This window comes from Scatophagus argus, chromosome 18, assembly GCF_020382885.2.
Source record: "Scatophagus argus isolate fScaArg1 chromosome 18, fScaArg1.pri, whole genome shotgun sequence".
Taxonomy (NCBI): Eukaryota; Metazoa; Chordata; class Actinopteri; family Scatophagidae; genus Scatophagus; species Scatophagus argus.
The window spans coordinates 2,410,393-2,526,980 of NC_058510.1; the positions used below are offsets into that span (position 1 = coordinate 2,410,393).

At 42.7% G+C, this 116,588-nt stretch overlaps 1 protein-coding gene across 2 annotated transcripts; it reads right to left on the reverse strand.

Moving 5' to 3' along the window:
• Window positions 1-20,643: 20,643 nt before the first annotated feature.
• ofcc1 (orofacial cleft 1 candidate 1) lies at window positions 20,644-94,419 on the reverse strand. Of its 2 annotated transcripts, XM_046371487.1 has the most exons (24): window positions 94,372-94,419; window positions 91,826-91,902; window positions 87,321-87,387; window positions 86,786-86,959; window positions 83,470-83,574; window positions 82,744-82,824; window positions 80,549-80,776; window positions 80,138-80,235; window positions 78,694-78,780; window positions 77,646-77,719; window positions 76,314-76,437; window positions 71,895-72,137; window positions 68,600-68,748; window positions 68,364-68,478; window positions 67,299-67,596; window positions 61,364-61,455; window positions 59,413-59,558; window positions 47,746-47,997; window positions 45,221-45,473; window positions 44,550-44,713; window positions 41,320-41,479; window positions 26,422-26,619; window positions 21,146-21,284; window positions 20,644-20,970 (listed from the first exon to the last, which is right to left on the reverse strand). In XM_046371487.1, the coding sequence occupies exons 2-24, from the start codon at window positions 91,841-91,843 to the stop codon at window positions 20,897-20,899; spliced, it is 3,339 nt and encodes a 1,112-aa protein (XP_046227443.1). In that variant the 5' UTR covers window positions 91,844-91,902; window positions 94,372-94,419; the 3' UTR covers window positions 20,644-20,896. The 2 variants fall into 2 exon arrangements, with proteins under 2 accessions (XP_046227443.1, XP_046227442.1); XM_046371486.1 differs by lacking the exon at window positions 94,372-94,419 and having other exon boundaries at window positions 91,826-92,004.
• Between the last annotated feature and the right edge of the window lie 22,169 nt (window positions 94,420-116,588).

Consider the following 116,588-nt stretch of genomic DNA (forward strand, 5'->3'; position numbering starts at 1 on the left):
CTTTTAACCTTTACAACTTTCATCTGTAAGTAAGCTAGTAACATTTAAGGTCCAGTTCTCTAGTAAAGGAACTACAGCCTCCTGATTGTCTCTCTATCGAAATGCCACGTTAAATAAAAGAAGTGTTACGGTGTCTGATGACTTTATGCTACCATCAGAAAGTTTAATCCAATAAAGTCCAATTTACAAACTCATTTATTACCAATAAAGGAGGGGAGAACCACCTGCTTCATGCCACCTTAACCTCATTTTGAGATGTGTTTTCTTTTCCCTCTCTCACTCTGTCTGTTACGTGCATGTGGCATGAATTTGGATGTCTGAGACAGAAGCCTCCTCTTCCTCTATCTCAACCACTGGTGGGAGAGAAGAAGGAGAGGAGTGTGTGTGTGTGTGTGTGTGTGTGTAATGGGGGGGATTGACCCAGGAATCTGGAGTTTTTGGAATGAGAGTTCAAAGGAACTCCCCGCAGCCTATATAAACCACCCTCAATTGGCACAAAGAGGAAACTCAATTTGCAGGGAGCTGCGCTGTATACTTTTTATAGAGGAACTTTTAGTCATTAGGCCATATACTCCATCTTGAGCCAGGCAACGCGGCAGGAGGCCTCAACGTGCTTCTTCTACAAAAAAGCACGACAGAAACCCCCCCACCCCTACCCCTCCACTCCACAGAAGAGAAAATTCTCTTAACGAGAGCCCAGTTAGTTCCTGTGTCTTCAGATGGTGTCCTGTTTGTTCAGCAAAGCAGGGGGATCTGTGTGTTAACCCTTCCACAATGAAATCTGCTTAGAAGGTGTAATCCTATCTAGTATGCATGTAGCAGTCTTCAGGCGGGGCTGTGCAGGAAAAACAGCCAAAGATGCTGTATCAAATTAAACATATGTGTAGAAAAAAAAACACACTCTTTTGGGCAACAATCAGTGTGCATTGAAAGAGAATGAATTTCTTCTGAAAATCTACTTTAAGGTTGTCATTTTCATTTTAGTCAAATGGGATTTGAGAACAAAACGCACTTTGAAAGTGACAAAAACAGACCCAATAGGTGAGCTGTTTAAATTATTCACTGTGCATGCTGTAGGACTTACTGTAGGTTTATTTTAAATATTATTTATCTTCATTTATGGCATGAAAAAGAAAGCAAAAAAGCATATATGCAGTCAGTTTTGAAATTAGCCATATTTGTATTGTTTGAAGGAATTTCATTATTTAAAATAGCTGAAAATAAACAGAAAAACATGTGACGAGGGTGAGAATATGACATTTATCACCTTATTGTACAGTTCGTCCAGGTTTTAATGCAGACCTGCCGCCTCCACCTCCAGCTCTGGACATTTCACTTTTTTCCCTTCCCATGGAAACAGCATAAAAGAGAGAGGCCATTTATTTGTTGACAGACTTTCATTTCTGTTTTTTTTTTTTAAACCACACATTTGCACATTTGCGACGTCTTGGGAATGTTGTCAAAAGGCAAAACAAATTCCATCCAAGCTGACTGTCATTCATTCATTGTTTGTCTTTATTTAGTCAGTCAGTACGTGTTTCTTTCTGTCAGAACCGTGTATGTTGGGTGTAAATAAGTCGCTTTGTGTTGTGGTGTCTAGTCTTTGTTGGTTGCGATAATTTTCAGACCATTTTAGGACTCCATCCAAATATCATTTTTCATAATCTCCACCTCGCCTTGTCCACCTGGGTTCTTGCTAACCTTTGTGAACTCTGACCTTACCACACAGCCCTTGCCAGCCATCATATTTGTCTCTTTGTGTCCTTTGTTGCCCTTCTCTCCCCCATTCTCCCCCCTTCACTATATATGGCAGATTAATGACAGCTAATAATATCTGATGTTCCTGGACATTGTGTCCGGTAATGAGATGCATTCCCAATGGGTAGGCAAGGTGTCACCACTAACAAATTCACCGTCGCTGTGTGCAATTAGCCTGTAAAAAGGGTGGAAAAATACACTAAATCAGTATCGGCCAAGATGGATGAAGCGTGCCGAAAGAAAAATACCCCTTTGTTACCAAACACCCAACACGGAGGAAGAGAGGGAGAGGGAGAGAAAAAATGTCTCCTTTCCTCCTCCACATCTTTCTCCTGGAGGAGATGTGGACAGGTTACCTTTATGGAAACATTATTCCTTGACTGCTCCCTGGCAGGAGTTCATTACAGCTCAGCCTAACGTTGAAATATTCTCTGCAAAATGTCAGCATATGTAAATGAGGACTCAGCCCTCATTCGCGTGTCATGTTTTGTTAAAAGTTGTTGCAACCTTTCTTTTCCTACTTATTTCTGGCTTTCCTTTGCCCCCTCCTCATCACCGGGGAGTCGGTTCGCTTCCAAAATGATCATATTCAAACAACTTATGAAATGAAAAGACACATAAGAACATAATGTTTGACATAAAGGAGAGCCTGTGTGATTTGATCATTTAATAGTGTAAATGAGTTAGGCATCACTCTTTTATTAAAGCCGCTGACACCTCAGTTTGAATGTGATTTTCAGTCTGTTTTAAAGAAGCTCAAACACCAAATAATCGATTTTCTGTGTTATGTGGCTGTATTTATATCTGTACTAGTGGGCCATATTAAATCATGTTCAACAGCATCGATCCCTCAGGGCAGTTTAAATATTAGTGAGCATTAAATCAATATCAATGCAGGCTGTTGTTACACTCTAAGGATGCTGGCATGATTCGACATTTATGCAAAACAACAGCTAAACTCTGGCATAATGTCTTGGCTGGTGCCGTCCTCACTGCACAGGCCCTGTGGCTACTCCAAATGATGAGAATGGATAGAGCCTCCATTCACAGCCACCCATGTGTGCCCAGTAGCTCTGAGCCCCGACTAGTCCACCAGTCGCGTGACAGCTAGCACAACTCAGACCGAGTGGCTAATGCTACGCTAATGCTGAAACACCACGAGTTAGAAGCTCGCGGTGTCTGTGCTGATGCTGTTTTTTCTTAACTTTGCAAATCTGAGGCAGACTGAGATGCAGAGCCAAATGGTAAATAATTTCCCACTTTGGGGGTGTCTGCTTAGCTTATGTTGCTTCCCGTTGTAGCATTGTCAAAAATTCATTTTACAGAGGGGTACAGAAGATGCCAACTAGTTCTCCTGGAGCCATGAGGAAAGGGGAATTGGGCGCATTGTGCTTCTGAAAAGAATGCTCCACTACTCCCATATTCAGCAGCCGGCTCACTGCTCTGCTTTGTGCCCCTACTGTACCCGCATGAACGGGCTGAATCTGTGGGGGCTCGATCAGCCTAATGAAAATTACATTCACACCCGCGCCACTGCTGCCTATACAGCCTACATTATGCAACAGATGAGCACTGGGGCCAGGGTGTCTAAGTTTGATAGCATTTCTTGAGCAGGATCAAACTGGAAGCGCGGGAGGAGTGTTGGCAGTGATGTGAATTTGATGAGTTCAACAGTAAAAATATTCACTTTTCACGTATAATGAGGATGAGAAACAGGTCGGCGCTGGGTGGATTTTGGGAGACTTTTTTGGGGAGGGGGAGGATTTTCTTTGCAATATCATTACGAGGGGTAAAATTGATATAAAAATGAACTTTTTGGAATAATTGACTCTGTGCTCATAACGAGAGGGGATCCCGTCATTTGTTATGAGCCAAATGTATGCTACAATATAGGAAATCCAGTTAGGAGAAAAGTGATGAGTTTCAGGAAGGCACTGAAATCTACATGCAAATGCATAATAATCACACATCTACAATATTGCGGTGTTAAGAAAAAAATACCTTGAATTCAATTATCATGTGGGCTGGAATAATCATAATGTTATTGGAAACTCAATTATGGAGGCAAGCCATGTCTGGAAATTAGCTGAACTTAGCTAAGGCAAGTCAGCCCCTTGAATTCATCAAGTATGGATTATCACAATATTACATGTTCACTTTGATTCTGCTGTCCAAAGACAAACATTCACAGTCACTGCTGCATACTCCCCACGTTTGTTTTATTCATGAACTGCGCTCTGATCTATTATACATACAAAACTGATTCTATGCTGATCGCCTCAGGCTAAGAGGCTCAGACATAGAATTAATTATATTATATACACATGCATGATAATTGTGTACGATGCGGTCAAACACAGAGGTATTTCTCTATGTGTGATTACCATTGTTGCTTCAGCGGCAATTATTTTCATTATTGTTGCTAATATTGTTAATGTTATTGTTTTCTCATTACAGCATTTCTCTGGGGCTTATTTTAAGATATTAGGATGTATGTGACCGCTACTCTGGAATAAATCATGCCATTGGCTGACGAGGCCCATGACATTAATACATAAACGGCACGCTCATATAGCAAGAAAATTACTTTGAAATTAAACACCAGGCTAGCACAGGTCGGGCACAGGAAATAGAGATAAGGGTGCTAATTCATTAAAAAATATTAATGAAATATCCCCCTCTACACAGTGTGCATGGAGACAACCATACTTTTGAATATTGCAACATTAAAAGTATTTCCTCTGGCTGATATGAAGGCTAGATCTTCCTTTATTATTGTTATTGGTTGATACTCTCTTCTCCATGCCTCAGCATGATTGAAAATATCATTTCCACTTGGTACCGGGAGAATCATGCATGGTTTGGTTATCGAATTCCAACACACACTGCAAAGCCCAATATGATTCCACCCCAAGATTGTCCAAAGACATTCGCAGTGAAAACAGTGGGTTTATGCAGAGTTTGGTTTGGACATTCAGAGGTCAATTGCATGCCTGGATGGCATTTCTAACAAATGTATTTAGGCGTGGACTGTGGGAAACGGTGTGAGGAACTCCACTGATATATGCACAGATCTATTGACAACGTGAGTGCATCTGTAGTAGGAGGAAGTTTGTGTATGTACACTGAAGACAAAGCATGTTGTGTTTGTACTGTGACTCAAAAATTCAAAATTTTACTCACCTTTCCAGTACTTTTAATTCAGATCACCTGGCATCAACTGAGAGCTGTTTTATTAGCTTGGAAGATAAGAGTAGAAAAAGAAAATGAAGTGTTGTAATTTCTTTTTTTTTTCCCCTGGAGTTCGGCATCAATGACTCTGGTATTTTATGTCTCCTCGTCTGTGTGTGCGTGTGTGTGTTTGTGTTTCTGTCAATTTGAACTTCCATAGTCCCTTTCAGTTCACTCTGTCGCCAGCCGTCGCCCTGTTCCTCCTGCACTGCTGCCTGCCACGGCTGAGCTGAGGAACATGCAGCCTCGCTCCAAGACGACTTCAATCCCCCTATTATCAGGAGAGCGCACATTGCCGCTCACAAGGGTTTAATTTATTTGTGCCTGTTTCAGCCCAAGATTAAAGTTTAATTGGCGCTGACTGGCAGCTCCCAAGTTTTGACTAATTCTCCTTATCGGGAATCCTTACCGAGTAGCTGTGGGCAATGTGAGGCCTGCCTGCCTGCCTGCCTGCCTGCCTGCCTGTGTGCGTGGCAGCAGTGCCCACACACACACACACTCACACACACACACACACACACAGAGGCACACATGCAGTCAACATAGTAATCCCTTATTTTAATTGGTCGATACATTGAGTACCTGTGACTACATGCTTATTTGAGTTGTGTGTTTTCTAGGTGTGTGGATGCAATTATGCATGTTTGGGTTTGTGTGTTTGTGTTTGTTTGAGTGGTAATACATGTGTTAGCTCCATTTCTCCTTGGCAAGGTCCCCAAAAGCTTGTGGATTGTTGGGTAATTAGACATGCATCATATTATTTACTCCAGACTTTATAATTGATTTGTAAAGGTGGAACCATCATGCGACAGTGCAGGCCGCTCTTGTTTTTCTGAAAACAAGAAGCCGAGGTTTTATGACTTCAGCTGTGTATATCAATGTACACATTTGCAAGTGAAATTCCTCAGTCAGTGTCGCAAACATGAGAGAAGAAAAATACTGGGTGAAAAAAAAAAAACAACAACAACACTGGATTGTGGGTAGATGCGGCTTGTCTGCCATGTTTTCCGTGAAACGTTCTAGCATAAATCATTATAAAGTGCATTACCGTAGAGGGATCGCATTTCCATAAGTGCGTGTTTATGCCAGAGTGATACACAAGCGTAAATAACACTGATAATCTGTGTTTGATCAGCCAAATCTGAGTCTGAGGGTGCAATCATTTGTGACCTGTAATATTAGTGGCAGCTATTAAAAGCTGTGGAGGATTTGCAAAGCTTCATTTAGTCCGTCGGGGAGATGTGCGTGAAATAGAGTTCCTTTGCTCGTAACTAATGTCTCTAATTCTAATGAGCGGAGCCTCTGTGTTGCAGCTCCATGCTCCTAAACTGGGAAGCACTGGATTAAGAGAGTTCTCACGAGGGCAAATGGACCCGAGTTCAAAGTCACTGGCTTTGATCGGGCATGCAGATGTGCACACTGGCACAAAAGCATGTAACAAATGATTCTACTGATGTACTTTTGGTTGAACACACTCTCAATTTCATCCCATTAAAATGATTATGATGAACTAGAAGAGTTTACAGAATTCGCCACAGCACATTTAGGCACGTTTGAATATATGACTTCAACACTTTTCTGACAAGAGTGACGTTCATAATGTGTCCGTGTTCACCAGAAAAGCTTTGGCAGTAAACACAACACAAGTTGCGAGTCCTCTACCGAATCCCAAGTGTTTGGGAGGATTCAAATAAATGAACTCAAAAGAAAACAACTGAGAAAGCCTGGGAAAGGAGTAAGATATGAAAGAAGGAAGTGAGGAGGGTGAACGGGAAGGAAAATGAGTATGTGCACCTACTGTGCATGCAGGAAGGGTGAAAAGGAAAGGAAGGTGACTGAGTCGTCCTGGCCAGTTGAAAGCAGTTTCTCGCCTGCCAACAGCAAATCTGGGGTAACGCCAAACTCACAGGTAGCATGAGCACAGTGTCCAGCTGGAGACTGCAGGCTCCCCTTTAATGCAAATCATGTGTTAGCGCACCCTCCATCAGCATATTAATAAGCTGTGCAGTGAAACACGCCATCGATTTGTGTTTCAGTGTCTTACAACAACAGACATTTTAGATGCTGAATTGCTTTCTGGCACATAAGGAAACATGGATACCACACTGCTTACATATGAAGCTACACCAGGAGGCAGTTAGCTTAGCTTAAGAGCGGAAGCTGGGGTTAAAACATCACCTGGCTCTGTTTAAACATAAATATGTAATAAATTAACAAGATATAACATGTTCATTAAGCTTCAGAAGTGTGAACCTTTGGACAAAGCCAGGCCAGCTGCTTCCCAAGTTTTTCTGTGTAAAGCTAAGCTAATGCCCCTTAAATAACGTGTCTTTCTTGCTACCTGTAATTTGAGTGCACTGTTGTGAAAATTTCACACATAAATCACCACTGACTGATTTCTGCTCCATCCATCGTTTTGTCGGACGAAACAGACAGCTTGTTGGATTGTAGAAGAAGGCACTTGTGAATGATGGTTTGCATGGTGTTTGCTAAAATGGCCCTGGAGCATCACACATCCATACAGGAAAAGAAAGAGAGAGCCAGGACACACACACACACACGCACGCACACACACACGCACAGGGATATTCACCCTTTTGGACTTGGTGAGATTCTTAGCTGGGAGTCATCATTTGGAGCTGTGGGATGAGACGGGAAAGGTGTGCGTCTGCTATGTGTGTGTTTGTTCGCGCATGTGTGTGTGTGTGTGTGTGTCAAGGCTGTAAGTGTGAAGGGCTGTCAGTGCGTTGAGATGGGAGAGGCTGTCCCTAATGAATCCCTCAGGTCTGAGGGTCCTTCATTGACGGCTGCTAATTTCACCTGACACTGCTTGAGCCGCCGCTGAGGACGGCCTGGCAACCAATCGGCATGCATCAGTCTCAATCAGGAGAAGATGCCCCATACACACACACACACACACACACGCACACACACACATGCAAAGACACGATTTAATACAGGGTCAAGACTTGTATCATTGTTTCCACAACTCTTAACCCCAAGGAGAGCACCTGATGCTGACTGGAGGATTTGCTGAGTCTAACGCCACCTAACCTCCAGGCGCTAAATACTGTTCTGTCACATGTGCCACACCTGAGGTCGAGAGCGATCAGCTCTGGAGAAACACACCGATACAACACTCAGGGCCTCTTCTCTGAAGCAGCTCTGGATGACATCATCTTGGCTCATTGCCACCTTCTGCATGCTTCATGACAACTCCTCTAAAAGATTGCGTTTGCCACCTGAGGAGTGGCAGAGTGGATTCCTCTCAAGCTGAAGTCAAGCAGCACCAAACAAACAGCACCCAGTAGACAGATGGCGTCACGCCGCTGAGCTGAAGCGCAGCCAAGTAACGTGGGTTGCCAGTTATGGTATAACACCTTCTATAAAAAGAAAGGTGAGTTCACGCATGTTGAGGCTTTTAATAGTTTTAACAGTCGCATGTTTGCATGTCCTTCAGTTTAAAGGCGGTTTCTGTAACTTGGCAGGAGAAAGTACACTCTTGTGTGCAGCAGAGACACATGTTGGCAGTCTCTGCCGGTCAGCTGTGCAGCAATAACTCAACGAGAGTCTCTTTAATTCATAAATGTGACAAATGCCCAACCATCTTCTGCCTTCATCTTCCTCCCACTGGTCCTTTTATTTAGCCTTTTTTCTTCCAAGGTCGTTACTCCGGGGCACAAAAAATATTTCCTTCTGCCATCCAGTGTCGAGTTATGATGAACAAATTGTGAGGCGAGAGTTGTTTACAGGAGGAAACAAAACAAGAAACTATGTTGAAAAATGGGCGCCGCAGTTAGTTTTCACTAAACAATTAATGTTGCTTGCGGTGGGCAAAAGCGCTCGCGGCCAAAACCCATCTCTCGTCCTTCTCAGCCCGCATGTGAAGCCGACGTCGCGGGTTTCTCACTGTGTCAAGAAAGAACATATTCAAATGTGTATGGCTATTAAATGTTAATTTGCACAACAGATGAATGTCAAGTGTGGTGCTTCATCAACAAAATGCCCCCCTGTTTTAGTATGCAAAGAGCGGGGCTTCACCACGCCGAATGAGCTCCGGCATTAACAAGCCCCACACAGATTTCTTTTTAAGCTTTTAAAAAGTTTGAGCTTGTACTTTGTCAACACTTCAACGCTTCTCATTCATACAGGAGCCACAGACAAACAGAAGGCAGCTCTGGTGTTTTGTTTTTTTTCGGGGCTTATATTTAACATTTGAACAGGGGCTATCAAAACATTCTGCTGTGCCACTTGTATGAGCTTAAGGCTTCTCTGTATCACTAATGTTTGGGACTTAATCTTGAGCAAACAGCTCGGATTGGCCGCAGACCAGCGGTGACTAATGTGGTCGCTCACCAGGTGTACCACACGGCACAAAGCTGAAGAGTGTTGAGTCGTTATTGACAAATGTGACTGAGCAAAATCAAGCAAAACATTTTAATGCAGCCAGCTCAGAGTGCTGATAGATGGAGATTATCACAGCACTCATGAACAGCTGAAGCTCTCAACACATGGTTGAGAATTTCAAATCCAAACTCAAACAAAGCGTGGGATTCACTGATGCCCTATGGAGGCCTTGAATACTTACTCTCCTACTGTCCTACTTTTAAATCATTCATATTATAATAGAGTTTTTACAAGCTCTGTGAAGCTTCTTAAAATGTTGAAATCATTGTGTAGATATAAATCCAGCTCTATTTCACAACATGCAGGTATTTGCCCAAACATATTTTCATATTTTTAGGCTCCTGCCTTTAAGCGTAACTCAGGCATGAAGCCTTGTCCAGTGGTGAGTCAGCCCTCCTCCTCTATCATACACGCACTAAAGTGCTCCTGTCACTGGCGCTCACATGGCTTCCAAAGCGTACGCACCTGACAGCTTCTCCCTACCACGTCTGCGACGGAGACGCGCTCGCACCCGAGATGCTGAAACGGAGGCCGAGGGAGGAAAACGGTCTCCTGCGCGCCACACCGGAGCTTGAGCTGATGTTGCCTGACACGGTCAAAACAAAGCTCGGTGTTCCTTCGCCCGCTCCGTTAAGCATCAAGGCTGGGGTGTCAGGCCTTACCTGCTTCCTGTTTGAAGGCTCCACGGAAAGCTGTTGTGACGACGCCACCTGGTCAGTGTCAGCAGAAGTCAGCATGCACAGGAGAAAGGGAGACCTGGAAGAAAGGCACACTGTATCCTCTTACACTCCTACTGTACTGTATTGCTTCAGGAAACTGCTGTTCATTTTCACAAATGTTGATTATTTGGTTCTGGAAGAGCAACGTGCTGTACTGCTGGCCTGCTAGACTGTCTCAAACACTGACCTCTGCACTTAATTCAGACAATGATGGTATTTAACTCTTGCATCCACTCTAAACCACTCTGGATAAGAGTATCAAATAAATGCTTACTTCTTTGGCACTATTTATTATTTATATGATAATGTGCACCTGGACTAAAGGGCCTTTGGTTTTGGGACACACATTAGAGGTAAAGCCCTGAAAAGATTCATTCATCCTCTGGCCCTGCAGCTTATGTTTTTTGGCTGCATTGTTGTCAAATGGTTGCACACTGAGGCTGCAGAGCCATGTAATGCCTTCAGGGGCTTTATTTTTTTATTTTTTTATTTATTTTTTCTTATTCATTGAGCTACTGGTGCATTTTAAGAAGTTACACACATAAAATGTATTCGTTGTGTCAGCCTACTATTTATTGATCACTAAAGTTGTGCCACATGCTAGCATTTTGTACAGAATAATAATAAGACTTCAGGCCTTGGATAGGAGCAGGCTTAATGTAAACCATGCAAACATGTGGACGATTCGAGGCACAGAAATGTAAAGTGTCAACCTGTGGTGTTTTTGAAGAAAGTGAAATATTATAAAACAAGTCTTTCATGTCTCCTGGCAGCGCTGCTGTTTCCTGTGCATCATTTTGCGACTGAAACAAGTCCGCGAAGCTGCTCGTTGAGCTGCAGCATCTGCAGTAAATCTGCATCCATTTCGAGGATATCAGAATCGTAACAATTGCAGCGTGATAAAAAAAAAATTACATAAATAGGGCAGTGCAACAGAAGTGCAACAGAGATGGAGGAGCAGAATGCTTGTGTGTGTGTTTTTCAGCCTTCCCCCAAATTGAGGCCACACTTTTAAGGTCAGCAGAGTGCGAGGAAGTGCAGCGGGTTGCAGAATGTTGCTGGCACTTAGCTTGGCGCACTTGTGAACCTCGTGGACGTCTGTGGCAAGGTCACCGCGGGAAGCATAAATGGGAGTTGATGGCTCCGTTGTTCCGTGTCATCCGCCGTGCTCTCCACCATACTATTCGGGGACGGCACAGCCGAGCGCAGCTGACATCACGCACATATATACACAAAGGAGGCAGGCGGTATTTAAAAAGCGTGGCAAAAATAGAGCTCAACCTGACATTATTAAGACACAAGCTTCAGTTAGCCCACACAATGTGATGAGGGGACATAATTGATGCATTTCCTGTCCGGGAGAGCTTTTCATGCTGGACCACACAAACACACGTCCTCATCTGACTGCATGTCAGTGGAAATTTGTTGTCAGTATTTGTTGGCTATTTTCCCCCATTTTTTTTTAATGGAAAGGGATAATGGAAATTCAAGATGAGAGGCCAGAGTGGTCCTGATGCTCTGCTCACCCTTTTTCCACTCAAGACTTTTTTTCTCCTCCTCTGCGAATGCATTGTTTTACTGCAAATTATAACCATAAAAAAGCCTCTGATCCCCCATTCTGTTAAATTAATAGAATTACGCAAAAAATGTAATGATAGCAATTAAGTCTTGAAAATGCAAATTTTATAGTCAAGGACGATTACCTCATTTATAGCATGTGCTGGAATGATGCCAGACGAAGGTAATTTAGATCCGGGTTGCTCACGGTTACATCATGATGAATATGAGACGAGCGGGGCCTCATCACGCACCTCCAGTCGCCCAACTCTCAATCAAATGGAGAGGTGGGGGCGGAGTTAAGGGGAATGAGCAACATGAGTGCTGTCAGGGACGGCTCTTCCCTCCGCAGCGAAGGAAGACATACATCAGGACTAAATGTGACTGAAGGAGTTGGGGGAACAAATCTGCAGGTGTTCTCCGAAAGCCGTGAGCGCTCGGACCCTTTAAAGGAGAGCAAAGGCCACTTCTGCGCTGGCCATAAGCTTCGAAGGGCCTGCTCTTGACTTGTGTGACTTCACAAATGTTATGCATTCCAACAACTTCTCGATGGAGCGAAAACGTAATGCGTTTTACGACGAACGATGACATTTTCGAGCGAAACACGGCTTTGATGGAAGCCTCTCAGGGCGACACTGTGTCGCCTCCTTCAGCGTGCCCCGTTAACCTCACAATGTTCATTGCCTGAGATTAAGAATTCACATGAAAACTCTACGCCCATGTGACATTTAAAAGCAAGGATTTTTAAAGCGTAACTGCGTTTGGCTGAGTAAAATACTCACGTTAGTTAATTATTCGAGAAAGGCTGCTGTAATGGCATGAATATTTTATGGGGGTCTGCCTGGTGCCATGATCTCTAATAGCTTAACATTTCACTTTAGCACTCCCTCCATGCTAATACACTCTTCTAATCAACAACTGTTTTACATGCTGGTGTATGTTGTCACAGGGTCTAAATGCAGGGCGCTTTTTGTTCCCCACCTCGCTGTCTGTATATCATCACAAAAAAATCACCAGGAAGTAGGACCATTTATTTATCTAAACCTTTCCAGTGAGCTGACATCCTGATGCGGATTGGACATTCCCCACCAATCAGTCATATAATGTTTTCAGATATTATCTGATTTAGCTTGATTTCACCTCCGGGAGGATTTAATAGTGGAAAAAGCGCTGAGATAAAATGAAAGGAAATAGCACAAGTATCCCTCTTGTTTCTTTTAAAACTGGAAGGCCATTTAACTAACATTTCGCTCAGGTCTGGCTATTACACAGTCTATTGACACACATTGCAGCCGAGCTTGGACTCTCTCTCAACCCCATCCATCGGTCACACAGATTGTCCCCTGGTAGGCAGAGGCCTGCAACATTAATGGAAATGGGGCGATGCTGGGAGCATAGAGCCTGGAGAAGCCTGGATGATCCCTCAGGCCATGGCTGCCACGGGATGAAATAGAGAGACTATTACAGCGGAGTTGTAAAGCCCCACACGCTCCACGCACTATCATAATAGAATATTGATTCTATCAGATGCCAGGCCCCGGCCTGTCCCCGCAATGAAGAAAAGAGCACTAAAGGTCATTGTGTAAAAGAACAGAGTGGGGGGAGAGGGAGACAGAAGAGCAGAGAGGCAGGGAGGAACAGAACAGTGGACAGGGAAGAAAGAGGGGGCTGTTGTGATGCTGTATTTCTGTAATAATGGAATGTATCACACTGTTAGGCCGTACAGCAAGACTACTGGAAGAAGTAAAAGGACAAGTAGAAACGATTTCAATACTGTATGAATAAAGTTGAACCAATCTTAACACATTACTGCGGTTCAATTAAACTATCTTTCTTTTTCTCCCTTTTGTTTCGTTCTTTCTTTTTTTGCATTGCCGCATCTGTCTCCACAGCCATAAGTAACAAGGAAGCAATTTCAACCATTAATTGTTGATCAAGGCGGTTGGGAAAAGCGCCAAAGGAAAAGGATGACAAATAAGCGCCCACCACGCGAACAGCAGTACAAATTACACCACAAGCAGGAGACGTTTATGCTTGATTGGAGCAATTTAATGTTTTCTTACAAAAAAAAGCTCGCAAATCCTGGGAGGACAGTTAAGGAAATGACTTTTTAATCATCCAAAGAGCCGCTGTGCCTTGTCTCTCCTGATGGCCCCATATTGAAGACTTAGAGCCATTAGGAGGAGGAGATCATTGGTGGAGGCCTTTCTTAGCAACAGTTGGACTGACGTTACTTAAACAGGCGACTTTTTAAGGTGCGTCTGGTCCAGAGAGAGGACAGCGAGGTAGAAATGGGGATGCAACCGTGAAAACATCTGATGCAGGCTTTTCAATGATGATCATTTTTAATTTCATTTAGATGAATAGATTAAATGAAACGTTCTGCTTATTGCATATACAAACATCAAGAAGAAATTGTGCAAAAAACAAACAAACAAAACAGAGGGAGCATACGTGTGTTATCATTAAAAGTTTTAATCGTGACTCTAAACGCTTTTAAAAGAGGCCCAAGTTATACTTTAGTGAAATAACAGTCTGTCTGCCTCCATCACACTCTGTCACCAAGTCAGGGGAGGCACATTGTTAACAATGCCAGAGTCACATGCACACTACATTAGGAAATTGACTAATCTTTGCTGTGACATTATGGCCTGTACAAACTTCATGATGAATTCTGTTTTTCCAGGCCTCATGGAAAATATATTCATGAAATTTCAATGTCCGATGAAACAAGTCATCTTTTAACCAGAGCTTGACTGTGACATACCATTCCTCATTTCTATTCCGAGCAAGGCTTTATTTTAGTCAAATAAATATTCATTTGTCTTGTTGCATTTCTTCTTCTTCTTCTTTTTTTCCCCCCACTTCACACACAGCCCTGGTAATTGAACAGTAGTTGTCGAGGGCCCCGGCAAATGAAACTGCCATTGTAGCATCAAAAATAATCAATTTGATGAGTCTTGTATATACTCCCATACTCAAAGTAATGTGATATTGATTTGGAGCTCTGATATAGTACTCCTCTTCTGCACCAGAATCATTATTGGCTTTTGACAAATTCCAGCACAATCTTTTATCCCCCGCCTCCCCTCGCGCTCTGCCCGGCCACCTCTTTTTTCTCTCCGAGCACCGAAAGCCCTCAGCAGCCTGACTATGTGTGTGTGTTTATAACACACTTGGACAATAAAAGGCTCTTTCCTTTATTGCTAAACAACAGCAGGAATACAATTTGCCCCGATCAGTCTGCATCAAACCATTTCACACGCAACTCAATTTGCATCTAAAAGACATGCAATTTCATATAGTATGCCTCTCTCCCTCTCTCTTCCTTTTACCTACACACACACACACACACGCATGCACACATGTGTACCTTTAAGTTATTATGTTTCATAGTGTTGTGAGGCATTGTGGATGGTAGCTCTGAAAATCTAATACATTATTTAAATCCAAATCACCCGCCCCTGTCCGGCCATGTTATAGATGACAATAATGCTGCCTCTCTCTCTCTCTCTTTTCCTGTGATGGATGCATGGACGGATGGACAGATGGATGAAATTCAGGTGCCGTGAGACAGATGAATAAAAAGAAGGGAAGAGTGGGATAGATGAATGATGGAAGGAGGTGGAGGGGAAGAGAAGGCGGCCACAGAGGAAAAAGATGGAAAGATGGCAGGCCTCAACAACAGGCCAGTCTGTATTGATTAGTGTGTGTAATAAAGAAAGTGAGACACTTGGCCCCAGAGAGGACATGGTTCACTTGGTGTCTGCTTTAACAAGGAGTGTGTGTGTATGTATGTGTGAGCTACTGTATGTGTGTGTGTGTTTGAGATCTAAAGCCACTAAATATGCCGATGCATGCATTTCACACACAGAACTGCCTATGGGTGCCTAAAGAAATGGATAAATGAGAAGGTACACGTGTGTGCAAGCCTGTGCACCTGCGTGTGTGTCTGTTTGTATGTGTCAGAACATGTTCAGTGCATGGAAGCGTGTGTGCATGCTGCAGGCTGCATGTGCCGTGCAAGAAAACACCTCACACATACAAAAGGGGCCTGCTCATGGAAAAATCAATAAGCTGGTGATAGAAATATGCTAGAATGTTCTGTAGGTGAGAGATTGATCTGAGCTCCACAGAGGGTCCGTTCAAAAACCAAATAATGGTTAGAGGCCGGCGACCTCCAGATCTCCACAGAAAACAATAATTATAACCACACTGCGTATGTCTGGGCTAAGCATAAAGGCCACGGTCAATGAAGGCTAAATGCTAACACTGCAAAGGTGGTGGCTCAGCATTCAGAAAAAGGGAAGCTTTCAACAATAATTAGAGCCACAATATAATTGTCAAGACTGATGTTTTAAAAATCAGATTTCCTCTACATCTTGAGGCACACGTCTCGCCATGCAGGTACTTTGGTTTGATAATGCAGTTCCATTTGTGTTGCACAAAACATCAGATGACAACATCAATGACAATTTTCATATATATTTCATATAAGCTGTTCTTTGGCTCTGCAGTAACTGAACATTCATTCAGATTAGCAGGTGTGCATGTTTTCTACCATCCATGTTAGCACCTTAGCTAACGTCAGACTGAAACCTGCAATATGTCAAATGCATAACGTACACCTCAGCCCACAGATCCATAGGCTGCCTTGGCATTATTGCTGGTGATGTCTGTGTCCAGCTCTGTCCTGGCAGGTGCATTAAGGCAATCTGTCTGTGTGGAAAACAACCAGGACTGACTGAGCAGAGACAGCCAAGCCGAGAGACAGCTAACTGTGTCCAGCCCTCATCATCCGGAATAGCCTAATGAAAATACAGTCTCTCAACTACATTTTGTCATTTTATTCAATTACGCTACAGGAGGAAAAGGTTTCCATGCTGGGCTGGTCTATTATAAGTGTTTGGTTAAAAATATGATATTAAAATGCCCAAGTCAAAAAATACTAGTAGTTCTTCATAATCCCAAGGGAAAATGTACTAACATGAAAATTGGTCTTTTTTTTTCCCAAAGGCTGGACGGGTTAACAGAACATCCTGATATTACTAAACCAGCCTATCATCTCAACACAGCCGCAGTTTGAGTGATGAGTCTCCTACAGGAACCAACAGCTGTATGTGCAAATCATGCATATAAATCAATTACCGGGGCCCTATGTACTTTAAACGCACCCATTAATTAAGCAATGTCAGACACAATGAACCGTGAAGTTCATTACATTTTTAGCATTCAAACCCAGGATTATTTGAAGAGTGCATGAGAGAGGGAGACGGGTTTACCTAATGATTAGCCCCATAGCTCAATGTCAGGCAGATGCCGGTGGAAATTTCAGGAAGGCTGTTGCAAGAGGAGACAGAACGGCAGCGAGCTGTCTCAGCAATCTACAAAACACAAAAAGGCTGATCAAAAAGGAAAGCAGGGAACAACAACAACAACTATGTGATCCGTGCTGGCTGTGCCTGCTTCTGAACTTTCAACTCAGACTCTCACACAACCAACCATACAAGTTCTACCCGGCGGACTGATGGGAGTCAAATTTTCTTAACAACCTCGCTTTGCGTTTTCTCAGTTCCTGAGTGCGCAGTGACGTCTTATGTGTGTCAGTTTCTCCTCAACAGCACACGCATCATTCAGCCACAAACGTAAGCATTCTGTGACTAGTGATGTGTGTGTGTGTGTGTGTGCACAATATATATAGATATATATATTTACATCAGCGCTAAGACAAACAGTGCATTTTTATTTCTCTGCCAAACGTGTCTGAAGAATTGTCCCAATTCTTAAAAGTGAGGTGAAGACACTGGAGGTACAAGATTCTCTATCAGAGAGAGGCGTGTGTGTGCGTGTGTGTGTGTGTGTGTGTGTGTGTGTGTGTGTGAGAGAGAGAGAGAGAGAGAGAGAGAGACCTCCGCCTTGCTTCATGCCAGGCTGCAGTTTGGTTCAAGTTGCTGTGAGATGACAGGAGAGGTTTGGGTGTGGGGGCGCAGAGAGAAGAAGCTGGGCCCAGCTGCCTGGCATTAAGCAATGACCTCTGCATAATGAAAGATGGCGACAACATTTCCCACTCATTACAAGGTTCCACACTGTGACAAGATTTGCATATTCATATATTTTTCCCTCCACCCCCACCCCGTTTTTTCACCACAAATTATTTTTTTTTCCTGTGAGCAGGACATCTGCCTCCCTGACACCGCTCTGGAAGAGGGAAAATAAATAAATATGTGTGCAGAGAGGCACATGATCCATCCAGATGCCACAGAAATATGGCACGATGTTGACATCTCCGCACACCCCAACCGTGTGTGTTTTCCACGGTTTAAGCACCAGGAAATCATGTTAGGGGTCAGTGGAGAAGAATGCAGCTTGGGCAGAACAACCTGACGGAGGTCTGGAATGTATGTCTGCTTTGCATATTATTTTCTACCACAGTGACATAAATGCCACCGTAACACTGGTGTCGCAGGTTATGCATATTTGGGGAGAACTAAAATTCATATCTTAGAGGAGAGGATCCGTCAGTGGGCTCCTGAGCTCTTTCACATAAAGCTGAAGAAAATAAGAAGATGTAATAATGGAGAGAACATTGAGACATATATTTATTTACAGTCCTAAAAATAGCACAAAATTTACCTCATTTTTCTTACATTTTAAAAAAGAATATCACAAAGACAGATGCTGTTTTAGTCTGGTGAACATATAAGGTACACACATTTAAGTAAGTGTACAGCCAGACTTGATGGATATTGTATTATTGGTTTTCTCTGATCAAAGGAGCATCAAAACACCTCCGCTCCGTTCAAGACGTAATTACATTTCAACATCAAACAAGAAGGCGCCATAAATGAACTTGGGTAAATAGCAAATACAGACGTGTTTGCAAAGACAGTAAATGTAAGTTTTTCATCAAAAGAAATGCTTTAAAAATGCCTTAAAAAACCATCTGAAAAAGGTTGAAAAGAAAACAACCACGCACACATACACACACACACACACACAAAGGAGCAAAAGGGGGAATTTTGAATCCCTTTTATTTAGTTGGGTAACTTTAATTCAATTGAATCAGGCTGAGCTGCACCCACCAACCGTGCCCGAAGAGTCGCCGATCTCAACGCGCAGCATAACGATCACCGCAGCACTTCTGAATACAAACTGTTTTATGTGAATACCTCAAGCTGAGGGCTACATAAATATAGAATTAGACAAAGTGTTATTTTTTTCTTTTTATGTTTTATTTTTCTCCTCTTTTCTCACTCTCCAGCAACGTCCCCAGGTTGGCTTGGCTCGAAGCAGATGCAGGCACTTACTTCAAAAAGTTGCAGCTCCCTTATGATAGCTCTGCAAAAAGGTTTTCTTTTAACTTAAATCAGCAAATGTGTGGAGCAGAGACCTAGCGGCGTGTTTCTCTCCCCCAGAAATAATTGCTCCCAGGGATCAATTTGAAATTTAAATTGTGGTGAAATGGTGTTTGTCATTAACAATCAAATATTTGAACCATTGAAATACCTTTGCCCCCCCCCTCTGTAGCTGCACCTTCTGCCCCCCACTTGGAAAATACTGCACAGGGCGTTGTTTTGACGGCGATGAACTGAAAAGCTGCCAATGCTCTCAGAAGACATTACACAAGAGAGAAACAAAAGCCAGTCATCAAGTATTATAGATTTATTTCAAAGTATTAACATATCCAGAGGACCAGGAGGAATGTTCCTGCTTTTTTAGCTGCGTTGATTTTTCTCCTCAGACCAGCATCAGCATCACGCTGCACATACAGAGGAACACAGAGAAAGTTGGGGAAAAGGAGAAGAGAAATACAGCGAGACACAGAGGTGGGAAGGTAGGACAAATGGCGAGAGACAGAAGAGCTTCCTGTCATCTCTGAGAGGCAGCATCTCTGCTTAATGTTCATTAGGGGGCTGATTGAATTGGGGGGTGTAGCGCTGTCACTGTTAATGGAGTGATCTCTAATTGGAGCACATTAGCTCCATAGGTTCTGGCTAGTGTCAAAGGCAGACAGAAGGAAAGGATGAGTCTGACACATCCTGCCAGCGCTGACTCTACTCCAAAATAAACAAAATGTCATTATCTGTCGCCAGTCGACGGCTTCCCCATAAACTTATGCAAAAAATGTTGTGCTTTCATCAGTTTATATCACGGATGGACTGATAAATGTGAAAATAACATCCATTTTTTAAAGTTTTTTCTTCCTTTTATGGGGATCGGAGCTCAGAGGATCAGAAACAGAGCTCCATGTGCACTGGGCCCCGGGGCCACGGCTGTGATGGTTTAAACATGGAGGTGAGGAGCAACTTCAAGGCCAAAGTAAGGTGTGTTCCTGATAATGACGAGCATGAATGGCCGCCATCACCATCCAACAAGAGCCAGAAACTTGATCCGTAATGGCCGCCCATAAAGGAGAATCATCATCAATGAAAATGACAGGTTATTAAGGGCTGATTTTAGGGGTGTGTGTGCGTGGCTCGAGTATGATAGGTTAGCTATCTATAAAACCTTTAAAGCCTGGCCCTGAACGACATCAGTCCCGATTCCCATCTCCACACGCCCTGTGCCAGAGACACATGCTAATAAGCTCACAACCTTTAATTAAGCAATATGTGTAAGTAGGCAGCCATTATGGCCTGATTTGTGAGCCACTTCATTACACTGAGCACTGGCTAGCAGACACATATTCAATACAAATCAAGCTGGCCTGAATATTATCCTGCTTAATGTGAGGCCAATATTGATATTTTATCACTCGCGTTCTGATTAGTGACTTTTAGAATCTTCATTTTTCACCGTGTTGAGGCAGTGCCGAACACCTAACGACCTGCATCCATTAGAAGTGTTGCTGAACATTGTTTATTGGGTTACAAATCAGCTCATCAGTTCACATGCACGACTGATGTTTACCTGCAGAGGGATGCAAGAACAACATCATCTACTGAATTCTTTATTCTGACGAGTCGACCGCATATGTTACCTTTTTTTTTTTACATTCTTTTCATGTAAAGGTGTGGTACCTGATGAAATACCACATGCATCTTTCACTACTGAAAACAGTCTGTTGAAAGTAGTAGTGAGAATAGAGAATCTGTTTTCTGTTCTGTTTTTTAATTATTCAGGAGAAGTACCAACTCCTGCAGAGACTTCAAGTCAAACAGACCGTTGATCAGATGACTTACTAATTAGTTTAGGGCCCAACTATCTCCTCTTGTGCTTTGCTATCATTGGTTGAGGTCTTGCAGTACAATACTGGAGCCACACCCGCTTCCTCCTACTGGCTCGACTCGGTGGGACCCTGAGGGAACCAAACATCAGATGAAACTGTGTAAATTCTGCTAAACAAACAGAAGGCGGGAAAGGTGTGGAGATAAGAGTGTCACATGTGTGCGATGTGAGATAAAGAGTGCTACCGAATGTGTACTTATGTAATGTGCTCTCAAATACAGCATTTATGAAAAAGCATCACTCACGCCCGAATAATTTCTTCCGTTTCCGTAGCTGCTGTGGAGCACTCACGCCTTCCTTGTCCTCTCTCTGATTGGCCGAGCCCTGACCCTGGCAGGCCACCGTCCTGGCTGCACCGTCCACGACTTCCACGTCACCGATCACCTTCATAAAAAAAACCCCAAAAGAAAAGACAAGAGTCAGCAAGGAAACTTAACAATAAATGAGCAGTACAACAACATTAAACCCGACTGTTTCAGGATGCCGAATGTATCAAGCATCTCAAAGTACAGGTTGAACTTGGATGACAGTGACTGAGATTGGCAGGAGAGCTGCTATTTTCCTCGAGGCCTGCGAGTAGAGTTGTCATGAGTAGTCTCTGCCTCTGTCCCGGTGCTTAGAGTCAACTTGGAGGAGAAGCAGAAATGGAGACTTTATATGACGCACTACCTCTGGTCCCAGAGGGGAAACGGCTCTCACAACTCTGAGTTGGCCTACTTATGTACACTGATATGAAATACAACTTAAATCTCACTGGTGTGAGCCATAATAAAATGATACATTGTCAATTTCTGGAAAAAAAGAGACATTTTTTTCCAAGGAAATTCAATGAAATTGTGAAACATAAATAATAAACGGAAATTTAAGTGATGACTTCAGTCAAAATTACCTCTGCATTCTTTCCGCACATCCATATTTCATCGCAGCAGCATGGCGCAGTCATGTCAAAAAGGTAGGCAGGCACTTTTCCGAAGTTGCAAATTACACAGATAGAGCAGCAATTGAGCAAACTTGAAAAATGTGCCACAGAGTGCTTCTTTATCTAAAACTAGTATAAACTTGCCAGATAATTACATGCGGCGTACTTTGGAGAAGTCCTCCTGCTAAGCAGATATGGCTGCCAGGGAGGCATTAATCTCCTCATGCAACATACAGTACGTAGCCAAGGACATTCCCCCCTCTCTCTGTGTGTGTCTCTCTCTGTCTCTGTGGCTCCACACACACAGAAAAGACAGCACACACGCAGCATACAGAGCACACTCACTTCCTGTATAAATCATATTCATATTTCTGAGGGCTGCCGATGACCTCACGGCAAATGAAGCGTGGGTCCTCAGCTCCGCAGCGGCAATCAAACGTGCGGCAGAGTAATTACAAAAGAGGGGTAGGAGGGAGAATTGATGCGGTTTGTCAATTAATGTTGCTGCAAGGTGTTTTTTTTCTAAAGGTTAACTTCTTCATATTCTCTGCATGCTAAATTAGGTCAATATTGGTCCGGCGAAGAGTCGCCATCACGCCCAGACGGCGGATGGCGGGCTGAGTCATGGAAAGACGAGACAAGACGGTTCTTGTTAATGATTTAATGGCATATCAAGATGATGAGGTGTCCCCCGTCAAAGTGCAATCCTCTGGGCTCTTTACAGCTTGGCATTGCTTCTCGATTCGTCATCATCATCATCATCTATTAACGCTCATCATACTCACCAAATTATACAAACCATGCATAACAACACAGTCACAAGATAATTAAATGCAGTACAGTTAAAACCTTAAAAAGTGAATAAAAAGCTTACCTTTCTTTCTACAATTGGTTAAGAACAGACCCCCACCCACCCAAAAAACAGAGAGGAAACAAAAAGCACCGCTGAAATTGCAAAGAAAAGTGTTTTTATTTATACCAGTTGCTGGAGATGCTCATCATCAGCGTTTTTTCCAAGCCATAAATAATTTGCGCAGAGAGGTAATATTCAAGCTGGCAGAGCCTTAGTTGTGCATCTTTAATGGAAGTTTTACAGAAGCAGAGCCAGTTCGTGCATATGCTGCTGCCTCCCATATGGAGGAGAGGAGACAAAAGGAGCACAGTTGGCTTGTCCTATCTTTTTATAAGTCCGTCGACACTTAAATGCTAGCCCCGGAGAAAAGAACGACACAGGGGGACATAAACCCACTGTGGTTTTAGGAGGGAAGATAATGACTTCGCCTGCATTAATTTCTTCATCAGCCATCTTGTTTCTTCAGACAGAGTGGTTATGAGGCCTTCTCTGAAGGTCCTAGGTTATAGAGATGCATTTCCCTGCATAATTTTGGCCCCAACAGTTGTTGTCAGCAGTGCGTTTTGTGAGTCGGCAGCTGGGGAACATCTGTTTATAGGTAATGAGTGTTTGAAAAGCAACACCTCACTTTACCTTTAATGTCTTTTATTGGAGCACACTGATGGGAAACGCAGCTTTAACTTTTTTTGTATTGTTGTGATTCAGCTGGAAGATTCCTTCAACATGGTCAATATTACAGACACCTGCCTTGGGCAACACGCGGAATGAGAGCATATGATGGATCATTAATATTAACTTTCTTTAAACAGAATTCAACATGCGAGTCAATAAAGGCTTCATTATCGTTATATTTTTTTACTACACACCCACGACTCAGAACTTACTCCTTCTACTTCGTTCCTACTTCTTGCCAATGATGCAACACAGACAGAAAAAAAACAGACACGCATCTTAGGTGGCTGAATACTGTGTGAATAAACAACAGAAATATTTAGTTTCTCATGACTCTCACTCTCCTGCAGATCAAACAGGACACACCTCGCTGTTCTCTTCCTTCCAAACAGTGTCTAACAGTGTCTATAGCTCAGGGCACTTCTCCCAAGACTTGCTTTTTAAGGTGTTCGTTTAGACAAATTTCGAGTGTAAATTTGAGGCTATTATGCAAAGCTGCTGGCCCCTGGAGCTGTGGTCATGTTAGTCTAAGGGAGGAGCAAGTCCTCCAGGGCATTGGTGTCCAGAACACTGCCTGCGAAAACAGAGCACTTTAAAGGAAATGAGCCATCCGTCAATATTTCCTCAGTAAATGGAAACAGACTTCTTAAGTAGCTGGATTAGTCTTTTAACTAACTGGGACAGAGGACACAGTCACGTCATTACACAGTCAAATACTGTTTTTTTGCAACTGTCGTCCTCCTCTTTGCTATTAACCTCATCTGCGCTCATCAAGATTTCAGACAACGAAACGATAACGACATGTTGATATGCCACAAGAAAGCCTCTGTGCCAAATATTCCTCAACGTATTTGGCCTAAAGTAAAACATATTAGTTTTTATTGCTCAAACAGGATGCATGCCACATAATACTTTGTCTAGTAACATAGGAGTGTAACCACATTACCATGAAACGCGTTATTATTCGGATAAGTGAATAAAGTAATAAGTCTGCATGGGAAAACCCGTAAAATTGCTTTAAAATGTCATAAATCTCAGAACAGAGGGGGACTCCTCTGCGTTACTGTGGTCACCTCAGCTCATAACACAGCCTTTATTTTTCTGTTTCATTCTATATATATATATTTTTTTTATCTATTTAATTTTTGAAGAAGTGCCTGCACGGCTGTTACTTCTCTCTGAGGAGCTGTCACCTCACATCTGAAGGCCAGTTTGTACACAGCACCGTGTCGCAGTGTGGATGTCGCTTCCAGAATTATATAAAGCACTAATAAAATCAGCTCAAGTGTTCTTCCGAGTGCTGGGGACGCCCTTTGGTGATTCCTGGATCTTGCTCTATACATAAAACCAGCCTATATATTCAGGGGAGGATTAGTTTTGAATATGTAAAGTGGGGGCTCATGCTGCGAGGCAAAGGCGAACGGCACAGGGCTCCTTTCGGTGTTATCGTGCCCAGCTACCGGCGGGTGAAAGAGGACGCCATCGGCATCTCTTGCTACTGGAGGTCCCTGCCTGTTAAGTTGCAAGGAACAGACAGCAACACCCAAGGGACACAGTGTGTGTGTGTGTGTGTGTGCGTGTGTGTGTGAGAAAAGAGAGCAACAGACAGATAATGTGTGTGAATGTGTTTCCCAAGGACAGTAACACCTATCTTTCACTTAAGGTGGCCTCTATGAAACTCCCTTCACAGTTTAAAGAATGGAGAGTTGGCACAGCAGAAATGATTTTGCACAGCGGACATGCCAGGAATTCATTACTCGCAGTGAGCTACGGGTTTTGTGAGTCGGGGTTATGAGTGTTGTAAATTTGCGTCTGTGTGTCTATGTAAAAGGTGAGTGCTGTAGATTTCTGTCTGTAACATAACATTTTTATTTTCACAGTAAGTGAAGGTCTGTTTGTCTGTGTCAGTGTGTATAAACCCCCCCCGCCCGCCCCAGATGTCTCATCTGCTATGCACAGGTCTAGAGGCTACACACACACACACACACACACACTCTCACAAACACACACACACACAGGGTGACACCAGTAATAAATATACCACGCTGTGTGTTTACTCACACAAGCTCGCCATCACTCAAATTATGACGGAGAACCATTAGAACGTAAAAAGAGCCTCAGAGCTAATTGTTAGCGTATATATACCCCCCCCAACACATTCAAACTTCAAAATATTAATTTTGTTGGGATGATCCAGGTTGCTCTTGGGCGACTGACAGAATGATTGAGGAAAGGAATGGCTTCTCGCTCGCTCGTGCAGCAGTTGTCACAAAGCACTACTTTTAATTAGGCAACAATCTGTGGACCAGTCTGTTTCTGGCCTGCCTGTCTTGCAGGGACCTGGAGGATGAGGAGCTAAATATAAGTTGTAATAATTAAAATGCACAGCAAAGTTAGGCAGCATTGTATGCTTCATTTTCCCTCTCCTGTTTCGAATTAAATTTCATCATAACAAGTCATAACACAGCATAAAACAGGATGGGGTGCAGGAGTTTTCATACAGATTGTAAATGGCTGTTACAGGCAGAGGAGGCCAAGAAAAAGGTGAGTTTTGTTACTGTCAGTAAGTAGCAGCTACATTCACACGATGAACTAAGTCCTGATTTGTTTCTCAGGGCAAATCCTGTCATTTCCTGTTTGAAAAGAAGGCATTTTTACCTGAGGAAAAAATAAAAATCTGTCACAGTTATTCCTTTCAGACCACAGAGCTGTACTGTTGTCTTTTGGTAAAGGAAGCAGGATAATGAAGCAGTTGGTGCTTAGTCTGTTTCTGTCCTCTCCCCTTCTTACTCTCTTCAGAGAGGGAGGAGAGAGCGAGGGAGTGTTTTCTCATCCTCCCGCCCATTTCTCCACCCTTTTCTTCTCCTTCCTTTTCTCCTCTTCACTTCATTTCTCTACCATGGCGGAGGTATGTGCTCCTTTAGATAATTAACTGCTGCTAATATCAGCCTGCATATTGTTAACATTTTCAGCAGTAAAGCAGTAAAAGTGACCTTGTATTTATTGCAAATTAAAGCAGACCTGTAGAATGAAGCAGCTCATGTGAAAACGCTGTACAGGATATGCTAATATCCCACCTCAATGATAGCCCCATCCGGCTGTCGGAGGAAGTGCCTGTATCTTTGCCTCAGCCCACTCAGGTATAGGGTGTAGATTGCCACGTGGGTGCTGGTCTCTCCCTCCGGTACGGGTGCATCCTCCCTCTGGGGCTCACTCGGGGCTGCAGAGCCCGCCAAGGGGTCCTCCACTGTCCAGATGTAGTCATAGACTGCCACCTAATCGAGAACAGGCATGAAAAGACATAATACTGTGCTTTGAGCAAAGAGTGTGTTCAAAAGCTTGTGAGACACTCTGATATTCAGTTATGCCGATGGAAAATTAAGCACGTCCACACATGAAAATAATAAGAATGATATGAAAATAAGGTACCATCCACTGTTATGTCAGCTTTTGCATGATAAATAATAAAATGAACATTTTTAAACACAACTGCTGGTGTTGGTGAAGGGACATTCGAGTTGACAGGTCTGTTGAGTGTGACAATATACTGTCACACACACCCCTCAAATGACACAAAAGTCAGTGCCAGTAACTTTCTGTACAACATGTCAACACATTATGATCAGTTCAACTGCTGAGATGTTCACCCTAATTACATACAACCACAGCCACCGGATGAGCCCCTCTGGAGTCCAGTGGGGCCTGATCTGTGGCAGGTCACGTTTGTGATCATGCATACATATGTGTAATCCTGGTGGCGGGCTTGTTTATGACTCTTTGTGTGTGTGTTTGGGGGTTACACACCTGTAATGCGCTGCCCTTCTGTGTTAGGGTGAGACACGTGGAGCAAGCGGAGCGTGTAACATGTTATATAGGTCATGTAACTCGCGGTCATCCATGTGTGAAGATCATGGAAGCTCACTGCCATTCTGATAGTGTCTGCTGGTGAGGACCTGAATGTCTGATGATCATGGGGATTACGGTACTTCATACTAAACACATCATATCAAATGTAAGACAGCCAGGAGGACTTTCTTTATGCTCATTTATTTAAAATTGTCTCACATCCTGGTTCTTCTTAATCAGCTTCTTAATCAGCCAGTCTTGTTGTTGTTGCCAAACTAGAAATGTTCAGTTAATCAATCACAAAAACCTAATCTAATCTTAATGCTTTTGGATTAAGTCATAATCAAACACTGAAAATATTGCACTTAACAGCCCAAAAAATGAACATGACCACAAACAAATTCCACAAATATTTTTTTTCTTTTATGAAAGTTTTTTGTTGTTGTTTTTTTTTTTTAAACCAAAGGCCTCATGGAGGACTTTGCTCTTTGAACACATGTGGAATCACCACAAAAACTCATATCCCATTTTCAGTGTAAATAAACAAAGGGATCAAAAACTGAATTATCATCGTTAAATGAATGAAAAAGTAGTAATGTTCATAATTTCAAATTGCAATAATGCAGACTTTCACACCACAGTGAGACCAGTGAAAACTCTCTCTCTCTCTCTCACACACACACACACACACACACATACACAAAGAGGAGGAAGTTTTTCAAGTAGTTTGTGAAACTCAAGGTGACCCCCTAATTGGCTGCGTAATTATGATTCGTCTAAAAATACAGAAAAAGGAAAAAAGGCAAACTCATTCAGCGGGCCAGGAGTGGCAGGGTCAAGCTGAAGGAGAGGTTTAATTTGATGGTGTATCGATGTCACCCCACACTTATAAACGGTTAGCCAAACACAACTCTAGGCACTTTGCTGAGAAAACAGTGGGAGCCATTACCCCTCTTGTAATGAGAGACACTGCATAAACTGCAAAGCAGACAGCCCCATGAGCAGAAAGGACCTCATTGTCAAAATGTCAAAGAGTCACAAGTGCAGAAAGAAAGAAGACTAGCTGAGAACATTTAAGGAAAGTGTGTGTTCGCGAGCGTAAGGGGCGGTTGGGACGCGGGGATGCATCTCTTCAGTGCTAATTAAGACGCTCATTAGTGAAATCGCCTCAGCTGCGCCTTGCCTCCAGCTTGGCCTCGGCCCACACTGGGGGAAACTGATTACCTGAATTCCTTAAGTAATCAGCACCTCTGCTAGGCAGCAATCAGTCTGTTTGGATAGTGTGTGTATGTTGATTTGCTGCTTTTTTTTCCTTTTTGAGGAAACACAAGTGGGATTCTGCAGAAAATCCCACATCTCTTTCTGTGTCTCGGCTTCCTCGTGATACAGTAAGAAATCACAAACATTTCAAGTCACGAACGCTGGGAAAAAACTGAGTAAGAAAACATCCTTTCCTGCTGGTCACAGGAAGTGTGCCTGTGACCCGGTTGAGGCCCCGGTCCAGGATTTTGTAAGCCAGGCTGTACAGTGGTGATAGAACGAGCCTCTGTACTCTAAGTCACTTTGGTTAAACACACCTGCTTAAATTTCCCTGTGTGCCGTGCATGTGTATGTATTTTGGCTTGCATGAAAATAGATTTTTTTGATGTTAGCCATGCCACCATCCTACGCTAATTAGCACGTGAAATCCACTTGACAAGACCAGACAAAAGCTTGAAAAGGTGTTTGTGTGTTCGGTTTGGGTGATGCCATTTCATGCAATGCACCATGGCTCTCAGGATGTATCACCGCTGAGACACAAAAAGGAACGAGCATTAGAGGGCCTGTCTGCTCTGCACTGCTCTGTTCTGCTCTGTTGTGATGCGTTACGGTGCTAGCCTGGCTCCTAGCCCTAGCTTGAGTGCTCTCTCCACTCCACCATTGTTCCATTTGATAGCACTAAGTGACTGATTTAGGTTCAATGCCTGCATGGAGCAGACAGGCCAGCTGTGGGTTAAGCAGATAGCATTCAAGTGAGCTAACCCAATTGAAACCCAATCAAGGCAGGATTTATTGTTGGGGTCTGTATTTAGAAATCTGATAGAGTCTGCATCAGTCCCTTGACTTGCATCAGGAGAGACGGGCCTTATTTCTGTTAGCAGGGGACTATAAACGGCAAACCATGTTTTCCAGCAGGGACATAAATTTCAGGATTTGTAGACATTACCGCAAATGCACACAGAGAATGGGAGGGAGGGACAGGGGCACAGGAAGTGGGGATGGCACAGCTGCAGACATGGCTCCATGGTTCACAAATATAGTCTGTCTGTCTTTCTGGGAGAAGATGCGATTTCACACCTACCGAATCACACCATAGCACGTATGAATGCAGAATAAAAGCAGTCAGTACTTAAATACAGGCGCCTGTGCAGAGCTTTTCTTTTTAAAAATCCACTGTGACTTGTAATAAAATTTGACTGACCTGTCAATCATTTTATTCAAGCGCGTGCAAATATAAAGTCTGTCAGGAGATGGATTTGGAATTCCTTTGGTGTTTTATTAGTTGAGTCCAAAAAAATAGACATCACTGCCTCAGAGATAAAAGGGTAAATGCACCACATTCTAAAAGGGATATTCTTTTGTGTTATATTTAAAAAGTGACCCACATTCACTCCTAAATTAGGATTTGAACCTTCAACTAAGTGCTATAAGGAGGGCAGTTTCTGGGAATTAAATAGTGATTTTCCACTGGGTGACAGACTGGTCTTGTAATAGCTGTGTGTGGGATAGGTGCAGTGTTTTTTATATATTTGTCTCACACGTCCTTGACTGTCACAAATATCAGTGTGTGACATTTTCCTCCATTTTGTGACATGCTGGATATAAACACAGTGTCTGCAGTTGAACCATTATTATAAAAAGGACATTTTCACTGTGACCCTGTCCAGCACGTCCCTGCTGACAGCCAAAACAGTTCCCAAACTGGACCCCACAACCTCAAAGAAAACACAGTGTCAAAATGGGACCCAATATCAGGCCCAGAGAGCACTTTAGAAGTCAGTGTGTGAACTAGTTTTCCATATGTATCAAACATGAAGCTTTCATAAGGAAAAGTTAACACAAAGTTAGTTAGTCTGTGATCCATGAGTACATTTGTGTGTGTGCTGAAGGGAGGAGAGCAGGAAACGTCTCAATGGGCAGGCAGACTGAGCTGGGCTGGCGACTGTCCAGGACAGGAGCCTAAGGCATGGGCACGAACAGGCCTGTCAGTCCCCCCGATCCCTTAATGATTGATCCAAACTAGATAGCCATCATTACCAGTCGTGCTCTCTCTCTTCCCCAGGTCTCCTTTCTTCTGTCTAATTTTACCTTCCATTTGCATGTTCCCATGGACTAATTAAATCCTTCCCGTCTCTCTCTCTCTCTCTCTCTGTCTTACCTTCTCTCTCTGTGTCCATTGGTATGAAAAATAATGCAGCACATTTTTGGCACATTATTATGTATGAAATGTGAGGGCATAATGTATTCCAGTTGGTTGAAGTTCTCTAGACCCTGCCTGTAATGAGTAGACTAGTGAATGCTATACCTCCATTTTCTCCCCTCTCAGCCTCCCGCTCTGTCTCCCCTCCTGAAGACAAAAGCTGCTGACCTTCCCTCTGTCTACCACCCACGCACCTTCTCCAGCCATTTCCCACCCTTCAAACATCGGAGGACTGGGGTTTTCTCCTGATCATTTTGGTATGTAGTTCTGTCCCACTTGGCTTTAATTTACAGTGGGAAAATAATTAGAATCTCACTTTTGTGAAGAGTGGAGTGAAAATGTAAACAATGCTTCCCTGCGGGCGGGTGCTTCATCACTTTGACAGGTGCATTTGAATTTGCCTGGGTGGCGGACAGGCTTGGTTATTTATGTGTCAGTCGCACATGGAAGCCCCGGCTGTGGCTGGGACTACGACTGGGTCTGAGACTAGGGGAGAGATTGGAGCTCTGAGGAGTGGGGGTATAGGAGGTTCCGATTTGGGAGAAGACTGAGGATGGTTGGACCTGGTGCTTGGCACGTGGGCTCTGGCTGGTTGTGGCTCTTAGGAAGGGCAACGTCCAGATTGGGAAAGGAACCGGGTATGGAGCTTGTGCTGGAGCTTATAGACAGAATTAGAGCTGTAGTGAGGAGAAGACTGAAGATGGGGAAGAGTAGTTTGTACTGCTAATACCCAGAGGAGGCCAGATTTAGAGAAAGGGGTTGAACTATGGCTGGGTCTGGGCATGGGACTGTGGATGTGGATGTGGATGCGGTTTGAGTAGGTTTGGAAATGAACCGAGGAAAAGTTATGTATGTACTTGGCTGCTTCCAGCATGTAAGACTGGATTTTAAGTATTTTCAGCATCCAGAGCCTGAAATGTTTTATAAGGTGCCAAGTCACCTGGTTATTAGCCAATTTTCTGGAATTAAATTTTGATGTTGCACCAAAAATGAACTAAATCTGAGTCACAGAAGTGCTGGCCTAGTCCACCGGGAAACATTTGAAACTATGTGCAGTATGAGAGCGTTCTGAGCAGTTCGATTTGTTGTTTATGGGGATTTCCTCTTTGGACCATGGCAGCAGATCTAGATAGGCCAGCTCGGTAACAAGTAGGGGTGCATGGGACAAAGACCTGTTTCTCTTCTGTACCACAGTGAAATGATATAAAATAAACGGTATGGCTTTGGTTTTATTTAGGTGACTGCAATGTTGTTAGCATTTGACACAGATTCTTCTGCACTACATCTCAAAACAAAAGGGAGCCATAACAGGAAAACACATTCAGTACACGAGCACAGATAGAGCAGAAAGGAAAGGAGCATCAGTGATTATTGCCAAGTGAGAGAAGAGGTAGACATGGTTGCTTCTTTTGTCCACACATCCTCTCTCTCTCACACACACACGCGCACACACACACAATATAACACTCATCTACATGGTAACACACACACATATATCCTTGTGCACAAACAGACAAAGCCTCACACAGTGAGGCAACGCATGCGTGCATCTCCAGGGCCTGCGGGCACTTGGGGCTGGGCAGCAGGGAGTGGGGGGAGGAAGGGCAGAGGAAGGGAGGGGAGGGTTGTGAGGAGAGGGGCAGGAGGAGGAGGGGGGAGAGTAGTGTGTACTGTGCAGAGGCTCTCTAAGCTATAAAGGGTCAATCCCTCCACTCCACCCCCCTCCCCCAGTCCGTCAGAGCTGGCTCGGGCTCAAGGCCTGTTTGCTGAGCGCTTCATACCACAGACGCAGACTGTATGTTGGCACACAAACACACGTGCCCACTCGGGCACACGGGCGCACACATCAACACACATGCACACTCACACGTCAATTTCAAATAATACATACATATACTGTACAGATGCACAGGCTTCATACGTCAGGGGTCAAGCTACACAGATGCACATGCTCATTCACAGAGATTCTGATGTGGGCACAGAAGCACACATTGGCTTCACACAGCACATACACATACAAGGCCCAGACAGGCTGCAGCACATTGCACATGGCTGGAAACAGACCAAACCATAAAGCAGAAAAGACCACCGACATACATGCATGGATAAGCCAAGCAATGTCAGCCATTAGGATGGAAATAGATATGCTATTATTGTAAATTTGGCCAATATGTGGACGGTCGACAGATATAATTGGAGCAGCTTGAAAATGGCATGGATGCACACTGTCTGCGTTGGGCCTGATTTGGCTGAAGCAAAGGTCTGCGTCTGGTTAAACGCACCGCTGGACAAGACAGGCTACCCATTCATATTTGCATGCAGGAACACACACATATGCACACACACGCACACACACACAGAGTGACAAAATGGCTAGTATGCCAGAGTAGCTTTCATCTACCCTCCTCTCATTACTGTGCCTATAAAGCAAAAATTGCTGTCTATAAATATTCCAACTTGAGTAATCATATTTAAAGTGCAATAACACACTCCTTCCAAAAGTGGCACAGACCAAATTGGACTTCGAGAAAAAAAGATAAACAACAATGACTATATTTACAGTCAGAATAAACTGAACAACTTTAAAAGAGATTATCCAGTGAGATAGGATCTCTGAGTGCCTGAGATAATCCAGAAAATAAGATATGCATAATTCACTGTTACTAATCTCCTTAGCAGAAAATAAAGCCTACTCCCAGCCTACAGTAAACAACTCAGATAGTAGCCCATCTCTTACTTTGTCACCCTGAGCCCTAAGGAGATCATTTTTCCAGGTTTGTTCTGGAGCACATTGGAGTTTACCTGCAACTTTATTTAAAATGTGTGCGCTCCATGTGTTAATGCCCTGGTGACAAATGACTGAGAGGTACACACACACTCGAGTTGCCAGCCACTCTATTGTTAACCATTGTTTGCAGTGCTCAGTCATGAAGCAGCACAATTATTTATTGCCGTTTGCTGCACGTTCTGTTTAATAATGAAGACAGCAACTCCCATGACCCCACTTCAAGACGTCATCACACTCTTTTGTTATTGTTTTGATTGAGAGACCCCTCGCGGCAGAAATTATATACTGTGTGTTTAACACTTTGAACATATTAAATGAATCACCGCGAATGCAACGTCCTAAAGACTGCAAGAGTAAAACACGTAAGCCAGACGCAAGTACTGCAACATGCCAGTGCATCTGTGCATGGTAAAATATTAGCAAGAAGTTAAAAGAAGAAGAAGAATTAATACTAAGGAGCATGGACATTAAAAAATGTGTCTCTGTTGGAAATTAGGTTAATTTACGTCTGCAACCAGAGACCATTCAGTCCCACCATTTAGCATTTTTAAAGGCTCCATCGCTTGCACAATAACACCAAGCTAATGAAGTTTGTGGACGTGCCTCATTCTGGTAAACCTTGAACACGTGTTTTCTCACTTTAATTGCGTGGAACACATATTTTAAGAGGTTTTGCTCAATTCTCAAAATGTCAGGAGCCCAGGCTTCGTATTAAGATGCTGCGGACAGATGCCAAAGTCGAGTATTGCCTTTGATATCCAAAATTTGACTTTGGAGTAGCTTCAACCTAATCAGGCCTTGGAGGCTGGAGGTGATAAGTATCCAAGCCAATAACCGAAATGAGACCTGGGAATCAGTTGTAAGATGCACGTGCTCACACACACACACACACACACACACACACACACACACACACACTGTCTCTTTAAGGTTATGAGTGAAACCCTTATGAAAAAAAAAAACCTCCAAATGTCTATCTCTCCTCGGGATGTCATGTGGGGCTGTTAAGACGCGACACCTGTCACAATCACCAGACCTTCCTCATCCCCTCCGGGCCGCAGGAAGCGGCCAAGGTCAAACTCTTTAAAGGAAAGGGAGGGAGAAAGGGGAAAAGAAGTGACTAACGACAGACAGTCACAAAGAATCAGATCTGTCAAGTTCAAGCTGTAAAACCTCTGAGGAGTCAGGGCCTTCGTACAGTATGTGTGTCTGAGTGAGAGTTAGCTGAAATAATCAACCTCTTTCTCCACAACGATTACATCCTACTGTTGCATTAATAAATTAATCGTTTTGGTTGAGCTACTCTATACCCACATGACAGACATAAGTAAGTCAGGTGGCTTTCTTGCAAAGCCTCTGGCTTAAGATGAGTCCTCTTAATTTTTCTCCTGTGTGCGTGCAGAGCTCCTGCTAGAACCTTTTCTCACTCTTCAACAGTCCTGCTTGTTGCCTTCTGTTTCACATTATGGGATGGCAAAGGAACGGGCTCCTTCGGTCTGGTCCTGATGGAGGAGGAAGGAGGGGACGTGGATGAGGAGAAGGAGGGAGGGACGGAAAAGAGTCTCAAAGCGGTGAAAACCTGGCGTCAATCTAACTTCTTCCAGCTGGACATGTTTTGACAGCTGACTGGCGAAGCTTCTTATTATGAAGAAATTAAAGGGAAAAAATCTCTTCCTCATTGTTGGAGTCACAAAAGGCAAGTGTCAGAAACAATATGAAGAACACAATGTTTTGAAATAATCTCAAAGAATCTCAGCCTGATCCTTTTGTGTGACACGAGGCCGATCATGGTGTCGGCTGCAAACCAAAAGCACTTCCTTCTTTTGACTCCGCTTCGCTCCCTCATTCCTTTCCTCTTTTTCCTCTGACAGAAAAGCCTGCCCAGGCCCAGGCTTTGGTAGATAATGACATCCTCTCCCTGGATTAATTGTGAGGGACACATTAAGCAATGGGGCTGACACTCCCTGTAATTAAACTGTTCATACCGACGAGTTCATGCTGGAACACTTTCTCCGTTCTCTGTCTGTGGCTGGAAGAGTGGGCCAGTTCAGGAATGGGATGAGATGTTACAGTGATGTGTTTGTGAGGGAAGTCAGTGTATCACCTTGTGGGATTTAAACAGGGGCGAGCTTCAGAGGGTGGTAGAAGTAGATGCTTGGCCTGACGAAACGAAACCCTGATTGTAAGATGACCCCACCTTTTTGGGGTCAGTGTTTATTACGGGATTTTTGATTATTAACTTCTTTTTGTCTGTTACTCTGGCAGTCAGAAGGTATTATGTATAAATACCACTTTGCTGGTGTCCCCTCAGAGATAACATTTATTCTGTTTTAATTCTAGCACTACTTTGAATGGGTCAGCCTACATGGATGTGTTTTGTACTTGAGTCCATAAAAAGTGTGAACTGAGAGGGAGATGAGAGTGTTCATGTGTTTGATCTTTATCTGTTGTGTTTTTGTCTCTTCCTCCTTTTTCTTTTTCAACCACTGTGCACCGCTTTCACACATTACTGCCCGGCAAAGTCCCTGACCTTTTCAGGAACACAGGCATGTAGCCTTTGCAGTCATATCTCATATTGAGCTCCCTAATGCTCTGACTGTGGAAGCTGTGCTTGCTGTTACGTCGCTCCTGTCCTTGCCTGCCCGCATGCCATCGCCGGGGGCCACTGGGGCCCTCAGCGTTGTCCACTAGGAAAAAACCAAAACATCAGCTGTAATTGAAGAAGCCATTCTAATGTGACTTGCACATGCAAGTGCGCGTACTTACACTTAATGAATGCACATGAAAGTTTACACACACATGCACAGACCCACGCACACACACTGACCACATTGCTCTTTGGTAGAGGTTACTGAGGGGTTAGGAGGACTCCGGTGACCCCATGCTTACACACATGCACACACACACACACGCACACACACCACTGACCAACAGCTGCCCTCTGACTTGAAACGACCCCTCTTGTGCTACTAAAGCACTCAGCTTCTCTTCTCCTCTTCTGGTGTTCCTGTGTTACTGTTATGGGTTCCTGTTCAGGAGCTGAGGGTTCTATTGTTGTGTGACAGCGGTTCCTGTGTATCCTGTCACGGCCTACCGCTCCCTCTGTTCACCTTCCTCCCCAAAGCCTCTTCTTCCTTTACTCGAGTGTAGATTTGCATCTCAGGTGGCCTCATACCCACTTTACTGTACGGCAAAGCTGAGTGTCGGCTGAGTTTAGAGGACATGCAGACTTAGTGGTGTCAAAACTCCTCATTTATAGCGATACACATTAGAGGTGGTGTCTCAAAGAGGTGTAAGATAAGGTAAGATGAACTTTATTGATCCCAAATCATATTATTTTATCTGAAAAGCAAAGTAATACAGAATATTTCCACACTAACTTTTGTAATGAGATTAAAGCTACTTTTTTTGTCACGTCACAGCTGTAGGTTAGTTAAGATGGAGAGCACATCTTGTATGATTAACAGCCAGCCTCCCAGACTGAGGTTGTCATTACTACTCCAATCTGTGCAGTTTGACTCTCAACAGGTTTCCTCCCCACCAACTACGCTGCTGTTGCGAAGCACCTTGGGTGTTCCCAAACTTGCCTGCTGGTAACCCATTACCTCGACATACGGAGACAAACGGCACGAAGATACACAAATGTTGATGCAATCAGGTTGCGAAAACATCTCGAGGGCCGCCACACAGCCCTCGTCTCTCTTCCCTACCTCCTCCCCAGCTTCTTTTAATCACTCCCTCCCTTCTCCAATTATCACAATGTCACCACAACCACTGGGAAAGTTTCCTTTTGGTGAATTAACGGGGAAAAGATCTTAGCAGCGGGTAAGCTGGCGCTCTACTCTGTCATTGTCATGGCGGCAGCTCTGACAAAACAGTTTGCGTACCTGCTTAAGTATTACAGAAATTAACACCTCCCTTCCAGGTACAGTAATCAAGGGGGTGACGGGAGACAATTAATTAGGTCCATCTGCATCACTGCCTTTACATAATTAATGGGGCTCATTACTGAAGCACTAGTATGATGTGGAGCATGCTAGCACACTCACTAGCTCAGAGCGTGATAGTTCTAAAAACAGTAGGAAAGTTAAGATTTTCTTTGCTCGTTTCATTTTGTACAGATTTGCCTCTGACTGACTAATGTACCGTGTCCACTGCAGTTTCCCCATCAAAATCAATCAAGTTTTCATTGGCTATTCCACAGGTTTTGTTAGCCTTCACGCTAAACCTTCTGAAAACCCAAACCCTTGAACTGAGGTTTCACTGGCAGTTTTGCTCTGGACAGCTGACTTTTTTCTGCAATCTCTGGCTTTCTGCTCATGGTCTGACTTTGAACAACAGCAATGATTTGTTGCCCTCATCATTAAGTCCCCTTTTTCGTTAAGCAGACACAAATGCCGCCAGCTCTCTTGGTAATGCAAACACACATGCGTTATCATACCCAGGGACAAACCACACCTCATCATCATGGAGAATGTTACAAAAAATACCACAAACACAATCTCCAAACAAAGAAGAACAACAACACACAAAAAGTGTAAAAGGTGTGATGTGTGCTACAAAAAATGAGGTCTTAAAGAATTTCAATTATGACAAATGTCATAAATAGCGGGTGAGCTGATGCCCCCTCTCTCAGCTGCTATCCACAACACTTGGGGCTAATGATCTTTGAAGGAAACACACTCCTTTCCCTTCCTTCCTGTGATGAAATTAAAGAGCACACAGGTAAATAGGTCCTTGCCTCATTCGACCTCTTTGCTTAGCCAGTGAGCTCTGCTGCTGACATCTTAACCTGAGAGGAATATTTAAACCTCGAAGCAAGTCAAACGATCATATGGCATAGAGGAATCTATAATATAAAGTTAATTGGTGAGAAAGTAAAAATTAGATTATGTTTTATGACTGCCTTGTGAAAATTACAAGTTTGATAATAATAGGCCATTTGCAGGTTGGTTATTGAATGTGGATCCGTTTTTTTATTGTTTCGGCGCTGCAGGGAGATACAGCGTCAGAGAGACTTTGCTGAGTTCCAAGTTACAGCACAGCACAACCAGAAAAGTAGATTTAACCTAATTGATTATTTGCATTTTGTTTTGCTTGCTTTAACTTTTTTACCCTTTTTTTGAATTCCTACCTCAAATAAACAGTAGTAAAGTCTTGACGATAACAGTGCACTGATACAGATACAAATACATTTCTCCATTATTGAGGAATGTTATTTGTCATCCAGTGCAGCTTAAGCACGTCTATAGGGCGTTACAGAGGAGGTATTAAAACTATTAAAACTGTTGCTCCATTTATCGCCTAAATTAATGGAGTAGATCTTAAAAGACTCTCACTTTGATTCTCCCACATGATTTTCCTTTCCCAGTTGCCCTGTCTGGCATCTGACATACAACTGGTAACAAATTAGGCTAAAACAAAACAAGGGGTATTTGTAGTTCCTGATTTGTTGAAAATGTCATACTTTTAAGAGGGTGCCGTTCAATAACTTTCTAAAATTGGCTGAGCTGACTGCTGCTGCTATTCCTGTGAGTGCCTTGTTTTCCTTCTCCTCGTGCCTCCTTTCTCTCACCCAGCTAATGAAGGCCTCGTGGCCCACTGTTATTAAAATTACGCCCTTGCCTCTGATATTAATTGGGTCCGTAATAAGGAATGCGTCGGATTCATTATTTAATTGCAAGGGCACATTTGGAATACAGTTTCTGAAATGTATTTTTAATGAAAAACACTACATCCTGACCTAATCATATCAACCTTATTCTATCTAATTAAGGATGCAAAAAATCATTAGAGTTGCAAAATATTAGTTTCAGCTCTGTCGGGCTGCTCCTTTGCTCATGTTCATGAATATATTTTTTTCCTGTCCATGATAAATAGTTAATGAGGGAAAAATGACAAAAATTTGCATGTAGGCAAATTAGTCTAATAGGGATATGTCTTTGCTGAGTTAGGAAAGTGACCCTTTTCACAGGAGAAATTGTTACAATAATTATGAAATAATGGCAAGACCCATCTTATTTTGATGAAAAATGGCCAGCTTGAATAATGTAAAAATCATAAAATGCAATAACCCTAAATTTTCATCATGCTGGAGAATGTGTTAGCATTTTATCAGTTTAATAACACCAAATTAGGGACAATATGAAGTATGCTGTAATTGTTGCCGTTGAGGGAGATGAGCAGTAATGCAAGGATGATTTAGCAGTGCCACCACAGCAAGAGGCCATCAGCGGCTAAATGAAGCATTTTCTTAATCACAAACTTTGGGGGTGTAATTTCTTTCAAAGTCTCCAAACATTGGGAGGTTCAATTTTCTCCCAATAAGCAGGTCCATCACCATCCCATTAGCAGTAGTGTAGTCACCTCTTGGGGGCCATTGTTGCAGTTCATTAAGGCCTACAAGACAGGTGTAAAAAACAGGACCTGGGGAAAAGCAGCAGTTTAACACTTTATGTATGTAGTAAGTTAGAACTCAAATCTCATCTTTGTAAGTTTAATATTGAATTATGAGGGTTAGGGTTAGGGTTAGGGTTATGAGGTTAGGGTTAGGGTTAGGGTTAACATAAATGTGCCCTTTTCAAGTGCCAGTAGTGTCAACAACATTTATAATCTTCTGTGTTTTTCATGAGCTCGGTTCTGCTAAGAATCTCAGTCATGGGTACAGGAAGTGAGGTCACCGACTGGCACCGTGTCGAGTCCAACAATGGCTTCTGCTTCAGCATCATTAAGACTTTTTGTGACGGCACAAAAAGTCGTCACAAAAAGTTTATTAATCACATATTCATCAGTCACCACTTGAGAATATTCTGTGAAATGTCTGCCTCATATTCACAATGACGTGGATTCACACTGTGGGGGAGTAGACTTTCAAAGTGGAGATGAAGTTAAGAAGTTGTCTTTTTAGTGATTTTCCTGTAATATGAAATATTGCGTAATTCCTTCAGAGCCTATCCATCTTTCACCAGAAACAGAGGATCTCATGTAGTTTTTGGTTCACACAGCCATGTGAACTTGTGCAGGCGAAGAGCATGGGAGTTAATGAACACGGAGAACGCAGAGCGATGTGTGCCACTAACAAATCCTAGAGAATAAATTAAAGGGGGGTGCAGTTTGATCGCCGTGCTCCATTTCCCTTATCTCAAGAAGTCACATTTTCAATCACTATGCAAAGATTCTACATTGGGTGTAGGCTGGGCGCTAATGCACTGCCCTTCCCTGTGTCATCACCACAGACCTTCGCTGGGCTGTCAAACACACGGCCGCCTCTCCCAAGCTATAGCAATTTCATGGGGACATGCATTTATGCAAACTGGGATGCTGCATTCCCCATGACACCAAGTTGTCCATATTAAGAGAATGCCCAGTGTAGCATGTGCACCCCACTATGTGTGTTGATTGAGTAGTCTTTCTTTAATGAAATATCTTTGGAAATTGGTTTCCACAGACTAATCAGGCAGCCCGCTAGCCGAGTTTCTGTTTTGGTAATTATCTTGTACTAATTAGAATGAAGCTAAAGACCTCTGAGATGAATTCTCAGCTTTCTGAAATGTAACTAAAGAAAATGTAATGATATAAAATGAGCCTATTCTATACATTCTTTCAGATGTAATAGCTTCGTTAAAGTGACCAGACTGATGTGGCATTGATGAATGATGTCATGTCATCATGGCTGTAACTAAATGTTCCTCTCAGTGTCAAACTCATCATTCTCCAGCCTGTCACAACTGTAGTTCCTCCCCTATAACACAGACCAATCTAACAGATTAGTATCAGTGACCTTTGAGCTCATCCTCTCGTTAAGAAAACATCCATTAGACCAATTAATCTCCAATGGTTTGAGGAAAAGAGCAGCGTGTAGCGAGGCCATGAGATGTTTACCTTGCGCCTCTCTCCATTGAAGCCTCTCCACTGCTCTGCCTTCTTGACGATGTAGCTCAGCTCCTGATTGGACAGCTCCAGGTCTTGAGGCAGGAAGTACGTTCCCTCCTTTGCCGTGAGCCGCTGAAAGACGTCCAGCATGCGGCCATCGTTGTGGAATCTGGAAGGTGTGGCATGACAGACAGTAGAAGTGATGCCATACTGAATCACTGTCTTTGTCCTGTAAAGGTCGTATTCGGTCAAAAGTCAGAGTGAAGAAGGCCGTAACTAGCTGTATGGCTACCTCTACGCCAAACAGCATTATGTCATATAGGCTGGCTTGTATGGAACAGGTCAAATCACAACGATCCCACCTTACGTGAAGGACACATGAATCCTCTATTGATTACACAAAGCATGTTTGCAGTGTAAAACTATAATACATCAATTCATGCACAATGAAAGAGCAAAAGGAATCAAACAAATTGGCCTGCGAGTGGGAAGCACTTTGTTAACACAAGCCGACTGTAGCCGTGTCTGTGTTCAGCTGGGTGTCTGCGTGGTTGTACATCTGTTATCGTGTGGGAGTCCGATCCTGGGATGTTCTTCAGTGTTAATGCTGAGCTTCAAAGATGGCAGATGCAACGGACGTGCTGGTTGCTGAAGCGTCTGGAGAGACCGGCCTGAGTCACAAGAAAACGTTCAGCGCAGCAGAAGGCGTATCGATTCATACCTCCAGATGAGCTCACAGCACCAAAGTGTTATTTTTCTTTTGCCACACAAGGGTGCACGCAGCCAACCCCTAAAAAGAATCACCATGTCTGTAAACAAATGCCTTGGCTGACCATCAAAACCAGAAGACCTTGTGCCCTTCCATAGAGATTCTCGTCTGTCAGAGGGTAATCAACTCTCAAATAAAACCAACATCAAGGAGGCCGGGATTTATACAAGAAGCTGGTACGGAGCTTTGAACTCAGCATCATTCCCCATCGCTCTTGGGAGAGGCATGTTTGTAGAATCTTGACCTCAGACACAGGAATAGCATGCATTCATTTTCATCCTACACTTGAATTGTGCTTCTCATTCATTTATGCGGTCTCTCTCTTGGAGGAATTCACCATCTTTGTATCTTTGTGCTTCAAAACTGGCTCATTTCCTTGGTGTTGGAAGTGCCCTGAATGTAAGTATGTGTTACTGATATCTGGGCTGTGACCTGGATGATAAGGCTCTCGTCAGCTCCTCTTCAGTATAGGGGTCACCTTAAGGACATGTGTTCACTTATGGAATACATTTCTGCAGAATATTTATGATAACACGACCATGGTTAAAGCAAAGGCTGACAAATCTACCTACAATAAATACTTTCAAAATGAATTTTGAGAATATTGCATTGTTTTGACAAAACTGAATCACTGAACGTGCTAAATAATATTACCATTTTATTGCCAAACATTGGAAGAGTATCCTACTTTCTGTTCTCATATTGGTATACATGAATTTTTTTACATTCTTATCTCTCATACATACTTATTGCATACATACTGATAACAGCCGATCAGTGAATTCCTCCTCCATGAGGAGGTGATCGGTTGGAGTCTCACTGCCCCTGTACTCCAGCCTATCATACACATAGGCCCTCATGCTGAATACCCTTCCGCCCAGATACCCCCTCGAACTCAGTCATTGTGTGAGGGGGCACAAATCTTTTTTAGCTTTGGACCTTGTAATCATTTGGATGTAAATGCAACACTATCAACGTAATGTTCCTCTTTCTTTGGTGTCCATGAAGTTTCAAAGAGGATAGAGGTGTAAAACACATCACTGATGTGTATTTTTGCAGCCGGTGAATAAAGGCTGCCTAAAATGTAATTAAAAAAGGATAACAGTCCATTCTATCTATACATATAGCCAGAGGCATTTTTTTAGAAATAGGTCACGCTCTGTGTCAGAGCCCCTTCCTTGCAGCCAATGGGAAACTGTAACCCATAAAATTATCAGCCTTGCTTCAGCCTCGTGGCCTACATTCAATACAAACCCATGTGGCTGTTGAGTGGCAGAAGTCATTATTCCCGGCTGCTGTTTTAATATTGTCCATTTAGCTGGAGCCCGATAAGCGTCCCGCTTACTGAAATTAGATGGCACCCTCTCCTCGGCCGCCAATCTCAAACTGATTAATTCAATAAGGGTTTTCTTACATTTTGAGCTGTTAATGGAATTTGGTTTTATATGAGGGTGGGAGAACACACCTTAGATGAATACTGAGTTACATTATTCAGTAATTATTTTCCAGCCCTTTTACTTTCATGCTGCAAAAAATTGATGTCCTTCTATTATTTAAAAAGTGTAACAGTGATCTTTTAAGCTGGACATTTTGAAGCAACGGTTCTGCGGTGTATCTTTAAGCATCACGATGCAGTATCAATGTCCAGTGATCATCATTATGTTTGATTCAACAATAAGTCTTCTTAAACCATCATCCTCACCAATCAGGAAGCATCTAGAGGACATGAAAGCTCAGTAGAAAAATTTGTTAAAACAGTCTGAGGTGCTAAAACATAATACAGACGTAGCAAGTGAACGATTCAGCATGAGTGACCTCAATCTGCAAGACATGAGTGGAACACACAGAGCATTAAGATGGAGTACGCGTGTTTACTGCCACATATACGCAGTCCATTTCAGTATGTATGAAACCTGCAGTGATACCAACCATGCAAAACACTCAGCCTAATCGGATAATGTAAGGGGGTTCCATGTTCACGCTATATCAAAACACATCTAACTTTTGAATTAGAAACGCCTTCAATTTTCCAACCAATTGCAGTGTGTGGTGGTTTAAGAAAAGGCAACCGTGCAGCGAATGAGTGTGTGTGTATTTCTGTTTTTGTGTGTTTGTGTGCAGACGTGTGAGGCTGATGCATAACTGCATAAGTAATTCCATGCGACTATAAAATCAAAATGGATTAAATCAACATTTGTTTTCATTTTCTGTTGTTTTTTTTGTGCTTTTCTGTGTACAGAGGAGGGAAGAAATGGTGGAAGGGGAGAAACATGGCACGAAGCTGCGGGGGTGGAGGGTTTAGAGTTATTTCTGATGCTTTACAATGGTAGGCTGGCGAGAGCCACAGTGTTTCAGAAAGTCTCTTTCTCTAATACACCCGACTTGAACTGTGTTGTTGTGGACACGGAGCTCAGGGTCAGGGGTGAACGAGCTGTGTGGTGGCAACGGATCATCTTCCTGTGTGTCTCACCTTAGCAGGTAAATGGAGAAGATGGTGACGGACAGCAGGAAAAGGACCGCGTACAGGAAGAGAGTGATGATCACTCCGGCTGCGCCTGATTGGTCAGCTCGATAGAAGTGCCAGTAAAGCTTGGCTGCGTCACCCACTGGTGTGTCTGGGCTGTAGGCGAGACGCTGAGTAGTCAGAGATTGAAAGAAAAGGGAGGGGAAAAAAGACAAAACAGTGAATGTTGGATGTATAAGAGTGGACATATGCAATATGGGGACGCTCTTGTCCTGGACAGATCGATCAGAGGAAGATCACATGATGGCTCGAGGAAGCTGTTTCACATTTTGGCCAGCTGCTGTTCTTCTCACTTTAATATCTTACATTTTTGAAATCACAAATATAAAAAAAGGTTTGCAAGAAATCAGTCAGATAAAACCACTACAGCTATGTTTAATCAGGATTTTTGTCAAGAGATTCACGACTGTGAACAGTCCAAATCATTTCAGTCTTCCTTGCTTACAAAATCCAACCCCCTGCCAAAAAAACAAAAAGACACCCATCTAACCTTGCACATTTTCTTTCTCACTAGCCCCCCCGCCCCTTTTTTTTTGTAATCTAAAGTCACTTTGCCGAGATAAAGTGAACTCCTATTTAAAGTGCACAAGTGTCCAAGTTATTTTTAAGTGACTTACCCCGAGGACGGCGTCCACTGCAAAGACTGCCAGGGGGTCGAGGACTGTCCACACTCCCTGAGCCATGATAAACTTTGACGTGAAGGAAGGGAGTGAGCCAAATATCTGTTGACAGCCCCATCTGATCAGAACCAGCAGGAACGTTACTGCGTTCAAGGTCAGGGGACCCACCACCACCATCGCCAGCTCCTCCCGGGTGTGGAGCAAAGAACTCTGGTACACGAGGTCCACCGTGTGTGCGTGGAACTGGAATCTGGCGGGAGAGGAAACGGAGGTGGGTGATGTGTGTGTGTGTGTGTGTGTGTGTGAGGGAAAATGTGTGCATGTGTCAATATGGATGCATTATATTTGTATTTGTGATGCTTCACAGCTCAGGGGGCAACTGGTTCCACTAATTCACACACTATGTTATATTGTTTGTGGTTGATTCAGTCATATTTAATTAGCCTGATGACAATTAACATTATAATTAGATTTTTACTAGGGTGTGCTGCCTTACTCGTCACATGTGATATGTTAGCAGAAAAATATATTGACTTGGCTTTATAATATCACATTTAATTTTAAAAAGTAAAATACACTTTAACAGCTGTGTTCAAACAAATCTGTCTGAGTTTTTCTTAGCCCCCCTATCGTAAGTCAGACTCCCCCCGCAAGCCTCATGAGTTTCTTAATCTTCCCATCAGTCAGGAGGAGGTAGAGTCAGCGGTGGGAGAGGAGAGGTCCAGTTTTTGCTCATTAATTTCCATCTGATTTGCTCCAAGAGTCTAGCGCCTCTCAGATTCTGTCCATTAATCTGACAGTGGAGGTCCACTGGTGTTTTATCTGAGGCAAATCTGCTAACACACACATTTAATCCTCCAAAAGTCCTTTCAGAGCGCACAGATTACCTCACTGAATGACCAGCACAGACAGACGGAGGAGTTTAATGTTATGTTTTTTAACACTGTAGGCTTCTGTGAATTGCACTGTTCAGTTTCATTCCATTTATAGTGAATCTTGTTGTGAGACAATGAAACTGTCCAGTTTAATAAAATTGACATTGCATTTTGACACTGGAAGCATCACTCCATATTAAACCAAATTCTCCTCAAACGTGATACTGCAGTGAAACGTCAGGAAGTCGTGTGGATTGCCAGGCAACGTGGAAACAAGACCTTTCTTATATATTTTGTTGAACTGTGTACTTACATTGTCCCAGATGTTTTCAACAATGTGGGAACCATAAAACGTAAACCTAAAATATAATGTACAATGCATACACGTGTAATAAAGTAAACCTATCAGCACCAACAGGCCATAGGCCCTGTCTGACTCAGGTGCAATATAGTAATATAATAATAATAAGGCAGTGGCAGTTTGTTTTTAGTTAAGTATAACTGTAGTTCTACCTTTCCTTGTGTCAGCTAGTGAAACGAAACTACGCCAGGGCCACAGACTCTGTAGCGCCTGGGCACACTTTGCTGTCCGAGGGTGGATTATGGGGACGGAGGAGGCAAGGAGAGATGGAGGCAGAGAGGAGGGAAAAAAAGAGGGAGATGAAAACAAGAAGGGAGGGAGGCCTGTCATCGCACTCTGACTGTCACATGTTCTCTCTCTCTCTCTCTCTCTCTCTCTCTCTCTCTCTCTCTCTCTCGCTCTGTCTGTCTGTCTGTCTGTCTGTCTCTCTCACTGGGCACCACCAGCGATGGACACTGCATGGAGAGAGAAATGCTCGGAGGGAGAGCGACAGATTCGGACATGTGGAAGTTGTCATCCAGCGTTGACCCCCTCTGTTTTTACATTTTTGTTTTTTTCACCTCCTCTCCACCCCCTCAGTCCATCCTATTTTTTTTGTCTCCCTCAGCCTTCTTCTATCGCTTTCCGTGATTTAACGCATGATGTTTGCACCCCCCGTCTTATTGCAATAAAAGCTTGGTCGTATGCATGTTTGCAGCCAGCTTGTTTTATTGTGATGAATTAAATAAGCACCATATGCCATTGAGATGTGATTTAACAGTTCTGTGGTATCTTATTGCTGTTTATTATCAATGCCGTGTACCAAATAATAACAATAAATTCCTTCCAAATAATGTAGCCTTTTGGGACTTAGAGCCGTGTAGTGAAATCAACAAACTCCCCCAGCAATGGTTTGTTAATATTGAGAGAGTCTTGTTAAAATGTTAATGGGGGGATTCCAAACAGATGATTTGGGTGTATCCAGTGTGTGTGTGTGTGTGTATGTGTGTGTGTGTGTGTGTGTGTGTGCTAAAGGGCTGAGGAGAGTGCTGCACCTCCTCTGTTCTCTATCCCTTTCACATCCCATATCACCACAACTGTGCACGTATGTCTATTGTGTTGCTTGTGAGCGTATGCAAGTGCATCTGCAATTTGCTTATGTGCTCAGCAGCAGTCTGTGTATGCATCTGCCCTCCATGTAAAGAAATTTATGTCAGCAGCGATGTGTGTGTGTATCCACATGCCCCCCCTGCCCATACGTGTGTGTGTGTGCATGTTCAGAGAGATATCAAAGGAAGCAAACTCACTTGTTGACAGGAACTGCTATGGCCTGGAGGTAGAGCCACTGGCTGCAGTAATGCAGGTACAGCCTCACAAACCACATCAAAGCCAGCAGCGGCATAATGAGGCCGAGCTGCCGAACGGATCCACGCCAGCTACTATGCAGCTGTTGTTGCCAAGGCAACGGCAGGCCCAGCTCGGACGGCAGCATGAGCAGGGCCAGGCGGGCTCGGTCGGACAGGCGTGAGGGGCAGGAGTTAGATCCAGTCTGTGCTGATCTGGTTTTGCACAAGAAGAGAATCAGACACACCACGTATGACAAGCTTCCTCTTCACTTCTTCTCATTCTTCAGAAATAATACTATTCATTTTTATTTTAAAGAGAGTAATGCATACGGATGTCAACCTTAAACTTTCCTCCTAAACAGGAAGTGGACCTCTAATGACTGTATTATTGGATTCATAGTGCAAATACTTTTTCTTTTCTTTGCATCAAATACAATATTCAAATGCATGTTTTTACTATCATTAGATACAAGCAATAAATGCTAGGTTTTTGAATACTACATTTTCCTAATGCAGTATTCAAACTGACACACATTCACACACATACACAAGTGCACCCTTCACACACACACACACACACACACAAACAGATAGGAATCCCTTCCAGCAGTGTTCAGCTTCCCTCAGCACCTCTGTGCCGCCCTTTGTCAGGCCTGCTCAACTATTCCCTTTCATATGGGGGGCACAGATGGAACAGTGGAGGCGAGAGGAGAGGAGAGGAGAGGAGAGGAGAGGAAAAATAAAAATATGTTACAACAGGCTGCTAACAGCCTAGCATAAAGAAATGACATACCTGCCACATACGCGTGTGTCTGTGTGCTTAGTAAAATGCTGTGTACAGTTACATGCGTAGACCTCCAATTATTACAGTTTGAACACATCAACACAAGCAGACACTGATGACCCCCATCGCCTGCCTGTCAGTAATTAGTCAAAGGCCAAAGTAGGTGCGGAGTTGTGGGTAGCATCACAGAGTGTGACTTAGGGCCTTTGCCTGTGGACATCCCTGTGTCTCCCCACTGTGTCCCAGAGCGCAGTTGGAATTCACTTTGTAGTGTGTATCTAGGGAAAATGGTGCACCGCCTAAAGACGAAAAGTGAAAAAATAAAAAAGCAGCCCAGAATCAATTGTACCCACACAACCCCATCCACACCCCCTCGCCAAATAATTAGGGCTAGCCTAACATGAAAATGCAGTATTGTGTTTTCTTCTGCTGAAATACGAAGCCGTCTCGCTGTTGCATTTAAAACAAAAATAGATCACATTTGCTGTTCCTGTGAGGTGCGGGTACACCCTCTGAAGTGTTAAATTATTTGAAGTTATCAAGTTCCTCCTTAGTGGATCCACGCAGGAGCGGCAGCGTAGCAAACGGTGCACGTGGGAGAGCTCGACGTTCATTCAGAAAACGCTCAGTCAACAGTTTGAGCCGATAAATATTCATAGCTTTGCTGGAATAAACTGGAGGAGAGGATAAACATCTGTCATAGAAGTCGGTTACTGGTCAGTTCCGTGAATTTAAACCACAGCGTGTATCCAGTGTGTTCCGCTGCACATATACAGTGTGTGTTTTCCAGTCAGATGCTGTGCATACAAGGTAACATGTGCAAGAGGGACTGCTTTGCATCTATTGCTTTTTCATTACATGTAAATTAAATCATCTGAAAGCACTGTTTACTGCTGTTTTATTTTTCACAATTAAAATAGCAGCTATTTATAATGTGGTGACATGTCTTCAATATTAATGAACTGCACTGACAGTAAAGATAACGTTAAAGGCACTACCCTGAATATTTAGAGGAAATGATTACATGAGGGAAAGAAAACCATACCTGACGTTTTAGATTTGCAGGGAATATGTGGGAAAGTGTGCAGTCCTGGTGTCAAGTGTGTGTTTTTACATGATCCTAAAGTGTATTGCGAACAGAAAGACGATGATGTACTAACAAATATGTGTCCCTGCTTCTCCATTACGACTTTGACAAAGGCTCAGCCATCCTCATCCAAGCTGCATTACGATGTGCCTCACTGTGTGGTGTGAAACTGCTTTCCGCATGTCTGCAAAAGTGGAATTACAGAGTAGACAAAAAAGCAGTGTGTCACAGACAAGATGCTAGCCTGTCAAGTGCGATTAAACGAAAACAGCAAATACAACCTGACGCCCATCTTTCATATAATGAAGATATTGATGATGCATGAAAGAGGAATATTTTTAGACGTCTTCTTGTGGCGGCCTCTTCCAAAGGAAACTGGTAACATGATGTGAAATCTGTTATCGCCGCTGAATTGATTTCATTATGGCACCTCCAATTACAAAAGTACAATGCAGAAAGAGAGGCAAGGCAGGGGGTGGAGGTTTGGGTTTTTTATCTCGCAGGAACGAAGGATGTTTCATTCCAATATCACAGCTTGTCCCCAGAACGACTGATAGCATGTGGCATAGTGGCCCAGAGATGAAACTAACCATTTCAACAGGCATGCACTGGCACTGAATGCCATATTTTAATTGTAGTTTATATGTTTCTGAGAAATCTGGTCCAGAAGCTGTTCCCTCATTATCTTTTTTATATGTTTGTTGTTCATTCCCATGTCATCAAAGCACTCCACAAAAGGGCTCATCATCCTCCTCAACCCTTGCCACAGAGTGCCAAGCTTGTAAATCAGATTTAATCTGTCAGCCACTGGAGCGACAACCATCTCCTGGACTGGTTTTTCCAGGCTGCGTCCCCTGACGTTGTACAGCATGACAGCACTCAGGAGCCCTGCTCTTAAAAATAGCACAAAGTGAATAGCAAGTACGGACAAGTATTAAACCTTCAAGATGGCGTGGGTAACGAGGGTGAGTGGAGGGAGGAGACGAGTACAGTGGGGTGTTACATTTTAAACAGGAGATTTATGGTGAGAAGGCTCCAGGCCGAGCACAGTGAAGGTAACCCTCAGAATCCTCCTTCATTGCCCGGATGGCTTAAACCCTCCAGTCTAAGGACACTTAAAGTATTGGACTTATCCCTTTATTTTGAGGATTAAGTTATTTTCTGTCACTTTTATATTTGGGCCACCGGCATTGTTTATAAATGCACTAAAACCACACATCTCTCCCCACGTAGTCAAAGATTGGCTTGCTGATGGGGAAACAGAGAAAGCAAAGACAGTGTGAAAATAGACTTAAAAGATTGACAGATAACGTGATTGTTTTCTTAGTGGCCCAGATGCACAAGTGCTGTGCTGATTATGGAAGTGTGATTATCTTAGGTGTCAAGAGATGGGGCTGATGATACCACATCTTTGTTTACATTTAATTTTAGAATAATGCTGATGGTGCATTTGCTTTGGAGCGTGACAGACTCTGTCATCTGTCCTCTGTAGGTTACACAAGACTGCAGCTGGAAAAAATCTTGTGAAACTTACTTTTCAAGTTGTAGACATACAGTATGCACACCTGTGGCCATGGTGCCCTAAACACCTTCAGTGTGTTATGTGTTGTACATCCAACGTGGACCCCTGGAAGATTTGCATGAATAATGTGTAGGATGGAAGCACATCCAGCCAGAGGTCAGTCACTGAGGTGTAAGAGTCCAACACACACACACACACACACACACACACACACACACACACACACACACACACACACTGAATGACCTTCACTGTGCTGTTTACAGTCACCAAAGACAGCAATGCATCAGCTCCATTGTCTGGAGACATTTCTGTCCCGAATATTTGTGTGAATGAACATAATGTGGATTTATATTTTAAGCTCAGCACACTGACTGCCTGTGTGTACGTATCTCCGTACATTCACACACACGATACAGTGTACGAGTTCCTGTGTGGGGACTATGTGTATTTATATTAACTCCACTCCTGGTTTACTTCGCATCCAGAAGTCAAAGTGGTTCTCACGGCACAAACATTCAGCTTTAACTGCCTGGTTAACGCATTCACGCAGACACACATAAGTTTACGCAATGACTGGCACAGACGCAGGGCTTCGCACAGGCGGGGCCAAAATGAAGCAGGGAGCCATGAAACCTCACGAAGTTCATATCACAAAGAAGCTCATTGATTCGAGATGCATTAAATGATAATCACTGGTTACTAAAGCTACTATCAGTTTTTTTTTTGCAAAGCACCTTGAATATGTGCGTGCATGAAAACAAGTTGAGCAGAGCAGCATGTGCCTGCAAGGCTTTTAGATAATTGAACCATTTTTATATCATATTGAGGGAAGTTTTATTTATACTGAATAAAAAAAGGAAAAAAAAGCTTCAGATTTAACTTTATACTCACTCTCTACCCTCTTTTGTTACATTTTATTCGTTCCAAGAAAAATTACCTTACCATTTGGGAGCTTTATAAGAACTGTTTTGTTTTTTTTTACAGAGACCCTGGCAAAGCAAGAACACACATAAATGAGTTTCATTGACAAAATGGGGGCACAGTGGCAGGTATTTGGGATGTAGTTAAAAGAGATTTATGGAATAGTGACTCAGATGCAGAACTGGAGTCCATCATCATATAATTAAAATAGTATAACAATACACCACCAAATTATCAGAATTATTTGCAGCTGACAGGGAGTGGAGGAAGGCATAATCAAGAGCACTGAAAAAATATGTTCCACTTAATTAGGAATCCACGTTTGACTAATAGGTGGCTGCTCATTTTTACAACACAAGGGAGGTTCAGCTGAGAGTTCAGAAGTTGATCAGCTAGCGGTAGATAAGCTGCAATCACAGAATCACAAACTGATAGAGATGGGTGGGCATTGGTGATTATATCAGATTTAATGTGAAACCAGGTGGCAGACTGGTGGTTCACATCAGGGTGGTAAATAGGAGTACGATGTGGGACACTTCATGCAGCCAGTAGAAACTGTTTGGGACTCCTATCTGGACTAGCTGTTTCCAGTGTTTATGCTAAGCTAAGCTAACCATCTGCTTTCTGCAGCCTCACATTTCCACACAGACACGATGTAACTGTCAGCAAGAAAGTGAAAAAGTATTTCCCAAACTGTGAAACTATTCCTTTAACGCACTATAAACACATGAACATTTGCTTCTTACAATCTGAAAAAGAAAAAGCGCACTGTTACTCCTCTTTGTGATTACTGCATCTCCTGCACAAATGTGTTTTTGGCCTCCACACACACCTTGGAATAGTTTAGACGTATACATGAGGTAGCCGTTTCACTGCCATTCAACATGTGGCGTTTTTATGGAGCGCCTGACTTAGCACGAGAGGGGATTTAAACATGGAAATGGCAGGTCCCTTGGTGCGCTATAAACCAGGGTGGAAACATTTCAAATGCAGATGCACCTGGGATCAACAAACACTCAGGGACTTCCCAGGCTCTCATTACACACTCAGCTACTACAACTACCACCTCCGTCCTCAACAATGAAGAACAGGTTGTTTTTCCTCTCCATAAACCTTTTTTTGAGGGCAGTGAGAAAATACTCCAAACCTGGTGCCAGTAGATGTGTAATACACTGAATGATTAATGCAGGACAAATAATAACTGTTCGAAGGAGATCCATTCGTTCATCAATTTGGGCGAGACGTACAGGGAGGAGCGCTGCGGAGGCTGAGTATGGGCCTCCAGAGAGTTGCATCAGTATTTAAATGGATTTCACTTCTCTGACCTTGCCTCATAACTGCAGGACATTGTCACCAGAGAGATAGAGACAGAAAGAGAGAGAATGAGGAAAGGGTGCAGAGAGAAAGATGGAGAAAATTAGAGGCAGGGAAAGCGAGATGAAGACAGAATTAACGGGAGAGAGGAAATAATTACGAGCCAGGCAGGCTAACTGTGTGTAACTTGTGTGTGTATGTAGAGAACAAATTAAGTGTGTGATGGACAAAGAAAAAAAAAATAAAACAGGAAAAGAAGGTTTGCTGTGCCAAGACATGATTTTAAATTCCACCCAGCATCGCAGAGCAGATTAAATCTCTCTCTCAGTTGTCGGTGCAGGATGAAATGGGCCTCTTAAAGCTGCTGCTTCCACATGATGAGGCCAAACTGTCTCTCTTACTTTCTAAAATCACGCCTCCCTTAATCAGTTTGCCTTTTTTCCGAATGTAATGGCAATTTGAATTTCACCGTACCAGTAAAATGCTGCTGGAACATCATGTCCAGCTGCTAAGAGACTCCATTTAAAAAAAAAAATAAAGGTGCCTTACAACTTCTGTCACACAACCAAAGCAGAGGAAAAGGTGTCAGCCATGACGGTATTTCTGATGGGAGCTTCATGTGTGTTCTTGTAAACATCACTCATATCGCCTCCAACCAAATAAAGTGAGAGACCAATGCAAACTGTTCACTGTGGTGTCACTACGCTCATAAATTGAGCGCACTCTGCTTCTAAACCGGCGTTGGCTAAAATGCGTGCTGATGACATCATGCTCGTGTATACACAAATGTTATGCTGCGAATCCAATTCTGATTACATCGACATCCACAGCCTGTCAGTTGTATTATTAGAGCTGTCTGTCAGCAATGTTTTCCCAAAAGTTCATATTTATTTGCACAGGGCACAGTGCATTAGTGCGTGTTTGTGCTGCAGTGCATTAGCTAGCATGTATCTGCGTGTAAAAATCCATTTTTAAACTCTTCTGGAGTTGTTTGTTGACTTTTGCCATCTTTTTTAGATGTTTGTGCCAGAATGGGGAACGAGTGATTACAGATGAAAAAAAGAAGACTGTGAGGGAAGTGTCACCTCTGGCCGAGCTCTCTTCCTCTCTCTCTCACACACACACACACACACACACACAATCTCAAGCACAAATCACACGCAATCACTCATATGCTCTCACATATAGTTCCTGTCATTTTTTTTCCATCTGAACCTCCCCTCCCCTCCCCTCTCTTACGTGTCTGTGGGAAACACATTCATCCCAGCCAGACCACCAATGGGACCGCAGTTGACTCTGACTGACGCCCACATCACTGCAGATTAACCAATCGTATTGCAACATCAGCCTGACAGCTCCGATTTCCATAAAGGAAGCGGCATGTTGATTGTCTATGTGTGTGTGTCTGTGAGATCCAAAGTGACCACAGAAAACCCTAACATGTGCACTGTGGCCGAGGTAGCCAGGGGCCTCACACACACACACACACACACACACACACACACACACACACACGCTCCTGCCCCCTCAGCACAGGAAAGAGCCCTGGAAAGCACCAGAGACCCAGGGGTGAGCAGCACTGCCATCTCCACCCACCTCCTCTACCAGCATTACATCAGAATTGATTGACCCTTGCACCGAGCTGCAGTTCAGAGCTGCAGTATGCAGGGGGATTGACAGCCTGGAACTCGCTGTTGTTTCAGGTGGTTTTTTTCTCTTTCTGTGTCTCATACTGCGGGCCGATCTCTCTTTCCCTCCATGAAGGTTCTCCTTTAGTGCAGGCGTGTCACTGCGGGAAGCACGTTGTGAATGTTTCCACGCACATGGTCCTGTGTAATAAAGCAGCCCTGAAACAACTTTACTGCTAATCTTGCACTTGAGCACGTATAGACAGTCAAACAGATGGAGGGCGCAGGAAGACAGACACACAGCGAGTGAGTGCTCTGATAGGCTCGGTCGGGGGAAACGGGCGGAGAGGATTGTTGGTCCCCAACGAGGCGAGCTAACTGGGGGAAAATTAGGTCAGTGTGTTCCCTCTGACTCCACAACAAGAACAGGCTGTGCACGCGTGTGTGCGTGCGTGTGCGCGTGCGTGCGTGCTTTGCTGGTGCACCTATAGTGCCATACTGCATCACCATTCACACTGCCTGCTACTGGACGTGCTACCAAAAGTCTGATTCTAATACAGCTGATAATTATTTCCAGCACATTTTCTCGTGCAGCTTTAATCCAGATTTAACAGCAGTGTTTGATAACCAGCTCTGAGCCCAAATCCCAAAAACTGCATTCATTTTGACTCACCATTCATCTAATTGAAACCGAAAACTAGTGTGTAGCTAATCATAACATCATAACCAGTAACAAAATAGTTCGGAGTATGAAAAAACCGAGTAAAGGTTAAGTGACATTTTTCCCCAAATGGCCGTGCAGTCTTTTGGTAGAGAAGCTTTGGGGACAGATGGAGTCAGTTCTGCAGTCATTTGGCCTCCGGAGGATGTGGATGCTCTTCTGTTCTACCTCCCGCCCAGCTTTGTCTTCACTCTGCACGCGTCTCTCTCTTCCTGTCTCCTGATCAGGACAAGTCACACATACTATAATTGATATGAGATTTAGGGGGTATATTTCGATGTAATTAGAGTCTTGATAATTGGACTAATTAGATCTAATTGCTATGTGAGAATGACTTTGATTAAAACAGGTTTCTCTCCTCAAAACCAGAGTCGGAAAAGAAAAAAATAGTTGGGTGACTTTGGTGACACACAATGCTAAAGCTAACTGACAATAATCACAGATGCATGAACATCAAAATCAGTAAAACAATCAGGTTTTTCAAAAAAATAACAAAAAAAAAAGCAACTGAGAATTCTTCAGCATTTGCGTTTGTAAGGATTTATGTGTTTTTTGAATGTAAAATACGATGAGGTTTGTAAAGCTTGAACGCAAACTAGCAACAGTGACTTTTCACTGTGCCGAGTGTAAAAACTGCTAAAGTAACCTCTGAGGTGTGAAATTAATTCAGTCTGAGTATGTTTACCTTTTCTACAAGTTGTTGCCGCACCATCCGAAAGCATTAAATTGGCCCTATCGAATTACAACAGCCATATTGAATCAGGTGCTTTGATTTTTCTCAGTGCTATTCTGTGAGAAAAAAAGGAGGTTAAGATTACACTTGTAGACATCAAATAAGCTGGAAGGTCGGCAGCAGTCTTTCATGCGTGTTCAAACAGATAGCAGCAGCATCGGAACTCAAAAAGAAAGAAGAAGAAGAAGAAAGAAGAGGAAGAAGAATTCCTGGCTTGTTTTCATGGCCTTTCATTTGCCCAGAATTGACTTGCAACTGTCAATACTTGCAGTAAAAATTCTTTGAAATTCTAATTTATGGTTCATGGTTATTATGATCCCATGAAAGGTTTTGTTTAATTATCATTATTAATATTTTTTCTAGGGGGGTAGACCTGCTTTGGAGGTTATCAAGCAGAAACATAATTTTAAAAGAACAAAATCAAATTACTAAATTCCAAAAATGTGGAGCGGAATTGATCTGCCCGCAGTGAACCGAAAACTTTAACTATTAAATAGAATTTATGTATAAAGACACACTGAAATGCTTCCCGGTAAACGTATTTCTAAGTAGTTCTGATGGCACGATAACCTTAAACAAAGAGATGTTAGTACATAAAGTACATTATTGTATATTGTTCCATTGTTTATGGAACTGACATTCTGATGTCACTGGATTAGATATGAACTGTCGTCCTGCCGTACCTGTAAAAGTCTTGATCACCAAATCTTTGAAGTCTCACCTGCAGCCACAGCCTGTATGAGTACTGTGCACACTGCAGAGCTCCGTGAGGCAATACTCCGCTTTGCATTTATTTTTCCTGGTGAATAAAGTGTTCCCGGCTGCATTGTGATTCTCTGCCCGTCCTGACTGAATCTCACTGTTTCTAAGTGTCTGCTTACTAATGCATGAGGATCTGATTTGCACATTTGTGTCGGGACGCCCTGTAAAACTCTCAATGAGCTCAGTCTCTTGTGGCTCAATAGATGGCAGTAATATCCCTCAATCACTGCAGCATGAATCCTCATCCCACATAAAACACACACGCGCGCACACACACACACACACACACACACACACACACCCATGTGTGTGCATACTGTAAGCAGACACGGTGCAGTAATGATGTGCATGTGAACACACTCCCACGCACATGCTCAGATGCACATAAACACAAAGACACGAACTGAGCTCTCGAAATGACATCATTACAGCAAATAAAATGAAAAAGAATCAGTAAACAATTCCTTTCGTCTGCATCTCTGCCAGTCCTCAGGTAACGTAGAGAAGCCCAAACAGCACAGAGGGAGAGATGGGTGAGGGGACGACTTTGAGACTGCAGTGTGTTTGGCGTCACTCCGGAAAGCCAACACTGGCACCGAATCTTTCTAATGCTCTGATTAGGCGAGGGCGAAACAGCAGCCTTCAGCTCTGGGACGCCGTAATGTGCGTGCTTGTGAAAGATGAAATCAATAGCAGCAGCACCTTCATGGGGCATCGGGGGAACCACCAGCTCTCCAGCTCAATGCAATCCGTACCTTTAACTGACAGAAATGTCTCATCTCGCTGAACCCGGCGACTGCTCAGAGGTAAAAAGCCGCACTATGAATAATCGTGAAAACCATTTAATTGTGTCCCTTTGTGTGCAGGCTGCCTGGGTTCTGTGTTCGTTTTGTGCTCGCTCTCCCTCAAGATAGTCCCTGTGTCGTCATTTGTTGGCAGGATACGCTGGTAATCATTTGAATTCCCCCAGTATGTTCAGAAGATGTCAGGGAGTAGTCTCTGATCTTGTTTAATATGTGACCAGCAGCTATAAATTACCAACTCCCAGAAATGAGGAAACATGGGTACTTTTAAATCTCAAGGGAGAGCTCTCGTTCTGTCTCTCTCTCTCTCTCTCATGCACACACACACACACACACACACACACACACACACAAACAGGGGAGGGGGTGGGGGGTCGCATCCCCTCCCCCTTAATTTAGATGACATTCAAATAAAAACAAATACCTGTGACTTTTTTGTTGAAATAAGCAATTTTGCTTTCAGCCTTCAGTTTCGATGCTCCACAGGCACACCGTGCTGCACCGCGTTGCTTTTAACACATTTGGCCAATCTGTGCTTCCTGCTTTGTTTATGTTTCATACATCCCTGTTTTCTCATTAAAATCAAATGCTGAAAGCCACAGCGAAAAGGAAAACAAACTTTTCCAAACCTCCTTTGTTGCGTTTTGTTGTGCAGAACAGGAGAAGGAGGAAAACAAATAAACCGCACGGTGACATAACGGGTGGATGTTGAGCAATGCTTGGTTTGTGTGCGTATGTGATATTGTTGCAAAGCAAATTACTTTGAGTGCAAGTGATTGTTTTGTCTTAAAGCTGTAAACCACAATGTGAAATTTTAACTTTATTACTATTATATTTTCATGCTATTTTAGACATTTGAGTCTAAGTTTAAAAAAAAAAAGCAGGGAAGTTAAGATTGGATTAAAACACAAAAGGGGACACTGATGTTTTTAAATCTGAAATATAAAATGTAAGCTCTTGTGGACATTAGAATCCCCTGCTTTCTAACCAAGTTGTCCCACAGTGTGACTTTCTATCTTTCCACGGGGCTCTGAAAATGACTTTGCCTGTGACTTGTTTCTGTTGACAAATCACAACTGAGCTGTACGAGATTAAACCCAGAGCAGATGCAAGATCCATTTAGTTCGGATTTCCCTGGAAAGGCGTGTGACGACTGCCTCTGTGTCTGTACAGGAGGTGTTCCCGGCACATTTTGTTGTCAGCGTCTGTCTCCTTGATGCTGTGCACATCACTGTCTGTTAGGCACCAGAAACCAGTTGTCACCCACGTTTTTCTATTTTTTTTTTTTTTTTTTTTTTTCACATTTGAGTTTTGCAAGACTGAGGCAGGATAATGAGTGGTGAGACTTACTGTAGGGAGAATGTATACTCCTCCATCTCCTCCGCGGAGAGGTTCTCCATTGAAGGCTGCATCCTCTGTTTGTCTGCCTGCCGAGGCGGCGCGCTGCTGCTGCTCATGCTGGGGCCGCAGCTATTTGTCTTCTTGATTGGCTTCTTCTGTGAGGAGCAGGAATCGGGGAGAACACATGCGGATGTCATTTGTAATCAAAGCAGGAAACAGGCCTCTGAATTTATCTTGGGGGATGCACACGGTGACAGTGACAGTGCGGGTGGCACTTTGGAGCCTCTCCTATATCTCAACCGCGCCTCAATTGACACGAGACAAGAATGACGGCAAAATCGCATACGGCACGCCATCATTCAAGTTGAGTTCATTTGGGAAACATGCGTACAGTGACGGTGGCATTAAATATGTGATATTTGAGCAGCTGGCACTGTTTTTTTCCACACAAGTCGTTTACTGTCATCGTCATAAACACAGTCAAATGGAGTTAGGAAGTGGGGTTTTAAATATTTCACCAAGGTACTTGGGAGCAGATATTATTTGTTAAGCCGCCAACATGTTAACGGCTTGCTTTCCCTGGCCCTGTCAGCCCTGCCTGTGTTGCCCTTGGGTGGGCTTAGTGCCTTTCTGCTTGAAGTTGTGAAATACTCGCTGATGTATGTTAATGAGATCCACAGTTGGAATAAGCAACCCGTCTCGTTCTTCCGCCCCTGTCTCACTCTACCTCTCTCCATTTTTTTAATCTTTTCCTTTCCTCCATCTCTCTCTCTCTCTCTCTCTCTCTCTCTCTCCTCTCTCACTCTGTCTCTCTCCCTCTGAGATAAACTAGGCCCAGGAAGTAGTAAATGGGCAGTGCCCCATAAAAGCTCCATCCGTTTTCATAGGGCAATCTTTGCCAAAGCAAGCTTGGATTCCAGAGTGATGATAACAATAAAAAGGTGGAAAGGAGCGGGTAAGAAAGCCGGGAGAGAAAAAAAAAAAGAAAAGAAAAAAATGCAGGAGATATATAAACCGCAATGTTCTCCGGTGTCTCCCCACAATAAATTTAATGCAATACCTTAAGAGCGGATCCCGTATAGCTGGATTCCTGCCCTGTGGGCAAAGTGGTCGCCTGGAGAAAATTCATTTTAATTAGGCCTGCACTGTAGGTTGAGGGGTTGAAATCTGATCCCTAGCGCTCCCAGGCTGGGGCAGGTTGGAGATCACTCCACTTAATCATTAGACAACTGGGTTCCACACCACGACATTTGACAGAGTTAGCGAGGTTTAAAAGATAGGGCCGAGAGGGGAGGAGGGGACAAAAACACGGTCTACAGAGTCTGCAGAGAAATAAACCCTCATATCAGCAAACTCATTCATTTAACAGGTCATCTCTGATTAATGGTGGTCTGTCCGTCTGTAGAAGGAGGTTAGTAGGAGTAAAGACTTGGAGGGAGGGATAGGGGAGAGAGGCAGGAGGGGAGGATGAGCATGTGTTCATAGGCTTCTAACCACCTCGACAATAACATCACAACAACAAAAGGCCGCAGCCGAGCCACAATGGCAGGGGCGGACCAGGAGGCAGCAACGCCACATCAGCACACAGAGTCATTTTGCAATTACCACTTCAAAGTATGGCAGGTAACATGCAGGCTTTGATTAATTTAGCTTAAGTCCTCTGTAGCACAGGAAGAGGCGTGTTTAGAGCGGCTTGGAGAAAAAAAAAAGGGAGGCCTGGCTGGCTTTGCTGATTTCACAGAATTTGAGCTGCTTTGGCTTGTCAAGCAGATCAAAACTGGCTTTGAAGGCTGAAAAATACCTGTTAGTGTGAAATGTATTTTGACAAATCTCAGATAATAAGCCGGGGAGGTGTGTGCAGGGGCGCAGAGAGGGGCGGGAAGGAAGGGGAAGGAAGGGGAAAGCGGTGAGGGTGCTCATTTCAAGGGTGGGAACACTTTCCTCTAAATCACAGAGTTACCTTGTAGTGAATCCCACCCTCTGCTTTCTCCCTGCATGGATCACTCTTTTCTCCCGTGTTTCCAGAAATGGCTCCCGAGGACGAATTCTTCCCTGCATCCCAAAAAGAGAAGCAATGTGCAGTGAGTGTGAAGAGGAAAGCGAGGCTCATGTTTGTTTTCTTTTGCAAACCACATCTGGCACTCCTAGTGAGGCTCAAGGGTGGATGGCTGACATTTATGTTAGAAAACACAAACGATACGAGCTGTTAAAAGTAAATGAACAAAGCAAAAAAAAAAAAATCCAAAACAGAGACAAATTACATTTAGCTGCAAAATGAATTTAAAATTGAGCTTAAAATTGTCATAACAATTTTTTTTAAAAAAAAAGAATAAAAATGTTAAAAATGCTGCAGTGTAACAAGAAATCCAATGAAGTACTCTTGCTGTTGTCCTGTTTTTCTACTCCTGAGCAGGTAGTGAAGCTGTTGGTGCACCAAAGGAGCAACAAAGGCTGATTTCAGTCTGCACAGACAGTCCTCTCAGAGCCGAACCTTCCCAGCCGCCACGCTCTAATGTATGCAATTACAAATGATGAAAAATCGGAAAAGAAATTAAGTTTGGTTGTAATACATTCACCCATTCTTCTCTTCTTTGGAAAATTACTTTTGAAGTATTTTTTCATCCTAACCCTCTTTTTTTCTTTTCTCTTTCTCTCTATCTGTCTCACTTCTTTTTTCTTTCTTTCTTTCTTTTTTTTTTTTTTTTTTGCTGTAATTTAAATGGTAAGCCGCCAGATGTGTGTCTCATGCTTGAAGAGTCGGAGATCTGCATTATTTAGCATATTAACATTCACCGAATTTAAAAAAGGTTTCCTGCATTGCCTGGAGGTTGTAATTAAGTAAACCTTAGCTTGATACATGTAAAAATCTCACTATGTGAAACTTTTTTCCGCCCGTGGAAGCACTCACATCTATATAATACATATGGAAACCTCCACGATGATATAATTTTTCTCCTGCTGCGGGATTAAATATATCAGTAATAATAACTTAAATACAGGCAACACATCAGAAATCCGTCTGACAGCTAAAATGTACTTAAATGGCAGGAAGAGCTGCTCTCTGCTATTTTTGAGGGAGTCTGAAATCAGATTTCATCCTAACACAGATGTAGTTTTTAATTACCACCACTTTGCTGCTAAGCATTTGGAGCGCCTACAGTTACAAGGTAATAAGGTTATATTTGTTCTATTCCAGGGGAAGAGTAATTTATTATTTTTCTACATTTTCATGACATTACATAACTGTACACTCAATTTTGTGTCAGTGTTAAGATTCCAATAATCTCACGTCAGTCAAATATCTTTTTGTACACCGTCTGGAACACGACTGCATGCCTGGACTTGAGGACAAGATATTTTCACCCACTCTGAAAGTTGATAAAAATAAAAAGCAGAAAATGTCAGAAGAGGAAAAAGCACCAAGAAAGTGAGCGGCGATCAAGAGAACGGAGAACCTTTTGTGTCAGACGTACAGAACGTGAGCACAGGAAACACAACACATTTCTTCCTTTTTTGTCATGTGTTGGTTTAACAGGCTGTTGCTAATGTTCTCAGTGCAAGTGAGCAAATATTACATTTTAACAAAGTGTGTGTGTGTGTGTGTGCAGACCGAGCCAAGCAGCCCATGGCCGCTTTCTCACGCACGCACACACACACACACACACACACCTCAACCTCTATTAGCAAACAACAACAACAACCACGGACTAACAGACTTGGACCACCATGGATTAGGATGTTTACTTAAACTACACAACCGAATACACACACACACACACACACACACACACTTGCTAATGCGCAGATGCTGTGGAACCAGAATGAGCGCGGAGGCAGCATCGACAGCTTCAGCATCATCGACAGCTGAGGGCTACGTCTGCGAACTCGGAGCTCTGGAGCTGCCACAACTCCAGCCTCTCCGGGCACTCAAGGCCAACAACAAACTCCTTGTTATCCCCCGGTGCTCTGAGCTGTGTTAAGACCTGCACACACACACACACACACACACACACACACACACACACACACATATCCAGTGCATACGCTGCTTTGACGCACCCACACACAGAAAGGCGTATAAACAAAGATATTAATATGTAGACACTTGCATACATGCACAGCATTTTCAAGGGTAGAAATACAAATGAGTGTACCTCACAACCACATAACTCAACACACTTCTGTTCACTCCTGCTTACACACAAAAACAGGCAGAGGAAAGAGAAAAGCCCGAGGGCCGTAACACTGTCGAGACCCCTCCACCGTGTTACCGGTGAGATGCAACCGGCCTGCGATGGCGGTTCTTGCTCACCTAGGCCCCTAATTGCCAGATGATTGGTCCAAAGTTACAGAGAGATCGAAGGTCAGAGACTCACGGATTACCCTCGAGACCACGTCGGAGCTCGTGTTGAGGTTGTTATGATACTGCCAGGATTTTGTGTCGCTTCACACAAGAGTTTCTTTTCTCGTAATCCGTTGCATTTTAATGACAGCAACAGATGCTCAGTGCATACTAACATGTACATATTTGGATGTCATTTTAAGACTTTTTCACCCTCTCTGGTCAAAGTCAGATTTGTCTTTATCGTGCTCACTGAACCACACAGAGACTGGGGCTTTTCAGTGCATTTTGCAGGCAAGACACTGTCACCTTTGGGTGTGTTTGCCCCATACACCCTGCTTTTGTCGCCCAAGTGCAGTTTGTTTTTCCACACACACTGTGAGGGTCTGTGTGTGTCTCTGTAAACAAGCTTCAAGGCTGAATCCATTCATTTGGAATCCGGACATTGCTGAATTAATCGGGGGGATGCAGAGTGGGACTGATTGAGACGGTATGATGTCACGTTGTGGTCTGACTGGGACCAGCCTAGAGGGGAGCACATCCTGAAAGTGCAGGGCAGCACTCCAAAGAAGACATCAGATGAGGAATCCTCGAAGGAGATGGATGTTACAATGCAATGGAAAAAAAAAAAATTAATAAATAAATAAACAAAAGGCTCAGAAATGAAGCAGTGATACATTTATGGCAGAATGCGTGATCCACTAAAGGCAATCATGAAACAAGACGCTGATCTAATTAGTCATTTGGATTCAGACAAACCCATTGTAACTGGATCATTCAGCTAATGTGAAAGGTCACTGAACCCAGTGTGCCTCTAGCTAATCTCTACGTTAAAAAGCCAAATACACTCCATTATGCTCTCAGTCAGCTGAGGTAAATTAGAATTATCATCATCCAATCCAATCCATCCAGACATCCTCCAATAGCAAGTGGATCTGAAACACAAAAATGTCCGTGGACACACCATAGCACTTACAGTAATCTTCTGATTTTTTGATCAGAAACTTGTCAGAGTTATTCTCTTGAACTGGGATGACAGGTTTTGTTCTGTAATAGACACCTCACCACGCTCTGTGATTTTTCTACGGGGATTAATTAACTTAAGGCCTCAGGAATACAAACTTCCAGTCTCACTGTCAAGCTCGTCTGTGTGCACGTTATCGCAGTGACAAGAGGTCTCCATATACTCGTCCTGATTCTCAGACAAATGGGTAATGAGGAAAATCCTGGCGTCACATGCGCAGAGAGAGTGATCTCCACGCAGCACACATCAGAAACAGAGAGGCATGAAATGGGAAGGAAATGTCTGAAAACCCCAGACTTGACAGAGGACTGTGGAACAGGGGATAATTTGTTCTTCCCCGCGCTGAGTTGGATTTCCATTTTTGGCTGGGTTAAAGTTGTCTGTCCAATCGCTCCCTTCAACCTTGACGTAATCGCCCCATCTGAATGCCATAATTCCCTCCAGAGGTAATGCAAAATGAACAGATCTGTATGCAAATGGTGCGCAAACGTCAGGTCGGCTTAGGGAACGGCGTGGATGAGGTGCTGTGCAGGACACCTTTTGATCCGGATCGGGTTCACTTCCCAAGCAACCTCCTCACCTGGCTGTGAGAATGTGTGTGTGTGCCAGAGTATGCATCCGAGTGTGTTGAAGAGACCTGGTACCTTTTGCCTTGTGTGGCAGGACATAAATCTCCCATAGTGAGTGCCTCCCTCCCTCCCTTTGGAAAGGCAGTCAGTTCGTTGGGGACACTTCCCTTGTGGGCGTTAGGATCTCTGTGGGGGGTCACAGGTCAGGCGGCGGAGGAAGCGACAAGCTGTGAAATGTAAAAGACCAATTTCTTCCACATGTTTCAGTGCTGGGAGAACACTGCCAAGCTGTCAGCCGGCATCACGTTTAAAATGGGCCAGGGTGCTACCCAGCAGACCTGTCACAACTCATTTGTAATTAAAAAGCCTGTGTGATGTTTAAAGCAGAGCACCCCAGAAACTTTTGAGGACTGTTAAATAAAGATGAGCTGTGTGTGCAAAAAAAAAAAAAGGAAAGGAAAAAAAAGAGGGATGTATTAATAACAAAGAAGCTAGCCAGTCGCCTTTGTAGTAGATCAATACCAAATGAGCCTGTATTTGATTCTCCTTGACTTCAAACCAGGTGGGAGCAAGAATTATAGGTTTTTAAAACGAGGAAGTGGTTTATTATTGCTATTAACAGAGGTCATTAGCCTCCTCTGGATGTGGGTACTATTGTGGTGTGACCTTGCCTGGACCAGCAGACAAGCAGGGCAACAACATCAACATAGTTCATCTGATGGACAGACTAAATTCAGGATCACATTGGAGCTGAAAGGAAAAGCAAAGGAGTGCCAGTCCATCACAGGGCTAAAACATGGAAACATAATCATATTCACATCTGGGAAGTCTCAAATCAACCTGTCGTCGAACCGTAGGAGGAAATCAGATCACCTGAAGGAAAACTGCACAAACACGGGGGGGGACTGCAAGCTCCACACTGAAAGACCCCTCTTTCAGTGAGGCAACACTAACCACCGAGCCACTACGCATTGGCTGCAATGCTTCATTTGCTATCTAAAATCACTTCATTCCGCATCCCGGTGCCTGTGGAGTGGAGGAAAAGTGATACAAAATGAAGGAAATCAGATTACACTTGAAACGTGAGTATTCCAGTGGATAATGGGGCAGATAACAACTCCAAGACGGTAATCAGGAATGTGTGATGGATGGATCTCATGGCGGAAAGAGAACAAAAACCTCAATATTTGAAATTATAACTCAGAGATGTGTATTCCTTGAATGCAGCATGTGCTGTCTAACACCTGCGTCAACATAATATGACAACTCGTGACTGTCGAGTCAACATGCCAGCCTAACTAGTTAATTAGGCACTGAAAAGATTAAATAGCAGTCGCTATGTTAATGTAACTGTGCCTCGGAGAAACCGGCTTCACAGCAGTACTGTAAGCAGTGTTACGTGTTGCAGCTTTGACCCGACCCCTAAAAGCACAAACTGTGCTGATCGACAGGTTGTTCCAGAGCCCACTGTATAGTCACATTTACCTTCAGCACAGCAAAAACAGAAAAAAATAAGAAGCTGAAAGTCTACATGCAAAGACTGAAACGTTTATATATAAGTTTATATTAGACTTTCCTGGCCACGTACCAAAGAGGCTTTTACTTATTTAAGTGGTTGTATTATCAAAAAGCTTCATCTGGGTATGTTACAATCTATGAGTGTTGAACTTCCTGCTCCAGAATTTTCTTAAACTAACAGTAATGCTACAGTGCAGTGTATCTGTTGGGTTTTTGCATATACTCTCACTGAGAAAACATCATTTGTTTGATTTAAGTTGTGTCTGTCAGGCTTGGCCCACTCCCACTGCCTGTACCCAACCCTACCCTGGAGCACATTCACCTCAGAGGACAACTGCTGCAACTGAGGCCTGCCATTCTTCTCATCCCGGTGCTCGTGACATTAGGGTGACATTTTCTCCCCACTGTGGCATAGTCGGGGGTTTTAACACTGAACCCCTACCTGGCAGAGATGAGGAAGAGCAAGCGGAATCCGCTGACAGGTGCAGAGGAGACCCCCGGTGAGATTGTACCACAGCGGGCTCTGCTGCTCGGCTGCTGGGGCCCGCATGTGGCTGCTGTTGGGGGAATAAGTGGGGCTGTGGATGAACGGGCTGAGGGCGGAGCTGGAGTGGCAGCCGGTGCTGGGGTTGCTCATGATGAACCTCAGGTTGGGGCGTGGCGGTGGGGTTAGGAGGAGGTATCGACAGGGTGGTGGAGCTCTCGAGGCCCCCGGATGTTCCAGAAGGGAGCCTCTTTACCTGAAGCACCACAAACAACGGGGAAGTGGGTCTGTGAGCGTTAGAGGTCTACATATGGGTTCAGTGAACATTAATATAACCTCTTCATGTTCATGTCATCAGCAATTATGTTCGTATCATTCCATTGCATCACCATCGTTTGTGGGAAAACAGCATGTGAGAGCAATTACGCTACAGGTGTTACTGATCAAACTGCAAACAGAGCCAGCTATTAGTATTTGTCATAGTGTGCCATAATGGCATGAAATAATTCAATTAAGACCATAAATGTGGCCAGTATGAAGATCGTACATCCGATTGTGCTGTGCATCCATAAACATGTACAAAATGTGGCAATTTGCAAAGCAGCAGTAATGACAATGCAGTAAAACAAACAACAGGTCACAGTCGCAAAGGGACAAACACAGAGACAAACCTAACACAGAGAGCTTTGTTCTGGCTTTTAATTCAATTAAGATGTTTACTAATCTAATCAATGCATCAGCTCAAATGCATCCGGAACAAAGATGTGGTTCTTGTTTGCTCTCTGGGGCCAATTTCCAATTGCTCTGCAGAAGCTTTTTATCATAGAAAATCCAAAAATCCAACCCCCGTCTGTACAGATACACCATCCTGCTCACACACACACACACACAAGCATATAATTTAACATTCAGAATCATAACTCACACCTGCACACAATTATGAATAAAAATAAAAAAAAAAACAGATAAGAATCGTCAAAAGAAACGTGTATGCACATGTTTCCTAATCGCACGCACACACACCTGGAAGTACAGGTTGCACAGCCAGTGGTCTAGATCAGAAGAGATGAGGGCTTCAATTTTTTTAAACTGGTCCAGTTGTGTGTTCGGCTCCCCCCTGAGCAGAGGGGTTTTGAACCTGCGTCAATGACACATAACAGGTAGTCAGCAGATGTATGATTGACACATGAACATTAGACCAAACAATTAAATACTTATAGCCCAAATATCGCTCCATCTTTGATCTGCCGTTGACACACCTGCCCTGGACATGACACAAGTTGGGCCCACAAACAGGAAATGCCCCCCAAGCCAGCACAGAGTCTGTGTGGCTGGCGTGTCCTGGGAGTGCGAGCAGCTGGAAAACCAGGACCATGGAGGGGACGACCTCACAGGCTGCAGGCAGGATCTGCAGACACACAGGGAAGCCCAAAGTGAGCCACAGACTGACTCAGGTGAAGACATGTGTGAGCTTATGCAGACACATCACACAGCGTATAGAAAACTTCCTCCCAACCACAAAGTCAACGACAAATAAGACATGAGCCCCCAGGGAGCCATTTAATCTACATCCTTGACTTGACTTCTCCTTTAACTTATATCCGTGTTCTTTTTATATCCTTCTTAACTGCCATTCTTCCCCGTCCAACTCAGCAAATTGCCTAAAACAAGATGTTGGATTGATAAAGACTGTCGGCCTCAAACAGAGGGTGGAGGAGAAGTTCACGTTGCTGTTGTTACTCTGTGAGCTGACAGTTACTGAATTTGCGATGCAGCAGGCTGCCATCAATCAAACTGATGATATTAAGGGTATCTTGCATGAAGCAGAAAGTGTTAGCGGTTAGCAGTTGATGGCAAACACATGCATTCTTATTTACCCAGAGAACGGTGGGTTTGCTTAAAAAATGAACTGACAGTGAGATGTGTGCCACTTCATCCATCACCGGGTGGAAATATTTTATCCCTTTATTAGTTGTAATGGAAAACGCAGGGGACTTGTTTTAACACATAAATCATGTGTATCCCTCTCACACCCCCCCCTGATAATCTGCTTTTGGTATGCACCTGCGAAATGATGGGTAGTAGTGTCTGACTCAGGACACAAATTTATGGCATAATATCACAGATTATGGATATTGAGGATATTTCATATTATTCATTTACTGTAAGAAATATGACCTGCATAAATAGTAATTTGTGTGCATGTGTGAGTGTGAGAGTGAAGTGCCTGCAAGCAGACACATGCGTTTGTTGGCATGTGTGTGCATGTGGGAACTGTGGGGTTTGTGAGACTGGATGATGTGCTTCAGAGGTTTTCTCACTTCCTCTGTTTGCTGGAGGAGCCGCTCCAACCATTGGAAATATCCAGTTTAATTCAAAACAGACAGAAAAGAGCACATGTGTACACAAAAGGAGCGAGGAAAAAACTGTGACCATCATCATGGAAGATGACTCAATTCTTCCTCAGTGACAAACAAAAGATTAAAAAAGGGAGGGTGAAATCAGGAGAAAACTCGTCTCAAGCACTTCCTGGGACTTTTGTGTTTTTTCTTTTTCCTTCCTTGTTCATTTCTTCCCCTCCTCTAACACTAAAATGTGGAATCTTCCCATTTGGTGTAAAAACTGCACCAAACTGTGGGCGCAACTCCTCTCATGTGATCCCACTCGCCAGCATATCCAAGACATCTCCAACTGAACTGCGCTGTTTCTGTCTAAATCCAAACCCAGACACACAAAACAAAGGGTGAATGAAAAAAAGAGGGAGGGAAAGAGAAGGAGGAAAGGAAAATAAGCTCCTGGCTTCCTCTTACCATCACTAATTCCTCATTTCCTCTTAGAAGGCACTGCAAGCACGCTATAGTGTGGGCAAGAGGAGAGAGAGAAAACATCCAGGCCAATCCTGATAGTCTCAGACAAATCTGATCAGCGTTTCCACTGCTGTCACTGAGGACAACAACAACAACAGGTTTGCCCACAAAGCACAGCCGAGGGTTTGGCGAGGAGTGAAGGGAGGGAAGAGTGACATGAGGCATTCTACCACACCATACTTAAACCTTTTTTACCTCTGAATCAGATCCCAGGTCCGCATTCAGTTTGTGCCAGCTTTTACCCCGTCCTTTATGTTTGATGGGAGCTGGAGACAATATTATCAGGACGCTATAGCTTAGTGAATACGCCCACCAGCGCATTGACAGTGTCCACATGTGCTAAACGCTCCAGCTAAGGCCTTTAGAGTTGCCATCAGAACACAGAAGAAGCCCTTTCTGAGCCTGAACAAAACTCTGTGGGATCAGGAGGGGACAGCGGATTCAGTGGCTTCTGTTTTAAGGTTTCTCATGTGAATCTTTCACACAACGTCGATGAATAAACGCAAGCACAGATTTCTAATCCACTGGTCAACATCGGCCATCCAAAACGAGTACGTGGGTTTTTTAAAGATTAGCTTCTATACAGGATGTATTCCCTCGCATCAGGAGGTTTAGGAAAGTGGATGTGAAATGTGCATAGATTTCATCTAATGTAATCCGCTGTGTTGTTTCATCAAAAGGACCAAATGTGAAAACATGTTAAGTCTTTTATTATGCACTGGAAAATTGAGGTTGAGATTCATAATACTTCTCAAAAATATTACATTTGAGTGGATTCTGCCTAAGTTTTCTATTTTCTACTTCCATTATCCCCCCCCCAATCCAGCTCAGCTACGCTACGGATGCTCAAAGACATGAAGAAAAGACACTAAATTTTTCAATGCATTTGTACTTCATTTTCAGTCCAATAAAACATTACTTCCTTATATAAATGAATAATTGATCTCGGGTTTGATTTACATGCATGGATTAAATGTCATGTTTGAAAAGTTGTTGTTTTATTCATACGAGGATCCCCGGAGAAAAACCTAGAGGCTGTGTGTGGCATATTTTCATATGCCGTCTTTTACAGCAATATAACTTCTCATAACCCCTTCAGTCGAGCGCCTGCTCCGCGTTCACTGCGACTGATGAAAACCAGGAAGAGAGGAAGAGCAATTTGGAAATGCTGAGGCAAAAAGCCAGACTAAACATGCAGTGTGGTAGCTTCCGACTTATTACCACACCATAGTTTACTGTTTGTTTTTATCTGAGAGGATGGTTTGTCTTTAAGGTGGCATTTTAGTAAGATTTTCCATTCACTTTCGGATGAAAGTCTTTGTCCATGTCACAGGAAGTGAGCGTGTTCTAATCCAGGGCCGTTCAGTGACAAAACTGTTTCCAGATAAGACATGATATGAAAAAACTGGTTGTTTTTAAATAAAACTACACAAACCACAACCGAGTCCATCCTTCCTGTGTGGAATAAACATAAACATGTTTATGTCAACATAGGAAGGCAACATGTCGGCCACACTGCAGACGCTCTTCTGTTCTCTGCCGTCTGCAGCCCTCATCGTGAATGTCAGTGCTGACCGCAAAGCAAGCATTAAATAGCAAAGTAAGCAAAGTAAAAAGCAAAGTATTTGTCGTTGCACGTTTTACACTTCCGCTTTCGTGCGACGTGTCTTCTATAAAACGTCCTCACCATGAACAGGCTCTGGTTTACGTGCAGGTCCGAGTCGTAGAAGCGGCCCCGATGCTCGATGGGCTCAGTGGACACGGTGCGTTGTTGCTGCTCTTTCCCACTGCCCCAAGCCAGAGCTGGACCCCCTAGACGGCTGTGAAGGGCCACGCTGACCGTGTAGAGGCCCCTGGGTAGCTTGTCTCTGGTAGCTCTGAGGCAACACACACACACCTCCACAGGCTGGGGAGTCGTGCTCCGGCTCACCTGTGGTAAGTGCACAACATGAGATCTGATTGTCATAAGTTATCAAAACATCGATGTCAATGAAGGACATGAAACGGTGGTTTTAGAACTTTAGACAGCTGGAATAACAAGATTCCACATTTGTCATCTGATCAATGACATCCTGCATCCTTTAATGTATTTATTTAGTGCGTGTGTTCACTATTACAGTGAACATATTGTCCATATCAAACCGGATTTTTACCTCATGTGATGGACTTTGGAGGTGCAGAAGTAAAGCTGTCACATGCAGACACATGCAGAGATTCTGTCTCACACAACATCTGAAGCGTCTACGAGCTTCGCGTGGACTCGTGCGCTGAAAACCCTCACGGTGTCAGTATTTGGTCTCATCAACTGTATCACACTAATGCTGTTACGTCTGTTTGCTGGATGTTGCTTTTTACCACAAAAACATCAACTTCGGTATCACACACCTGTAAGAGTAAACAGTGAACCTGCCTCCAAGACAAAGACTTTGTTGACAGTGTGATGATGCTGTGTTGACTAAGGGTTGTAAATGCTGTCAACATTTACAGTATGATATCTAATCTCCCCCCCACCGCAAAGCACTTAGCTACTGTTTGGAAATGTTCCATGTAAACAAAGTTTGCTTACTTATTTACTTCTCCAGTTTTTCACAACACCTCCTCATCAGCAAACTCTCTGTCTGCTCCCCTTGTTAGAGAAGCCAAAAAATAATTTCCACCTCATCTGTCATGCCTGGTGTTTTTTGTTATGCTTTGTCTTTTGATTTCTGTCCATGTGCCATGTTTCATGTTTGTCCTGTCATGTGTTTTCGTGTTTTATGTTCAAGGGTTATGTCATGTCCTGTTTTATTTTGAAAGCATCTCTTCCTCTGTGCCCTGTTTTCATGTAGCTTTGCTTTTGGTTTTCTTGATTGCTTTCTCCCTCCTAATGTGTGTCACCTGTGTCTCGTTGTCTTGTCTATTTAGTCCTTGTCTTCCCAGCCACGTTTGGTCAGAGTGTTTTTGTATGTTCTCTGTTCAGGCTAGGAAAACTCTTTTGTCTTGCTGTGCTATGTATTGCCAAGAGATTTTTGTACCTTTTGTTGATCCTTGCCACAGTAAATGTGGGCCTTTTTTTTGGAGTTCCTAGTTAAAAATAAAGATTATTGTTTTTTGGATCTCGGCCTGCCTGCCCTTTTTGACTCTACATCATGCCCCATTTGACGCCCCATTTGTGACATCATCTTCTGTCTCCCGTCTTAGTAATTGTGACACTAGTGCACAGTCTTTTTATTGTCATTTTATTGTCATTTTAGATTTTGAAGACCAGAAAAATATGATGATTTGGGTGGAGCCAAACTGAGCACTGAGGTGTTTTTGTCAGGCAGTCACATGCAGTATGAAAGACCTGCCCAGCAGAGCTGCAGGCTTCCATCTACTGATCTCCATTCAGCCATTTAGGGGCTAAATGCCTTTCTCAAGGATACATCAGCACTCCTTGTTATCGAAGTTGAGAGTGATGATGAGAGTTTTGCCCCCTGGCCACATTGCCCATGCAGATAAAAGTTTCAAAATGCCAACCTTCTGGTAGCGAACTCATCCCACTAACCTTCAGGCTACATCAGCCCACTTGTTGTTTGTGTGCTTGTTTTGGTGACATGTGCCTTTTTTAGGGCTTAGGATGAGTAACAGGGTAGGCTGGCTAGACAGTTTAGTTGTTTTTTTTCTATGAAGCATAATAAGAGAACAATATAAACACACATTCAGTCTTGTGTCCCCCGTGGCATCTGTTGAACAGCACTGAATGAAAAGTCAGCGTGGCTTAAACTGAGCCACTTCGTCTTCATCTGCGCTTACATGTTTTTAAACTTCAATAGCAGTGATGGTCGCTCTGTTGTGTAGCTGACTTTGATCATCCAGTGCTGACCAACATATCCCAAAGACCACTGGGCAGACGGCCACAACATTTTATATGAACATTAGGATATGATTCCTGATATTTTTAATGACCCTGTTACCTTAATGTTACTGCTATCATCAGACCAAAGGTTCCAGTTATGCACATCAAATATCAAAACTCCTACCCTTTACTTTTCTATGCTGCCATTTTATTTCATGTACTCTAATTTACATTATGTTGACCAACAGTATGGTCACCAACCAAACAAGCTGAGACTGTTCCTATCCTTCACACACACACACACACACACACACTTTAACCTAGCGAGGGGGGGGGGTGTATGCTGAGCCCTGCAGTAATGCCCCTCAATCTCCCCACTGTGAGCGTCTTTGCATACCAAAACAACAAAAACAATTTAGGCAGAAGTGAAATTAGTATAATTGGTGGCAAAGCGGTTTAACCCACACATCTCACATTTGGGAGGAGGTGATGGAGGCCTCCAAACCCCCACACTGGAAAGAGATGTATGCACGCATGTATGCAGACTGGAAAAGAGGAGGAGGAGGAGAAGAAAAAGAGGCAAAGAAACAAAAAAACAATAACATCACACCGGTGTCCAATTTGCACTATGTATGTCTTTAAGAGCTATTGTTATTATCTGGCCCACGTGCTAGCACAGGCGTCGTAAGAGACAGTGAAGACGGCAAGGCGAAGGTAAAAGGTGAAGTGAGCCAATTTTCCATATCAGAGGTGGTTTGTTTGCCCCAAGCTTGAGTTGTGCCTAAAGTGCCATAACATTACAGCACTCCTACAGATGAGATCAAAGGCTCCAGCGCGGGATCCTCCGCGGTTCTGCTGGCAAGCGGCCGTCCTTTCGCTGAAATATCTTTTCAGGGCTTTCCACACATTGACTGATCACACAAAATGCACTCTTAATAGAGACAGGAAATGCCACATACAAAAACTTCCTTTCTTTCTAAGTATGGGCTAATATTCAGAGATTAAGCTTTCTCGTTAATTATTTTCATTTTAATTAGTAAATCTTAATTAACAATGAACATTTACCCTTAAAATTTTTTGGCTTCAAAATGAAGGAGGGGGGTGAAGAAAAGAGAGAATAAATATGACAATCTTTTTGGGACCTCCGGGCAGGATTACTGATGCAGGCTGCCTTAGTTATTAAACACGTTCTAAATTAAATGCCTCCATGAATTTTGCACAGAAATATATTTTCATAGTTTTGCATGCCAAATGTGACATTTTATATTTCAGATTCATCTCGCCGCAGTAATTTTAGAGAAATGTCATATAAACAAAGATTTTGTCATTTACCAAAGGAAATTACTATGCGTGGCAGGTTTGGCCATTGCTTTCTCTCCCTCTCTTTTTCTCTTTCCCTCTCCCTCTTTTGCCCCCTATTCTGCCTGTGCCGGTTGTTTCAAGTCAGCAAGCCATAAAAAATCTTTATCTCAGTGAAACACAGCAATTTGGGAGATAATCGAATGGTGACTGGGGGGCACAAACGCCAGTCTGAGGAATTATACCACAATCTCCCCTGCATTTACAACCTTCCTCAAAGCCAGTTGTCACCCTGGAAGGAAAGCCCCCGACTGAAGATTCATTACATCTTTAAGCCAGCACGGTGGCATGGCAGCCTCATCCCCAGATGCAACACAACAGCACACTCCTCCCACAGCTGCTGCTGATGCTACTGCTAAAGCTGCAGCTTCCTTCTCTTCTTTTACACTTGCTTGTCTTTTCTCTCCTCTCTCTCTCTCTCTCTGTGTTCCCCTTTTTCATCTCAAAGACTCCTTCTCCCTCCTACTTAGATTCCTAAAACCACAGACACCATCCACACAAAGCAGGTGTGTGTGTGTGGGGGGGGATCCTTATGTACTGTGTAAAAATAACGTGGCTGGGTAGTTAGCATTCCATGTGGAAGCCCTGTGCTAAGAGCTTTGTGGTACCTCTGCGTGAATGCGTGTCTTTGTGCAGGCATGTGTGCATGCAGTCGTACCCATTGGTGTCATGAAAGGAGGGAAGGAATCTGAAAAACTAGAAAATAAGGGATATGTCTTCCATTCTCGCAGTCCTATTCATCACAGGATTTCACATAATTACATCATTTGACTGTTTTTGAGCAAACAACTCTGCCTTTTTCTGTTTTGTAAACACTGCAGGATCGATATCTCGTCCTGTGAAACCTTCTTAGAGATTTAAGGATCGTGTCACTTCCTGTTTGCGTGCTTTGTGTTTCTCAGTCCACGGTCAGCGGCAAACTGACCTCACCTGCCACAGCGGCCGCGGCGCTGAAGAGGAGGATTCTGGGAACTCTGTCATCTGGCGGCGTTTGGCCCTCGCCGCCTCTTGGCCTCCCCCCAGCGCTCTGAGTGACGGGTTTTCAACGGCTGTGCTGCAACACGCACAAACACGCACACAAACACAAGAAGCTAACCCTGTTAACAGCCACCTGCATTTTGGACTCTCTGTTGTTCCACTTTGTAGCCAACAGCGGCTCAATCTAATAACACCACAACAAAACACTTTCCACTGGGTCCCTCTCTCTCCTTCGCTCTCCCTCTTTCTGCCTTTCTCGGCCTTTCAATCTTATCAGTGGTAATGTAATAAGCGGTTGCTTCACTCTGTCTCCTCGCCACTTCTCTTAATTCCTCAAAATAAAGCAATATCACAGGGGCCCTGGCCTGCCTGTGACTGGGGATAAGATGCTTGTAAAAGGAAGGATAATTCAGCAAATAAACGCTCTGCATCAAAGGCAAGCACTGGGTCTTTCGTTCCTTTCTCTCCCTCCTTTCTGTTCGCCTATCAAAAGTATTACATGTGCTTTCATCAGTTCACAACAAGGCACAATGTGCTTCCTAATGCAATTACTCGACCTCCATAAAATCAGAAACAGTGGAAACAAATGAATTACACATTTGTTACAAAAACCACAAGTCAGCTCTGCGTCTCTTCTCTTTATTTTATTTTATTTTTTTCGTTCATAGGCTTAGGGAGAGAAAAAGTGAAATCATTTCTCATTAAATTTCAGGCAGATGTAGCCTTAGGTGATGCATAGAAAGTCTCCCATGTCTAATAGCCACCCACCATTGATATCAGAAGGAATTTACAGGGTTCAAGGCTGTCGAGAGGAGGTCATCTCACTAAACTCCGAACCACATTCATCTGACAGAGCTGGTGTCCGACTACCACCCACCCATAAAACAACCAAACACGAGAGGAGATACTGATGTGTACAGTAGTTTCTTGATTTTATCGTGTCAGCCGGCGTGGTGGTCCGTAATTACTAAAAACTTAAACATGCTAAGCTGACTGCCCGCGGGGGTCTCGCTACCAGATTTGATGTGTGATCTCTGACTAAAGTGGATGGACCAAGAATTGATGCGCCTCCAAGCCCAATGACATGGACAGATTTCTGTGCCCTCGAGCCATCCTACCCACAATGCACTGCCCGTCGACAGGAGAAGCCATGCAGAGGACATATGAATTACATGCCTTCTCGGATGTCAGCGGGAACACAAGAGCTTTTCGCACAATTAATGATTACAGTCATGTGACATGAATTGTTAACACGGGGAGAAATATGAAATGGGCTGGACTTACGGCTGCAGCAGCGTGTTCAGCCCGGGCTGTGGTGCTTCTCTCACTGCTTCGTCACAGTCTCTTTGTGAATGAGTCTGCTTGGAAATATTAAAGCAGATTAAGGTGGGGGAAAAAAGAAAAAAAAAAACACTGGGAATGTGTGAACCATCACAAACGTTTAATTTAAACCACATCACTCTACATTATAAAAGGTAGGCACTTGAGTACCAGTTTCTCAGTTTGTCTATTTAATGTAGGACACATGGAAACTATAAGTGAGTGTTCACAATCCCACAGTAGAAGAAGCACTGAGTTCTGCGTGTTGCCGTGTCTGCACCTGCAGAGATCCTGCTGTCCATGTTGATCCATGATATTACATCATGCTTTATTTGCTTATTATATTTAAACTAAAACTGCAAAGTGACTGGCAACTAACGATGTCAAATAAATGTAATGGAGTGAAAAGTCATCAAGATTGTTGTCAAGATTGTGTGTCTCTTGTGTGCTCTGATGGTGTGGAAGTGTATACTTTATACGGTGGGTTTCATCTTGAAAACCCCAGATTTCAGCATCAATATTCTCATCGTGTCATCTCATCAAATATCCCTCACGGGTTAAGTGAAGATGGCGCCTCCCACCTAAAGAGTTTTCTGGTGGCAAGTAAAAGGAAAGGCCACCATAAAGCAGCTTCAGAGAAGCCGTCCCTCTGCGGGCCTCTGTGTCAGTGCTGTTAAACAGCTCCATCTTTTAGAGCAGATGACACACTCCATACGACTCGGAAAAAGGAAAACAATGGGGAAAATGGTGTGTTTGTTTAGCCACTGAGAGACGTCTTTCAGTGTGTGCAACGTGTGACATTTCATTTTAAATTAGACGAACCTTTGCTTTGACTTACTGATCACCCCATGATCTTGTATTTGCTTGCCTTTTTATTTTTGTGTTTCGCATTTGCTCGTTGTTTACTTGACTAACTGTTGACTGCTGACTAAACAGTATTCAGTCCAAGAGTTTTTGTCCCGCAGCTAAAGAAGCAGCACATCCCTCGTACAGTGAATATCTGGGCCTTTACCTTCACGTTCCCCGTGAAGAAGGCCATCAGTCTCCTTTTTCTCTTTGCCCACTCACTCCTCTTCAGCAGTCCCTTCTGAGCCGCTTGCTGAAAATATGTGTAAACACACATGCACACTTTCTTTGGATGCAGCTTTATGAAACAGTGCAGTGCACCATAATGGCAGAATTAAGCACAAGGAGCAACTGTAATGCAATCTGCAGGCAATCGATACCGAGCCAGGCCCTAAAGACATGTAGCGTTTGATGAGTATTTCTGCCGCTTTTACATTCAGTCAGCACATTCACACTCCCCGTACAGACGCATTGACACTGCTAAGTGACAGCGTCTCGCCCTGTAGAGGCTTTGTACGGCAGAATAGAGAAAGAAGAAAAACACTATTATTTTTAAAATAGATGTGAAATCTCTGGTGGATAATGTGCTTTCAATGGGAGGTGGGTGTGGAAACAGTAGGGGAGCGCATACATATTATGGCAGAATAAGATAACACTGATCCCGATACTGATACAGTACACAGTAGATGCCACTGATTATCCAGTAAGTGAGGATGAGTCAACTGTAGTCGTGGCTTCCGAGTGATGGGAACACATTGTCGAACCATTTTTTCCCAATAACACTGACTTCCTATTCACGTAATTTGATACTCCTACTCTCCTTTCAAGTGAGATTATCACTAAAAATACAGTGGATAAAAGTTCTGCATTCTGTTTGCATATGCATTAACGTTTCTTCGCAATCTAGATTTGCCAACACAATGGAAACCCCATGCGTTCGTATCGTCTCCCAGTTCTTTTCTGACTGATGGAATACAAGCACTTGTTTTGAAAGAAGCTTCAGATCTTAACGCTAGTTGACAATATCCCTGCTCCACAGTCCAAAATAAAAAGTAGTCACGCTCTATTTTTCTTGAAAAGACTGTAAGACAAGTAACAAGCCCAAGAAATTCAGCTTCTGTCAGGAACAAACACGCATAATAATGCACAACAACAAGTTCAAAGGCAGAGCAAAATCATCTCCACAAGTCAATGAATCGTGCGAGGATATCATGTGTAGCATAGATCACATGGCACTTATTCTGAGCTGAGGATGAATGAGTTTTCTAACCTTGAACGCATGTTCTGCAAAAAGAAATTTCACATGAACGCATTAAGCTGAGATTCAAACCATCTGTGGTGAAAAGGAAACTTACTAACTTACAAAGGCGGCGGCGGGAAAATTAAGACTGGAGCAAAAAAATCAAATGCACAATGAAAGAGAAAGAAAATTAGCAAGGCAAGCATGTAACACACACACATACACATGGACAAAACAACATATAAATGTACACACTTGCACACACTGTGCGTCCATTAGTGAAAGCCACTGATATACAGCGTAATGGACATGGCTGATGTGCTGGTGAATATGGGATGATGACACAGATATTCCTCTTTGTAGCGCTGACCTGCTGCAGTGAAAGGCTGCCAAGCGTGATCATGTCAGGCCGCACTCGCTCCCTCAGCTGCTGGGCGTAGTGGGGGATCACCTCCTTAGCTGTGCTCACTGCAAGAAATAACACAGTGGCATCACAAACCCGTTTATATTTATCCAAAATGAAACATAACTGCTGCACTATGCAAAATCAATAAAATCTACAAAATTAAATACTGCCCAGGGACAACGAAAATTTAACCAAAATACATACAACTTCCTGGAATGGCTCCTTGTGAGCTTTAATGATTGATTTTCGTGCAATTAATCTGCATTTTTTACTATTATACTATACTTTATAGTGTAATATTATACTACACTAAAGTAATGCCCCACCACATATCAAAAACATCAAATATAAAAACAAATAAAAGCATAGCATTACTTTTTACAGTGCTCTCTTTGCCCATTACCATCCTCCCCGCTTCAAGTCCAGCCTCTCCTCCCAGCCCAGCACTGGCCCCAGCCTGGGCTTTGGCAATGGTTTGGGCCTGGGAGGGCCTGGAGCCTGAGGCATCACCATCACCGCCGAGGAGCAGCAGTCGCCGCTGAAGCACCGGATCACCCTCCTTCACCTCCAACACCTCCTCATCCCTGGAGGCTACCAGCGTACCTGGTGGTTTACGCATCAGCGGGCATGCACACACACACACACACACACAGACATGTACTGATGGATGCGCATACATCCAGAAACAGACGCACACTCACTGAGAAGAGTTTGCACACACAAACATTCATGCAGGTGCACTGTGATGCACACAAGCACACAATGTGAACACAAAACCTCAGTGTTCACATCCGCCTTCACTACATGCTCAGATATTAATTATTATACTCAAGCAACTGAAATCTCACACATCATTCATTCAAAATCATGCATAAATAAGACAGAATGACTTTATTTATTTTATAGTGAAATCAACAGGAGTTGTTTTTTTTAACTTAAGGGCAGATGAGCTGTGAAAGATCTAATCTGTAAAGGAATCAAAGCAAGACGAAGTACCTGCTATCTCAGTTCAGTGTTTTAACAGAAGAAATTTTCAAGTAAACAAAAAATAAAAAATGTTTTTGCAGACCTAAAGCCCATTCATTGAAAGAAACTTTTCCTCTGCACGATGTGTGAACTAGTTTTCAGTTGGTGAATTCACTGAAGCAAAGAAGGATCATCATCTACAGCAGCTAACCTGCTTGCTGTGCGTCTTTTCAGCTATTCTTCGAGCATCTGCGTATTCAACGTGTGCAGTCCGATATGTGTACCAGCCAAAGCTGTTATCACTGCCTAATGCTTTTCACGTAGAAGCTCATATCAATGCCTGGCGCCTTACACAGAGCTAGAATGAATAGAACACTCGTTCTGTTTGCTTTCATCTCCGAGTCAAAGCAATAGAATTTATCGAAATAAAAAAGAACTGAACATGTGAGAAAGACTGAAGGATTTCTCTAGGACTTTTTTTCTGTAAAAATGTCTACAGCACTGGCCACTGTCCATTTCATTAATACTTTGTCTTGTTCATGCTCTTTCTTGTGAAATGTACATAGTGCTTTGAGACAGACTGTAAAAGCGAAGACAAAAGCCCAAGATGCAGTCACAAAATGTCAGGATCAGTACTGACATACACTGAGCCTGCTCTGCAGCGTCAAAGAAGACTAGCGGCCTACACCGGTGGGAGGCATCCATACAACAGCATAAGGTGATTGTCTTGAAGTCTATTGTGGCTCGGTGAAGTGCTTACTGGCAGTCTCCGCAGTTGGACTCCAACAGTACAGAAGTGAGAGCTCTCTCTGTCTTCCCTTCCCTGTGTCTCAGCCTATTGCATGGAGGAACTGTTAATCCAAGATCCTCTTTACTTTTTCTGTGGGATTTCATGAACATTCCAAGACAATGGATGGGGCTGCTAATCTCGGCGGTACAGCTAAATCCAAGACAATGGCAAATAATACAAGCCGGCTAAATTCTACCGTGTTTAAGCGGGCCTAAACCCATCACTTGTGCGCTGGAATTACAAGGGAGATGTGCGTCATGTCAACAGGATCTGGTGCGACTGTCTTCGCCCAGAACAATGCCAAGCTTAAACCACCTCAACGTTGCCCGGTTGGCTACATATTTAAATGAAAGTGAGCTAATGAGAAAAGGCACGCCTAGTGTGAGACAATGGCTGTGCTTGGAAAGCACTAACTACTAGTGAGGGTCTGTTTCGAGTATTATTCTTTGTTATACGTCAGAACTGCTTTCAGTGTTAGTGGAAAATGTGGCGTCTTGTTTTTGTTTGAGTTAGCTTCGCCGTCTTGAGCTTTTCCTAAACATATCGTACCTAAAGTGGTCCTAAAATGTGAAAACAGAATAAGTCAGATCTGAAAAAAATCCCATCAGATCTGCTTTTTAAATGTATTTAAACATGTGATCTCAGCAGGAAAATACAGTCAAGGCAAGGCAATCACAAGCATTAAATTAGCATTTCATCTCCAAAGTTTAATTTCAAATGAAGTAAGAATTTGTATCTTTTCTAATTAGGACCAACCAGCCAACTGCTTTCAAGAAACCAATATACAGGTGTACAGTAATATGGGGATACATACCAGGTATATTTATGAAGGTGTCGTCCTCCAGCAATGCAGTCATCCTCTGATACAGACTGTTTTCATCAGCATTCAATATTGCTACAAGTCAAAACAATTATAAAATGAGTGCACCCTCAAAAGGTGCTGGGAAATTACATGCATTTGTGTGCTTCAAAATTACTTTCTACTTATCACACAAGTCAATCTAAACCACATCTCAACATGCAAACCAGAGATATTAGCCGCGGCTGGAGAGGGGTGAAAATCAAGTGTATGCAGAGGGGTAATGAAATAGGAGCATTAACATGCCTGTTAGCTGGCCTGTCATCATGTGATGAGATTTGGTTTGGCGAATCCTTTGATATTACACGGCAGTGATATCCAAAAGATACAGGTGAAATGGCTTCTCCATTAATAGCCATGTTTCATTATAACATGCATATTACTTGGCTCCCAAGAGCTCGCTTTTAATAGGCCTACTTTAGGAGGGGGCTGCAAACTATTGATATGGCTCTGCATGTGTCATTTGGCAGGGGAAAGAAAAAGCCACGGTGAAATGAAAACTGACCAATGATACGTGACCTTCGTCAATGACAGCGAGCTGGCAAGCCAATCTAGTGATGCCATCACTTGGTGTATTTACATAGACCGTCCTGCCGTCACAAATGGCGGCCTGCTACCAGTGATCTCTCTCACCTCACTTTAATGAACCGAGGAGAACTATTATGACGGAGAATGGCATACTTAATTCCAGCTCATCTTCAGCGCTGACCCCAGCCGTCCTGCAGTGCCTTGGGTCTGTCTGCTCTGCCGACAACGGGTCAAAGTAATTTTGGGCACGTTTATTTCCTGTGAAAAGTGCGAGAGGCGAACGAATGAGAGAAAGAGGGGTTGGGAGTCGGCGGGGATGGGAAGAAGGGAGTTGAACAGGTTCGGGTTAGTGGTTATTAGAAGCACATGAAGCGAAATGTTAATTTTGAAACCCACACTGTCGAAGGGCAGGGGCAGCGGCTGCTACCAGATAAGGCAGAGCCGAGATGAGACGGGAGTACAGAGGCAGAAAGAGAGAAGTGGGAAGGAGACTGCTGGGTTCCTCAGTGCACCTCTCCACGGCCCGCGGTGCTCTGGGGCCTAATTAGTATGCTGCAAAAGGTCACGGCAGGCAATCTCTTAAATACGACTGCCATATGTTTGCCGTGTTCAAAAGGAACTAATGAGAAAGTCTACAAGCTCAAAAGTACCTGGAATTTCAAAGACAATACCTTCTAAATACTTCGAGGTCAGCGGCCTGGAGGACCGGGTGAGTCTGGAGGTGCAGATCCAAAGGAAAATAACCTGAGCCCATGTCTCATTGACTTCTTATTAGCAATCACTGACCTATGGGTATCAAGTCTGCTCCACAGAGTTTATGGGAATCCAATGGCTCCAGGGTCTTTCTATTAAGGGCACACCCCACCAAGCAGCTTTCTTAACCCCAAATCATTCTCATTACAGGGCCTGAATATTTCACTCCAATCTAAATTGCTTTACTTGTATTTCTCAGGTTGTGGGGCAAAAAAATGCACTGCACATTAATTCATGTTATATATTCCACACAAGGATCGCCTTTATAGACGTCTCAGGGTATCGGTGCTTGGATGCATAAAAATGTGAGTAAGTGTGTTTGCACAGGAGCACCGCTAGGCCACTACCCAAAAAAGCTCACTGGGATTCTTTCGTGCTCACATTAAATATCTGCATGAGGTTTTCACACTGCGTCCTTACTCGAAGTTAAACAGTCGGACTGAAATACTTATTAAACGAGGAGCAGCCACACGACTCCTCAACGGTGTCATAAATTGACTGTGAAATTCACATGTTAAATCCCTCTCTGTCGTTAGCAGAGAGTTTGAACAATTTCTCTGCAAATAGCTCTGAGGTTATGAAACCCCTTTTTCAAACACAAATTTGCATAATGGTGGTAGCTTCGTGGATCGCCTTTTGAATCATATCTGTGATTTACCTAAATAGTCTGGCTGTCCTCCAGTTCATCTCTCTAATGAAAATTTCAATTCCCTGTTCTTATAATGCACAATATGCACAGTATCAATAACTAGCACTTATTGCCAGCCACAGTTCACAGAGAATGAGAGCTAATGAAAGATTTTGGGAGACGTGTCACAAACACGGAACAATCTGCCTTTGTGATCTTCCACAAGAGTCACTGCACTGTTGTGCATATTGACACTCACAAACACATGTTTGGTGCTGGTGGTGTATAGTTTGTTCATGTAACTCTTCATGCACCAATAAAACACGTGACATGTCATACATGTGCACATAAAATGCCCTCTGAGACTTGCATGTCGTAAGAAGTGGACTTGAAACAACCCTGCGAATAACAAGATCTTGTTATTTTCAACTTTGCAGATAGAAAACGTAACACGTTTTTCTGAGTTCCAATATCATGAAATTACCTTATGGTTAAGTTCATTTTGTATGCTTTAAGGGTATGGCAAGTGGCCTAATTTGCATTTCCAATTAATAGAACAGAAAGAAGAGAGGAAAATCAGCAACTTAAGTCATCTCTGCTCATCAGCAGGCCAATACATGTTCAAAACAATGTACACTAAGAGATTGGCAGAATAAAATACAACCTTTTTGAGAATTAAGTTACTTTTGTTTTCTTTAATTGTATCCAGATTGTCTAAATATGATTTTGTGATGGAAGCGACGAGGGAAACATCATTGTAGAAAAGGATATCATCACTATTTTGGTTTTGTTTAAATAAGAATACTGCAGAGAAATTTATCTAACAGAAGTTATGTTTAAGTGGTGAACAAATGTGCAGTAAATTCCTGTAAAGTGGCTGCTGACAATTCACTGCGATGCTATATTTCCATCTAAGCCATGAAACCCCTCTTGCTACAGGTTGGCTTTTAATATTCAAGTTTGTTTGCGCAGAAATTCAAAATACTCAAAAGTTTGTGGACAGAAAAGCGCTGTGATGTAAAAAAAAGTTTGCTGGAGGAGTGAGCAGTGAAGTCAACACGAGAGCACTTTGTCCACCTCAAGCATTACATTCAGTTATCTGCAGTTAAACAGTAAAGCTAAAAAACGTCTCCCCAAACGGAGGGAACCTCGTGCTACAGCATCAGTCTTGGATCTCAGACGTGATTGAGGGGAAAAGAGCCTTTCTCTACCACTTACGTCTGCAGGTTGACCTTCCTTACACACTGGACAGAATCCACCTTTTCACTTTCTTTCCAATAAAATGTAATGTAACAGTGGAAAACAAAAAAGAAACAAAACGATGACCTCTGCTAAAGTGCTTTTAAATGACTTTATCTCTAGCAAGTGAAAAGGTTTTATATTTACCAGTTTGGATTTAATATGTTTATGCTCTGCCTTTCTGGCCTGACAGAAAATGTTTTTTTGTCAACATGCTGGACACTTCCACACACGACTGTCTCTTGTGCATAAAACATCATGAAAATAATTGATAATAATTACTAGCCATGCACAGCAAAAGCAAAATAAACCACATTAAATCAGGAATCTAACATGTGACTCATCCCTGAGAAAACTGGCATACTCACAACCTTGAACGCATCCTAATTTACCATCCCATTCCTCAAGAGTTCTCCCTGACATACTGAATTATAAGGGGGCATATTCGTATGCCTGATTGGCCTTAAGCCGTGTTTCGGGGGCGTTGTGAGTACACCACACAGACAGCGGATCGGCTTGGTAGAGTACTAGCGTATGTAAATGCACTCTCCTATGACTCCAGCCCACCACAAGGCATGTAGCCGAGAGTGGGAGTCAAGGCTGATTGTGTCGAGGGTACTTCTAGATAGAGATAGAACACCCACAACTGTAGCTTTCTCCAGCGGAGGAAGAAGTTGTACGAGGGCTGCTTGCTAGGACACGCTTGCTTTGGAATGCAGGGACCAAGGGCCCCCCGAATGGAGAGAACGAGAGAGAGAGGAAGAATGAAAGAGGGAGTGAGAGAAAAGGTTAGATCAGGAACACATCCACTGTCAACAAATTTGAGGCTAATGAAGAATGAAGCTTCACCTCTTTCTTTGGCAGGGGCTTGCAGCTCCATTTTTTTTTGGTGAGCTGCAAGGGTGCTATCTGGCCTGTCACCTCGAATTTCTCTTCCCAGCCAAACCGGAGGAACGGAAAGCTCGGTGCTTCCATCGTAGGCTGGGTTTTCTGTGCCTACCAGTGCAGCTCTCTGCTCTCTCCCTGACAGAATGAGTAGAAACATAAATAAAAATACAAACACTGACATGAAGGGGCAATACAACAGCGAGGCCAAAGTGAAACAACAAGAGCATTTTTGTCTTTTTTTACTACTGGTGATTTCTCTGCCCCAAAATGCTCAAGCGCATCCTCCTCGAGTGACACTAAAACACAATTAGGTTAAAATTAAATCAGAATCTTGCAAAGGAGGAGAAGGAAAAAAAAGAGAAGGAGAAATGATTAAAATAATTACAAATTGCGCCCTGACAAGCAAGAGCAAAATTTAGCCCAAAGCCATTTGTCTGTAATTAGTTAATTAATCCTTACACAAATTATGAGCAATAACTCATCAAGCAGGACTCACCCATCAGAAATTCAGCCGACTTGGATTTCTTCTGCTTAGGTTGCTGCAGAGCCTTCTGCTGTAACTTCTGGAGGGAAATTGTTAAATGAATAAATTAGCTGCAGAATGAAGATCATCATTTATGATCCGCAACTAACGCAGTATTTTAAATATGGGACGACACTAAAATGTCATTTAATTTACATCGCCGCTAAAGGGGTCAAGCACTAATTGAACAACAGGAGTGGAAAAGAATTTAATCATAAACAGATAAGAAAAGTTGACATGAATGTGTAATGAAGGTCACATTAAAATACTTCCTCCTTGTTTCTAAACTGAATGGGCAACAACAGTCTCTCCTGGAAAATTATGTTGTTTTTTTTTCTTACACGGGGCTGCATGGCAGTGCACAGTACTTGGTGTGCAAATGAGTATGGAAATGCAGACACACTTCTTATTACCTCCATTCACGTGAACTCAGCCTAGAAAATCTCAAAAGGAGGGAGAGAGAGAGAGAGAGAGAAACAGTCCTCGAATAACGCAGCGCCAGCTTTCTTGTGTTTTTCTATTTAATAAATGTGATCTATTCATCTGTCTGCAAACTCCTGTGTGGTAGGTGGTCTACATGGCATGGAAAGAAAAAGGAGGGATGAATAAAAGCAAGCATGGGATCCTTTGAAATCAAGAGTTATGTGGAACCAACTGCAGTCCTGCGTTTCTCTCGTTTCTGCGGACAAGCAGAACAATGCGAGAGCTGAGGTAAAAGGGATGAGCAGTTGTTTTCGTTATGGATATGTTTACATAAGGATGCGCCATAGAAAAGAGCTCAAAGCGTATGGAGCTCTTTAAGCATAATTTTATGCAGATTTCAATGATGAACTGTTCGCATGCCCATGAACAGCATGTATTTGTATACAATATTTAATTTCAAAAGCAAAATCAAGGGGCAGAATGAGTCGCGGGTGGGGTGGGGGCTTGTTTCAACTCTAAATGACAGAGCAATTAAAACAGAGAAGGACTACTTCCAGACCAATCTGGTAAGAGGAGTTTTTGTAAATCTGTTTTTACATTCAACAAGCCCTACAGCAAGACATTCATTTATACCACTGAGATTAATGCTTATCTAATTGTAACTTATTTAAAAACCATTTTCTTTTCGACTGGGTACCAATCAGTTCTTCTGAGTTCCGCATGCTGGGGAGTGGGAGCCTGGCGAACTCCACATCACTGGTGATTGTCTCCTCGTCTTTTCTTTTATTGTCTTATTTCCGTTCCATCAGATGCTTTTACACACCTTTCCGCCAGACAAATATTGTTTGGGTGCATATGCAAATTGAGAAACTCCCTGAAATAACTATGGAAAAATTAATCAGGCACTTTTAGGGATGAAAAAAAGGAATTGCGCACAATCACCATTTGCTTTGTATTACATCAGGCCAGTTTAACAATATTAAGTTGTAAACCAACCACAGCAGCACTTTAAATAAGCTACACGACATTTGCATTCATTACATGGTATTAAAATTTTGATCGTTATTGGAACCTGACAGGCTACTCCAAAGAGCTTAATGAATAAATTGAGAACAATAAACCTCTACAGTAAATTTTGTTTTTACTCGACTTGACTGTGAGATTGTGCTTCAGTCGTTTAACAAGACACAGTGTGAAAGTTATTGTTTCAATTGATGTGTTTTCTTGCTAAAGTAATTAATCATCATATTAGAATAATGAAGGAGGATAACCCTCTTTATGTAGCAAATTATTGTTGTTGCCCTCAGGGCTAAAGGCACTTTGGAGAGATGAGAACAAAATCAAAGCAGAAATCACATTAAGTTTTATCTCAGGCTACACAAATGTATTTTGTTTATCACCGTAATTACTGCACAGAATAAACTAGAATATCACTTCAATGCAACATCAGACTTAGAATTTTGAGATTACTTGAGATTTATGTTTCTCTCCCTTTTTATGGTCCTTTTCTTCTTTTCTTTCTGTAATTTTGATTTCAGTTTACAGCAGTTGTCCTTTGGCCCCAGTTTTGTTTCGGTCTCATTTCCAACAAGTTTCTCACTCTGCAAAGTAAATTAGCTCCATGTCCTGCAAATGTCATTAAGTCCTCTGATCACTATGAATGTATTCTTGCCTTAAGTTCAGTTGCAGTGAAGAAAACAGTAAAGACACAAGGGAAAGTACACAGAAGGAGTACAGTGCATACACCCCAGGCCTACAGCTTTGGGTCATTGTCACTAAAAATCTAATCCACACAGCACCATGTGAGCCTCTCTGTCTCGAGAGCTGAGAAAGAAGCCTGGTTCTCATCTCACTCCCGAGACCCCACTGACACTGACAGCATGCTCCTTGTAATACAAGCACTGTTGTTTAATGTGCCATAACCGGACGCAACATGCAGATGTTGCATTTCTAAAACGATAAACAACAATTCAATCCAGAGGGGGAAAAAAAACAGAAAACAAAGAAAGGATCACAGAGATTCATGAAATCAACTGGATCTTTTTAGAGACAGGATTGGCTGTTCAGCACCACTTCAGTGAGATCAGCGGGAGCAGCAGTGCAAACTGTCCCTCTGCAGGAACATAAACATAACATAAACATGCCAACAAATCTGGGTATATTAAAGCATACGTATACAGCAGCACAGCGTGGTAGCTCCTGAGTTCTTTCTCTCGTCATCTGAAGGCACCCATGTGCACCCCCATAAGCCATCACACTCTCCTCAGTTCACTGTGCAGCACATGAATTGCTTAGTTTGCAGTCGGCATGAGAAAAAGAAATCATTTCTAACTGGTGACAAAGAAACATCCATGACTTCTTCTTTTTTCTTCTATAAACGCGATTGTTGTCAAAAGGAATTGAGCACAACAATGCCTTGTTCAGTTCTTGTTGCATTCAAAGGCATAGCTAGGAGGGCTTGGGGAAGACCGCTTGCTGCTCGGGGCTGGTGGGCACAGACCAGCTAGAAAGTGAATTTTGCATACTGTACGGATCATCGCCCAGTTCAGCCCAGTCACATTGAATCTGACATCAACCAATTGTGCTTCATGAAACCGTCAACCCTCATTTACGTCTGCCTGTTTTCTTCCCCACGCAGCTGTAAACAAGGCCCCAGCTTTGAGCTGTCTTCCTCTGTCCCTGCGCGCTGCTTGCCAGGGGAGCGTAGACAGCAAAACCTCGGCTTCACAGAGACACTTAAAGCTACCATTTCCAGACAAGTACCCTGTGCGCTAGACATGGGAGTCAAGGACAAGAGTGTTTCTGGAAATGACAAGAGTTTTAAGAGATCCCTGCACATGCTTTGTCTCGTCTTTGAGTTCTAATTTGTGCTTGAAAATCCATAAAGGCTTGTTTGTTTTCAGGCTATTCTGCCAGTGAATGTAAATGAATGTGAAAGTCAATAAAATCATCTCCTCTTAATATAAACGTCTGAATGTGTATATATATATATGTGTGTGTGTGTAGAATGTATAATATACTGTATGTCATGAGGAGGTGGAACAAACTGATGAGAGGTACAATAAAGATGAGGCTGAATGCCTTGTTAAAGCAATAAAGACATAAAAGTTCATTTTGTTTCATGTTTGTAAAGTCTCTTTTTGTCTATCAGCATAATGAAAGCGGCCAAACTAATAAAATGTCATACGTATAATGAAAACATCTAAAAAGCATCCTTATTTGAATCTCTGAAGATAAGGTCAGCATTTAGTTTCAAAGGCACACAAAGCCGTTTCTACCCTTAAAATGTGAAACCATCCTAATTTATAGAGCAGCCTTATATGTGCACGGTAATTGTGACCCACCAAACAGTTTCATATTAAACAACAACCGCATCAGTTGGTGTAGACAGAAAACATAATTAGTAGTCAAGCTTAATTAATCTACGCTGGCCCCCTTTAAGTGAATTAGTCAATTATTTATGCATGTGTGCTCCTTTGATGCTAACAGATTATGTATGTTACTGGAAAAAAACCTTGAAAAATGACTTTGAAAACTTTCCACCATAAAATGTCACTACAAGCTTCTGCTCCGACTTAGAAATGTCAGTGAAGAGCATGAATAGCAAATGATTATGAACAAACTAAAACTTCCCAACAGCCAAACTTGCACAAATTCTCATTACTGCCAAATCACCACGCAGATATTTTCAGTGAAGGAAAATATTGCAATTCATTGTCCAAAATCCAGAGCAAAATGCAAAGTAAATCAGAGAAATATGGACTTTTTGTGTTCCCTAATCCTTGGAATGGAAATCTAACACAGGTCGGATCAGGGTCTTTCCTAGGATCATGGGAACGCTTTCGGATTTTCAAGAGCCTTTTTGTTTTTACCCTTGAGAACCAGGCACTGGCCTCTGCAACCCCTCAATCCCCCATTGAGAACCCAGAGGCAGCGCAGAGGAATGCTAAATGTCAATGGTCAGACTGCACCAGCACCTTCACAGAAAGAGATGGAGGTACAAGGCCTGACCTCCTCGTGTTCAGCTGAGGGGCCAGAAGTGAAACTGTACTCACACTGCTGAAGGTGTCCATCTCCACAAACTGCAAAAGATCATCGCTGGCTGACCCTGGTCCCTGAACAATCGCAAGGCCTGCAAAAACAGAATGTGTGGGGGAAAAAAGGGCGAGAAACATGTCAGAACAAATATGATTGGATCTAAAGTTGTTACGACTCCCAGAAATCTGAAGCACACGTGAGCAGAATCTGTTATTTACTCAAAACCCAAACTTTAAATTTGCTTTATAATTCAGAGTTTGTTGATGCTATTGGAGCTCTTTAAATAGCTTACTGTGCAGCAGTCACACCATCTCCCTCCTGTTTGTGTGTTTAAAACTCTTATCGGTGCAATGCATCTTGGAGAATAAAGGACCATAAACACCATTTATTATCACAGATAACAAATTATTTGCCCTGATAATTCAGATAGTTTATTCATTTACATCTGATACAATATCATTTGGTATTTTTATCGTCTTTTCCTATGGTAATTCACATGGCTTGCACAACTTTCTGCTGAAATAGCAAAACAAACCCCAGGCAAAATGTGAAAGATTATCCCATACCATGCGAGCTCGGATGAAATGCTATACTTTTTCACACTGAACACTGCTCCACTGGGTGTGATTGAAAAACATGTAAAGCTATTGAATCTGTGGTTTGTATATGTGAGGGAAAATGAGTGTTGTAACAAGTGGGCCAGTGTTTTTGTAATTGTTTCAAATTACACTCTGCGTAATAACTCAGTGAAAGCAGAGCCAGTGTGCGGTCCGTACACATTAACTAGGCAGAGACCACAGGATATCCATGCACCTTATCACAGCGCACAAAAAAAAGAAAAGAGAAAAAATCCTAATTGTGTAAACAACTGGGGAGACTAACACTCTTAAACTCTATTTCCAGCTGTGTCTATTTGTGTCGATCGGCTCTTATCACCAGCTACACAAAAGAAGGATAACTTTCAGATAAAGAGGTACTTTGCAGCATTTCCTTTACACGTGTATTCTATTGAATTAAACACACCCTAACATTGATGCTTTTAATTTGCTCAACTGTTTTTCTGGGTTACTAATAGAGCTGTGTGTGTGTGTGTGTGTGTGTGTGTGTGTGTGTGTGTGTGTGTGAGAGAGAGAGAGAGAGAGAGAGAGTGTTTTATAAAGGCTGTAAAATTGTGATGCTGTGAGAAAAAATAAGTACATAAGCTATTAAAACTGCACGTCTCCTGCCAAACACTGGCTCCCTGACCAGTGAGACTGCCAGGACTGTTGTTAACCACATAAATGACTGAGTCACTTTTCGGCTTGAGGTTCAGGCTTCCTGTCAAAAGTCAAAGATATTACATGTAATATCTAATAAAAGTGTAACGCAGACGCTGGACTCCTCATCTCACACGCTTACTGAAGTTTGCAGCCATGAAAACGTGCACTTCGGACACCAGCCAGCACGCAGCTAAATTATCTATGCAGGGTTTCACTCGTAAATATATTTGTTTTTTGACCCGCACACCACAGCACTGTTCCCTGGTTTAATCACAGCAACATGCCAGGAATAAGCAGCTCCGGTCAGAGTTTAACAGCAGAACGGCAAAACTGCTGTCAGTTGATGGCTGTTTTGAATTTCGGAGCAGACATATCTCAGGTTTTAAACATGTCTGACCATGACTTTCTTTCCCAGTGTTTTTCTAAATTATGCAAAATTGTGTCTAATATCTCCTTTATTAAATGCCTCCTTGGTCCTCTAACAGGCCAGCAACATGCCCTGACCTTCTCGGTTCAACTTTGGTTGGTTTGCATAAATTAAACAACAAGTATAATAAATGAGGAAGTTGCTTTTTATTAGGCTTGAGGTCTGTCAATAAAAATACCCACACAAAAAAAACTGTTAAAATCCCACAATAGAACCACAGAAATCAAGTTTGTACATTGTTCCTCTAAAATAACATGACTCTATATTTGCCCCTTTTCTCCATGTCGCTCTCCTGCCCTGAGAATGACCATCCCCTCTGTCATCTAAGGCAGCTAAGCTCAATCAAACCCTTAATCCACAATGACAGTGGGGTCTGTGTTGCACTAGACAAGGCACTTCCCTTTTCCACGGCACAGTACGACCTGAAATCTTCGCTCGACATTCTTATTCCTTTCCATGAACGTGGATGAGGGACGTAATCCAATAGTCACTGAGGGACAGGGCACCGTGCACCAAAGAATATTTTATTTGCTTGAGGACAGAAGCCTTTTCTTAGTGTCTGACAACGACCAGCCTCCCTCAAGAGAGTTGACACACCTAACAATAACATTTTGCATGTGTGTTTACTCTAAATGTACTTTTTGACACCTGAGTGGATTCATGCATGCATTTTATTTTTAGATATTATGAGTACATGAACATGCTCTTCCTCGGGTACATTTCAAACAGGTAATGCCTTTCTAAGTGCACTTTCGACTAAATTGTGTAATTTGAGCTTACTGGATTACAAACCAAATCTACTGCAAACAACCAGCACATTATATTAGTAACAGTATACATGCATGTTGTATTTGTTTAGGATTAAGCAGTACGTTACCTGGGGAGGCCCGGGTTCTTCCTCTTCATGGTCAGCTACACTCAGTCGTCAAGGAGATGATGACAACATACGCGCACACACACACACACGTACTTGTAGTCTCAGGTAACCTCCTCGTGTTCACTTTCACTCCATGAAACTAGAAGTGCAAGAGAAAGTCTGAATTAAATTATGCACCTCTTAAATGTGTAAAACACATTAGATCTCAGGTTTCTGTTAGACATGCATTAGAAATCGAGTTAAGCAGAAGGAAAAATAGCATCTGAATGATACAAATGGGAACTGTGTGTTGTTTAAACTCAGGGAGGGAGCGATATCTGACAGTCTAACGCATGCCTTTACCAAAACCGGAACTGCTGACTTGTGCCAAGATGAAGTTTCATCTGTGAGACAGCCTCGTGTACCAGATGGCGTCACTGTTTGTGTTTTAAACGATGTTTCATTATTAATGGGGAGTGCGCCATGGCGCTCGTTCAAATTCATGTTCGCTTATTGATTCGCCAGAGTCAGAGATGCTTTATCACCTTCTGTCCCAGTTACAGTGAACTCCCCCAAACTGAAGGTAAAGTACTGGCACTGCTCTGTAAACATCCATTATGTATATGACAATTCACACAAAAGTTCCCGCCCATGCATTATTCAGAGGGAGCTGCAGACAAACACATTTTCCTGCCAAAGATCACCAAGCGGGCTTTACAGCTGCTGTGAAGAATAGGTAGAAAACGCCCAGCGGATCGGCAGACATGTTAGCACTAATGTCCCTTTTAGAGCAGATTGTGAACTCCAGCTAAGGCTTCCCTCAAAACAAACAGTCAGACTTTATTTATGACCGCAAAGCCATCAGGCCATTGGTGGCCTTTTCAGCTGAGGAAGAGAGATTGCTCATATAGCAACAAATAGTCCTCATTTGTTTTGTAAATATGGAGTTTGGTCTCATGTAAAGTTTATGATCAGGGCCGTGAACTCTGCTCTGTTTGTTCGAGTGACCCACATCACAGTCTCTCCTCCTGCAGCGCTGAAGACAATCAGGAGTTAACAAGGCACAGTAACACATCATTAATGCACATTTTGATGGATACAGTGCATGCAAAGGGGATATTTACAGCACCTAAATTACCAACCACTGGGATCTTTTGCTCATTAAGCTGGTTAAATGTGATCTAAATAAGATGCCCACCGATTTGGACCTCCCATTACCTGGCTAAGCTGTCGTTGATCGTTTGTGCGATTAAATATAGACCTAAATCTCCATCTTATCCAATTAATTCTCTGTGCAGGCATGAGAGTGGCTAATGATGTTATCTTTCCTAATTAACCTGTATAGGGATTCAACTCCAGGACAGGGGATTGTTCATCCTTTATCCAAGTGTTCATTATTATCATTACAATCATTATCATAAAGGGGCTAACTTATGATGTTGGCCGTTCCATCACCATTAATCTAGATTGAGTCCTTCTCTTTTTTTTTCTTTTTAGGAGGGGATCCTTTGGGGTCATTTTTAATTATCACTAAAAGGATGGGAATTCGAAGCTGAATAAGTTCAGTTGTGGTCACAGCAATCACTGGGATCCCATGAGACCACATCTCTCGAATGTGATTTGACTGCTTATGGGGACGTTTCTGATTGCTGTGTTGCTGTGTTTGGGGCCCCCACGTCCTGCGTGCTGTGAAACTCTCCTCGCAGTTTTCTGTCAGCTTTCGCACTGAATGTCGGCTTCAACCTATTAACACAGCAGACTTGGAGGAGATCAATAGCCCTCATTGGGCCATGTGTCATTAGTTAATCGGATATTGATGAGGGTATTGACACGCACCTAATTAATCTCAGGCCCAGTGCCGGCTTTCATATGTTTCCTTAATTATGCACTTCATCTTAGTCCTTATACAGTCAGCAGGCTGCCGCTTCCTGTTTGACAGTGAGTAAAAGTTAGCTGTCAAGTCTCACTCTTGCATCATAAGTGTTTTTTTCCCTTTCTTTTCTGTTTTTAAGCTGCAGCAGCAGAAAATTGTCGTAAACGTGTTCATGTGTAACTTGAAGCAGTTTGGTTTTGCTAAATAACACGGACCAGAGACATAAACAGTGGTGGAATGTGAGTACATTTACACAAATACTGTACTTAAGTACAAATTTGAGGTACTTGTACTTCACTTGCCACTTTATTTCACTGCCTTTTAGCTTGAAATATTGTACTTTTTATTTCCCTTCATTTATGTGCCTTTACCTTAATTTAAACTACCCAACAGGATTTACTGACACAGCCAGTGCACTCAGTCGATTAATCGGTCAGTTGATTGACAACTGACGGCTTGACAAATACTTTGACAATCACATATTTTAATGTAAAAACACATGGTTCCAGTCATTTTGGACAATCGTGAGCACATTTCTCACTATTTTCAGAATTTATACAAACCAAACAATCAGTGGATTCATGGAGAAAATAATCAGCAGATGAATGCAGAGTGAAAATAATCAGTAGTTGCACTCAAAATGAGCTCCAGCAGTAAAATCCTGCTTTAACATTAAAGCAGGAGTCAGAATCAGCTGATGAGATCTGATGTAACAGTACAACAGGATACTTTACTGCACTGCGTACTTTTATTTTTAATACTTTAAGTCCTAATTATACTTACATATTTATTTATTTGTACAGTGTGGTGTTAGTATTTAATACGTTCTCCAGCACTGAGTAGAAATATGTTTAATAAGAAAACATTTTAAATAAATATTTGAACAGTGTATGATTGATATACATGCTTTTTATTCAACAAAAAAAAAAAAAAAATCCATAATGTCCATATTTCTCTGTGATGTCGTAGTACCTCTGAAAAGTGTGTGTAAGTGCTGGTGAATGCATGCATGTAACCTTGTGTGTGTGTGCATGCTATTAGATGTGAGCTCATCTATGTGCTTTGTGTGCACCTGCATGTGTGTGTACATGTGTGTACGTGTGTGTGTGTGTGTGTGATGACGCACACGGGCTGATCAATAGAGCTGCGTGTTAGTGCGCTGCTGTACAGATGAGAGAGCACCTGAAGGTGACCCCGACTCCTGGCATCACCACGGGGCTCCAATAAGCTGCTCCTCAGCCGCTGCTCTGCAAACCACAAATCTCCAACTTTTAGCCTGCTGCTGTTGGTTTGATTATTGTTTATAGATACAGCCGAGAATTAAAGTATGGCCCGCAGGCAGCATAATTATTTACAGCTGAAAACTCATATCATTACCAGCATGCTCCTAATTGCCAGAAGTAATATCAATGTTAGTTGATTAAGTGTATTTTTTTTTCATCTTCGCTCTCCATAATGTGCAGAGATTGTTTTCCCTCAGCATATGGGGTGACGCTTTATCTCAATACAGCTGTTCATCTGGCTTGACTTCTATTTTTTTTTTCTTTCACTGTTCATTCCAAAATACAATATTGCAGTATCTTCAGAGGGTATTGATCGATTGCTCCACTTTTTGTAGTTTGCTCACAAGGTCAAAGAAAACACGGGAGATTCATCCCTCATTGCTCAAAAATAATTTATCTCTGTAAAGATTTTCCCTAAATAGATACACATGTGACTTAAAGGGGCAATAGCAGACTTTTTGACTCATGTTGATGCTGAGCTGAAGAGAAAGGCCAGTGGGCTGTACAGCTACCTCTAATTCACAATCAAATGTTTAATTAAAACATATGTTTAGTTGACCTGGACCGCCTTCTCTCTCTCTGCCACAAACATGCCAAAATATTTCATCCTGTATTTAAAGCAGCAAGAAAGATGAGGCCATTAATAATCACATGGACTGTGAAGGGGGAAAAAACATAAACCTTGAAGGCTGCATTATTATTCACATGTAGATTAGTCAAATGTAAATGTGTTGCTGCGCCACCGGAAACCCATTTCCTACACCAGAGCATAGAAATCTCAGAGTTCATGTTCATGTGAGTGTGTGTAAAATTTTAAAATTCAATTTCAAAAGGGCGAAGGTCAAATAGTTCTTAAAGTCACAAGCCATCTTTATCCATTTCCTTCATCAGCGCACCTGCTCAACAAAATCTGTTGCGCTTTTCAAAATTACAAACTTTGTTACGCAATGAAGCCATCATCAAAACCATCGCAGATAACAACGTCAGATGTTTGGCTTCTATTTACACAAGCAACAGAGTGAAACAGGACACAGCATGTAGAAACTACTGGATTCTGGTTTCAAATCAGTGCGTCATTTTTTCACTCCTATCATACTTACTTTGCTTTCTCTTTGACCACAGAGTTCATGCAGACTTTTTTTTTTTCACTTAATTCAGTCAAAACTCTGCAGCAAAGTAGGCTTGCTTTGCATGATACAGCATAAGTAATACATAGAGAAGTCAGATTTCCATTGTTTCCTTTGAGTGCATCAAATCTTGTGACGTGGCCCCAAAAGATTGTGTCTATAAGGCAGTTAACAATCACAGGAACCCATCTCATGCTTCTCGAGTTAAAATGGTGCAGAGGAGCGGAATAATTGATAAAAGGGCAATGCAAAGAGTGATTAAAAGTGGGCCTAGGGTCATCATTAGGGCATGATCTCAGAGACACTGAGAGCAAGGGGGGAGTGTTTGAGGAACATCTCGCTGACCAACAAGGGGCATCTTGCGTGTGACTGACTCCTCCATGACAAGGATTTATTATGCGCCTTATGACAGGCACTGAAGCTGCCCTTTGATGAGCACGCCGACTGCGAGCTCACGCACAAAACGCTCGAGGAAATTAGACAATTGTCAGAATGAAACTTTGTGCTATAAATATGGTTTCTTTCTTTCTTTCTATCTTTCTTTGTCATTCGTGCTGAGATGTGATGATGTCATCTCACAGAAGGTCTTGTGATCCCCTCTAAAGATCAAGTGGCCACAGGCGGTGGTGTCTCAGTGGTGCCAAAGGCTGGTATGTATAGGATGGACATTAAGAGCTGCTTTACAGGAGTGGACAGACGAGTTTGAGTCTCTGCTGCTGAAACCACACGCCGATAACCTGCACGGCACACAGCTGGGTGATGCTGAATGGGTTACGGTTGCTTGATCTCATCAGTTAAGTTTTATTCTGTTTTTTGTTTGTTTGTTTGTTTGTTTTTTGCTAAATCTTTTACTACTAAAGGATTATCATCTTATTTGGACTGTTAAAACATGACAAAAGTGCCTCAGACGTGCAAGCACCGTGGATGTGAGATGTTTTTCCAGCTCTGATATACATTTAGAAGATATAACTGATCACATTATAGGAAGAATATTTTTAAAATGTGTTAATATTAAGGGTTTTAATCAAGAAGTTTAGAGTTGGAGGCCAGGTTTGGCCAGCCAACTGAATCCAGTTCGTTTGCAGCTCGGCCCATCTTTTTGTTTTGGGCCTGTTATGTGCAGAGTGAACACAGACACCCCTAACTACTTAACAGTGTGAATTCCCTGCAAGTGTTGTAATGATACTACAAGTAGCAGCTGGTAGGAGTTGCAGAACTAGTTTCTCAAACCTGACAGTATTTAGAGTGTTGTCAGTATAAACAGGCTTGTACCTTCAGCTTTGTATCAAAGAAGCAGATTTTAGTTAACACAGTTTATTTAAAAAGCTCTAGAAATGCTCCAATTGTCAGTCACATAAATGGGGAATCTGTTTTAAAATTATTATTAATGGGAATTTTCCTTCTGGAACAGGGCAGGAGCATCGTGGGTGAAACAGTTGTACTTTTACGTAAGACTGTTTTTACGTACGATTTTCTACTGTGGGTTTGTCCAACAAAGATTTAGAGTTTCAAAATCTTTCAAGCAAATGTGTTTACTTCCAAAAATATTTAAAACTAAAGACTAAACTCGGAACACGCCGGGAAAGCTTTATAAGCTTGTTTACAGCGCAGAAATTTACTGATGACTCAGGAGGATGTGAGCCCGTTTGAAGTAACAGAGCAGGAAATAGTTTGTCCAGGTTGGACTCCTGCTGCAGCAGCAGCAGCTGATTGTTTGAAATGAGATCAACCCTGATCTCCCAGGTCACTAACTAACCAACACGTCTGTCTAAATGTCTCAGAGAATGTTTGAAATGTAAATGTCCTCAGTGACCAACTCCACTCTGCTTGTCTCCAGTGGACATGCAAGGCTGACCCTAAGGGCAAGCTCACTGGACTATTCATAGACCGTGTGTCCTCTGCCTCCTGCCTTTTAAGTTTTTAAAGGGTATAATGTTCACTCTGTGAGTTTAACCCAGATCTCTTTTGAACTTTTAATGATCTATTTCCTACAGTTAATGATTCAACACTAGTTTACTACTGTGTGTGCACTGACATATTAACGCACAGGCAAAGCAAGGACACATTTAGAGGTAGAAGTTAACTGAGGTAAGACTGTATTTGTCTGTTTTCCTCCTTATATGACCCTCTAGATATTATCAATTTTAATTTCATATCTGTGCAATCTAATTTCATTTTCAAGTAAAACGCACAATACACACTACGCTTTGACATGTAACCTTCTGCAGCACATTTAAAGAAGGTCCCTCTGTTTTGCAGGATTCATCCGTGTTTGTCCTTGATTTACAATTATTGGTTTTTTTTAGACAAGAACACGAGAATAAAGTTACATACCTGTGACACACTGCTCTTTGTTATTTGGAGGCTGTGGTCATTTTCTTCACCCTCACAAGGATTTTCAAAGCTTACACATAAATCTGTTTCGGTAAGGAAGGTCCCCATTACACGAACTTTATTCACACTCATTTCTATGCCGGCTAAGTACTTCCCACTTCAGGGAATGTGGTCATGTCATAGACAGAGAGAGTGTACAGAACAAAACAACATTAAGTTACATACCATAATCCTAGCTGGATGTATACTGCACTTAACCATATGACTGACTATCTATTCTCATTGTGAGATTTTAAGAGATTCTCATACTTCTGCATGAACATGGAGTTCTAAAGGTTCACACACAAACTCTTGCCAGCTGGATTTTAAAGAATGCCGTTCTTAAAGCCAGATAATCCTGAGACTTTGTTGCTATAGCCTACATACAGTCTGTTTGCTGTGAGATGAGCAGCATTAGTTACTGTGCACATGCTGTTTAACCAGAGATGAAAAGCACATAAAAGGCAGAAGTCAGTGTAAATGCGGTTGATGCGTGGTGTCAGTGGAGCTCAGGCTTGCTAATTCTTTAATTGCTTGCATCTTATTCCACATTTCAGCTCAACATTCCTCAGTGATCAGACTCTTCATGTTAGGAATTGACACAATATTAGTTGGCTGGATTGTACAGTAAATTTCCCAGCTGATTTGTTTATGTAGTCTAAATTAAAGCACATTGATATATCAGATTCTGTGTCTGTCTGTCATTTCAGGGTCTTGAGAACTAAGAGGTAAACTAAGAGGAAAATCATCAAACCTTTGAAGTTTGATGATTTTCCACATAAATTAGTATTTCATCACATAATAACACATTTGGTCTGTGCTAAATATATAATAAGAATGATTCAGAAATGCAGCAATTTGCTTAAGTATCTTTCTTTCTACGTCATTGTAATTGTGAAAAATGTAAAACTGAAACAAAAGCAAAGTACTGAGATTCCAGCAGCAACAATAACAACAAAAACATCAACAACGTGTGGCAGAATGAGTCAAACTGAACAGCACTGCGAGGGTTCCCGTTGTCCTTCTCGAACAACTACAAACAGGACAGCTGTGTTTGGACAAATTATTTGTCATTTCATTGTAAATGTAAGATTTTTTTGGGTATATATAAATATAGTTACTGCAGAAATGGATGGAATTGGCCATCATTCTGTTTTGAATGTGTCTGAAAACCGCATCTGAAAAATGTGCTGCAAGTGTGCAGTGTGTTGCAGGTGGCTGAGCATGAATGAGAGAAGAGTTCACGGCTTTGTGAAAATGTGGTCACTGAATGCATTTTGAGTGGGAGCAATGAAACACAATTCACAGTTTGGTCCACACAGAGTTGTGTTTAGCTGACTGTGTGACGAGTTTCTGCCACTACATGTTGGAATCGGGGAAATAAAAGCAGCTTTATCATTGTAGAGTAACTTGGAGTATTGACTGGTGTTCAACTGAGCGCTTTTCCTCCAGTGTTTTTGTCATCTCCCTCACTCTCTCGCTCTGTTTCTCCGCGAGACACAAATTGCAGCCAAAGAGAATGCAGTCAAAGCTGAAGGCAATCACAGCACCGTTTTCTCATGATCCACTGTAGATGGGGAGCCTGTGTGGGCCAAGTCTAAGAGCTCAATATCTCCAGCACATGAAGTTATAAAGAAGACAGAAGAAAGGCATCCTCTGTTGTATAAAAGTCATATATTGCTCGCAGGCACCAAAACACAAAAGAAGTTGAGCCGTGAACGTATTATGAAACAAGATTGGAGAGTGGCAAATTGGTAATTAGCCTCTACGTTGCAAATGAGCATTACAGTCTTGCTTATGACTTTCCTCTCTGGTCCCCAAAGCCTCTTCTATTAATTTAGCTCTGAGGGGCCATCCATAAACAGGCTGAATAAGCTGTTAGCCTTAAAGACGAGCACAAATGAAGGGCTGGCTAAATATGCTGAAGGTAACAGAGATAGCAATACATTCAGTACTCAAATTATAGTGAGAAGAGAGGGACGAAGGTAGGAATAAATGAGCTTTCTCAGGTACTGCTGGTGTCACACACGTGTCTTTTGTAATTTTATAGAAAATGTGCAGGAAAAAGTATTTTAACTATTTGTGTGTTTTCTAACTATAACTAATGTGATTAAGTTCAAAAGTTAAATAAAAAAACATTAATGGGCAGCAACTCCTTAAGGGCATTTTTTAAATGCTTTATAAGACAGTTTCACATGATGAGGCGTTCATACACTTCAGGATCTCTGCTGTTCATTGCAGAACAACAGACAACAACAACAGAAAAACATTTTTACATGCTCACCCTGTCTGGATTAATCCAGTCTCACAAATTCACTGTATGCAATTTATGAACCAGAAGTAAAATTTAAAATATAATTTCTCAATTAATGACATACAACAAAATGATTACACTCATGATGTGCTGAATTATTTTGTACATGACTGAGAGACAATAAGCTCTAATCGATTAGTAAGATTTCCTGCATGTGCCAGCCTGGCGCAATATGCTATCCTGGCGTCGTTTGTCACATATCATGTTCTGTCTCCCGGCCTTAATGGAAATTGCTCTGAAATCTCGAAATTCTGTCTCCCTCCCTCATGAGGTCAGTTTCCTGCTTCACAATTCATTCAGCCCTCTGGTTGTCTCACATAAGAACAAGTACAGCCCATTACTACCAAATGAAAAGGAAGTAAGACAGAAACTTCCAAATTAATTTACAGTAGAACACACCTTACAGGTAACTGACTCGAGTTTGATGTAATTACTCCAGAAACCATAAATGGCTGTAATTGAGAAAAAGCCTACAGCACACAAGGATAACGAATGGCAAGATAATGGAGGCAGTGAAAGTCTTAGCGATTCAGATTGATGTTGGCGAGAGAATTTTCTGGCTTCTTTGAGATGGGCAATTCTCGCAAATACACCTCACCAACACTGGTAGCACTGCTGCCCTGTACTTGCCCTCCCCTGAGCATGGCGCTTATATTCAGATGAGCCAGCCATTAGCTCTAAGTGGTCTTTACCCCCAAATTCTGCCATTTCACAAATTAGCCAATTTTCAACATTAGATGTTAGCCAGTGGCTAAGGTCAAAAGGTCAGCTGTGGTAAATATGAGGCGCAAACCTGCAGTTAAGGGGATTAATAAGGGCTCATTCAAAAGCACTTAAATGGAGCGTGCAGCACGTTAACTGCGAACAAGGATGGATGCTGGCTATTCAACACGAGTGTCATTTCAGCTTTTAAAATATTTCACTGTGACTGAGCTGCGCACTGATCTGACCTCAGCTATGGATGGCACAGACTTTAAAGCCGCCTCACTCTGCGGTGGCCTACATAGTGTCCTAAAGTGCATGGTTTAATGCAATAGACAAAACAGCATTAAGCTTTTGCTCTGCACCCGAGTGGGGAGGAAAGCTTGTCAGCCTTGCAAAATAGACTGGAAACAGAGAGGGAGAGAAAAAGGGAGAGAGCACTCTCCCACCCCTGCCCTTCCACTCCATCGAGTATGCACCAGGGCAGACGGACATATGGGTGACGCTACATTCTTTAAAGAGAGTGAACGAATTCCTGACCTTCCCTTCCCACCCCCCGTCCCTCCCTGCCGCCCCGTCGCTCACAAATTGCACGTTCGAATGTCAGACCTCCTCTTTATCAAACAAGTCCATTGTCTGCCAATTCACGGGGCGCTGACAAGAAGAGGCTAGCAAACTGCTGAACCTCTCGTCTGGGAATGAGTGTGTATGTGTGTGTGTGTGTGTGTGCCTTTAGTTATGCTTGCTAGCTGTCGTATTAGCAGTCAGCCTTTTTAACATGGCAGCACACAGTCAGTCAGACACACAGCCAAAAAATCAATACAGCTTTGCATGGGCCTGACCCACATACAGTGAGGCCAGTAGCTGCCGAGCTGAAGCTGTTTCATTATTTTGAAAGCGTGTGTGTGTGTGTGTGTGTGTGTGTATGGAGAAATTTGTCCCTGCATGCCTGTCTGTGCATTTGTCACATTATGGGCATATATGTAGGCAAATGTGGGAGTATTTACATTTGCTTTGAGTTGTTGACATGGCTTAGGAAGAGTGCAAGTTTGTTTGTGAGATGTATGTGAGATGAGATACATGTATGTGTGTGTGTGTGTGTGTGTGTGTGTGTGTGTGTGTGTGTGCACAAGCCTAAACATTAGGGCCAAGTGGGTGTTGAGTTCACACAAGCCCTTCCTGCTGCCTGACTTCACTGTCACTGATTGCAAGCGACGCAGAGCTAATAAAAGAGCAAAGCTGACTGTCAGCAGCGATTAGGCTGGCTACACAGACAAGACAAAGAGAGGGCAGAGCACAGCAGCATTAGCTATGGTCATTAAACAACTTGAGTCAAGGAGTTTCAGACTAACCTGCTTTATTAAAGGGGAGGCGATGGAGAGCTGTTTGCTGTAATTTTATGCTCACAGTTCACCGAAATCATTTGAGGTTGGACAGCGAATGCAGTTTAGAATTTCACACAGGCTCATAAATATGCCTTCACTTAGTGAAAGCTGCAAGAGCTGCACCATCGAATGTGGGAAACACATTTATTCACATACCGTGAATAAAAGTTCAGCATTAGCTCTTATGGTGGATGGTGGCTGTTTAACGATGACGTCAACAACAGCCGTGATCCCAAAGTACTGAGGTCTTTTGTTTATTGAGAGCCCCCAATTACACAGACTACATACTGCTACTACTACATACGTATAATAACACATACCATAATTCATAGTAAATAAAACTTCTCTAACTTGTGCTGTATGTTGGAGGTTCTTTAACAAAATAATCGTAATTGAAGATCCACTTAACAGCTTTTTTCATTGTTTACAGCTTCATCTCATTCTTGGCTCAGCTGTGATGGAGTTTTAGGTTCAGGACGTTTTTGTGACAGGAACAGGAAGTGATGTCATTTTTCAAGTACTGAACTACAGCGTGAAACAGCTACAGTTACAATGGGGTGTAATCATCAGAGACTCCTCACATCCCTAATATTACTGCTTCTCAAAGAAATATTTGTTCATTCTCAATGTTTTTGATGAAGTCTCTCCTGATTTCACTGCAAAACCAAATGTGACTCAGTTCCAAGATTTCTTCCGAGACCTACAAGATCTACAGGTACCAGCTGAGGCAGCCAGTCAGCCTCAGCTGTCACCTGTAGATCTCGTCCACCTTAGAAATCTACATACCAATGATATCATCTGTAGATATTAAGAGGTTACAAGTGATGTGTGCAAATGTGTTACTAAGAACGGGAGGGTGTGTGTGTGTGTGTGTGTGTGTGTGTTGGTATTGCAAAGGAGGTTGCTAAGGCAGCAGTCAACCAGTCAAGGAGGGCTCCTGGCACATCAGCACTGACTGAGACATTTATGAGCAAAACTAGCAGCTACGTTTCATCTTCAGTGGCCTCTAGGATGAAATGGAAGCTTAAATCTGAATCTGTCGATGACAGCGAGGATTAAGAGAGAGAGAGAGAGAGAGAGAGAGAGAGAGGAGGCCTGACGTAGTAGAGAAACAGTGAAAGCGAGTAAGTAAACAGCAGTGACAAGGAAGTAACAACAGCTATTTTGGTTACATACACAACAGCTGTAAATGATTCTGAAGTGGGAAACTTGCTTTCTATCAAAGATCTGAATCACAAATTGTTAGCCTGCCCAGGCCTGTGACGGCAACACCTGCCTTCGAGTCTCACACTTTATAGCATTCTTTCCCTACTTTAAGCATATTATTTATACCCAATGATGCACATAAATGTGTCACAAACCTGGCTTCTTCTTCGTGAACCTGAGAATTTACACTTCATCTGAACTGCTGAGTAGTTCAAGGTTCAGAAACACCAATACTTCATATTTGTGATAAACATCCTGCCTAACAAAGTCTTAATCATGAGGAAATAAAGCAGAAAGAACAAACACAGACACTATTTTGTTTCAGAAAGAGCAGCAGCAGAGAGCCTGAGTAATTTCATTAGCCAACCTCAGGAAAGAAAGGAAAACTTGGTCTTTCTTACTTTGGTTGAAGAAGTAGAAATAGAATGGATGGATGGAGGGAGGTGGATGGACAGATGGAGGTGATTAAAGGTAAGAGGTGACCTGAAAGCCCAGACAGAAGGGCAGTAAAAACAGCAGTTAGACGAGCATGTGGGGGTTCTTAAGAAAACATGTACGTAAGATGTAAACAGATGTACTTCTTTTAAATTATATCATAACCCTGATGATATAAATTATGTAATCATGGTCTGATGGCACAAAATGAACTGTGCGTTTCTGTGTGATTTTGATATACAATGCACCCTCTCAAATATACATAAAAGCTACTAATATTGAAAGACAGAGTAAGAATAATTCAGATGTGAAATCTCTGAGTGAGTCTGAGTAACATAATATGAAATGTTAAAGATTTTTTTCTGGTCCCTGAGGCAATTTAGCCCAAATAAAATTAAAGAATTGAACACTTTTAAAATTTAGATTCTGCCATTCTGTCTTTTATACATTCACACATAAATCTAAAATTTCTTTCTACTTTGATTAAAAATTAAGCAAAAGCAGAAAAGTCCTGCATGAGAACATTTTGAAATCCTTTTGTTGCACGTACAAAAAGTGAATGGGGGTTGATTCATATTTTACACACCATCCATTTCAAGTTGGAGTGGGAGCTTTCTTTTCTTATCCTCCAGCTGAAGCCATGTCCTTATATATTTGCCACTAATGTATTTTTTTCAGCGTCTCCCTCTATTCAAAGATCTATTTTTTGCCTCCTCCACTCTGTAGGCAAATGTGCATGCACACGGAGGCATGCAGACACAAGTTATCGCACAAACAAAAGGCCACATAAAATGCACATGCCTGAGATGCAAGCACGCTCACAAAAATACACTCGCAGTCATATAAAAACAAAGCACACGCTCACATGCAGAATGAGTCAGAAGCACAGACGCACACACAAACCCGAAGCCTGTTTTTCCAGCTTGTGTTAGAAATGACTGCCAAGAAAGCAGGGCTATCCCACAAGCCCTGTAGCCAAGAGACCGAGGCTGATAACCAGATTGAAACTTTCTGTGTGTGTGTGTGTGTGTGTTTTGGGTGAATGAGGAAGAAAGGAAGACTTATTTTTCCTTACGTGAATCTTTATCCCATGTGCGTTGGTTGCACTTGTTTTCCTGTGTGTGTGTGTGTGTGTGTGGCGGCGGGGTGGGGGGTGTTGGCACTAATCTGCTGCTCACTGGATCCCTCCCACTAACCTGCCTTTGAAGGCCTCGGTCTTCCTGCACCCTTTTCCCTCTGCAGGTCACCAGCCCTGGAAAGAGGCTCCAAAAGCACCTGAGGAGGATTTTGCAATACTCCACTCTAAACAATTATTCTCTCACCATGTGTGTCTAAATATTTTTGTTGTTGCAGGAACTTAATGGCTGCAGACACCTGACACTTGTTGCACTACAGCCTGCATCAACAGCTTTAATGAAATGCAGATAAAAGTAGAATGTGTTGCAGATGGCGAGGTGGGAAAGAAGTCGTGCTGCAAATCTTAAACTAAACTAAAATCTTAAAAATGCTATTTAGGATAAGCATCTGAATTAAAGAAACTTAAAGATCGTAATGGCTTTGTCAGGAAAGCTGAGAAAGACAGAGACAAGATGGTGGTAGCCTGCACTTTGTGTTCACTGGAGACAAGTCTGCCATTGCTGCTGCTGCATCAAACGTTACCTTCCAGGTAAAAGCCAAAGACAGTGACACAGGAGACTTTCTCACTTTCCTGCTTTTTTTGGAGCTATTTTCTTTTTATTTTTATGCCTCTTGCATAAAAAGGAGTGGAGATCAGCTAAAGGTTGATTCTGGCATGCAGCCAATGGCTTTCGAGCACCTGGTTAACTTATTTAAGTATTTATGTGGATGCCATTTAGCTCTCAAACAGCTTCTCCTTCCTGCAGTCCGTAGGAAAAGAGATAACTACAGCAATTTCATGTAATTTTGTAAATATGCATTATGCACATACATAATACAGGTGATGAATATAAAATAAACAAGAAAGAGTACTAGTTTGAAATATGATCAGCAGTACTGCTATCAAACGGACCATGACAGAGACAGATGAACATGCCAAGTGTAACCAAATCTAAGAATATTTTTATTCTTTCTCTCTCTCTCTACTATCTTTAATATTATTATTACATAAATATTTGTGTGTGACAGAATGAGACTGATGGACAGTGAGTCAAACAGAATACAATAAAAGGAATTATTAATATTTGGTTCTTTTATAGACATTCATGCTGTTACAGTCCAGCAGCCATCTTTATCAACGCATAAATCTATCTGATTTAGCATAGCTTCCAGCAACAGGGAGAGTGAGAGAGTAATTGCCTATAGATGAGGAAACGTTTCTTTGAGCCATCAGCCATAACTGACATTACCGGTTCCCAGTGACTCTGATTAACTGTTGTCAGTGACTTTGTTCAGATGCAGCCATGAAATGTTGCAGTGAAAGCAACCATGAAAGGCCATTTTATTTCGTATTAAAAGACCAAATGCAACCACAGTATGTATTGGCACTGAAAGAGCAGATTAACTGACTTCAAATGTACCAAACAACTGAATGAGTTCAAGACTGTTTATCTTTAACCTTTGGGATTTTACACCTTAAAGCTTCTTCTCAAAGTTTAAAAACCAACTTGTGAATTTTGTGAGTGAAACCGAGCATTGGTAAGAACTCAATACAACACACAGGAGCTGACGCAATTTCCGATAGCAAGCAAATGCAAACGCATGCTGAACTGCTCCACATGCTCAACAAATCAATACAATTATCTTTTGTTCTTGAGACGTGTTTTTTTTCCCCAATAAAAATCGAAATGTATTTTTATATGCCTGACACGCCACGGCAAAATGTTCAATGACAACACAGCGTGTGGGGAGTGAGGGAAGTCTTCGTCCCGGCAAACAAATACATGCATGCTATTTTCTGCTCCTCCAAGATCAGATATTTGGGGCAAGGTGTTCGCAGTTTCCTCGTGGGTCTCTCAGGGGACTCGTGTTTTGTGCTTCGTCTTCGGTCTGAGATAAATGAAAAACCTTTTGACTTTCCCTCCAAGGAGAGAGTGCAAGCAGGGAGGAACTGTGAGCTATGCTGAGGAGAATGCATGATGCCTCCGATGGAAAGAAAAAGAGAGATGAGGGGGAAACATTAATAAAACAATTTCTTCTCATTATAATGCTGTTCGGCTTTCTATTTTTATTTTGCATTGAGGAAACTCCGTGTCACTTTAGTTGGGACTGATTTGATACATCAGCCTTTGCCACAGCGACTTTTTGTTGCATGTTTTTTGTCATTACTCAATGTCACTTTTTATTATCATGTTCCATAACGTCATATATTTGCCTGTCAAAATAATCCTAATAAGAGCTGTAGATTTGTGCCAATCTTTCTGTCAAGTCAGTTTCAGACTTAAAAGCTCACAGTTTACATTTAGACTATTAGCTGTGCTCCTGTCAGTTTGGCAGGCATATTCTTTAAACACTTTCCTCAGGATTGTTTATTTTAAAGTTAGCATCCAGTCATTTGATGAACTCTCTATTGGTCTGCTGTATTTGGCTGATCAACCGCCCACCAGTCTGTAAGTTGCACCATTAACTTGATTGAGTTTTTGGCTGAGGAACTGTCAACTCACCATCCATCCTTCTTCTTATCACCACTCTGTTTTTGTCTGCCCGGCTGTCAGTGCCGCATCCAACAGTTCCCCTTGATTGAATGACTAAAGATATAAGTGAGGTTTGAGCGTGCTGACAAGGCTTTGGTGATCAAGGAGAGGTGCCAGCTTGAGCCAGGCAGTTGATGGATGATGATACGGTACCTTGGGGTTAACTCGACTCCGAATTCAAGTCTGACAACGAGAGGACAAAATGATTGTACTGACTTTTTCTATGGAAGTTACATAACTTAAAAGTACTGTTTGCATTTGGTTTATCATTCCAGTCGCACTTCGCACAATGGAAAGGCATTTTAACATTTAGCTAGTAATTATTAGCTAAATTTAGCTGGCAGCTGACAGCATAGCAGCAATGTGGGCATTTTGCCAGCCGCTGTAATACTGTACTGAAGTCAACATGCTAAGGTGAGTGTTGCTGTCATGCTAAATATTTTAATGGTAGTTTAGATGACAGAAGCACAGCATGCCACTTGATAGGAAACATTTTCCTCTTCTGGAGATTTTGTCTGTTTGTCATGTTATGTTGAAGGGAGGTGTCTGTAACAGGCTGGCTAGCTGACCAACCAGATCGACCTTTCACTTTAGTCAGATCTTATCCAGAAGTCAGTCTTGACTCTTTTTACCTCAACTTTTCACTTAGTTTAACTGAGGCTGTCTACGTTGGGTGATTTAAGTGATACTGGCATCATGTAACTTGTAAATTAAAACAAGCCAGGACTGGGGCTTTGGATCAGTCGGTGTGGACACATGGGTCTGTAAGGCTGCTGCAACATACGCAGCAACACTGACAATTTTTATTAGGTTGCAAGAGTTTGTTAAAGGAATCAAAATAAAATTATGTCTTCCTATAACCCCATATGTAAACTCTGTGGAAAGTTAAGTCAAATAAAACTAAAACTAAAACTACAGTACTTTCATACTCACATGCAAACAGTCATAATGGGGGGATTTAATTTCTGCTCAGAGTAACAGATGTGTTTCTTTTCAGACCATGTTCCAATGAGCCCTCTGTATCACTGTGTAATCTGTGTGTGTGTGTGTGTGTGTGTGTGTGTGTGTGTGGAGGGTGTGAGGGGTGCAGGATGAAAGAAAAAAGAAGGTGTGGTGTTATTAACCGGCTTGTCACCACCTGCCAGAATCACAGATGGGTAGCGTTGGGCCATACCTGAGTATGTTTATATGTGTCTCCTGACACGGGGGGTTAAATCAATGACAAGACTGACAGTTGACCTTAAATCATGATGAGCATTTGTGCATCTTCCCACGGTGGTGGATGACACACACACACACACACATACACACACACACACACACAAACTCTCCACTTTTGATTTTATTTGTTCTCATTTTCTGTCTCTCTCAGTCTCTATCTCCACAGCAGTTATGCGTCACCTTCACCTGTTAGTCATCAGAGTATCAGACTTCTATTCTTTCTGCGGAACATGATTCATGTTCGTCTACTACTCAGATGAATACTTGACGGCAGTACAGAGTACACAAGTATGGACTTGCAAGCAATTGTGTTTTCAGCGTTCCTGTACCTCACAATACCACTAATATTTAATCATATACAAAAGTATATCATCGTGAAATCAGACACGCCAAATAGTCAGAAAAGTTCTGACTATATGACATGTTACTAAGAGGAATTAGCTTTAAAAAATCATGTTATGCTGATCACCAGCAGTGGATGAAAACTCATCTCCTATTGCTGTGAAAGTGAAAAAGCTTGTGCCACTTATTTTCTCCATCACATAAAGACTGGAAAGAGAGAGGGCTGAGCAAAAGCCACCTCCATCATCTTCATCAAAGTGTCCCTAACCACATGTTGAGAGGAGAGAAATCCTTTAAACTTGCTCAAGTGGAGGTGTACGTTCAACTTAAGGCAGGGCAAAAACAGCATTAAAAAAGCTCAATGTTCCCCAGTAATCCAATCGCATCACACCAGTCCCTAAATCTTTGTCAAGGAAATGCAATTGTTATAATGTGTTTATTGAAACTTGGGCAAGGTTTTATTTAATCATGCTGCACTCTAACAGCACTGGCGGTAGATGAGAAAAACACACAATCTTTCATCACACCATCATCCTTGGGAAATCCAATTTGTTGCTGTTCCTCTCGCCCCGGTGCGCAGCACACGTGTGATTGCTACATGGTACAGCTTAGAACATGGACTAAACTCTGTGTTAATGTGAGTTGCATGTGTTTTTCCCCTGCTTCTTGTGCTGTATTATGTGTCATAGCAGTTTCATTTTTCTGGTGATTATAAGAGCAGTTCGGTGTGTTGGGAAGTTAGAGTGTCTCTGCTGAAGAAGTGCATGTACATGGTTTTTATGTCTGCGTGGAAAACTCAATGAAACCCAAAGCCAAGAGCACAAATTCACAGATTCAGGATCCACCTTCAGAGTCAGGCTTGTTCAACATTTTATTTATTTTTTTTGTACAGCTTTCATTGTGTGTCATGAACACAAAGAAAGCTTTTTTCTCAGACTGACATACTGATGTCCAGTCGTCGCCTGTTGCTTTGTGACTTCTCAAATGGCCTCTGAGATTGAACTGAATTTATGTGATATTTAACTGCACTGTAGGCCTACTATGGGAGACGCACGTGAGACACACACACTTACACCTGTCTTATTTATTAGTCTGTTTGAGTTGCTGACAGATCACAGATCTGAGATCCCAAGGTACGTTAGGAAAGAAGGTTTGGGTGTTGACTGAAAAACAGTCATGCTCTCACTCTACAACGCCTCATGAGTGTGTGCTTGTGTGTGTGTGTGTGTGTGTGTGTGTGACATGAACAGAGACTGCAGAAAGAGTTTGTTTGTTGGTTTGTTTACATGTGGTAATGGAGATAATGTCTTAAAGTGTGTTGGTTAACTTTCGTTTATGGCTACTTCGACTGAGACGAGCTGCTTGGCATCAGTAGCCACCACACCCTGGCAAAAGAAAGTCTAGTCACTGCTTGTGTGTGTGTGTGTGTGTGTGTGTGTGTGTGTGTGTGTGTGTGGTTATATAAAGGTATTGTTAGTGCTCCTCACTCCTCCACCTGCCAACCTGGCACCATTTTCTCCCTCTTGTCTCTCTTATAAAATCTACCAGATGTTACAGATTAGTCAGCATTTCACTTTGTCTCTAGTCTTAAGTCAAATGCCATCACCCCGAGCCAGCCCTGGCTAGCCATAAAGGCTTGAGGTTAACCAAATGGAGGAGGGCAACAAAATATAGATGGGCTTTGTTTGCAGATGGGAAACCGTATGGTTGTAAACCCGAGAGGCTCCAATCCAGCTGTGTTTAAAGCCATAACTGTAATGTAGCCTCAGAGAAAAGAAATTTTACTCCGTGTTCATGCACTTCGTGTTCTGCTCAAAGCTTCATGATGTGGTTGACAATATGTTGAAGGCAAACAGTGGCAGTTGGCAGCTCTGTTCATCTGGGGGACCAACGGCTGAGCGTGACTGACAACTCTGACCTGACACTGTGTGTAAGGTGTTCCCATAACACCATAATTGACATCTGTGTTGACGCTGTAAAACACACAGTAGGCTTCAATTCTCTGCGTTATAAACTTTTAGCCTTTGTATTCTAAGTCTTTTGGATCTAGCATGCTGGCTTGCTTGTTCTGGCTTCCACCTAAATTGAAAAATACAGTGCACAATAGCAGTTAAAAGGGCACAAGACTCCTTCTAAACCAAACTATTGTATATTGTGAACTCTTGTCAAATGATGCTCATGCTCAATGGGAATTTATTCAAACTTGACACTGTGTTAATAGTATAATCAGCATAATCGCTTCACCTTTGTAAACCTCCATGGCTAAAAGCAAACACCAACTGGATTGTAAATAAGAGATACTTGGATCCCAAGTAATCATAACTGACTGACTTCCTGTGTGAAGAGTCTCTCTGACTGCAGCGCTCAGGTTATGAAAATAATGAAATAATTAGGGCTCCTACATATTTAACCTCACAAAACATAAAGAAGCACGAGCACTGATTTATGTTACTTTTCTATATCAATTTTTAATTTTTTCCCCCAGATACATCTGACAGGCCAAACTTGACCTTCCAGCAAGCCGACTTGGACTTGTGGGCGCCATGTTGGACAGCCCAGATTTACTCATCAACCAGCAGTCATTACTTTGGCATGTACAGCACTGTGATGCTTACACATAGAGGAGAATAAAACAAAGATGTCTTTGTGGGAAAAGATAGATCACATCTCATTTGACTAACTCCTCAGTTTATCCTGTGCATTTTGTGTCTTACTCAGGAGTTAAACTGTACCCCCACTCTTCCTGAATTTGCATGATGTACAGGTTGCAAAGAAAATTCACAAACCTGTGGGGCAGCAGAAACACACACACACACACACCAGTGTATTGATGTTTTATAGTGTTTGTAGTGTATAGTGTGTGTGTGGTCAAAGAGGTGAAAGAATGTGTGATGTGCAGTGAATAAAGTGTGTTTGCACAAGTGCAGTGATGTCTGTATGAGTTGTAGTATTTTGTGTGTGTGTGTGTGTGTGTGTGTGGCATTAAGGTGCTTCAGATGTTCTCGAAGCTCAGGCCCTCTGGCTTCAGCCAGCTGGAGTTCTCCAAATTAGCTCAGCGCTTCATTATACAGCTCCTGTCTCCTCCTCTTCCCTCACAGGCCCCCCCATCCACCACCTCACCCTTCTCCCACATTCTCACCTCCCCCTTCTGCATGCCCAACATCTCCCCCTTGCTGAACATCTCTCTGCTGCCCCAGTCTCCTTTCTCTTCCCGTCCTTGTTTTCACTTCTTACTTTTTGTAGCTACCCTCATTTAATCTGTAACTTCCCCATTTCACCTGTGTCTGTGATCTCTCAAAAGTTCCTCCTTCTAAACACCCTCAACAAAACTCAAATAAAAAGAAAATGACTGAAAATAATGATGATCGATAAAACTGAAGAAATCTATGCTCCATCCTCACAACAGTCGCCCTTAACCACCTGCTCTACCCTCTCTACACCCTTCTCCTCTGCTCATCCTCTCTCATCCCCCTACCCCAGACATCTCTCTCCTCCTCCTCCTCCTCCTCCTCCCCGTCCATCCCTTCTCTCCCACACCTCCCTCTCCTCTCTGACTCCCCTCTGCTTTAGATATTTAGCTGCAGGTGAAACAGTGAGCCGACCCTTATGTTGCCTCTGCCTGTAAAGCTTTTGTCCTCTTCCTCGTAATTGCACTGAGGCTCAATGCAGAGTATGTGTGTGTGTGTGTGTATGTGTGTGTGTGTGTGTGTGTGTACTGTACATGTGTGCGTCAGAGAGAAAGACAAAAAAGGGAAGAGCAGAAGATTGTTTGTGTATGTGGGTGCGTATGCACTGGTGTTTGTGTGAGTCCGCCTCTTTTCCTTTTCATCTGTTGCCTATGGTGCAACCCACAACTCCACTCCCAACCGGCTTCCTAGTACCTAAACACACACACACACACACACACACACATAGCCCCACAGTGAGGTTGTTAGCAGGTGTGTACAGTTTATGTTAGCATTAGCCACGTTAGCCTAGCTGTCATGCCCCCCAGTGAGTCTCTGTCTCAGTGGAAGCCAGGGATTTCTTTCATTTGAGGGCTGAAGGGAGGGCTTTGGTTGCATGCACACACACACACACACGCACACACACACACACACACACACACACACAGACACACACACATAGACACACAGACACACAGACACACACTGGGGGGCCTGAGGGAGGGCCAGTAACTGAGCCACCAGCCAAGGGAGCTGGACCAATTACATTGTTAGGATAAATGTAGCGCCGGCTATGCATGGATTGTGGTACTTAACAGCCGGCGCGAAAAAGAAAAACCCTCCCTTCTTCCCTTCCTTGCCTTCACTTCTCTCCCGTTCGC

What these genes read in the sequence shown, in the direction of transcription:
- ofcc1 (XM_046371486.1), bottom strand. Translation starts at nt 91,945, where the DNA reads ATGTTTCTCGCCCTTTTTTCCCCCACACATTCTGTTTTTGCAGGCCTT. An exon ending in CACCTTCATAAATATACCTG is followed by an intron (nt 80,777 to 82,743) that starts GTATGTATCCCC and finishes GTAAACCACCAG; the next exon opens with GTACGCTGGTAGCCTCCAGG. An exon ending in TAAACCAGAGCCTGTTCATG is followed by an intron (nt 68,749 to 71,894) that starts GTGAGGACGTTT and finishes GTGTGTCTGCAG; the next exon opens with ATCCTGCCTGCAGCCTGTGA.